This window comes from Budorcas taxicolor, chromosome 21 (assembly GCF_023091745.1).
Source record: "Budorcas taxicolor isolate Tak-1 chromosome 21, Takin1.1, whole genome shotgun sequence".
NCBI lineage: Eukaryota > Metazoa > Chordata > Mammalia > Artiodactyla > Bovidae > Budorcas > Budorcas taxicolor.
In genome coordinates, this window is record NC_068930.1 from 61715900 (window position 1) to 61860078 (window position 144179).

The window sequence follows — 144179 nt, forward strand, 5'->3', positions numbered from 1 at the left end:
TCTAACAGAGTCTGCCTTGTGGATAAAACAACAAGCTTTTGCCTGGACGCAGAAGGCTTCTCTCCTTCTTGTTCTTTCCTGAACCAGGAAAACTTCAGGATTCCTGACTGGACTCCTGCTGGAGGAATGAAGACCAGCTCCCAGGACTTATTTAAACAGGATGACGTAAGATTTATGAAGACTGAGCAGGAAGGTTTCTGAACTGAAACAACTACGGAAAAGAGAGGAGCATTTTGATGTGCTGTTCTTTGGAATTTCTATAATTAAAAAATAAACACAGAACTATTTCATAAGAAAATACATCTTAGTGTGCAATCCAATGCACGTGGAAATAGGTAGATGAAAGGTAAAATGCAAAAAAGTATGAAAATACAGTCCTTTAAATGTGGCAATAAAGTTTAACATACTGATATAAAACCAATACAGATAAAACAAACGTACAAGTGCAAAAAAATTCCATTGTTTGTAAAGAGAGGGGAAAAAAAAAAAAGTGCCAGCTTGTTTGTTCTTAAAAATGCTTCCCCACACAACTGTTCAAACACAAAACAGACAGCAGATGCAGCATTCAAAATAACCCTCTTAGCATGCCATGTCTAATAAACGTATATATACAAAAACTAGAATAAAATAATGTGAAACTGAGTTATCAGCTGGCATCAATAAACTGGTCTCTAAGTTGTTGGGTTACATCATAAAATGGGATGTTTCACATCTCAGGCACGGACGACTTCGAGGTTACTCTCAAAGGGCAGACTTTTTGTAGAGGAAGTCTGGCTTGCTCGGGGACCTCCTTCCTCTGCTGACTGAATCTTCCCTTTCCAAATCTGTATTTCGCTGAGCTCCGTGGCCCAGGGACTCATCTGCCAGTCTTCTGCCGGATCTCTCTTCTGGAGCTTCAGAGCTACATGCAGAATGTGAAGGTCTGTTAGGAGTCAGCCCAAAAGTCAAGTCAGTTTCCCCTGCTGCTCGCCCCCTGACATGGGCTGAACCACTGCCGGCATTTTCTGGGGCTGCCAAGGGAAAATCTGGCCGCTGGGGGGGCTGCTCAACAACGTCGAGGTGTATCGGCTCACTCTTCTGTCTGTGTGGATGGCCATCGGGGGGAAGTGGATATTCTTTCCTAGTTTCTTCCTGCTTTTTAGGCGAGGTCTGGCCTGGTAGGTAGGCTGACTTTAAGCCACTTGGTGATGCCTTATTGTGGCTATACAAATCGGGACCAAAATATCCACCCTGTGAAGGGGAGGGGGTACGTCTGCCCGGGGCAGGAGTGGATGGTCTGCAAGCAGCATTTGAGAAGTCATAGAAATCCGGATATTCCTGCTGATTTTCTCGAGCATCTGTTTTTTGCTCTAGTGTGTGTTTCTTTCGAGATGTATGTGTATGCCTCTGTGGAATACACGATAGATGTTGGGGAGGCCCTGGTCCTACTTCAGAAACTGCCTGGCTTAATTCTGTGTCCACAGCAAGTTCTGGAAGCCTCCTGTCCTTGAGTGACAGCGTGGATACACCCATGGCAATATCTGGCATTAGATCGTTTAGCACAGGTTGTGTGCACTGCAAACGGAAATGAAACACAGGGAAGGTTAAAAAGAAAAAGGGCTGTGACTCCCTCTTTTTCAAATGATGTTCACTGATTTTGTTTCCGGATTATAAAAATATATGCTTAATTTTAAGAATAATAAAAATATAGAAAACAATAAGGCAAAAACCACCCACAAAACCCCAAACCTTCCCTACTGAGATAACCACTGTTATTAACATTTTGAAGCAGTTTTCTCACCTTTTTAATTTTGCACATATATTAATTTTCATAAAATTTAGTGCAGATATAATACTGTCACTAAATTTTGAGATTTCTATTTAAATTATTGGATACTATTCCACTGTATTGATGAGGCATGACTGCTTAGCTATTCTTCCACTGTGAGACCTTAAGGCAGTTTCCAATTTTTTATTATTATAATCAGGACTGCAAGGAACATACAGATAAATTACCTTCAAAGGGAGTTTTATTTAATTATAAAGTAGTAGAACTTTCGTAACTGTGGCACTGAGGGCCAGGCCGATAAGATGGAAATTGGGTTTATCCCACACTATTAACCTTTGTTATTTCTTGTTTTTTGAGGGGTTGGAGTGGATAGCAGGGAGAACAGGCAGAAGGGTAAAAGGTGAGGAAGGACCATAACTTGACTCAAGCTGTACACTAGTCCAGTCATCTTTCAATGAAGACTCCCTGAACTAATACATGTATCTTTTGTTTATCTCTTATGTTGAATGCTACTGACAATGTGTGACTAAGCAGGAAGACTTAAAAATCAATATCGTTTTTCAAATATATTATACACAACAGAAATTCAACCTTCAATGCAATGCAACATCAAGCAAGGAAGTCTTGCTTAATCTTCTAGTGACTAGCGCTGGCAACTGTGATTTCCAATTAAATGAGTGCTCTGATCAAACAGCTCGCTAGAGGCAGACACACTCATGAGGGTTAATTTTCTGCCCATTTTATGAATGGGGAGTCTCCTGCCACACTGTCCCTGATGGCATGCTCGGCTACAAGCAGCTTCCCCTTCCGGCCCCACCCAAGCCTTTGGGAGAACAGCAGACTCTACAGAAGAGAGGCCAAGAACAGACTCTAGACATGTGCTTGAAGAGTGCTCTATGAAACCAGTAACATCACCACTATGAAACCAGGAACAACATTACCTGTGTTGCCCAGTAACTCCACCCCGTCCAGACACCTGCACATGAACATAAGGGAAGGCTCTCGCTTCTTCCCACCATACACATCTTGTCTCTTTTCTCTGGACTTTCTCATCCACCTACACTCTCTTTTTCTCTCCAATTTCCACACTCCTTAAGTCTATGCTTTCAGCTTGTCACTTACACTCTGTGCACTGCTGAGTCCCAGGTAGGGCTCCTGGGGCCTGGGAAATTGCTTTTAACATTTCAGAAACTTTGAACTTTAGCTAAGTCACTGAAGTGCGAACTTACCACTTGTTTCTCAGATGCTGTTGTTACTGAGGCGGCGGCGGCGGCGGCGGTGGCGGTGGCGGCAGCCACCGTCTGTCTCCCCAGCCCTGTGGTGTTGGTACAATCAGGGGCCGCTGCTTTCACACCTGGCAAGTAGACTGGAGGGGGGCCAGCTTTAGGGGCTGTTCTGGAGTGAAACAGTGAGTGATTACAGGGATAAGAAAACGAACGTGAAGGATGCTGATTGGGAGGTCTTTGCTTCCAGCCTGCTTTGAGCTGGTTGTGGATTGGGGTCGCTGGCGGGTGGTAGGGAGGCGGTGGAGGGGGTAAGGGTGGATGGAAGGCCACGAAAGATTCCAGATCTGTAAACATGGTTTCTGCAGTGGGGGTGCTGTTAACTCGACATCTCCCAGACTGTCTCATTGTCAAGAGTGGACTTTCATCTCCAAAACGTTCATCAGGAAAGAATTTGTGAGGATTCTAAGAAAGAATGGGGGGGAAAAAGTTAAGATATTTGTTAGCAGATTTCCTGGACAGAAATTTACAGGCTGAGAGAGTTAAGTGAGTATCTAAGAAAACCACATTCAGTAAAAGGCACAACGTATTTTTCTAGGCTTGAAGCTCAAGGAAAAATTACCTTAAAAACAGTGTAAAACAGTAGAGTGCAGCCTCCATAGCTTAAAGTACAGCTATCAAGGAGAGCTGCTTAACTGAATGCCCCAGAAAGCAGGTCAGTAATCTCTTGCAAGATTATGTGATGATAAAAAACAGGAAATAAAACCTAATTCAAATAGGTCTTTCCTATGAAAATAAGATTACCATTAAAAACCAAAGGAAGAAAAGGCATACAAGTGAAGATCCTCCTAGAACTTTCTGATAAAACATCTGTACGCATTCAGTCTGAAATAAAAACTACAAAATACTATAAGTTTGATTAATATTTTGATAAACATATGGGAATACTTAAATTATACAACTTACACATTTAAGAGACCAAATTAAGATACAATTTAGAATGGCACAGAGAACAGAAATGAACAGAAAACAAGACTATTTTAGGGATGGAAACTACAGTAAAAATTGAAAATCAAGAACCTACAAATGGTCTGCTCCTTGCCTAGGGCTACCATACCATGTTCCCCTTTGAAAACTCAGGCTAAAATGGTTTGCAGTCAGTGGCATGAAAACAATGCAATCACTTGACCAGATGAAATTAAATTTTATTTTAGTCTCTGCTTTAGTTGCTGTGAAGGTTACACATTTTATACAAAAATACTGTTTTTTTGTACTAAATAATTACTAGAAATGGGCTTCTTCCTGCTAGTAAAAAAAAAAAGGCACTCTACTCATTCCTTGATTCTCATGCTTATATGGTTTGAACTATTGTGCAAAACTGTAAAAGGGAGGAGAGAGGAGGAAAGGAGGGCATCTGGAAGGTCTGTTAAGGATGTAGTAGGTCACAGCCTGAAATCTAGTGACCAAACCAGGGAGAGAAAAGCAGCAGAGGGTCAGAATGTTCTGCTTTCTCTTCCACCTCTGTTGGGTGTACACACCATGAGCTTTTAGGGGTCACCATTTATGTGCTTATTATGTGCAAGAGACACAGCTGCTTTACATACAGCCACTCTTATCTTCACAATTCATTTTACAGGTAAAGAAACTGATGCTCAGAGAGGTTATATAACTTGCTCTAAGTTAACTAACTGGTAAGCAGCACTGCAGGATATAAAACCAGTTCTCACTCCAGAGCCTGTGCTCCATCCACTCTACCACACTGCCTCTCAGTGGGGGCTTTTAGGTCATCCAAGACACCAGGGACAGTTGAAAAAGCACGTACAAAAGAAAAGGACATGCTATGAGGGCTTCTTGGGATGCCTGAGAATACTGTCTGAGTTACAGTCAAGGCTTCTTATATATTTTTTTTTGTCAGGTACAAAGCTGCTATCTAGACTTAGAAATCACAAATTGCAAATTTCAAAATATGACAAATAACACAAACATCACGAAATCCAAAAGAATACCACAACATTTTCATTATTAATAACAGCTGACACTCTTAACACAAGGTTCCCTGTTCTAGGTAGTGGAGGACTGCTTCCCACCTGCAAGAGTTCTGCTGCAGCATCGGCAAGCCCGAACTCTCTCAACACACGAATCTGAATTTCATAGCTGACTGTGGCGCCTTCCCCACAGTTGAGCGCGTAGGCCCTCTGCACCTGCTCAGTGTGCCGTAGCTCCTGCAGACGTCTGACCATGTCCTTCATAATGAGGAGACAAGGAACTGGAAGAAGAGAAACAGTCTGTAGGCACGATGCCTGAGCTACACAAAAGACCACCTGCTGAGCGCAAGGAAAAAAAAAGCATGTGTTTTGCATCAGAATCATCTCAAATTTTTGATAGTATTTTAATTCCCAGGAAAGATAGTAATTTATATGCATCTAATTATTTTTTAGGGTTTTAAAATTTCACAGTGCCCCAAAGGCTGTTAGTTATACCAAAGAGCCCCTGAACTGCATTATGAGTTCACAGCCTAAATAAAATTTTACTTGCATGTATTCTCTGCTGAATCTCAGGATATTTCAAAAGTCTTTTAAATATATTCACTCTTTTATTCACATCATTTTTTGAGTCCTGACTATGCACCAGGGCTTCGACTCAGGTATTAGGGTGCACAGAACAAAAGACGTGATCCCTGTCCTTACAGAGCTCTGGTTTTAATGAAGTAAACAAAGTAAACCAGCACAGCAGAGGGCCGTCAATGATCGTAGAGAAAGATGTGCAAAGGACACTGAAGGAATTGGAGGAAGGGGCCCCCAATCCAGACTGGAAGCACGCGGCGAAGGCTTCCTGGACAAGGTGAGCTCTGAATGGAGTCTTGAAGAATGAGAGAAAACCAGGCTGGCAAATAAAATGGAGCCAAGGTTTTCTGGTCCTCTTCTGCAGAAGGACCAGGCATGTGTAAAACCTGCAAGTGAGAGACAGCAAGGTACAATCGGATGGCACAGCCAGTAGACGGTACAAGCAGGAAGGGAACAGGAGAGAAGGCTAGAAAGGAGGGTGGGGGCAGACCGTAAATGACCCTGTATGTCATGATAAGGAATTTAATTTGTATCTGGGGAACAAGAGGCAGTTGCTTGGGTGGGGGAATGAGAGGATCTGAGTTGTGATGTGTAAGTGCATTCTGAGAGAAGTGGAAAGCAGGGGTTGGCAAACTATCGCCTGTAGGCTAAAACCACTCTGCCACCTGTTTTTGTAAATAAAGTTTTATTGGCTCACAGCCACACTCATCTGTTTAGGTATTGCGTATGGCTGCCTTTGGCCTATGACTGCAGAGCTGAGCATAGTGCAATAGAGACTGCATATCCCACAAAGCCCAAAATATTGACTACCTAGCCCTTCACAGAAGATGTCTGCCATGCTCTGGTATAAAGGCCAGAGTGGGAGTAAGGTTAGAGACAGGTTCACAGGTTAGGAACCCGGACTAAGGATCCAGCAGAGGGCTGGAGAAGAGGGGACCGTCTGTAAGTATCTATGAGAAACTGACTTGAGTGGTCACTGATTATTAATTCTGGGAAAAGGGAGCTGTTTATTGAGTGCTTGCTTTGTGCCATGCAAACTCCATATTACTCACAGAGCTTCCTTAAATCTTCACAAGAACCCTAGAAAGGAGATATCCTCATTTCACAGATGAGGAAATTAATGCTCAGGGAAGTAAATGTCTTGTCCAAAGTCACACAAAGTGGCAGACCCAGAACATGTGCCCAGGAGTCTTCTCCAAAAGCTAGATACCTTACATTAGCATGGTAAGCGAGGGAGGGAGAATTTTGATGGTACAAGCATAGGGCCATGTCTCATTAAACAACAGAAAGACAAGTCCTATTTTTCTGAGCATACTTAATTGTAGATCTCTTTGGGCTTTTGAGAGTGAGTTCTAAGGTTAAATTATACTGCTACTCAATCGTATTAACTGAAGTTGATAAAGTCCATGATAATTACCAAAAGCTGCACAAACCAGCTACAGAAATACTTCTCTTCATACTGTTTATCCAATGTACACTTTATTAAATAAATACACAGTGGTCAAATCTGATAAGGCAACAACCGATCAGAGATTAGTTCTGGAATAAAACAAATGTGTTCAATTAAAAGTTCCATCGTTATGTCTTTTATTTTTCCTTAATTGAAACGGAGACGTCTCAGCAAAAAATGCATAGCATCACTTCCAGTAATGCTATAGTTTGCTGATTTTTTGGACTCTTGCAACGGTAACTGGCAAGAGCTATACATTTCTGACCCGCTATCTATTTTCTTGTTTTAGAAACTGACATGACAGCCTTTTGGTTAACGTCAGCACTGACTGATGCTCAGATGTTTTTGGACATGACAATTATACCTCGATCAATAGACAATAAGAAGGAAGCCTGAATTACAATGCATATAACATTCACAAAGCAGATCTTGGGAAACTGGATCTCCCAGAAACCAATGGCAATCACATTTTGAGAGGACATATATAGACTCGAAGATCTAAGTTGATAGTACTCTCCCCAAAGAGTCTTATAATGTGAGAAACACCCTATGGCGATGAAAAATCTGAATTCCTCTAAGCCAGTGGTTCTCAACAGGTGGTAATATTGCCCCACAGGCACACGTGGCCATGTGCAGAAACATAAAAATGCTTTCATGAGGCTGTCACAAGGTGTGTGTGGGTGCACGCACATGTAAACACACGTGCAACTGGCATGCAGTGAGTACAGGCCAGGGGTGCTGCTGAGCACCCTACAATGCAAGGACAGCCTCCACAGCAGACAACTATCCAACCCCGATGGGCAAGAGGGCCAAGGCTGAGAAACCCTGAGCTAAACTGAAAAACTGCATACAATTGTTACTGTAAAATAAAATACAAAACAAAAAACTTAGCTTATAAGAATTTATTCTTTAATGAGAACAATGCATAAAGGGTATTGGAAAGCAGAAAGAATCAGCATGTATAGAGGGGTTACAAAATATGATCAGACTATTCACAAGGTTAACTGCCTTACCTGGGATTTCGTTTGCTACCACCGAAGGAGGGCTTGACTGGCTGCTGCTGATCTGCTGGTGGCTGATCATGTGGCAGCACTGAGGCACGGCGTTGCTGACCATGTACAGTGTGTCTGGCACGTTGGACATTCTAACCATTCGCAAACGCACAAGGTCTGTTTGTTCCACCATCATCTCATCTAGCACTGACTGAAAACAATTCAGTATTAACAGAATTAGTCAACCTTACACCTTTGTTAAATCACATTTAGAGAAAGATTACTGCCATCATCACATAAAAAGGGAATTAGTTTACTGCTTCCAGTGTATAAAGCCTAAAATTAGTGGTAAAAGGAGACAGTACTCTAACCTCTTCAATTTTTTTCCTACCTCTTCAATGTTTAAAGGAGCTTTCTGGAGCATCTTTGAAAAGAAAGAATCATTTTCTGAAAAGTCTGCTTTTAACAGAAGTATTTGAAATTTGAAGAAGGGATATAAAATTAATCAGAAGTAAAATTATACATAAAGTCACTATAAAGAAAACAATGTATGTATGGACTAAATATCCTAGCTAATAAGAAATGCTCAAAATATAAAATATCAAAGGCTGATATTAAATTCAACAGACCTATACATAAAAATTGTTAAATAAGCTTCAGATGAATCCACTTCAGCAAACTGCAGAATGGTCAAAATGGCATAAAGTAAAACCATTCTCCACATTTACTGTGGACATGTATCTGCGTATGCACGGGCGCAGGAGGGCTGTCTGATCAGCTTGCGGCCGCTCTACTTTGAGACAGCAGAAAGGAAGGTAGGCCTAGTTTATTGTGGACCTTTCAGCACTAGACTCACCTTCCACAGAGGCCTCAGCTGCTTGAGTGACTTTAGGCACTGGACTTACTTCAGAAAGACCTGACCCAACCATTCTGCCTCCCCTGCCCACCTCACCGTTTTACAACTATTTAAAGTGTCAACTGCTTCCCAGGTGGTAAAGAATCTGCCTGCAATGCAGGAGACCCCAGTTGATTCCTGGGTCAGGAAGATCCTCGTCACCCACTCCAGTATTCTTGCCTGGAGAATTTCATGGACAGAGAAGTCAGGCAGACTACCGTTCATGGGGTCGCAAAGAGTCGGACACGACTGAACAACTTTCACTTTCAAAGTGTCAATTACTCAATAAGGGGTAGATTATTAACCTCATCAATAAATCTCTCACAAATCCTTTCATGTATGTATTTTAAACTAGGGATCCTCCAACAAATAAAAGGGAGAAAAATTTTAAGGTAACTATGTTTCTTTATCGAAACACATTATTCTGCCTGTTAATTCATTTCATTAAGCAAGACTGTCAGTTCCTCAGAAGGTCACCCCGAAGCGCCTCAGCTGAGCATGGCTAATAAAACTGCAGTATTTCAATCTGCAGTATTTATCATATTTCTTGGAGAGTTACGTTATAACATAAATGGCAATACAATATAATGCCAACTTTTTATTTAACAGGCCTGAAATTTTCTTTTAGTTTGTACACTTTTTTGAGCGCTAAATACAATTTCCAACAGTCAGCTACTACAGAAATATGTTATAGGAAGTCATGGCATTTCTTTAGTTTACAAAAGGAAGAAAATAAGTTTGCAGTCTTCTTTCAAACATTTCTCCCACCCTGAAGATAACAACATACTGATGACCATTTCAGTAAAATGAGTAAGTTTTTTCCAAGCTAACAGTTTGCAAGAAAAACTAAGATGAGAAAAATGTACAACTTAATATGATTTTAGCTATAAATATAAAAACATGCTTGATAATTAAACATTAAACATAATTAAACTACTCTGGTGAGAAGTCAAAGCAAAATTTACTTTCACTTTCCTTATTAGGCTATTTCCAAACATTTAAGTGATACTACAATAGGTATCTTTGTGTTTATAGTTCGTAATAAAGTAGTTTAATATCTCAAAGTGGTTTATTACCTTCGCTTCTTCTACATAGGGAGAGAACAGCCGAGGACGAACATAGATTCCAGCATTTTTTTGCCGTAACCAGGCATTTGACTTTCCACCTTCTGTTGTAGGAAGCATATCTGATGGAGGAGTACTAATCAAGCCTCTTTTCATCTTGAAAAATAAATTATTTTTTAGAGAAACAGACATTTGTGTAGCACAATATTACTAAGATAAAAATAATTATACCTATAAGTCAGCATGTTCAAACTTTACTATTAAACATGAACTTAGGAATGCACATGAAACTTAAACACACTTTGAATGTTTAAAAGTATTTAAAGGATTCAGAAAGCCATAAAAAGGTACAACTTTCCATTTTTCTTTAAATAGAGGAATGATATTTTAAAACCAAGAGTTATATTAATTAAAAATACGAGTCAGACTAACTTTCAGAACTCTAAAATAGAACTGATTCTTTTCCTTACTCATCTAGGAATTGATTCCTCCCCCAATCTATACTTCACAAGACAAAACAAGCACATTCTTGGGCCTGTATCTACAGTACGAAGATAGCCAGTCTGCACAGTGATAGGGGCAGGGGCTCTAAGGGAAGGACTTGGCTCAAACCTTAACTCTCCATTGGACAGCCATGTGGCCATGGACATCTCCTCTTACCTGGGCCTCACCTTAAGGACCCTGAATTAGCCCTGGAAATGCAACACTGCAGGACTAACTAAATGTGGTAGTCTTGTTGTTTCCACATCTATGCTAGGAGAATATAAATCAAGCACTTTAGCCCATGAGGTGGCTGTGAGGGGGAAATGAAGGTAAGGAAGATAAAAGGCACTTGGCACAGTACTTAACACACTATACGAGCACTATGACTAACGATCAATATTAGCAAACTTTTACTGGGGACTTATTATGCGTTGGGATTCCCTGATAACTCAGTTGGTAAAGAATCTGCCAGCAATGCAGGAGACCCCAGTTCGATTCCTGGATGGGGAAGATCCCCTGGATAAGGGATAGGTTACCCACTCCAGTATTCTTGGGCTTCCCTTTGGCTCAGCTGGTAAAGAACCTGCCTACAATGTGGGAGACCTGGCTTCAGTTCCTGAGTTGGGAAGATCCCCTGGAGAAGGGAAAGGCTACCCACTCCAGTATTCTTGCCTGGAGAATTTCATGGACTGTACAGTCCATGGGGTTGCAAAGAGTCGGACATGACTGAGCAACTTTCACTTTACTTATTATGTGTTAAGCATGGGATATTAACAACAGAGCTATATATTTTCTAAATCTATTAAACAAAAGTTCTAAAGTATTTTTCTAAACCAAATTGAACCTGGTTTTAGCCCCAGATTTTAAATGAAACCAAATATTGTTTCTAATATTATTCTTGTTAAATATAATAAACATCTCATTGCTGCATTAAAATTATGTTTAATAAAATATAGCATTAGACATATTTTGAAAATAGGCAAAAAAATCCTATAACTCTAATCTGTTATAAGTGTAGTACTGTTGATATATTTCCTTCCAATCTTTTTTAGATAAATTTTTACCTAACTAAATTTTAGAATATATAAAAGTACATTATTTTTTTAGGACAGCAAAATACTCTGTCAAGTGGTTATGCTATAACTAACTTCCCCTGTTATTAGACATTTAGGTTATTTCCAAATATACTTAATGATGATGCTACCAATGTACCAGCTACACTTCCCTATCAGACAGTAATATTATTTCAAAAATTAGTGACCTAATGGGTAAAAAATTGATAACTTATTGTCTTATTTTGCTTTCTTTACTGTATGTGTGCTTACTAGCAAGACTGAACATCCTTTTAATCAGAGGTTCCATAAACATTTGTTTCCTTCTAGTTTTTCCATATTTCAACTTAATATTTAATTCTTCGATCTAATAGGGATTAATTTTGTGTGCAAGTGAAATGAGGATTTAACTTAAAGTACATTTCTTCCCTCCCCAACTGATGGGTTACTGTAGCAAGGTTTGTGATAGCTTGCTTATTATATGTTTAATTCTTATATTAATTAGGATCTTCTTCTGGGCTGTTTTGTCTTCTCTATTATGCTAGCATCACAGACTGACTCTCAAGAGTTTTAAAATATATTTTGTATTATGGAAAAGTTGTTGTTCGGTTACCCAATCATGTCTGACGTTTTTGTGACCCCCATGGACTGCAGCACGCCAGGCTTCCCTGTTCCTCACCATCTCCTGAAGTTTGCCCAAGTTCATCTTCATTGCATTGGTGATGCTATCCAGCCATCTCATCCTCTGACACCCTCTTCTTCTTCTCCCCACAATCTTTCCCAGCATCAGGGACTTTTCCAATGAGTCAGCTGTTCACATCAGATGACCAAAATACTGGAGCTTCAGCTTCAGCATCAGTCCTTCGCATGAGTCTTCAGGGTTGATTTCCCTTAAGATTGATTGGTCTGATTTGCTTGCTATCCAAGGGACTCTCAGGAGTCTTCTCCAGCACCACAGTTCAAAGGCATCAATTCTTTGGTGCTCAGCCTTCTTTACTGTCCAGCTTTCACAAGTGTCTGTGACCACTGGGAAGATCATAGCCTTGACTATACAGACCTTTCTCAGCACAATAACGTCTCTGCTTTTCAACACACTGTCTAGTTTTTCATAGTTTTACTGCCAAGAAGCAACTATCTTCTGATTTCATGGCTGCAGTCACCATATGCAGTGATTTTGGAGCCCAAGAAGAGGAAATCTGTCACTACTTCCACCTTTTCCCCCTCTATTTGCCATGAAGTAATGGGGGCGGACGCCATGATCTTAGTTTTTTTAATATTTGGTTTTAAGCTTTAGTTTTATCCCTCCTTTTTTTTCTTTTAGAACTTAAAAAATTCTTATCAGTTTTTTTCCAGATGACTTTTTACAATGTTTCTGTGCAGTTGGAAAAAACTATTACATTTACAGTATTTTATTAAAATTATAAACCAATCTGTGAAGAGTATTTTTGCCAACCATATTAGTAGTAAGTCGCTCAGTCGTGTTTGACTCTGAGACCCCACGGACTGTAGCCCACCAGGCTTCACCATCCATGGAATTCTCCAAGCAAGAATACTGGAGTGGGCTGCCATTTCCTCCTCCAGGCTGTCAACCATTCAGTTCAGTTCAGTTTAGTTCAGTCACTGAGTTGTGTCCGACTCTTTGTGACCCAATGAATTGCAGCACATCAGGCCTCCCTGTCCATCACCAACTCCTGGAGTTCACTTAAACTCATGTCCATCGAGTCGGTGATGCCATCCAGCCATCTCATCCTGTCGTCCCCTTCTCCTCCTGCCCCCAATCCCTCCCAGCCTCAGGGTCTTTTCCAATGAGTCAACTCTTCGCATGAGGTGGCCAAAGTACTGGAGTTTCAGCTTTAGCATCATTCCTTCCAAAGAACACCCAGGGCTGATCTCCTTTAGGATGGACTGGTTGGATCTCCTGGCAGTCCAAGGGACTCTCAATAGTCTTCTCCAACACCACAGTTCAAAAGCATCAATTCTTCGGCTCTCAGCTTTCTTCACAGTCCAACTCTCACATCCATAACATGACCACTGGAAAAATCATAGCCTTGACTAGATGGACCTTTGTTGGCAAAGTAATGTCTCTGCTTTTCAATATGCTATCTAGGTTGGTCAACCATTAATTGGAGCAATTCTTATAGTCTAAAAAAACTCACATAAAAATTGTGAAAGTAACATGATCAGTCAGCTCCATTAATTTTTACCTGAAACACAATTACAGGATTCATTTACCCCTTTTACACTGCACCAATCTCTTCCTCTCTTGCTCTCTGATTTACTGCTATTCTTAAGAGAGTCTCCAAAGGTAACTTCTACTCTTTCCATTTAAAATGAGGACTACTTGATCTGTACAGATAAATTGCTGGATTAACTCCATTTAGAGACTGTTTCTGCAAAAGTAAGACTGATACATCCAACTCAAGTCTCATCCACCAAACATGTATTTGTGCCAAGTGCCAGATACTGGGGACATAACACAGTACCAAACAGACATCCGTCTCTGTCTTCGTCGAGTTTAGTCTCACGATACTCCACTAGGAGAAGTTATTTACAATGATTTAAAAAAAAGACATATTATTTTCATGAAAGGGATAAATGAAGAAAGATACTTACTGCATCACTTAGGACTTCACTGTTTATAGGCAAGATGTGTTCAATTCGTACAAAAGGTAAGAGAGAGGAAAGGATCTCTCTAAGCTCTTCGATGTCCAGGTCCCGTCTTTTCACACCTCTCTTGTTCACACTATGAGCAGTGCCACTCAGTAAGTTTGGCTCTATGACAGAAATGGAAAATGAGAAGTCTCCACCCAAATTCAAATTTCCAGAGAAAGGCTCTCTTTCTTCTCTAAGTATACTTTCAGTAATCCTCTATATTAAATTTACCTGCTTTAAAAAGTGCTATAGATAAATTACTTTTATGGCTTAAGAAGTTTCCTTAATAGAGATATTCTTGGACAAAGAAAAAGCATGGTGTCAATAGTACGGTAACATTCTTTATAATTTTCTGCATTAAAGAAGACAGAATTCTTTTCTGCATACTAACTCATAGGAGAAAAAACAACAATCTATTAAAATCTAGTTTGATCAAGGGCTTTTTCTTAATGTTCCTCACTTTTGGGGCCAGTTTTTTTTTTTTTTTTTAATACAACTTATTTAATAAGGGTAATACAGGACAAACGTTATTTCTGGTAACTGTAAGTTATGAGTATGCTCATTAGGCTATTATACAGATTTAATAGGAATTTAATGAGTATCTAAAATTATATTACCTGATACCTTAAAGGAGCAAAACCTAATGTACACTCTATTTAAGAATTTTATGAGTCTCCTAAATTTCCACAGAAATGTTAAGGCATAAAAGTTCATGTGTAATATATTCCACTGTCCAGAGCAGAGAATAAATGTTTTTTTCATGGGGTATTAGTGAAAGAGGAAGATCTGAAGTATATATATGGTTTTTGATAGTGAGGTGGGAAGGAAAACAACATATTTGAGGAATTTTTAATCATATCTTTAAACTCGGGGCTATATATATTATTATTTTTTTTGCTTAAAAATAAGATCTTTATCATTCACGATATAAAGGCTGGATTTTTTCCACAAACACTACAGGTAAACTGGTATTTTCCTTTAAATACTGTGATAAAGAGATATTGTTTTTCGAGAGGCTTATTAAAATTGCTGCCAGTGTGTGGAAAAGGGTTTTTGTTCTTGCCTTGTTATGCTTTGGATTCAATATGTATATAAGGCACTGCTTTTCAAAAGAAATTTTTTCTCAAAGTAGTGGTGTTCTGTTTTCAAACGAAATATTCCATGAAATCCCCAGATATGCACCAGGTAAGGGCAGAACCTTATACATGAAAGTGACTGAGGCAAAGGTGCAGTCTGGTTCGTGCAGCGTCCTTCTCCTCTCTGGAAGAGCCTCCCATTCTAACCCAGCCAGAAAACCATTAAACAATGGAAATTTTATCAAGGATGTTCATTATCTGCCCAAAATAAATATGACATACCATTACCAGCTTTACATCAATAAACAAGCCTTTGATGATTATGGAGCACTATATATAATCGGTTCTTGTTACTTGGGGTGGTACTGTTCTATAAAGCCACCACAACAATTAGTGAATACTGAACCACTGCTCCTAAGGGAAACACACAGTTAGGTTCCTTTGAGCCTCTGGTCACAATATTTTTGTCAGCCCATGAAGACAAAGCCTTGTTTTATGTATGTTTCTGTTTAAGGACACCTTGTTAGTATATATTGTTGATTCATTAACAATGAGCTCACAGCCAAGAGCACTGTAACTCATGCACCTGAAGAATGTTTATTTAACACGTATTTTCTCCATAAGGCACATCATAGCCCTCTTGGACTTAGGAACACTAGACAGTATTAATAGTGTTACACTTGGAGGCTATCTTAGACAGTGGGCTTACCAGAAAATCCTACTAAGATGTAAAAAACCCAGCACTAAAAAGACTATGAAAAGGACACTTGTTTGAGAATTGAAGTTAAGACGGCAGAGTATCACTTTGCTCTACCATAGGCTGGAAACGTATGTCATTCAAATCTTCTGTTATTCCGTGCATTTCTGCAAATGACTAAAAGTGTCATGAGTACTCATTTGGGGATCACAAATAAATTTTAGCAAGTAGGTGAATTTGCAAGTTTAGAATCTTTAAAGCAGCAGCATAGACGGTATACTGGCATTTCAAAAATGTCCCAAATTAACAGCAGTGGTTTTTATATTTGAAAAGTTTCAAATCTGAAACTGCGAAAGGCTTCTGCAGGCCACAGATTAAATTAGGAGAATTAAGACAGGAGGACTGCTTTTGTTTCCTAGAGCTTGGTAGCAGTATATTAAAGGAACACTATAAAATGATTTGAAGGCAGGTTCAGCTTTACTTTTTAAAAATATTTTAAAATGTGAGAAGAACAACTCTAAGTATACTAAAAAACACTGACTTGAACACTTCAAACATAAACTTTATGGTATGTTAATTTATCTGTATAAAGCTGTCAAAAGTGAAAGGAAAGGGAAACCTGCATTTAATTTTTCAAATTAAAATATTTTTATTTGGGTTCACTATATAGACAAACACAACATTATGTGAAGGAAGTCACATAGGTGGGTGGGCTCACCCTAGATATAGATGTAAGACTGCTACATAAGCACAAGCTCCCACAGTTAAGATCATGAGCGACAGGTGGTGCTTGCGTCTCCTCTGCAGTGTGCCCTGGTTGGAGGCCATGCAAAAGTATCATTTCTCCTTTACCTTTCACAAAAACTTCAAATAAACAACAAACATGCTTCCCTTTGGTAGCCATATATATATATTTTTCCTCGAGCAACATTCACATAATGTAAAATTTACCATTTTAACCATTTGAGAGTGTACAATGTTGTGGCTTTCAGTACATTTAGAATGCTATGCACTTATCACTACCATCTAATTCTAAAATATTTTCATCAACAACATGCCTTTGTAACAATTTACTCATTAATTGAAAAATTACACTCTAATACTTTTATAAATCATTCAACATACATTATTAAACACATAGAGAGAGAATATTAAGGGTTACAGTTTAAAGTGCAAAAGTAAACTTTCTGATATTTATTTCTAACCAAGCATACCCTGTCCGCTAAAGGATTTTACTGATTGTAAATATTTCTATTTTCACCAGGCAACAGCGGTAACTGTCAAGACTAATGTGCAGCATACACTTCAGTAACTTTTGGGAAAAACTTCCAGTTGTAAGCTAGTTTTCTGAGCTTACCTCTGTCTGCTATTCTCTTCATTAACTGATGCTCACCCCATTTAATCAGATATTTAAGGATATCTTGTTCACTTGCCTATAATAAAAAAAGTTTATATTTATTTTAGTGCAAACAGATAGACATTAATCTCATTAAAGACTCTTCTTATGTCATAAAGTACATACAATGCGCAACATGCCACGTTTCATTCATTACACTGGCAGTTTCAAATGTCTGACCTAAACCTGTGGTATACCAGGAAGCAAATACACAGACCCAATTATATACATTTGGTCCAGTAACCTCGCTCTTGGCTCAAATTAATTTTTTACTCTTATTTCCATCTTTATTTGTTTTTTAAACTGTTTTCTTTCCCTGTTTTAAATTTATCTTACTATATGGTTTCTATACAGCTGCCTTAAATTCTTTTGTGGACAAGATGGAGATAAATACATGAAAGTAAAAGTGTAAAGACACTGTGTGACTGCTGTCTCCTTCAGGAGCAGGAAAAAACAAGTATGGCAACTTGTCTTGGCAGAAGACACTATGATCTCCACGAAGTATGCCACTGATTGGTGAAGGACCCCTCAGGCACAGTCTGTGAAATGGCAATGTGCTTCTCATTTCTTTGTACTGCATTTAAAATCTTAGGGCATAATCCAGGTTGCTCTCCAACTTTTTTACATTCCAAGAAGAAATGCAAAGATTCTAAACAATCATCAAGTTCAGTTCAGTTCAGTCCCTCAGTCGTGTCCGACTCTTTGTGACCCCATGGGCCATCTCATCCTTTGTTGTCCCCTTTTTCCACCTTCAACATTTCCCAGCTTCAGCATCAGTCCCTCCAATAAATATTCAGGACTGATTTCCTTTAGGATGGACTGGCTGGATCTCCTTGCAGTCCAAAGGACTCTCAAGAGTCTACTCCCCACCACCACAGTCCAAAAGCATCAATTCTTTGGCACTAAGCTTTCTTCATAGTCCAACTCTCACATCCATACATGACTAATGGAAAAACCATAGCTTTGACTAGATGGACCTTTGTTGGCAAAGTAATGTCTCTGCTTATTAATATGCTGTCTAGGTTGGTCATAACTTCTCTTCCAAGGAGCAAGCGTCTTTTAATTTCATGGCTGCAGTCACCATCTGCAGTGATTTTGGAGCCCCCTTCCCCCCAAAAAATAAAGTCTCTCACTGTTTCCCGATCTATTTGCCATAAAGTGATGGGCCTGGATGCCATGATCTTAGTTTTCTGAATGTTGAGTTTTAAGCCAGCTTTTTCATTCTTGTCTTTCAGCTTAATCAAAAAGCTCTCTAGTTTTTCTTTGCTTTCTGCCATAAGGGTGGTATTATCTGCATATCTGAGGTTACTGATATTTCTCCCGGCAGTCTTGATTCCAGCTTGTGCTTCATCCAGCCCGACATTTCTCATGATGTACTCTGCATACAAGTTAAACAAGCAGAATGACAACATACAGCCTTGACGTACTCCTTACCCAATTTGGGATCAGTCCGTTGTTCCATGTCCAGTTGTAACCGTTGCTTCCTGACCTGCATACAGATTTCTCAGGAGGCAGGTAAGGTGGCTGGTATCCCCATCTCTCGAAGAATTTTCCACAGTTTGTTCTGATCCACAAGGTCAAAAGCTTTGGCACAGTCAATAAAGAAGAAACAGATCTTTTCTGGAACTCTTGCTTTTCTGATGATCCAGCAGATATTGGCAATTTGATCCCTGGTTCCTCTGCCTTTTCTAAATCCAGCTTGAACATCTGGAAGTTCACAGTTCACATACTGTTGAAGCCTGGCTTGGAGAATTTTGAGCATTACTTGCTAGCGTGTGAGATGAGTGCAACTGTGTGGTAGTTTGAGCATTCTTTGGCACTGCATTTCTTTGGGATTGGAATAAAACAGACCTTTTCCAGTCCTGTGGCCACTGCTGACTTTTCCAAATTTGCTGGCATATTGAGTGAAGCACTTTCACAGCATTATCTTTTAGGATTTAAAATAGCTCAACTGGAATTCCATCACCTCCACTAGCTTTGTTCACAGTGATGCTTCCTAAGGCCCCCTTGACTTCGCATTCCAGGATGTCTGGCTCAAGGTGAGTGATTATACCATCATGGTTATCTGGGTCATGAAGATCTTTTCTGTGTAGTTCTTCTGTGTATTCTTGTCACCTCTTCTTAGTATCCTCTGCCTCTGTTAGGTCCATACCTTTTCTGTCCTTTATTGTGCCCATCTTTGCATGAAATATTCCCTTGGTATTTCTAATTTTTTTGAAGAGATCTCTGGTCTTTCCCATTCTACTGTTTTCCTCTATTTCTTCGCACTGATCACTGAAGAAGGCTTTCTTATCTCTCCTTGCTATTCTTTGGAACTCTGCATTCAGATGCTTATATCTTTCCTTTTCTCCTTTGCCTTTTGTATCTTTTCTTTTCTCAGCTATTTGTAAGGCCTCCTCAGACAACCACTTTGCCTTTTTGCATTTCTTGGGGATGGTCTTGATCACTGCCTCCTGTACAACGTCATGAACCTCCGTCCATACTTCTTCAGGCACTCTATCAGGTCTAATCCCTTGAATCTATTTTTTACTTCCACCATATAATTGTAAGGGATTTGATTTAGGTCATACCTGAATGGTCTAGTGGTTTTCCCTACTGTCTTCAATTTAAGTCTGAATTTGGCAATAAGCAGTTCATGATCTGAGCCACAGTCAGCTCCTGGTCTTGTTTTTGCTGACTGTATAGAGCTTCTCCACCTTTGGCTGCAAAGAATATAATCAATCTGATTTTGGTGTTGACCATCTGGTGATGTCCATGTGTACAGTCTTTTCTTGTGTTGCCAGAAGAAGGTGTTTTCTATGACCAGTGCATTCTCTCAGCAAAACTGTTAGCCTTTGACATGCTTCGTTTTGTACTCCAAGGCCAAATTTGCCTGTTACTCCAGGTGTTTTTTGACTTCCTGAAAAGGACATCTTTTTTGGGTGTTAGTTCTAGGTCTTGTAGGTCTTCATAGAACCATTCAACTTCAGCTTCTTCAGCATTACCGGTTGGGGCATAGACTTGGATTACTATGATACTGAATGGTTTGCCTTGAAAACGAACAGAGATCATTCTGTCATTTTTGAGACTGCATCGAAACACTGCATTTCAGACTCTTTTGTTGACTATGATGGCTACTCCATTTCTTCTAAGAGATTCTTGCCCACAGTAGTAGATACAATCGTATTCTGAGTTAAGTTCACCCATTCCAGTCCATCTTAGTTCGCTGATTCCTAAAATGTTGATGTTCACTCTTGCCATCTCCTGTTTGACCACTTCCAATTTGCCTTGATTGATGGACCTAACATTCCAGGTTCCTATGCAATATTGCTCTTTACAGCACTGGACTTTACTTCTATTGCCTGTCATATCCACAACTGGATGTTGTTTTCTCTTTGGCTCCATCTCTTCATTCTCTCTGGTGTTATTTCTCCACTGATCTCCAGTAGCATACTGGGTATCTACCAAGCAGGAGAGTTCATCTTTCAGTATCCTATCTTTGCCTTTTCATACTGTTCATGGGGTTCTCAAGGCAAGAATACTGAAGTGGTTTGCCATTCCCTTCTCTAGGGGACCATGTTTTGTCAGAACTCTCCACCATGACCTGCCCATCTTGGGTGGCCTTACATGGCATGGATCATAGTTTCACTGAGTTAGACAAGCCTGTGGTCCATGTGATCAGATTGGTTAGTTTTCTGTGATTGTGGTTTTCATTCTGTCTGCCCTCTGATGGATAAGGATAAGAGGCTTATGGAAGCTTTGTGATGGCAGAGGCAGACTGAGGGGGAAACTGAACTGACAAATCCTAACTCCTATAATGTCTGCATCAGGACAGTGAAACAATAAGGTTAATGAAAACAGATCCTAAACTCATCAAAACCAATTATGACAACATATGTACTACAATCAAAGCAGTGTATGAAGGAAAAATACAGATGCTAAGTGGATTATTTAACTCTTCACTGCACTGCTGACTGAGTGAAAGCATTTCATAATTTTTCTGGTACAAATACGAAGAAATAGGATATGGCTTAATGAGTTTATAACTTTATAACATTAAAACTGCTGTACAGTTACCAGCATAAAAGTCATACAGCGAATGCAAAAAAGAAAAAAACCAACCTTGAATAAACTCTACCTCAAAGTATTTACTGTTAGTTTAAATTACTTAATTATAAATGATATATAAGAATACAAGAATTTGTTTAAATGTACTTCTGACTAAAAATAAGTAGTTGAAAACATTATTATACTTCAGCAGGACTCATACACTGAATTTTAAGAAATGTCCAAATAGGTCTGAAATTGAATGTTATTTTTGCTTTGTGCTGCTTAAGTCTAAGTATCTTCTGATACTTTACCAAAAATAAAAGAAGCTGTTATAGTGAATCTACTATTAACAGAAGCCAAGAGAATCACCACTGGGATATGCTTCCGACCTTGCCTACTGCCAGAACCCCTTTGGGGAATCGCTGGTTAGGACCTGGGCTGCTTCACACTGCTCAGTGACGGTGGCAGTGAGCGCAAAGGGCCAGAGACCTAGAAACCTTCGGCTGCACCAACATGAAGAGGGCATTCCTGGGTGGGCTGATCTCCCGGGTGGGAGAATAATCGAATACAGATGGGCTTCCTGGTGCACAGACGAATGACAATGAATTTGAGAGGTGTATAAATGATTACCTGTAGGTAGTCAGACTGGACAGCAGTAAGCAGATGATCTTTGCTGAGTTCATAAAAAACATCCGAAGTCATGACCTGGGAAAATTCCTCACAGAGGAAATGTAAAGCTTGTCGGTGCACCCACTTAGAGCCATATGGATGAGAGCTCCACTTGAGGATGGCAATTAAGGTATCTAATGAGATGCTTTCAGCAATGATATCCTCACAGCCTAAAAGAGAAGGCAAATACCTCTTGAGATTAATCATAAATATTATTGAACATTAGTGTGTTAGATACCAATTGTAAAAGTAGCAATAGGAAAAAAAGAACACAGAGATAATAATATCTCATGGAAGTCACCAAGACTTGATGGGATGGGGTAGCAACTGGTAACCATAATAGATTTTGACAACTACAGGGAATCTGCTGTTCCACAAAGATCTACAGAAAAAGGCGGGAATTCTCATAATTGTTTAAGAAAATAAACATCTATGTGCAACTCAAAATCTGTACAAGACAGAGCAGAGAGCACTAGACCAATGGGGAAAGAAGGAAGAATAGGTAGGCATGACACAGCTGTGGGAACTGGCAAGTTGAGGTTTGGATGACACCTGACAGATAAGTGAACCCACACTTAGGGATATGGGTGGGCTATCTTCTGGGAACTACGAGGATATCTGTTTTTGGTATTATTCTAGTAAAAAACCAACACTTTCCATTGTTGATAGTTTCATCCCTTAGAGTACTGCAGTTTTTTTGTTCATTGGTTGAACTAAAAAGAAATACAAGGTTTAAGTGAAAAGGACCAGGATCCTGGAGAAAGTGACTATGACACTTTAAGTGCTTTAAGAAGAGAAGAAAAACATCCGAGGATAGTCAGCTATTTTCCTTTGGAAAAATAATTTCAAAATACAAAGATAAAACACAAACAGAATTGGAGTGACAAAGACTGTGTAAGGGAAAATGGCTAAAGTTGGACAGACATTCTTCACAACTAAGTTTATCATAAAATACAAAAAGAATCCCAATAATGGGGGGATTAGATGCCACTGCCACCGCCACAAATGTAGCTAAACAGGCTGCTCTCCAATGAGCTTGGAGGTTTAAAAGATACAATAAAAGGTAGAAAGGTCAGGAATAAACTCTGGAGACTTTCCAAGCTCAAAGTTCTTGTGAACCCGTGAAAAGAGAATGATAACGATTCCCATTTTCAGGTGATGTATGATCATTAGGAGTCAATATAGAGTTTGTAAAAAGTAATGCATCTTCCCCTTCTGATATGACAACAGAGAAACCGAGTATCATGGAGAACTGTGTAACCTAATTTCTGTAAAGCATTTAACAGAACACTTCATGATGTCTCTAGATTGTTAGCTGAGAAGATGGGGACCGCTGTCTTCACTATATCACTGGTATCTTCTTCCACATGGTAGGCACGGAATAAAAATTTGCTGAATGTACAAATGAGATCTTTGAAGGTAAGACAAAAAGATGTGGAGGGGTGACAGAACACTGGCTAACAGAATCATGTGTAAGAAGCACTGGTCAACTCCTGAGATGGAGTGGAGAGTCTCTACTTTTCTGATGTTCATCAAGTTGGAAAGTAGGCTTCAAAGTCTTGAGATAACCTCAAGCTGGGAAACACAGTTAAAAATACACTGGATAAAATGGTCAAAATTAGCTAAAAAGATGGATCAAAATGAAGGTGGAATCTAACTTAAAAAATCTTAAGTTCTGTATTTAAAGAGAGTCAACTGCAGAGTAGATGACAAGAAGAGCTAGCTTAACTACAACCATTATGTAAAGATAGTATCTGGGTATATTAACTGAATGAATGCCAAAGGTGAAATGATTATTATAAAGCTAAAACAATCACAGGCTTTTAAGACACAAGCATAGAGTCATAATCAAAGGAATAATGTTGCATTGCTGTCCTATTGGATGCTGTGTTCTGTTCTAAGCCCTGTGGTTTTAGACCAGCAATGACAAAACCCTAGAATTCTCAGAGGAGGGCAAAAGTACAGTGAAGAGTTTGAGGCCTGTTAATGAAAAAAGCTCTGAACAATATTATTAATGATTTATGTAAGAGAAACCCAAGGAGAGATGTAAGAGCTATCTTTCAATGTCTGATGGAACCTCATGAGTCAGAAAAAAAAAAAAGACCAATTATCTATGGTTCCAAGGGCAAGTCCTGGGAAACAAATGGATGGTAAAAGAGGAGATTCTGACTCATTATTAAAAAGAAATTTCTAACAATCAGAGGAGAAGGCAATGGCGACCCACTCCAGTACTCTTGCCTGGAAAATCCCATGGACAGAGGAGCCTGGTAGGCTGTAGTCCATGGGATCTTGAAGAGTCGGACACGACTGAGCGACTTCACTTTCACTTTTCTGCTTTGGAGAAGGAAATGGCAACCCACTCCAGTGTTCTGGCCTGGAGAATCCCAGGGATCGGGGAGCCTGGTGGGCTGCCGTCTATGGGGTCGCACAGAGTCGGACACGACTGAGGCGACGTAGTAGTAGTAGCTAACAATCAGAACTGTTCTCCTTACCTCTCCTCAAAAAAAGGATCCCTCTAGAAGAAAGATCCCTCCAGAAAAATGTAGGAGCAGAGCTTAGCTCCTCACATTATGGGTAGAGTACCAAGAACCCTTGGACTTCCCTGGTGGCTCAGTGGTAAAGACTCCACCTGCCAATGCAGGAGACACGGGTTTGATCCCTGGGTCAGGAAGATCCCCTGGAGAAGGAAATGGCAACCTATTCCAGTGTTCTTGCTTGGGAAATCTTATGGACAGAGGAGCCTGGTGGGCAACAGTTCATGGGGTCACAAAAGAGTCAGACATGACTTAGCAGCTAAACAACAGCAATAACCAAGAACCGTTATGCTGGGTATGGAACTAAAGAAGGATGACATCCAAGCTCTTTTGGTCATAATGATAAAATCATTTTTAGAAATAACAGAGTAAGTGTGTGTGTGCGCGCATGAGCACTCAGTTGTAAGAGAGTAATTAAATCTAAAGACTGAAGATTAATTTATTTAATCTAAACCTTAAAATGGCATCCTTATAAAGTGATATCCGCATGTAAATGACACCAGAGGCATGAATATGTGCTCATGAAAAGTGGGAAATATGGAAGTCCTGGACAGTCCTCATGATTTTACAGTAAGTCCTGAATGCCAAGCTGAGGAGGACAGGCCTCGCCCAGCAGCCAATGGAGGACTTCTGTCGTTTTAAAGCAGGCAGCGGAGTAGAGGTGAGCAGTATGAATCACCATGACGGCGAAGGCAATCTGGTAGATGTGCTTGGGGGCAAAACAGGGCAAATTAAAAGAGAAGTTATTTAACAGAATGTGTCACAGTCCTACTAAAACCAGGATATTGGCAGAGGAAAAAAAGAGAAAGATAACATCATATGTTTAAACTTTTCAGGTTTACAAAGAAGTAAGACATAATAAGTAAAACGGACTTTGAAATCAGATTGGCTTGAAACCCCAACTTGGGCATTAGGCAGAAAAGTCACTTTGGGCAAACCACTCAACCACCCTGAGTCTCTTAATTTTTCCTTCATAACTCCTCCACATTCTTTTAGAGCCAGCTGAGATATTGCCTCTTTCAAAAGCCTACCTTGAGCCCATTCCCCAAAGCCTAAGTCAAAAGTTAGGTGTTCCTCCTACCTAAAATCTTCCACAATGTCCTGTGTTTCTCTCTGTAATAGCATTAAATTCTCATACTAGTTTAGTTTACATTTCTGACATATTTGTCTGACTCCTCTGTCAGACTGAGCGCTCTTCTGGGGTAGTGACCCCCCTTTATCTCTGATGCTATAGCACCTGACATCTGGTAGATAATTAAAAACAAAACATAATGCTAACATTTCCGTGCTTAATTTTGATAATATTCTTGAAGAAGGTAATATTATAATTCCCATTTTACAGATGAGAAAACTAAGACTCACAAAGACGAATTAACTTGCCCAAGGTCATACAGCCAGGAAGACAGTCATACTTAATGAAACATCCTTTCCTTCCATCCTAAAAATCTTTTTCCTTGTCATGCTTCTTAACTTAGGTTTTCTAACAATCAACGCTCAACGTAACTTCTTCACTTAGAACTGCCTCTCTCATGAACAGAAAAGCACCTTATAAATTCACCAAACATGGTGATGTTAACTCAGAAATGTAAAAGAAAATTGGGCTAAAATTTAAAAAAAGGTGGAAGGGACATTTTAAAGAGATTTTCCTAGTATTGTCAAAATGAGTATTTTCATGTTATAGTAAACAATTTCAGTTAGTGGTAACTTATCTTTCACCAAGTTTGTCAATAATGGAATGAAAATGTAAATACTACAGCAGCAAGGTCAAATGGATGCTGGCAGGGAAAGGCTAGGAAATGAGATACAAAGAGGCTTCATACAAAGAAATTTCCTTGGAAAAATCTGGACCAGTCTTGTAAAACACTACTGCACACTCAAAGATGGTCAGATTCTTGGTGATGAAGTGTTGATAACCCAAATCCCAAAGACTAATGGATAAATCAGAAAGTCCATTTATGTGCAGTGGAAGTATTCATTTCTAGTCAGTGGAAAGTCTATCTGAGCTCTTCTCAAACTATCTTGCATCAAGGAACAGATTTTTAAGTTTGGTTCTTTTTAAGTTTCCAATCTAACATGAACCAATACGTTAGTAAAATTCAGTAGAAACACTGCTTGAATACTGTGGCAATGTCAAATTGCTACAAAAGTTTTAAAATGCATACTCTCACCAATCTGCTCTCATTGTAGATCCACTTTGAATCAGTTCAGTTGCTTAGTTGTGTCCGACTCTTTGCAACCCCATGGACTGCAGCACGCCAGGTTTGCCTGTCCATCATCAACTCCAGGAGCTTGCTCAAACTCAAGTCCATAGAGTCAGTGATGCCATCCAAACATCTCATCCTCTGCCGTCCCCTTCTCCTCCCACCTTCAATCTTTCCCAGCATGGGGTCTTTTCCAATGAGTCAGTTCTTCGCATTAGGTGGCCAAAGTATTGGAGTTTCAGCTTTAGCATCTGTTCTTCCAATGAATATTCAGGACTGATTTCCTTTAGGATAGACTGGTTGGATCTCCTTGCAGTCCAAGGGACACTCAAGACTATTCTCCAGCACCACAGTTCAAAAGCATCAATTTTTCGACGCTCAGCTTTCTTTACAGTCCAACTCTCACATCCATACATGATTACTGGAAAAACCACAGCTTTGACTGCTGCTGCTGCTAAGTCACTTCAGTCGTGTCCGACTCTGTGTGAGCCCATAGACGGCAGCCCACCAGGCTCCTCTGTCCCTGGGATTCTCCAGGCAAGAACACTGGAGTGGGTTGCCATTTCCTTCTCCAATGCATGAAAGTGAAAAGTGAAAGTGAAGTTCCTCAGTCGTGTCTGACTCTTCACAACCCCATGAACTGTAGCCTGCTAGGCTCCTCTGTCCATGGGATTTTCCAGGCAAGAGTACTGGAGTGGGGTGCCATTGCCTTCTCCGAGCTTTGACTAGATGGACCTTTGTTGGCAAAGCAATGTCTCTGCTTTTCAATATGCTGTCTAGGTTGGTCATAGTTTTTCTTCTAAGTAGGAAGCATCTTTGAACTGCACTCACCATCTGCAGTGATTTTGGAGCCCCCTTTCCCCCACCAAAAAATGTCTCTCACTGTTTCCCCATATATTTCCCATGAAGTGATGGGATTGAATGCCATGATCTTAGTTTTCTGAATGTTGAGTTTTAAGCCAGCTTTTTCACTCTCCTCTTTCACCTTTATCAAGAGGCTCTTTAGTTCTTGGTGTCATCTTCATATCTGAGGTTATTGATACTTCTCCCAGCAATCCTGATTCCAGCTTGTGCTTCATACAGTCCGGCATTTCATATGATGTATTCTTTATGTAAGTTAAATAACTTATACAGCCTTGACATGCTCCTTTCCCAATCTGGAACCAGTCCATGGTTCCATGTCCGGTTCTAACTGTTGCTTCTTGACCTGCATACAGATTTCTCAGGAGGCAGGTCAGGTAGTCTAGTATTCCCATCTCTTGAAGAATTTTCTAGTTTGTTGTGAGCCACACACCACTTAGAACAGTGCTGAACAGTGAGTAGCACCATTCTATCTAAAATCCTTTCCCCTCTGTCAGTTTCAGGATATATGGAAGTCAGACTGTTTCTTCCCATTTGGTCCTAATTAACTTCCAGAGGGCATGCTCGCTCTTCTTCCCTATAGAACTCACCGACTACATTTCCTCACTACAGACAAAATATTACATATATTTCTTTAAATAAAACTAAATAACACAGAATGACTACTTCATCTTTTTAAACTAGAAGTTTAGAGCTTATGAGACTACTGTCCACATACGCTAGATTACTGCTTAGACATAGTCCCTACCACTAGCCTTCTGATCCCCACCACCCCTCAATGGGCAGTGTTACTTCCCTGCAACAAGACTTTGCAATTGGCTGTGAGATCTGCTTTGACCAATTAAATATGTAGAATTCTCCAGGCCAGAATACTGGGGTGGGTAGCCTTTCCTTTCTCCAGGGAAATCTTCCCAACCCAGGGATCAAACCCTGGTCTCCCACACTGCAGGCGGATTCTTTACCAGTTGAGCCACAAGGGAAGCCCAAGAATACTGGCGTACTCCAGTATAGCCTATCCCTTCCCCAGCAGATCTTTCTGACCCAGGAATTGAACCAGGGTCTCCTGCGTTGCAGGCAGATTCTTTACCAACTGAGCTATCATGGAAGCCCAATTAAATGTTAGTGGATGTGATATGACCAAAGGCTTCAAAAGTACTTCTGGGAACTGGGCGTGCCCACTTGCCTCTGCCACTGCCATGGTAAGAACACACAGAGCTAGTCTGTTGGTCCCAGGAGGAAAGTGAGCAGCAGCGGGAACAGAACTGCCAGCCCTACTCAACCACGGGGCCGTCAGAGCGGCCCCAGCTGCTGCAAACCTAAAGCTCGGGTTTAAGCTCACCTGGAAATTTGTGAGAAACATGTTTTTTGTTAAATGCCACTGAAATTCTCTGGTTGTTATATAGCAATGGCTGACTAACAAACCAGAGAACTTTTTGGATGAATCAAAAGCTTTTAACGATTTCCTCATAACGGAAAAACTCATCTGGAGCCTAGACATTTAACATCTCAACGATGCCCACGTATTCTGCTCAGGTAGGAGATCGTCAATGGCGTGGCTGTGAGGCTGGCAGAGAGTGCGAAGTAAACACTTTACAGCTCTTTCGCGCTTCTGTGATAACTCCATTTTACAGATCGATCTCCTACTTTTTTAATCCTTTTCTTCTACTCTCTTTCGCCAGAATATTTTCTTTCTATTCCTTAATGATGACAGAAATGCTTCTTTTCAAAAATTTGAGCTACATAACATGAATGATCAAGGCAGAAATACAAAGAAGTAAAACAAATTAGACATTTAGTGATACCAATGAGTGTTACTCTGAATGTTAAATAGGGCCATTTTCTGTTTTTATTATGAAAATTTTTGTTTTTCTCCTCTCCATGTATCTGATAACCAAAATATACTTCGACGTTGACAGATTTTCGGAATACGCTGTCAGGATCTGTCTCTACTGCTGCTCTCATACTCTTCATTACTCCCAGGTACATCGTCATTTATGTTTCTCCAGTATCAGTGGGAAGCCTTTTCATTGGCTTATAGCCATCAGAAAATATACAAGTGGCTTCCAGATTTAGAATTTCATATTGGGTTTGAGCTGGAAAGAGGAAGAAAGAAATAGACAAGGGGGAAGAAAGAAGAGGAATTATGGCGGAGATTATGGCTTGCCCCACAGCATAAAGCAATACAGTAAGGTTAGAGGAAGGCTGGCCTTAGAGCAGGCACTTCAGTGGCGACTCTTCAGTGGCACCTGAGTTAGAATTAAGACTTCAAGAGCAAATAGGCTCAAGAAAAGAGCTGCTTCAATTCTTTCCTGCTAAACTGTACGGGACTGATTCCAAATCCTAAGGGAAGGAATTATGAAACAAGTGGGAAGTGACAGAAGCATGAAGTAGTAGATAGAGCACTGAAGGTTCTGAATTCAAGTAATTGTATCACTCACTCTTGGCTCTCACTTATCATCCAGTGATAAGTCCTGGATCAAAGCACCCCACGCTCTGTTAGCCTCATTTCCTTACACCCAGGATGAAATAATGCCATCAGAGTTCTGAGGATCATGTTAAAAGTACTCAGGAGCCCATCTGTTCATGGGGCTTCCCTGGTGGCTCAGTCAATAAAGAATCTGTCTGCAATGCAGGAGACCTGGGTTCAATCCTTGGGTTGGGAAGATCCCCTGGAGTAGGAAACGGCAACCCACTCCAGCATTCTTTCCTGGAGAATTTCATGGACAGAGAAGCCTAGTGGGCTACAGTCTGTGGGGTTGCAAACAGTCTGGCATGACTCTGAGCAACCAACACTTTCACTTTCAACCTGTCCATGAGCACTCTGCTTCTCCTAGGCAAGAAATTTTCAATCCGCTGGGCCCATTCACCCTCCTTTCTCTCTCTCCCTCATATACACACATGAAACGAACTACTTAACGTTTCTGATTCTTCCTTCAAAAACACAATTTGATTCGTTTTGTTTTCTATCGACACCACCTTGGTTCAAATACTCCGTACTTCACACCTTAATTATAGAAAAGCTTCCGACTGTCTCCATGCCTTCAGTATTCTAATCCACAATGATCACACCGTTGAAAGGTTTGCTTTCTAAGACACCATTATCAACACATCATCCCTGTACATCTGTTTTAAAAAGGCAACCAGAATTCCAGATCCAAGGCAGAAATGAGCATCAGACATGTGGGTGAGAAGACAAGTCGATCTATGCCTTGGTGCTTTTCACTGCTAGTCCCAGGACTCTGCAACACCTGACAGCTGGTTAGATAAATGCTCCTCTATGCCATCTTTCAGGAGGACCATTCTAAAGAAGACTGTACAAAATTCCTCAAGGCTCCTGGCAGGCTTGAAGCCCCATAACCTCCACTGGTAACCAACACTATGGGCCACTCTTCTGCTGCTTTTCCTCCTCCCTGGTTTCATTCCCCCCAGTTCTCCCCTGTTCACGGGATTCCTTACCAAATTAACTTCCTGCAAGCAAGCCTTTGTTTTAGGCTGTTTCAGCACAGGCTATGGGGGAATGGGAGGGGACACCCACACTATGATAGTAAGACAAGTGGCTCCAGAAAATAAGATTCTTGGGAACGATCCTGGAACTAGATCATTCCCTGGTAAGATGGCACAGAGGACCCCACTCCTAATGGCAAGTGGGATGGTGGCAACCCCTGCCTGTTGCAGTGTGACAATACTAAGATTTTTCACTAAGGGAAGTGTTAGTTTAGCAGTAGTGGTTGTGGCTGCACTTGAATGGAAACATGATTGATTCTAAGGACCTGGTGCTGGCTGGCTGGCTTAGAAGTCATGAAAAAAGAAAATGACAGTCACTCTTTAAGCCTAAGAATTCTGTCAAAACAAGGGAACTTCTAGATTGGTGTTCAAAGATACCCTTATTTCCTAGAGCTGCAGAAAAGACTGCTAAAACTTAGGCTCAAGATTTAATTGTATCAGATCTATGAAGAAGAGCTGAACAAAATCCTGACAAATCTATGACAAAATGTGGATCCTGAGAGGAAGAGCTGGACACAGAAACCTTGAAAGGGGCTATTTGGTGGATGAGGAATGCTAAGCCCCAAGATTCACTTGAACTTTCCAGGCTGGGAGAAGCAGCACCCTGCTCCCAACTCCCTGCTAGAGGACAGCACCCTTCTCTTGCCAGAAGACCCTGAAGGTGCCTGAAAAGACAATGCTGCCCTCTTCAGTATCTGCCCTGGCCTCCTCTCACTAGCTCCAAACCAATAATCAGGATCTGTTCGAGCATAATCACAGTTTGAGGGAGAAGTACAGTCCCTGTTCTGGGAAGAAAGAGCATATACACCCAAAGAACTGCATGACCTGGATGTAAATACTGTGGGAGTGGTTACTGAGAGTCCTGGGCCAGGGTGCGAGGTGTGGGACAGGACAACAGGAGCAGGAAGGTGCTCTTCCAGAATCCAAGGGACTCAACTGCAGCATCTTTTGGTGCTTCTCTGCTCAGTGATAACGGAACCTGGGCAATTGCAGATACTTCTGGGATGAAGGTCTGGGTCCTCTCACCTGGTAGGCTATCTAGACCTGCTGAAATGCTGGCAAAGCAGGAAGAAAATCTAGGTGCAGTGATGAAAGACGGAGACTGTGCTGATCTGTACTGTTTAAACTTCTCTAAGCTAAAACTCTTTTCCACAATCATCCCCAAAGTTGGCCAAAACAGAAATGCGTGATGTGAAAGGAAGCAGCAGCAGCCATCACTCTCTAAAAATCCCTGAAGCTAGATGTGGTGAAGGGCAGACCCGGAGATGGCCCTGGATCCTAGCTGTTCCCTGCTCTCCGCACTCCGCATCCAGCTCTCCCTCCCAGCTGCAGCTCTGGTGACACCACTGGCCCCAGGCCACCACCAGATGCCTGGCTGCACCCACAGACAGGCCACTCTCCCCTGTGCAGCCCCACCCAACTGCCTCGACATCCTTGGCTTCCCAGGTTGACTGGTTGTTAACTCCTTTGGGTTCAACCCCTTCCACCACAGCAGACCTTCACTCCCCCAGCTTCTCCCACAACTGTATCAGGACCAATTCCTAAAATGATTCTCTTACCCTGGAAGTCAGTGGTGCTCAGCTTCCCTGGCTGAAACCCAAGTGATACAGTTATGACGAGAATTATCAATTAAAGCCTCCACCCAACTGCAGCAGCTGGGGTTGTGGCTAATTGTATCATCTTTCCTGAACTGAGTCTTTTATAGAAGTGCTGCTGGTTAGCACCTTGAAGACTCTGTGGTAAATTGGATTTAAATTACTGCTCTCCTCTAATTAAGTTAAATCACATGAAATTATTGATATTAAACCATTCTACTCTATGAAAGTCAGAAGATTAAATAATGTATTTGTTTTCTGCTGCTATACAACAAATGATCACAAACATAGTGGGTTAACTAAAATCTCATATTTTCTGTGGGTCAGGAGTCTGGGCACAGGTCACCTGGGTCCTCAGGGTTTCCTAAGGCTGCAGTCAAGGTGTCAACTAGGTTCACATTCTCAATTAGGGAAGAATTTGCTTCCAAGTTCATTCAGGTTGCTGGCAAAAATCATTTCCTTGCCGCTGTATAACTAAAGGCCCAGCTTCTTGCTGGCTATTAGCTGAGGGTTCACAATCTCCTCCAAGAGGCTGCCTGCAGTTCTTTCCATGCGGTCCACTCAACAGGCCATCATATAACACAAAAGCTGACTTCTTCAAAGCTGGCAGAGTAAAAAGTCTCTAGTCTCTGGGGAACAGAAAGTTGAGAGGGCAGGAGACCTTCTGATGAGTCCCCTTTTGAATTCTGCTCCATTTGAATGTATTATCTATTCAAAAAAAAAAAAAAAAAAACACCACCACCACCAGGCTAGGGAAGGTGCCAGGAGTTCCTTCCCTCAGTGCTCAACATAAGATCAATCACTGTCCACAAAATGCAAGCAGATAGTGGGAGGGAAATCAGAAGGTTCTCTGCTCTGAGAACATGACTCCCTTTTGATATGGAAGACACAAATCACTGAGATTCACGTTGCTTGTGTGTGAAAATATACAAATAGTGCTGGTACTCTTCACTCTTACAGCTCTGCCAAGCCATGCGAGAGGGAAAAACAGACAAAGATGTGAAAGAAGCTGAAAATATCTACACAACAACTTTGGTAACTAGAGGAGGAGGCTAAAGCACACAGACAACAAGTGATAAAAGACTGAAGGGTTCTCTTTTTACCATGAAAGGAAACAAACAAAATCTCTAAGATATGTAGTTAAATACAGATTGGTATTTCTCTAATGTTTATGCTATTAATTCTAATATGACATTTTAAATTATTTATTCTTTAGTATTTTGGGGGGTGAAAATAGCATATTGAAAGGGAAAAGCAGTCATGGGGATGTCCATTCTCTGGACACAGATACTTTATATAAGCCTCTGGTAAATTAAAATGCAAGGAGATCTAATTCTGGGATCTACAGGATGCCTGAATTCCTCGAAATTGACACATGCTCTTTTGTTCAGGCATCTATCTGGAAGAGAGATGTCAAGATACACCACTAGAGTCAGACTGATCCGAGACCCAACACCATGATCTGAAACCCAATCCCAACTCCCTATAGCTGTGTGATGTGTGAAATTCTGCCTGTTTCCTCATCTGAAAAAATGTTTCCTAATCCTACCTCATCAGGTTATTTTGAGGATTAAATAATATACACAGAGCATTTAGTGCATTAACTTATGATAAACATTAAATAAGTAGCAGCTATTACTATAACTGGTGTGTTGCAGTCCATGGTTCGCAAAGAGTTGGACACGACTTAACAACTGACCAACAGTTACTGTAATTAGGTTTTCTTGAAGAGGGCATTCACTGTACTGGGGTATTCTAATTCAAAAGCAAGTACAGGGATCTGTAGGGGTAGGGGTGACAGAGGGTAGGAAATGAGCACAATCTTAAGAGAGCAAAGGAAAGATCATAAAGGGAACAGAAATGGCCAGTGACAACCTAAATGTATTGGCGTCTCTTACAGATCACTTGTTAAAATGCTACATAAAATCAACCCTAGTACTCAGTATGTGAAAAACTCAGAGGTTCATGCCTTTTTATCTAAAAACAAAAATTACCCCTTTATACCCATATCTTGTTTATTACCCATCATTTAACAGCAAATGGATGGGGAAACGATGGAAACAGTGGGCTCCAAAATCACTGCAGATGGTGACTGCAGCCATGAAATTAAAAGATGCTTATTCCTTGGGAGAAAAGCTATGACCAACATAGACAGCATATTAAAAAGCAGAGACATTATTTTACCAACAAAGGTCCATCTAGTTAAAGCTACGGTTTTTCCAGTAGTTATGTACGGATGTGAGAGTTGGGACTATAAAGAAAGCTGAGCACTGAAGAACTAGTATTGGAGAAGACTCTTGAGAGTCCCTTGGACAGCAAGGAGATCCAGCCAGTCCATCCTAAAGGAAATCAGTCCTGAATATTCACTGGAAGGACTCATGCCGAAGCTGAAACTCCCATACTTTGGCCACCTGATGCGAAGAACTGACTCCTTGGAAAAGATCCTGATGCAGGGAAAGATTGAAGGCAGGAGAAGGGGACGACAGAAGATAAGATGTTTGGATGGCATCACCGACTCGATGGACATGAGTTTGAGTAAGCTCTGGGAGTTGGTAATGAACAGGGAAGCCTGGCGTGCTGCAGTCCACGGGGTTGCAAAGAATCGGACAGGGCTGAGGGAATGAACTGAACTTGTTTATTATTCTTAGACCATTTTCCCACTAGTAACAAAATATTAAGTTAGTATCCTTAATTCCATCATCACAGTAAGGGAAAAATCCAAAGCATTTGAGGGAGAGCCATGTAATAAACGATTTTCAGAAAAGTTTTTGATATCTACTGGTTTAGTTATCTCCTCAGTATAATCGTATGCTCCATTTGCAACAATGCACCTCACAGATGACTTCCACTTACAGAAATCTTATTCCCTTTCCCCTTCAAATAGAAAAGAGTAGGTCTAGAGTTGAAAACCCAGGATTCAAATCTTGGCCTTAACACTTTCTAGTTCTAACCTCCAGTGACAGTATTTTCAAGCCTCAGTTTATCTGTAAAATAGAGATAATACCTACCACAGAGTACATCGTGAACTGAAAGCATACACAATACCTGGCAAAAAAAAATAGGTGTTCAAAAAATTTCTACTGATTAAACACATAAATACAGTATGGAACTTTTAAAAAGAATAGTAATTTTTGATGTGTAATTTACACAGATTTTATCTGCTTAAAGAAAGTATACATTTAAAATAAAAACACTATTTCTGGAACAGTTCTTATGGTCTCCACCTGCATGCTGCAACCGAAGACATCTTTCAGAAAATGTAAATTTAATCAGGTCACATGCTCAGGATAAAACCAAACGTCTTAGCGTGGTATACCAAGTTCTTTATTACCTAGCTGTGCTGGTTGCTACAGCCTCATTTCTTGCTACATCATACCTCTCTCTCATCTCTGCAACCCCTACAACCTCCCCCACAAAACCAGAAGTGCCCTGCTCTCACTTATCTCTAGACCTTGCCACCTGAAGTTCCTTCTGCCTGATATGGGCTTCTTTACTTACTTAACTCCTATTCATTCTCCAGGTCGCAGCTTCTCTGTAAAGTTCTTCTAGATACCGTCCCTCCTTCCCTAACTCCATATATTGAAGTTAGGGCTTCTCTCTTCCTATGTGCTCCCTACCGTTCATGGCTTTACTCTATTAAGGCATTTACACACTGGAACTGCCTATTGGCACCCACCACTAGACTATCTCATTCATTACTTTCACTCTCAGAGTATGGCACACAGTAAGAGCTCAGTGTTTGCTAAATGGATAAGTCTAGGAATCACAGTGCTAATTCTATAGAAAGATCCACTGGAATCTAAAGGTTATATTCCTCTCTCCCTCCACAATGTTCGATTTTTACCTTTGAAAACTCAGGCTGCTATTATTCTCTCAGGTTTACAGACCTATTGTAATGACCAGGTTTACAACATTCTATCTACTTCTATTTCACTTAGTACTTCTAAAAATTTGATAATTAAAACGTAGGTTAGGAGGGGGTTCACACCACTGAAGACTTCAGATATTTAATACTTTTACTTACACTTAACAAACAAAAACTATCAATCCAGAATTTGAGATGAAGCATAAAAAAAGCAATTAATCATACATTTCTGAACCTTTCACAATTAGATACAAGCTCATTAGATATAAGCTCAGAAAGATATCAAGGTTTAGAAAACCAATATGAGGGCCACATATTTTCAACAACAGTTCAGTGAATCAGGTTCCAAAATTCAGTACCGTCTTTTTTTGGGGGCTGAGCCATGTGGCATGTGGGATCTTGATCAGGGAAAGAACCAGCTCCGCCGTGCAGTGGAATCACAGAGTCTTAACCACTGGACTGCTGCGGAAGTACCAGCATTGTTCTTCAATGGAAACTTTAATAGGACGTAACTCTGACAATGAAAACAGTATTAAAATAAACCCACTTCAGGGGCCTATTACGGTTGAAGAGGAACTTGGTTAAAAACAAAGACATGTAAGTGTGCAAACAGTGTTTTCAGTTTTCTGGCACAACTTTCAGATGTGTGGATGTTTCACCTTCAAGTGCCTTGACATGTAAAAACATTTACTGGAAGTCTTATGGACATGTCCACACTAAGCATGAAACAAAAATGTTTTAGTGACGAGAACAAAAACAGAGCTCAAAGCCTTGTAATATATCAAAGCTACCCTCTTCGTGGAGACATATTTAGTGAGGCCAGCTCATGTTAACTTATAATAGAAATTGATACTCCTTTTCATCTAAATATGAGAAAAAATAGTTTTGAGGCAAGAACTTTCTAGTCAGTTTATATTCACTGAATATTTTAGCAGGTCCATAAATTAACACTCTAAGATTCAGTCTTCATGAGATATTTATAAAAAGGTACTATTCGTCAACAGTGTTTTTCACTGGGGAGTGAGACTAAAGGGTTTTTAAAACAACTTTTTTATTATTTGAATTATCTGAATATCCAATCAGGGCATCCTTTTTATTTTTAGAAACAAAAATATAGTTTTTAAAATAAAGTGTTAGTCACTCAATCGTGTCCAACTCTTTGCGACCCCATAGACGACAGCCCACCAGGCTCCTCTCTCCATAGAATTCTCCATGCAAGAGTACTGGAGTGGATTGCCATTCCCTTCTCCAAGGCATCTTCCCAACTCAGGGACTGAACCTGGGTCTCCCACACAGCAGGCAGATTCTTTACCCTCTGAGCCACTAGGGAAGCCCAGGTAGCTATTCTTTACTGACATCATTTTCCCAAAGTTTATTAAGTATGTAAAAAGCAAGACACAGGATAACGTGTATTCAGTTCAGTTCAGTCGCTCAGTCGTGTCTGACTCTTTGCGACCCCATGAACTGCAGCACGCCAGGCCTCCCTGTCCATCACCAACTCCTGGAGTTCACTCAGACTCACGTCCATTGAGTTGGTGATGCCATCCAGCCATCTCACCCTCTGTCATCCCCCTTTCCTCCTGTCCCCAATCCCTCCCAGCATCAGGGTCTTTTGCAATGAGTCAACTCTTCACATGAGGTGGCCAAAGTACTGGAGTTTCAGCTTTAGCATCATTCCTTCCAAAGAAATCCCAGGGCTGATCTCCTTCAGAATGGACTGGTTGCAACAGAACAAGAGATGCACTGAAATATACACACACATTCAAACATCAGAGGTTTGTAAGAACAGTCAAAACTGTTCAAAGTCTGTCATCAATACGCATTTGGGGAAAGGAGTGGTAGTAGATGAAAATACGGTTTATCGATGAGTTACTGAACACACTGTCTAAAGTTTCTTAAAGTGTAAAGTAAAGGGACTTCCCCGGCGCTCCAGTGGTTAGGACTCTGTCTTTCCACTGCAGGCGGCACAGATCTGATCCCTGGTTGTGGAACTAAGATCCCGTCCTCCACGCCCCCCACCAAAAAATATATATATATAATAGAAGCTTCACTACTTCACACAGAGTTGGTGCTCAGTAAATGTTTGTTTTGAGGTCCATTTTTTGATCAGTAGACGCGGCCTTCGAGAAGCAGCAAGTTACTTTCCTCATCTCTAAAACAAGCAGGATGATAGCAGTTACCACACAAGCTACTGTAAAGCTTAAGGGAGGTCTTACACATAACAAGTTTAGCCCAATGTTTTGCACATAGCAACAGCTAAATATGCTAATCTATCTGAATTTCTAGAACAGTTTTCTCCAGCCACTTCCAAAACCAGAACTGGGCAGAATGGTTGTATCTGGTCAGAGTTCTTCCACTTGGGATTTTTTAGGAGTTAAGTGCAATATTTGGTTTTAAGGCAGAAATGGCAACTCTGTATTTCAAAACTGAGTTTGAAAAGGCAGGAGACTTGTTCAATACAGAGGTTTTTCCTTCTGTCATTTTCCTTCCTCACTCACTAATACCCCCTCCAAATCCTGTTTTCCATGTATCAGTCTAAGATGCATCTTAGACTGCATTAGTTTCTGCACTTCTTGGCAACGGAAGGCATAAGAGGAGTAGTAAAAATCTGACAATGGCAGAGTTAGAAAAATAAAAATAACTTGGGGCTTTAGGAAATGGCCCATTCAGGCCATTTTCTCAGTGTTTCTAAGAGAAAAAGGGACTATAACTGAATCAAAGCAAAATGGGAGTTTATGCCAAAAAGCCCACCACCACAGGGAACACTGTATGTACCATGTTTTTTAATGGCTCTGTTTTGCCATCTAACATTGGATATTTCTTGCAACTGTATCACTGTTTTTTTTAAAGTCTTAATTAATCTGGTAAACTTTTTAGACTTTGGAAACTTGAAACTGTGCTGTCAAATGATGTGTAAGGAAAATAACTCAATGCTTATCTTCAGAAATTGTCTACTAAGAGTTAACGTAAATAAATTTAAAAACCATATGTTAAAGCCCAACTGTGAGCCAGGCATAGTGTTTGGTGCCTGCACTTCTATTAAGAGGAATAAACGAGCTCAGGCTGAGGAACCTAGACAGAATTTATATGGTTAGTATGTGGCAGAGGCAGTATGAGAACACAGATCTAACTCCAGACTTCATATTTATAAAATATTAATAACATTAAATTTGGGCATTGTTATGTATCTCTGAATCTCTCCGGGCAAATGGAAGACCCATTCTGCAAGCTTCATGGGGCTGCTGTAAAAATGACATTAAACAGCATATGCTTGCAGTTCAAGATGGTGGAGCTCAAGGACCTTTGCTTATCTCCTCTTGCAAGAGCACCAAAATTGCAACTAGCTGTTGGACAACCATCCACAGGAGGATGCTGGAACCCACTAATAAAGATACCCCACATCCAAAGACAAAGAAGGAGCTGCAGTGAGATGGTAGCAGGGGGGCAATCATGATAAAATCAAATCCCATACCCACCAGATGGGTGACCTACAGACTAGAGAACAATAATACCAAGGAAGTTGTCACACTATTGCTGAAGGTTACATTCTGAACCCCAAGTTAGGATTCCCACCCTGAGGATCCAACAAAGGGATTGGGAATCCCAAAGGAATCTGGCCTTCAGAGCCAGAGGGATTTGATTAAAGGCTTTCCAGGGACTGATTGAACTGAATGTGAAATAAGTACAGTTGTGTGGTAGTTCTAATGTTCTTCGGCATTGACCTTTGGGATTGCTCTTCAGTGTGGAAAGCTCGCACAGGGTTGGACACGACTGCTGCGACTTAGCAGCAGCAGCAGCAGCAGCAGCAGCATGGACCAAGAAAGTAAAGAGCTGATGAGACAATTTTATTAGAAATTTAACTTAAAATTGAGTTTAACAGTATAGAATTATACATCACTTAGACCACATCTAAATTTATTTTTATAATAATACTTCATATTTATCCCCTCGATTTAGGCTCACTGTTCTCTTTTTTTTACAACTAGGGGTAAACATTGATTACACTCTCCCCTTTTTTAAAAGAAAAAGTTATGCAGTCTGCATGGGTACTAAAGATAATTCAAAATATATAACTGAGAGTCTATCAAAAGCAAAGGCCTGTGTTAGGTTCTTCGGGTGATTCAAAGATGACTCAGATTTGGAACTTGTCTTTAGAGAATATAGTTGATACAGGTTGGTAGAGCAAAGTTACACAGGTTAATTTCAAAACAAGTCAGAAGATGTAAAAACCTAAAAGAATGATAAAAGAAGTGTTTTTGAAGTTTGCAAGAAGCAGGAACACTTAATTTGAAATGCCTAAGACAAAACACGGGAAGTCGCATATGAGTTTGGTCTTTTTAAAGGCAAGGGTAGAATTTGGACATTTAGTGAACAAAGTCAAAGATATTACAAAACTAAAGAACAGTGTGCGCAGAGGGTCAGAGGTAAAGAGTTTACAGTCTATATGAAAAAGTTTAAGTTATAAAATAAAATGTGGAATTAAATATTTTAAATATTACACATTGGAACCTTATTCACAATTTTGAGTTAAGTGCTAAATTTCATTATGATGAAAGATGTGTAACTTGAGTCATTTGAACTGCCATTCCTGAAACAGATTAATTCTTCAACCATCAGTTCAGTTCAGTTCAGTTGCTCAGTGGTGTCCGACTTCAACCATATCCCATGTTTAACTGAAACCTGTATTTACTACTTTGATTTACTGATGATGGTATTTAACTTAGCTCCACTGTTCTCTAGCAAGTATATCCAGACTAAGCTGCCGAAGAGCAAACAATTAGAGGGAGAAGCAAAATGAACTATCAGAGCAACCAAACGGAGACAGAAGGGAGCGTGTTAACATGGGGACAATGGAGAGGATGGGAAGAGGGAGGAATGGATTAGAGTGGGGGCAGTTTTTGTTATTCTGTATTTGTTTCAAGTCACATACTCCTGGAATCTGACCAAGTTGCTAAGAGAAAAAATTAGGTCATTGCTTTCAGTTGTTTCTCTGTTAAGAGTTTTAATTCAATAAAGTATAATCACATGCATTACAACTAAAAACAGGGGCAATGTATTTCAGAAGCTATTTTGGAACTAAAGCTATAAATAAATTTCATATTCCAAAGATTGAAAAATACATTTTTGATCAATATGAAAAAAACAAATCTGTATTTTAGAGCACACAACTGTAAGATGTCCCTGACTGGAATATGCATGCAGATGCTGGTGCTAACTCAACAGTATTTATGAAAAGGAAACAGAAGTTCTATCGGCCTGTGGGTTGTTAAAAGTTCATGAGAAAATCTATAGTTCCTCTAAAGAGTCGGTATTTACTAAAAGAATTACAAATCAATAAATAATATATTCTCACTGTTCTCACGTTTTCAGAGCTGTTTATGCAGTGTATTCTAAGGTCATTGTATAAAGTCAGTGATTAAACACCTGGTCCTTCATCTGAAGCTCTTCCAATCTAGTCATTTATTTTGGAATTTTATACACTGGTCTTTCAATATAGTTACTGTTATGAACTAGGCTTCTAAGCTGCAACCACAGAAAACAACTTCAGTTGGCTTAAACAGAAAAGGAATTTATCTGAAAGGAGACTGTGAGCCCAGAGTTGCTGGGAAAGTTGGAGAGCAGGCTCAGAGCACAATCAACAAAGGAAGACTGCGAGTTGAGTACTGCAGCACAGAGCAGCCCAGTGAGGACCTTGTGTGGCCTCGGGGCCCGGGCCAAAGCTGCTCCCGGACAGTGAATGCCATCACTGGCACCACTGACACTGATTTCTCTGCTTTTCCACTAGGTGTTGCTGTTCCCACCGTGCTTCCAGAAGGAATTCTCCACAGTCCCCAAATCTCGGTGCCATCAACACTCTAGATTCAGAAAGTCTAGGTCACGTGGGGGAGCCCTGACCACAGAGAAGACTGAGAAAACACTGGGAGGTGGGCTCGGTCTTCTATCAAGACCTACGTGGCAAGAACCGCCTAACACAAAGGAGGAGTTCCTCACTCGGGGCTGCTGAAAAAGTCAAATAACTGACCTGGGAATACTTGTCTATCCAGGAAAGAATGGCCTGCTCAGCACAAAGCCCTCTGTTCTCTGGCTAAGTGCTTGGAAGCTGAGTGGTGACCTACCCAGCTAGCCCACAATGCCCCACGTACGTGCTTACCCCACCCCCAAGCGGTTCAGTCCCAACATGCTCACAGCTGAGATGGCTCTGAATTGTTCCTACACCAGTTTGGTTGGCTCCTACAACTAGGCCACAGTGGCCTCTCACCATCATTAGAAATTGTTTTTCACACTGCTCCCCTGTCTCACCATGCCCAGATTCCTGGGCTTCAGGTTGGAAGAGCTGGTGTGACTCACAGCTTCATCACTTACAAGACTGGGAAAATGCTAGTTATTAATTTCTGAGCCGTACCATACTCATAGGTTGTCAGGATAACCAAATGAGAGGAAAGTAAAGGCTCCATGTAGGCCAAAATTATAAGCATGATCTCATTAGTTAACAGCCCTGATAGGTATGATAAATTCCCTAGTTCTTTAGGACCATGGCCAATCCAGATCTTGCTGGTTCTTCTGGGTACTAATGTCACATCTCTATTATAAAAAATTAAATTTGTAATCAAAGCAATATAGGCTCATAATTTAGAAAGTCTTATACTTAGCAGCAATAAAAAGTGTACCCTAAAAGCAAAACCTTCTGCCCTTATCTCTCCTTCACTTAGTCTTGCTTCCCAGAGGCAACTATGCTCTTTAGTATCTATCTTCTGATATTATCTCTTTATAATTTTATAAATTTTATTAAACCAATACTCAGTGTTCAAATCATAGTGACTACTTAAATACTATTTACTGCTGAACCAAGCTGTGTACTAGAATTATATTTTCTTCCATACTTAACTTTAAATTTTTCTTGGAAATTATTAATTTCCTCTTTTCTCACTTCACTTTTAATAAATCAGCAACAGCTAATTTTTCACAAGTGTACCAAAAGATCTGTAATACTTCTTTCAATGTCATTTGTCACTTAATTTTCAAACATTCAGGCAATTGGTCTCTTCCAAGATATCTACTTCTTGGAGACTCTCCTCCTCAACCAGTCTAGACTAGATACCCACTACATCTAATGCACAGCTAGTATCTAGGATTTCCTTTTCTTCTTTCTGGTGTTACACCCCGTTTTTTGGATCCCATACTTTCTGGTTCTTCGTTTACTTCATCATTTATTGGAATACATCCTTAGTAGCTTCCTGAGTAGGGTTAAAATTTTTTGAGGCATGACTGGAAAATGCATTTATTTAGCCTGACATTTGATTGACTGTTTGGCTTTGTGTTTAAAACAATTTTCCATCATCTTTTTAAAGGTACATTCAGTTGTTGCTACTGGAAAGGTCACTATCATTGTTTCCTATTTCTTGTATGGAACTCACCCTTTCACCTCCCAGTGAGTTTAGAATCTTCTCTTTTTCTCTGGTATCTTGTAGTGACAGGGATGAAATTTTTGAAATACAGAAATCCCTTTAGCTTTGGCAGTATTTATTACATTACTCCTTAGATACTGTCTTCTCTTCCCTTTTCCCTAGTATATATTCTACAGCCGTTATTTATGATGCTACAGTTTCTGGATGAACACTCGTTTCTTACTGTTGTCCATCTCTTTGCTAATCTGTTCTACTTTCCAGATTCCTTCAACTTTCCCTTCCAATCCTCCTATAATTTTCATTTCTAAAAGCTCCTCTTTTCACTTTTATAGCATCTTACGTATGTCTCGTTATTCAATAATCTATTCTTTTATTCTTTTATGTAAGGATATTTTGATTCTATTGACATTTTCTTCTCTCCCTTCATTGTGTGTTTCCTCTAGCATGCGTCCTTGTTTCTGTCTCAATCTGCAAGCTTTTCTCAAACATCCAGTACACCCTGGATGGGTTTTTATATGGAAGACTAAAGGCAGTTTAACAGCTATTTGGAAGGTCTGTTGCACAAGCAGGCTTGCTGACTGCTGTCTTCCTTGTAGGACATCTGGAAGGCAAACCGGCTTTTTCATTGTATAACTACTGAGCATCATTTCATCGTGAAACCCCAAAGCAGGTCTATATGCTCTTCATATAGACCACTTCTGGAGCACCAGTTTATTGTCTGGTATCTGTCCAGTTTGGACCAGAGCAGGGAAAGGTAGAGAGTGTAGGCTTTCACGTAATTCCAGATCTCAATCCTGTGTCTTATCCCCACCCTTCTTTATAGCTATTTCCAGATGCGAAATCTATTTTCCTTTCTTTGAAAATAAACCTCAGGACTCTTGTGTTTAGAAGGGAATTGAGGAGGCAGGTCAGGATTTGCCACCTAGCTGCAAACGACGTCAATGCAAGAACAGACAGGTGGATCGCTGAAGTAGAATGAAAAAGTGCTAAACCATGTATTCGTGGGAGCTTAATAAAGGGTAGCACACATGAGTAAGCTGAAGCCTCATTACCTGTTAATTCACCTCCCTAACAGTGATTGCCTACTTCTCTGAATAAAACACATTCTCAATGTAAGCCAAGAATCCTCCCTTTTATCCACTTGCCAAATTACTCTGGCTGTCTGCCTATACTGCCTCTTTTTATGATGTTCTTAAAACTATTAAATCACCTCTCCACCTTGAAGAGCATATGTTGTCTCGAGGTCCTAGCTTCCCTTGATAGAATTTGCCTCCTTTTAAAACTGGGCTTTAATTTTTAAAGTCAAACCTAATTTGGAATAAGAAGGTTAACAGTCATTAGTTCATAAACATTTACTCAGTGCCTATTATGCCCCAGGCACTGAGGATACAAGGATGAGAACAATATGATCCTATACTCAAGCTGCCAGGCTAGTCTCACAGGCTTTCTTAACCAGGAGTCTTCAAATGAATCATAGAAGACAGAAAATTATTTTGGGGACTATTTCCTTAATTCTCTCCACAATGGTATGTAACTAGTACCACACTAAATGCAGTGGAGAGATGCTAATTCCCTACACATAACAGATGCCTCAGAGCATTATAGGTTCAGCATGCTTGCAGAACTCTAGCTGAAACTTGAGTGACAAATGGCCAGATACAACAGTCTGATAAATGGTATGCACCAGTTTGCTAGGGATAAAATTACAGTCAAGTCTTAAAAACAATAATTACTTTAAAAAATTTTGCAAACTAGTCTCAATATGGGGTTTAGTCAATATAATTTAAAAAGTTATTTTTTAAAACTTAAAAAGTTAGTTTTAGAAGAGACTGTGGTAGTGAATAATACATGCTGTGATGATTTTCATTTAGCGGTTAACATTTATTGAATGCTTACTGTGTCCTGAGCACTGTTCAGATCGCCTGATATGTATTACTTCCTTTAATCCTCATAATCCTACCTCATAGTATTACTATTCTTATTTCACAAATGGGAAAACAGGGGCTTAGAGATGACTTACTTTAAGGTTAAACAAGTTAAAACATGATAGTAAAGAATTCAAATCCAGTTTGTCTGGTTTCAGAGTCTGAGATCTTAAGCTTTATGGTATAAAATCCCTCTTCAAGTGACTAAATAGTCTCCTTCCCATGGGAATGAGGTAAAACTGTGCTGGTTATGATTGGCTATATATAAACCCTAGTATGAACAGTCTAATGAGTATGGGAGAAAGGCAATGCCTACACAGTGTGCAAAAAAACAAAACATCAAGTAACTCAAACTCTGTAGTTTGAATAATGAAAAATTTGAATTTGAATAATAGGGAGTCATGTATACTCAAATTTAAGGGAATATTTGCTTGCTTGTTTTAAGTAACCAAAATTAAAGTTCTGCAAGGAGTGGTTTTATAGCTCTAAATGTGCTCCAAAAAATAAAATTTCTAGCTCCTGATAAATTATACATATAAAAATTTAACTCAACATAAAAAAGAAAAAACCACTCTAGATCAAATATTATCCAAGATCCCAAGAGCCAGTTCACCATTTTATTTTCTGTTAAAAACTTAACAACAAAACAAAAAAACTATACCAAGGGATGCTTTCCCAGTTTTAAAAACAGTATACACAATACACTTTGGTTTCCTATTATTTCAATGTTTCAAAAATAAAACCATTTTGAGAAAAGAGAGATTACTACACCTTTATGGTAGCGCTGCAAACTGTTTTTCTGTAGAGGCATTTTCTGACAAATTTGGTTTTACAGAATGAAAGAATGGTAGGGCAAGCTGCTAGGTTATTTTTGATAACACATTTTCCTATAGTCTGATATCTAATGGTCTACTGTTACTCATAGCAAGAAAATATTTTAATGACATTTTGATTTGGCAATAAAACAAAATTAGTACTATTACTACATAGGAAATGGTAAAGTAAGATTTTTTAAAAGATTCTTTATGTAATAGAAATCTCAACTTTTTTCACTTGTGCTTATCAATGTCTTTCAATAATCTCTCCTATTTTATTACTGACACTGTTATTTAACTGGGGCTTTTATTTTTTTCAAAGTTCTACTGACTTGTTGATTTAGCTACACAATACAGATTTTTTTCCAAACTAAAAAATGTGCTTAGTTTTCCTTATTTAAATATATATCTTTTACCCAAATCATTAACATTCTCTGCTAATTTGAAACTTCTAGTGTTTTTTCAGCAAACATGCATCAGCTACATTTCTGAAGTACCTTCATGTCATATAGCTTGTTTTCTTTTAATATACAATCATAGAAAGCTAAGAGTACATTCTGTCAAGACAGCAAATTCCCTTTCTCTCCCACAGAAGGTCTCTTTCCAGCTCTGAAATGTTATGATTCTAATGTTTACCACAGATATACACTAAAAGATATATTCTTCTAGTGTAGCTGTAGTGCAATTATTTGCCTATAACACAAAAAATGTGTCATTCCAACTTAGTAAATTTACTTTAAATTAAATGAAGAAGGCAAATGAGTTTAAGAACAAACTGCTTTATACTCCATAAGCTGTTGCTTGATGCACAGCTGAACTTGAAAAGATAGAGAATATTTAAAAAATATAAGTCAGAAACCTTGCCCAACTTTTTGATTCAAATACATCTGTATCTAAATGAGACTATCTTCATTTTTGTAATGAACTTTCATTCATATTCTAAATATTTAAGTATCAATAAGGCACTGAGTATATATACGAGAATCTAAATTACCCAAGGAGTCTCAGACCAAGAATAACCTTGAAATCTGGGAAACAGGACTAGCTCAAAGCTCAAGAGCAGACAGGGCAGTAGCTGGGTAATTACATATTTTCACACCTATCATCTTACATTAGGGAAGAAAGAGCCTCAAGTCTCATCTATTCTTAATCCTTAGTTTTGAATGCTTGGTTTTAATACCAAATGAAGAGCCACATTAACACTAACCCTCACTCTGTCTCAGATGTCGTAACTATAGATTTGAAGAAACTGACTGTCACATCCCAAACACTGAAATCATGGAACATGATAGTTGTGCTTTCAATCTGGCAGACAAATGTGCAATTCCAGAGATCCAGATTAAAATTAAAAGTCAGAATTTCGTTACCTTGTGCAAGCATGTTAAATTCCAAGAACAGTGCTATGTGGTAAAGCTCCATGGCTTCTTCCGCCCTGGTCATGTTTGGCTTCCCTGCGACGAGAGCCTGAACTTCACTGAGACTCCCCACAGAGGGGCTGCAGTGCAAAACGGCCAGGTCCACCATGTCAGTATACATACAGTGTAATATCACTTTTGCATATTTTTTTGGTATAATGGACTCATCTAATATAATTCTTGTGGGAGTCCTCAAAGTTCGGTCTGTGATTTCTTCACCAGTCCGTATCCTTCTTTGTAATAAATTTCGAAAAAATGGGGACCGTGCTGAAATAATAGCCTTGTGAGCTTTGAGCTCTTCATCTAAACAGTTCTGATTTCCACCAAAAGCTTCAACCAGTTCAGAGTCTGAAGAAAAACTAAGGACGACATCATAATAGCACATGTAATCAAAGAGTCCACGCATATCTACATCAAGGGAATTTGGTGTTCCAAATTCTTCCCTAAGCTGAACGAGGATATCAACATTTTGAAACCTTGAGTCCTCCATTCCAAACTCTCCCGTGTAAAGGTAGTGGAGCAAAGCAGAAAACATGGGCATATCTATACCAGCTGTATTGATGTCCATGATGATCTCTGCCCCATACTCAGGTGAGGAAGAAAGTAGTGTTTTAAAAAATGGACATCTTGCCGCCAAAATGGCACGATGAACAGGAAAGCAAGTTTCTTGAAATATTAAGTCTACATCAGTACAATACTTGTACTCATAAAGATCGGCCATATCTTTCTGCAATGTCCGGGCTTCTGGTCGAGCCACACTGGCTTGTAAAGAAAGCTCCTTTAAGGCTGAAGTTCCCTCATATTCCTCCACTAACGCATTGACATCTCGAACATCCCAACCAGAGAGGAGTTCTCGCATCTGCTTGGCGTGATCAGCAGACCGATTAGATTTCCGACGCTTGATGAACTTCTTTTTGAGGGTGGCAAGGCCAGAGGTTCTCTTTTTTTTATCTTGTGGTTTCTCATGGCCATGGTCAAGACTATATAATTTTGATTCACAACCATAGCCTTGCTGAGAATAGGATGATGTCCCTAAGAAGGAAATTAAACAAGTGAAAATTTAGTTCTTTTTTCTTAACAGTCATTTTCAACATTCAGTTTAACATATTGTGCTAAAATTTTTACAGACATTTCTGAACCATTCAAGTAAAGCTGATTTTTGTTTTTATAAAGGAACATTAAAAAGTTCAAATAACTCATTTTTATATTAAATAAGGAATAGGGAAAAACAGAGCAGATTATTCATTGTAAAAAAATGCTAAATTTCTATGGGCACAACAAATGAAACAAGACACAAGAAACAATCAAAGATCAACTGTGCTACAGCAGCTTGGTTAGGATAAGAACCATATAAGCCAGATTTACACCTGGTAGGAAAAAAACATGGATGTTGCAGAATTATTATATATATTAACTTTTTCCACAGCTCAACCCTCTTTTCATCCAAAAAGACCACTGAAAACACAATCCTATTTATATCCACAAAAGAAAATGAGGCTAGAAAAACTGAAATGGTTACCTATAAAAGTCTGCTGGGCTTGAGAATTTCCCCCTACCCTCGGGGAACATGAATGAGGATAGCTAGATGCATTAGCACCCATTTTCTTCAGTCACTCAGGCATTCCATCTGCTGGTTCTTCAGAGTATGATCCCAGAGGCCTTTACGAACTTTCAACCCTGGATCCAGTAGCCTCTTTTCATCCATTTCTTGATATGAAACAAAAATAATTTTATTGTTTCAAATGTATCTCAAATTGCACAGCTAAAAAGGAAAAAGTTATTGAAAATGACTTTTATTTGCAAGTAATGACATACTGTCAAATTCACATGCAAAAATTTCAGAAAATGTAATTAAACAGCTAAATTTGACTTATGAATCCGTGCTACCTGCAATTTTGCTCCAGAAAATGTACCAATTATATACATTCTAAGAAAGCAAAAAGTACCACATCAGATTTATTCAGGCATTTTGCTGAAAGAGGGGGAAGGAAAGATAGTTCAAACTAAATTATCTTTAGGCTACTTGTTCTGTAACAATTTTGAGGAAATTATAATACATACAGTGAGGAGACACAAGGAAAAACAAAAACTTTGATCTTTCCTCCCCATAAAGTCCTGAAATAAAAACACTACTTTCTTTTACCTGATATTATGGCTTAGGAAGGATAGGGCAGTACCAGTAAGAGATAATTTTAACAGTTATAGAACGAATTCCACATTACAGAACCTTAACTCTCAGAGCTGCAAGCTGAAGATACAAGCACAAAGAGAAGAAATTCTAAGAGAGAAGAGTGTTAATAGGATACTTCTAAATCTTTATACCATCCAGATATATAAAATTTATTTGACCAAAAGCAATAATGGTTTAAGAGAAAACACAATTTAAAATCTATTATTGGAACTGTTAGGAAACCAGTCAGTAGGCAGTTAATATGCCCTCATAATGAAGGATGAAATTTTTTAACAGTTAAGAGTTAAACACACACATCACAAAAACCCTGCTGGAAAACAGAATTACGTCAAGATTCTCGGCATTTATTTTCATTTCTGCTACACAGTGTAGGGGCTTCGCTGGTGGCTCAGACGGTAAAGCGTCTGCCAGCAATGCGGGAGACCCGGGTTCGATCCCTAGGTCGGGAAGATTTCCTGAAGGCAATGGCAATCCACTCGAGCACTCTTGCCTGGAAAATCCCACGGACGGAGGAGCCTGATAGGCTACAGTTCACGGGGTCACAAAGAGTCGGACACGACTGAGTGACTTCACTCACTCACTCACTCACTCACATAGTGTAACCTTATGAAATCAAATTTAAGAAAATCACTTAACATCTGTGCTTTCCTTCAATCTTTTCCCACTATGATCATATGTAAGTTTGTTTATCTAATACGTATAGAATTACCTGCCTACAGTGTTCAAGAGGAGACTGGGAAACTCTGCTAACTAGATACTATGCAAAGTAGCAGTAACTTCAATCAAATCATATGCTCATAAGTAAATTTAATTTCCTATTTGAAATTTACCTACCACAGAACACAGCACATTAGACATTTTGTATATATACATTATATATGAAATATATATGTATATATGTAATATATATATTATATATAATGTAGAAAAGGCAATTTTTTGTGATTCATTTTGAATGCTGTCAATTTTTATAAAATAGAAACTAAATCTTCTTGTGTTAATTTCAGTTCAAACTTCAAAAAACAGTAAGTTTAAATAACGGGCTTCCCTCGTGGCTCAGTCAGTAAAGAATCCATCTGCAATGCAGGAGATCACCTGTAATGCAGAAGACCGGGCTTCAATCGCTGGGTCAGGAACATCCCTTGGGGAAGGAAATGGCAAGTCACTCCAGTATTTCTGCCTGAGAAATACCATGGAGAAAGGAGCCTTGTGGGCTACAGTCCATGTGGTCGCAAGAGTCAGAAACGACTTAGCAACTAAACTACCACCACTACCAAAGTCTAATTAATAAATCTTAGTTTTTGAATTCCTTAAAAGCTTCAAGATTCTATTGCATTTTTACTGGTTCTTTAAGAGAAAACAGGCTTTCTTAAAAAAAAATACAAATCAACTTATTTACAAAACAAAGATTCACAGACATAGAAAACAAATTATGGTTATCAAAGGGGAAGGGGAGGGATAAAGGATTAACAGATACACACTACTATATACAAAAGAGATAAACAACAAGGATTTATTCTATAGCACAGGGAACTATATTCAGTATCTTGTAGTAACCTATAATGGAAAGGAATCTGAAGGTGTACACCTGGAACTAGCACAATGCTGTCAATCAACTATAAATATTACAACAAAAAAGAAAGAAAAAACAGATTCTGGAAGCCAAGTTTGTGGTCTTATTTTCAAGTCAAGTCCTATTCTCAGTCACTAAATATTTGTATTTAAAACATAGAAACAGCATAAGCAATCCTATGCGAACAAAGAAGTCTGAAATATACTAAGAAAAAAGTCCAGAGTAAAAATATGCAAAATAAAAGCCTTTATCAAAATGAGAAAAAAAGATTAAAAAGACGAGCTCTGAATATGGACGTAATGGTGGACGATGGAAAGTGCTGGTAAAGTGTCACTCCTATGGTAGCCTTCTTCTCACTTCCTTCTTTACGCATTCTTGAAGTTTCATGTTGCTTCATTCTGTAGTTTTGCTTTTTGATTTCTAATGACTGCAGAGTAAGTTCACTAACACAGCACAAAGTATGCTGAGGAAGCAAACCAAGAACGGAGACTTGCATCCAGACGAAGAAAAGCCAGAGTGTCTACAGAAATGGACAAAGTTAACCTGTTCTCATTCCATCACATAAATAAGATGAAGTTAGCTATCCTCTCATCTGTGCGTGCATGTGCATGCACACACGTGTGCACACACACGAGAATTATCTTCATCAGAGAATTCTGCAAAGTTTGCAGGGACAGAAAACATTTTTACACTGGTCTGTTTAAGACTTAAACCAGGCCAAAAATGATTAAAAAAAAAAAGTGCTCAATTTTATGATTAGCACAATTAGATACTCTATAAGGTATCCACAGAAAGGTTAGAAAACCTCACCAGCCCCAATGAAGACACAAGAACATCCAGCAAACACTAGAGAAGTCACAGCTGAGATACTGATGCTTGGCCATTTGCCACTATAATTAGCACCAGAAGGACAGCTGGGGTCTCTGATGAAGTGATTTGAGACAAAAAAGTCTAAAGGACTTAGGGACAGTGTCTCTTCCTGGCAGCTCCTAGTCAATGGAAATCCCCTTGAAGATGAACTGCTTTGGGTGACATTCATATCTCCTATTAGAGCTCTGAAACTAAAGTACATAGGCCTTGGAAAGACTTGATGGGAGAGACTTTCTGGATCAGATATAATCCTTAAATCCCTCCTGCGTCCCCAATCCCAAATCCTAGGAGTCACTAAAGTTACTAAAGCCATATTTCTCGAAATTCTCAGGAAGCAATTTATTTCTTAGGTAACCAAAAACTCATGCCAAACGGAACACAGAATCTTGTTATTTATTTCTTAATTGAATCTGCTGCCTTTAGACGCTAGAAGTGAGAGTTAATCACAGTCTTAAAACTCTTCAGGGATATTTTCATTCTGGGCCAGCTTTGACTGTCTCCTACATAAAACAGGATGAAATGTAACCTTTGGATGATAGACAGGAAAGGGAAAGGGAGGGCCTCAGGGACTGGGAGAGGCCCACAGGATGCAAATGGGCCTAGAAAGCTGATAAATCATTTTTCCGGAATCACCTTTCTGGGAGAGCTCCTGCTAATAGTTGACATGACCAATCTCAATCAGAGGATCCAACTGGCTTAAAATAAGCTTCAGTGATTGTAGCATATCCAACTATGGGAGAAAAAAAGTCATGCTGAATGCAACAGAAAATTTACAACCCAATGAAAAAGAATTGAGAACGAAAATCAATCTCTCCCCTAAAACCCCCCTCCCCCCAAAATCCCTGGAGAGGGCCAGCATTTCCAAAGAGTTTTCCGAATGTTTTAGAAAATGCAGAATTAAACAAAGCTATACTTTTCCTTACTTCAGAACTTTTTTTTAGCACCTTTCGTGCTAAGGTGTATTGTGAACCTCCAAAAGGAAGTATTCAGTTTAATCTAAAGGAGCCCTTTTGCCCCACAGAGCAGTAAAACAGACTTGCATAACACACCTGGAAAACTCTGACCTTTGGCATAGAAATGTTTTTACCTTTTAGGCTGCAGACAGAACAATGAGTGTCAGGTACAGTAAGTCCCATACATGAAAGCCTTCAAGTTTGTGAACTTTCAAAGATGCGAATGTGTGTTCCATCACCACTAGGCATGAGTGAAACTGCGCCTTGCCTTCCATTTCCTATTGCCATCTATCCTTCAGCTCTACCATCTCCCGCCTCCTGTCCCTCCACCAGTCAGGACTCTTCTTGCCTGTTCACTTGATGCCAGCCTCTGTATGCCAGCTGTTGTACTGTACCATTGTGCTTCTCAAGGTACTGTACTTGAAGACTTAAAATGCTTTATTTTTGTGTTTTCTGTGTAGTATCTGTGTGAAAAGTATTATAAACCTATTCCATATTCCAGTACAGTACTATATAGCTGATTGTGTTAGTTGGGTACCTAGGTTAACTTTGTTGGACTTAACGAACAAACTGGACTTACAAATGTGCTTTTACTGCATCTGAGATAGTTCTCTCTCATAACTAATTTATCACTCACATGGGAGAAGTACATTTAACTTCTATGAATCTCAGTTTTTAGAAACCAAAGTTGAGATGTATGGGCCACATGTATAAAATAAGTCAAAACAGGGTTCCTAAAATTCACTGAAGTGTAAGACTTATTGATTTGTTAAATGAGGATGGGGAAGGGAGTTATTTCTATAATAAACGTTATTGTTTCAATGAAAAAAATGGGCAACTGAATTTTGAATTTTAAGTATGTTTTCCACTTAGTCCGATTATTAGGTATAATTATAGAAGAACAGGAACGTGGGACACATGTGACTATGAAAAACAATTCATAATTAAAAAGAAATGCAAAACTATAGTAATATTTCATCTCTGTCAAATCTAAGAGGACTACATCATTCAAATCAGGATACGTGAGAGTGAAAAAGGGTACCACCCAGGCCTAATGAGGCAAAGCAGGATGAATGGTAGCTTCTATAGTCAAATCTCACATTTGTAGAGCTAGAAAAAAAGTTTAAAAAGAAAAAAAACAAACCTAAAAGTTAAAACAATATGATTCCCTATGTCCATTTTCATTCCCAAGCATGTTTTACCCAAAATAATAGCTATCATTTATATACCAAACTCTGCTTAGAGCCTTTTTATGTGTTAAACCCACTTGATTCTCCAAATACCTCTCAGATAGAACCTTCAGTTCTATCCTCGGACACATAAGAACAACAAAGCAAAAAGTGTGAATAGTAAGTCAGAAGCAGTCAGTAAGACCTTTGCCTTTTGAAGGCATCTTTAAATGGATAAGATCAAAGTGGAAGGGGGTTTAGACCCTTGTCTGGGTCTCTAGCAGAGGTTAAGTGACACCCAGTGGGGCAAGCTGGATCAGAGCAGCTTGGCTCAGCTATCCCCAACACCAAAGCTTCTGTTGTCTTCTTCTTAGCAATCAACTGTACTCCCCCTAACTAAGGCAGCTCTAGAAGCAGCAGGATAAACTTTCTCTAGCAGGTAGTACTAAGGGCATACAAACAGAGGGTGGAAAATGATTATGAAGCCCTCCAAGCTCAATCAACTTTTATGGTGAACGGTGCTGTTTGGAACTTTTGTGTTCACAGTAGGAAGACTAGTTTTGAGCCAGGCACACATTATTTGAGTGAACAAATGAAATCACTTTTCTAACTGGGGACAACCGTTTTCACTGCTGGTTTAGTGGGCTTTCCTGGTGGCTCAGACGGTAAAGAATCTGCCTGCAAGGCAGGAGATCTGAGTTCGATCCCTGGATTGGGAAGATCCCCTGGAGAAGGAAATGGCAACCCACTCCAGTATTCTCGCCTGGAGAATCCCATGGACAGAGGAGCCTGGCAGCTCTAGTCCATGGGGTCGCACGAATCGGACACAACTGAGCAACTAACACTTAGTGCTGTATAGAAAAGCAGCTCTGGATGATATGGAGAAGGCAATGACAAATCTGAGTCTAGATAGGAACCTACAGAGGATCAGTAGAGAGAACTATAGCTGAAATCAGAAAACATGTTCAAAGCAACTGAATTTGAAGGAAAAACATGGAATTTCTCATACACTTAACTCAAAGACAAAGTTTAGATTTTCTGACACCAACTCAGTGAATGTTAAAAAACAAAATACAAGGGCATATTTCTTGTTGATGAGTTTCTGTGGGCTCCCCTAGAAAACCTGGAGAAGAAAGGAAACGTCCTGGTGAAGCTGACAGTGAGCCTGACACTATGGTTGCAGACGGAGAAGGAAAGAACAAGAGCAAAACAGAAACAGGAACGCAGCCTTCAAAGGCCCCTCATCTGGGGCAGTCTCCATAAGGACAACTGTACCTTCTGATCATCAGGAGAATCAGCATGTGAATGGTCCTAGGAATTATTCAAGTTCTCATAAATAGGAAGATAATAATGGTTTAGGGGCTGGAGTTAATTTTGTACTAAAATTCTATTTTTCCTCCCATCGCCCAGAGTAAAAGAGTCCGAACAGATATGAGGGAAAACCCACTAGTTTATATTTTCAGCCAAGAGTAAGACATACAATATGGCCCTCACCTTAATAATGGTCACTCATTTCATTCTGACAGGCTTCTGCCCATCAGAATACCTCTGATACTCACAGACTCTTTGTTAGGATGTCAAATGAAGAGGTATTTCTCCTCCTAAAAGTCTCCTGAAGTTCACAGTTAGAAAGAATCTTGCAGACATAAGTCCTAGTAAAGAAGTAGGAACTTCTCACACTGTAGGTCTGAGGATGAACAAATTTTAAGAAACCTCCATTATGAAAGACCCCTCTTACAGAGACAACACCACCTCTTAGGTAAAGTGAGAAGCAGAAAGTCAGACAAAACTCTTCCCCTCCTAAGGATTTTATGAGGCCTTTCTTGGATAAATGATAAAATATTTTCTCCTTTCTTTCCTCAACCCCACTGCTTATCCTGTGCCACTTACTTGTAGCTGAAATGCTAGACGAGAATATTACAGTCCAAACAAATCAGACCAGAACACAAATTCTAGGTCCTGTTTATGTAATACAAGTCTACATCTTAAAACACTATTCTGCATTTGTTTAGGGCATCTATAACAAACAAAGATGACCCAGATGAAGTCTTTATCACAGAACACATAGTAAACGCTTACCTAATTGGTGAGGGAGGCGGTGGAAAGGAAGAAGTGGGAAGATGATAAAGTCGACTTTGCAATGTGGTGGGCAATGCTGTGAACCAAGAAGAAACACAGGACAAGCAATTTGTGGGTGAAATGGGAGTAATAAGGATAATGGGCTTGAGGTCCCAGAAAGACACACCAAGGAAGACATAATGCAAACAGAGAATACATTAAAGGAGAAATCTACAAACAAGAGTTTCCTAACATAGTTGACCTTCTGTATCCACAGGTTCTGCATCTGCAGACTGACCCAACTGTAGACACAAACTGTTCAGAAAAAAATTCCAAAAAGTTCCAAAACGCAAAACTTGAATTGTACACATGTTCTCAACTATTTACATGGCATTTATACTGTATTAGTTATTATAAGTAATCCAGAGATGATCTCAAGTATATGGGGGATATGTACGTGTTATATCCAAGTCCTATGCTACTTTACGTACGGGACTTAAGCATCCACAGATTTTTCTATGTGTGAGGATCCTGTAATCCACCCCCCTTGGATACTGAGGGATGACTATGATATTTTCACTGCTCTAGAGGCTTAACACTTGAACATATAATACAGCTTTATCTCAATATGGTAATTCATCTACTTCTGATGGAAGGTATCATTTATAAATGTCCTGTCAATGTTTGCAAAAGATAACAAAGAGTCTCAGAACGACAGAAGGACTAATATTATGTGATGCTACTTATATGAGGCACGTAGAGTAGTTAAAGTCACAGAGACAGAAAGAATAATGGGGGTTGCCAGGGGCTGGGGTGCCACTGGCGAAAACGAAAAGGTCTGGAGATGGATGGTGGCGGTGGCTACACAGCAGCGTGAATGTACACTCATAACTGGTTCAATCGGTAAACGCCATGTTACCTGTATCTTTAATCATAATTTTTGAAAAGTAAATGGAAAAAAGACCCACTAAGACAGGAAAGCAATGACATGAGTTCCCCCTTTTTACATTCTTCTAATGACTGTAGCAGAAGTATCTTCTAACAGGGATAAATAGTTTACAAAACACTTTTCCACACATGAAGTCATTTTATTCTTATATCAAGTCTTCAATGTAGAGAGGACAGGTTTCATCCTCTCATCTCTGAATGAGGCAGTTAAGGTAGAAACACAAAGCGACTTATCTAAAGTAAAATATTGGGTTGGCCCCAAAATTTTATCCATATAGTAAAATGGCAAAGCCAAAACTAGATACCAGTCATTCTGATCCCTAATCTAGTGTTTTTCCCCTCAACAAGGAAGCATCTCAAAAGTCCTCAGTCCTGTATCAACCTTTCTGATGGGAATAGCCATGTCTTCCTTATGCTTCTTTACATCTAACTGCACTGTTGATTTTGATACGGTTCTTAAACTGTTTAACTTCCTACTTTATCACCCAACTACGGTTAAAGGACAGATCTTAAATTAATCTCTAGTGCTTCGCATTGTGGGTGAACAATAAAAAAGTTTACTGATTGTAGATTCCACTCCATAAATATCAAACCCCTTAGCATGCAAACACCAAAGACAATTACAACTATGGCTTTCTATTTTCACTTTTTCCTATCACTTGTTTTTTCCTCCTGCGCAGCAGTTACTTTTGTAGTTTCTGTAATAAAGGAAAGAAAAACATAACAAAAGTAGAGAGACTAGGAAGACAAAGCTCAATAATTACCAATTTGTAGCAGTCTTGGAGAAGGCAATGGCAACCTACTCCAGTACTCTTGCCTGGAAAATCCCGAGGACGGAGGAGCCTGGTAGGCTGCAGTCCATGGGGTCGCAGAGAGTCGGACACGACTGAAGCGACTTAGCAGTAGCAGCAGCAGCAGTCTTGTATCACTATATCCCAACCCACTTTCTGTCTAATCTCTCTGGATTATTTAGAAGCAAATCCCAGACAGCATATTATTTCATTTGTAAATACTTCCTCATGAATCTCTAAAACAAAGGATAGCAGAGAGCAACTATAGTACCATGATCACATCTAAAATTATGAATAATAATTCCTTAGTACAAACTTCCTAGGACAGTGCTGACATTTTCATCACTGGTTTATTTTTTCTTAGTTTGTTTGAATCAGGATCCAAATAAGGCCCATGCATTGTGACTGAATGACTATGTCTCTTAAATTTTCTTTAAAAGGTCCCTCCCCAGCTCTTTCCCCCTTGCAGTTTTTTTTTTATCATTGAAGAAATCAGGTTATCCGGTTGTTCCCCAGTCTGAATTTGCCAAATGTATCACTATGGTGTACCTTAACATGTTTTTCTGATCCTTGTAATTACAGTAATTGACAGATCTAGTGACTTAATCAGATTTAGGGTCATTTTGGTACTTTTAAAGTTTGTCAAGATTGCTTCACAGGTGGTGATGTATATTTCCAACACAGGTATTAAATGTCTAGTTCTCATTCTCAGTAATCACCAACTAGAACTATTAATTCACTAGGGGTTGCAACATGGTAATATTCTATCATTCCTTCTTTATTCTTTGGCTAAAACACTTTTGTAAGAGAAACTCATCCATCAACAATTCCATTGTTTGCACAGAAAAGTCAGAATAAATGATTCTTTACCTTTATTTATTAATTTTCTTTAGCTTCAAAATCACTACAGTGACTGCAACCATGAAATACAAAGACTCTTGCTTCTTTCAAGGAAAGCTATGACAAACCTAAACAGCAAATTAAAAAGCAAAGATATCACTTTTCCAACAAAGGTCTGCATAGTCAAAGTTATAGTTTTTCCAGTGAAAGTGAAGCCGCTCAGTCGTGTCCGACTCTTTGCGACCCCATGGACTATAGCCTAGCAGGATCCTCTGTCCATGGGATTTTCCAGGCAATAGTATTTGAGTGGATTGCCATTTCCGTCTCCAGGGGATCTTCCCAACCCAGGGATTGAACCTGGGTCTCCTGATCGTAGACAGACGCTTTACCGTCTGAGCCACCAGGGAAGTCCTGTAGTCATGTACAGATGTGAGAGTCGGACCATAAAGAAGGTTGAGCGCTAAAGAATTGATGCTTTTGAAATGTGGTGCTGAAGAAGACTCTGCAGAGTCCCTTGGACAGCAAGGAGATCAAACCAGTCAATCCTAAAGGAAATCAACCCTGAATATTCATTGGAAGGACCACTGTTGAAGCATACTTCGGCCACCTGACACGAAGTGTCAACTCACTGGAAAAGATCTTGATGCTGGGGAAGACTGAAGGCAAAAGAAAAAGGAGGGAGCAGAGATGGTTAGACAGCATCACCAACTCGACAGACATGAATCTGAGCAAACTCTGGGAGACAGTGAAGGAGAGGGGCGCCTAGGAGTGCTGCAGTCCATGGGGTGGCAAAGTATCAGACATGACTTAGCAACTGAACAACTAATTTTCAAAACAATTAACATCCCAGCATTTCTCTAAAGATGATCAGCAAGTTAAAAACAATTGTGTTCACAGATTTAGACATATTTGATGGGTTTCAATTATTTGTAGTTATCCCTACTGACACTCAAATTGTACCATATTTGGACAGTGGAAGCTTATTCAAATTAGCTCCCAAGACTTTGTAACCATTGCTAGTTGTCTCAGAGAGCTTCTTTGCTTTCTAGGGTTATACCTCACTCTAGGCATATCTTATCTTTTTCTTGTCTTAGACCTGTAATCAGCGATCTATTTAAAGGAGCCCTAATTCCCTTCCTTTCAGTGGGAAATGGTATTTAGAAACCACAATCTGGGTGCTAAGGGGTGCTGACTGCCTTTTTAGTACACAGAGCTAGAAAATGTCATATACATGTGTATCTACACACACATACATACATGAGTATATACTGATAATTCTAATCCAAACTCAGGTTTACAGAGTTTTAACTTACATCTCATTAGCTGTACATCTGTTTCTCCTTTCTCGCATGCCAAAACCCTATTTTCAAAGCTGCCTTCATAACTGTTCTTTTACCTCACAATATACACACAATAGCCAAGATTTAAAATGTCAACACTATCACCAACAATATAATAAACAAAAATCTTTCTGAGGGGCAATTCTATTTTACCCTCAGAATTACCCAACTCAAGATACCTATACATTACGGTGTACGTAAGTCACTTGGAACAGTCTGCTTTGGGTGATTACATCACTAACTGGAAGTACACTTTTATTTCACTTTTGACTTTTAGGCACTATATTTTTAATTAATGTTGTTATATATGTCTGCAAAATGTTTAGATGAATCTAAAGTCAAAACCATAAGAAAAGATATACTCAAAGATATACTCTTCCTGTCTACTTTAACCTAGTCTCTCCCTATCCCACAGGTAACTTTAATAATATTTTTATATAATACCCTAAATTCCCTCTCTTTTGGCTACTATCCACTGGCTCCCTACTATAAGCAATACTGAAATTGCTAGTGTCTTCTTCCTCCTATCTCAATCCTCCAGTATCTAATTTTAAGTAACATTTATTTACAGTTGGTATCTACAAAGTAATCAGTGAGCTCTTCTACTTTTCACATAGTCTTCCTACATATTTGGTAATTAAGCTCTATCTATAGAATTTAATAATAAAGTACTACATACAATATTGTCTCTCAATTTTAGTTTTACCAGTAAAATTTTAATGTTCACCACCAATTCAAAATACTAGTTTAAGAGTGTTATTCAGAACACAAGCCCATAATCCTTTATCAGAGAGAAACCTTTGGAGCCAAATATATTCTAAAATTCAGACTCCTTTCCTTCTCTTTCTCTCTCTTTTAAAAGAAAATAATATGGTATATGAAATATTTACTGTATACTATGGAAACACCCCAGAGAGGTTTGTCATATTATCCCATATTTTGCAAAATTATCATCCCCTATTTTGCAATAACATATATTAAATATTTAGACTAAGCTATGTTACTTCAGGTTAGGTTTTGTTGTCAAATCAATTCAGGTCATATTATTAGTGTTTGCCATTACATGAGTCTCCCTTAAAAAAAAAAAAAGGCTTTCAGTACTTTTAGAATTTCAAATTATGAATAAGACATTGTGGACCTTAAGATCATGTCTAAAAATAGTACTTTCCTTACCTACCTACCACCAATAAAAGGCCAAGTCAGAAAACATTTTTACTCATTTTAAGTAAAGATACCTGTTAAATTGCATTTTATTATAAAATTAAATCGTGTTACTACAAATAGAGATTATTTGTTCGAGTTTGGCTTAGGAGCATCTTACTAAGCCCATGTGGCCTTTTTCTAATATAACCTATTGTAATTTAAAACAGCTTGTTAATCTCCTGCTGCTACTTTTTTCTTCTATTAAAAATGAATTCTTAAAAAGGATATTTTTAAAAGTACATCCCATTCCACCAGTCTATGCAACATTCTTTTAAGGATAACAATTAGAATTTTTAAAACTAGAAAATGAGGTGAAAAATGCTGATAAACGAGGTGAGCCTGGTTCTTAGACCTCTCACTATAGTGCAGATTCAGACTATATATTCTTGGTATTCTTAATATTTCTCATTATAAATAATTTCTTAAATAAAATGTCTGCTTTTTAATGCATATTCAGCATTGTCTGAAATATGTTAAGCCTTAGTTTTTGAAATGATTTTAAAAAGATAATCTTCAGGGAATCAGGAACGTAGGAGTAATCACAAGGGAAACTATTGATCCTCATTTTAAATAGGTTAAGAAAACCAAAACCAGTGAAAGAATGATTAAATGAGATACTAAATTATTAGAAATAATGTTAAATGTAGCAATTTTCTCATTTATGAAAATTAAATGTACATTTAATCTTCAAAATTATTATGCACTCAGATGTGCATTAAAATGTAAAATTAATATCAATATTTAAGTAGGTTAGACTAGAATAGAAATGGCATTTGGTGAAAATAGTCAATAAAAAACAAAAAGTTGAAGTGAACCATGTTACAAATATTTTACCCCTAGACATCAAGCATGTGAATTATTCTCAATTTAAGCACAATATTTTAGGGGGCTCTTTCCAAATTTGACAATTAGCTACAGGACTTCCATATTATTAACGTAATTATTTTTCTCTATACCCACACATTTCCTTTGCATAAAGAACAATTAGTTTTGTTGAATTTTAAATCCCTAAATATTTATTCAATGCTTATGTTTAACTGTTGCAGGAAGGGGGATCCCTTCCAGGGCACGAAAGTGGGCTCTTGTCTAACATTCGGAAATGAACTGTCCAAGGAGACACATGTGTTGACAGAGTAAGAGATTTTATTGGGAAGGGGCACCCGGGCAGAGAGCAGTGGCATAAGAGAATCAAGGATAACTGCTCTGCCATGTGGCTTGCAGTCTTGGGGTTTTATGGTGATGGGATTAATTCCAGGTTGTCTTTGGCTAATCATTTTGACTTAGAGTCCTTCCTGCTGACCAACCTGGACAGCATATTAAAAAGCAGAGACATTACTTTGCCGACAATGGTCTGTCTAGTCAAAGCCATGGTTTTTCCAGTAGTCATGTATGGATGTGAGAGTTGGACTATAAAGAAAGCTGAGCGCTGAAGAATTCATGTTTCTGAACTGTGGTGTTGGAGAAGACTCTTGAAAGTCCCTCGGACTGCAAGGAGATCAACCCAGTCAATCCTAAAGGAGATCAGTCCTGAATATTCACTGGAAGGACTGATGCTGAAGCTCCAATACTTTGGCCACCTATTGCGAAGATCTGACTCATTTGAAAAGATCCTGATGCTGGGAAAGACTGAAGGCAGGAGAAGGGGACGCAGAGGACGAGATGGTTGGATGGCATCACCGACTCACTGGACATGAGTTTGAGCAAGCTGTGGGAGGTGAAGGACAGGGAATCCTGGCGTGCTGCAGCCCACAGGGCTGCAAAGAGTGGGCCATGACTGAGCAACTAAACAACAATCTAATCTAAACAGAAAACTAATCATGCTATTTGGTGACAGCACATACGCACTGCCATCAAACAGTGTACACCCACTGCCCTCTTCAGTTCAGTCCAGTCACTCAGTCGTGTCCTACTCTTTGCGACCCCATGAATCGCAGCACGCCAGGCCTCCCTGTCCATCACCAACTCCTGGAGTTCACTCAGACTCACGTCCATTGAGTCCATGATGCCATCCAGCCATCTCATCCTCTGTAGTCCCCTTCTCCTCCTGCCCCCAATCCCTCCCAGCATCAGAGTCTTTTCCAATGAGTCAACTCTTTGCATGAGGTGGCCAAAGTACTGGAGCTTCAGCTTTAGCATCATTCCTTCCAAAGAAATCCCAGGGTTGATCTCCTTCAGAATGGACTGGTTGGATCTCCTTGCAGTCCAAGGGACTCTCAAGAGTCTTCTCCAACACCACAGTTCAAAAGCATCAATTCTTCGGCGCTCAGCCTTCTTCACAGTCCAACTCTCGCATCCATATATGACCACAGGAAAAACCATAGCCTTGACTAGACGGTCCTTAGTTGGCAAAGTAATGTCTCTGCTTTTGAATATACTCTCTAGGTTGGTCATAACTTTTCTTCCAAGGAGTAAGCGTCTTTTAGTTTCATGGCTGCAGTCACCATCTGCAGTGATTTTGGAGCCCCCAAAATAAGTCTGACACCGTTTCCACTGTTTTCCCATCTATTTCCCATGAAGTGATGGGACCAGATGCCATGATCTTCGTTTTCTGAATGTTGAGCTTTAAGCCAACTTTTTCACTCTCCACTTTCACTTTCATCAAGAGGCTTTTTAGTTCCTCTTCATTTTTTACCATTAAGGGTATATATACTTCTGATGTGGATATTGGTCAGAAAAGTTGCAAATTTACATTCCTACCAACTCTGCATGAGAACATCAAAACTCTGGTCATCATTAATGTCTGTCAATCTGATGGGGGAAAAATGATCTCATTAATCTTCATATTAAAAATTATAAGAGAAACTGAATCTCAATGTATTTACTAGCCTCTTTATAATCTTTGGCTATTATTCTATGTAGCTGTTCTTTTTATTAATTTGTGACACTTTTTAATGTTAAAATAGCAAGGCAGAATATTTATATTAGTCTCTTAAAACTATGTGGCTTTTGTCATAAGTGTTTAAATTTTTTATATAGTCACTTTTTTCAAACTTTTCTTTTTGTAACACCTGGGTTTCACATTCCCTGCTGTAAACATTTTTACATCAGATACAAAAAAGTTCTAATTTTTGTCTTCTCCAAATTATACTATGTAGGTAAACACACTCAACCACAGCAGAAAGCTGACATCAGATAGAGAGTTTTACAGCACAGCTATTATTAAGTAATTCAGTCTGCTAATTTTAAGAAATTTATTAATTCCTAATATGAAGATAATTAAATTAACTGGTGTTGCCTGGAAACAAAATGGATATTTTTTCAAATTAACAGAAGGATGCTTTTGGGGAGAAGAAACCCAATTAGTCCTATCTATTCATATGTTGTTTGCTGAAGACATCTGGACATCCAGTGTCAAAACTGTAGGCATCTTTCCCTCATCTTTCTCCACTATAACAAAGTGGTTCACCAATCCCACTGCAAACCACTTAGACTAAGTCACAATTTATTATCTTCCTTGAATTGTCACAAATCAATCCTGGTCTCTCCTTCCAGTCTCATTAATCCAGCACACCAACAATGAATTAATCTAACAGAGGTTCAATCAAACATATACAATAAGTACAAACTCCTGGCCACAAAACTATGTAAAGTATTTTACACTTAAAAGTGCCAACTATGTGCCCTATGCTAAGTGTTGATGGTTATAGTTATGAACAAAGTATCTTGGTTCTCATATTGCTTACAATCAAGTGAGAAAAATGGACATTGAAACAATATGTTGTTGCTATTTAGTCAATAAGCAATGTCCAACTCTTGGCCACCCCATGGACTGTAGCATGCTAGGCTTCCCTGTTCTTTCACTATCTCCCACAGTTTTGCTCAAACTCATGTTCACTGAGTTGGTGATGCCATCTACCCCTCTCATTCTCTGTCGACCCCCTTCTCCTCCTACCCTCAATCTTTCCCAGCATCAGGGTCTTTTCAAATGAGTAGACTCTTTGCACCAGGCAGCCAAAGTATTGAAGCTTCAGCATCAGTCCTTCCAATGAACATTCAGGGCTGATTTTCTTTAGGATTGACTGGTTTAATCTCCTTGCAGTCTAAGGGACTCTCAAGAGTCTTCTCCAGCGCAATCTGAAAGCATCTATTCTTCAGCACTCAGCCTTCTTTATGGTCCAACTCTCACACCCGTACATGACTACTGGAAAAACCGTACCTTTGGCTATACAGACCTTTGTTAGCAAAATGATGTCTCTGCTTTTTAATATGCTGTCTAGGTTTGTCGTAACTTTCCTTCCAAGGAGCAAACGTCTTTTAATTTCATGGCTGTAGTAACTATTGGCTGTGATTTTTGAGCCCAATAAAATAAAATCTGTCACTGTTGCCACTTTTTCCTCTTCTATTTGCCATGAAGTGATGGGACTGGATGACATGATCTTAGATTTTTGAATGCAGAGTTTTAAGCCAGTTTTTTCACTTTCCTCTTTCAGTGTCATCAAGAGGCTTTTTCCTGCCATTAGGGTGATAGCATCTGTATATCTGAGGTTGTTGATATTCCTTTTTTTTTAATTAAAAAAATTAATTTATTTAATTGGAGGCTAATTGCTTTACAATATTGTAGTGGTTTTTGCCAAACATCAACATGAATCAGCCACGGGTGCACATGTGTTCCCCATCCAGAACCCCTCTCCCGCCTCCCTCCCCATCCCATCCCCCAGGGTCATTCCAGTGCACCAGCCCTGAGTGCCCTGTCTCATGCATCGAATCTGGACGGGCGATCCGCTTCACATATGATAATATACACGTTTCAATGCTACCCTCTCAAATCATCCCACCCTTGCCTTCTCCCACAGAGTCCAAAAGACTGCTCTTTACACCTGTGTCTCTTTTGCTGTCTTGCATATAGGGTCATTTTTACCATATTTCTAAATGGTTGTTGATATTTCTCCCAGCAACCCTGACTCCAGCTTGTGCTTCATCCAGCCAAGCACCTTGCATAATGTACTCTGCATGTAAGTTAAATAAGCAGAATGACAATATACAGCCTTGTCATACTCCTTTCCCAATTTTGAACTAGCCTGTTCCATGTAAGGTTCTAACTGTTGCTTCTTGACCTGCATACAGTTTCTCAGGAGATAAGGTCATCCGGTATTTCCACCTCTTTAAGAATTTTCCACAGTTTGTTGTGTTCCACATAGTCAAAAGCTTTAACAAAGTCAATGAAATGAAGTAGGTGTTTTTCTGGAATTCCCTTGCTTTCCCTATGATCCAACAAATGTTGGCAATTTGATCTCTGGTTCCTCTGCCTTTTCTAAATCCAGTCTGTACATCTGGATGTTCTTGGTTCACATACTGCCGGAGCCCAGCTTGAAGAATTTTCAGCATTACCTTGCTAGTACGAGTGAAAGTCACTCAGTTGTGTCTGACTCTTTGCAACCCCATGCTGGAATACTGGAGTGGGTAGCCTTTCCCTTCTCCAGGGGATCTTCCTAACTCAGGGATCGAAACCAGGTCTCCCGCATTGCAGGCAGATTCTTTACCAGCCTAGCCACAAGGGAAGCCCGGCTAGCACGTGAAGTGAGCTCAACTGTGTGGTAGTTTGAATATTCTTTGGCATTGCCCTTCTTTGGGGCTGGAATGAAAACTGACCTTTTCCAGTCCTGTGGCCACTGCTGAGTTTCCCAAGTTTGGAAATAATTACAAAAATAAAATTATACCCTGGGATAAATGCCATGAAAGGCACGGCTGCTATGAGAAAGAATAAGTTGATTTATTGATATGAATAAGCCCATAACACATAAAAAGAACACATACAGCATACAGAAGAGAGATCTTAAACACATCAATATAAATAATATAGAAACACAAATAACACTTGACATTAGTTATTGACAGAGGCAGTAGTGATGTGATGCTGGATAGGTAAGGCAGAGTCAACAGTTTAGCAAATTCCAGGAAGAGCAAGAAGGCCAAGGTAGCTGATGCAGGGGAAGTGGGGAAGCATGATTCGGGAAGACAGGTAGGAGGGGGCCAGGCCACACCCATCACTCGAAAAGGCCGAGCGCCCTGTGGAAGTTATCTGTTTAACTGCTTAATTCAGTCTTCCTGAACCTTAATTAATCATGAAAACCTTTCTAAGAAAAACCAGTAACAGGCCATGTACAGTGTTCCATAGAACATACTTTCAATCATATGATAGCAGGGGAGTATGAAGCAAAGGCTTGCACTCTGCTAGTGCGGATACATCTTAAGAGAAAATGATACAATATGGAAACTGAGTTTTTATTTATTTAAATTTTGAATTAAAAAGTATCAGGCAGAAAAAAGCACAACAGGCTTAAAAACTGCGTGAAAGGCTGGCCCTGGCTGGTCTTCAAGACCTTAGACTTTGTGTTTCTACCATTCCTTAACAGATAAGGGCAGCTCTGTGTACTTATACTGTGTGCACAAACAGTATGGTTTATGCTCAATATCTGCTTTCCTTCTGGGAGCCTGAAATTTTGATACATGTTAGACAGCGGATGCCTACTTGACCAGCCGTCAATAAAAACCCTAGGCACTCCACTGAGACTCTAATGAGCTTCCCTAGTAGACAGTATTTCACTTGTGCTGTCATAGGTCGATCCTGGAAGTACTAAGTGTGACCTCTGTCACTCCAGCACAAGAGAGCTCCTGGAAACTTGGGCCTGCTTCCCTTTGGACTTCGCCTCATGGGCCTTTTTTCTTTGCTGACTTTGTTTTGTACCCTGTGCTGCCATAAATGATGTCCATGAGTATCACTACACACTCAGTCTTCCTAGTGAACCCAGGGATGTTCTTAGGGATTTCAATGCAAGAACAAAATGGAATACAGCGAGATGCCTCCCTCCACCACTGTCTTCCAGTCTTTCAAAATGAAACTACATTGTTTTGGAAAAAATATATAGTTAGTATTCAGGTATAGAAAATCTTTTCCTTTTTTTTAAAAATAGAAGCCATTACCATAAAAAGCAGAATGGCAGCGAACTTTAAAGTGGTTATGATTGAGACAAGGCATCGAGTGAGGCTTTGCTCGTGTTTGTGCTGTGCTTAGGTGCTCAGTTGTGTCTGACTCTTTGCGAACACATGGACTGTAGCCCGCCAGGCTCCTCTGTCCCTGAGGATTCTCCAGGCAAGAGTACTGGAGTGCGCTGCCATGTGCTCCTCCAGGGGATCTTTCCAACCCAGGTCTCCTGCACTGCAGATGGATTCTTTACCAGTTGAGCCACAGGGGAAGCCCAAGAATACTTGGAGTGGGTAGCCATTCCCTTCTCCAGGGGATCTTCCCCACCCGGGGTAGAGCCCAGGTCTGCCACACTGCAGGTGGATTCTTTACCAGGTGTGCCGCCAGGGAAGCTTGCTCACGTTTACACTGTTCTATTTCATGACTATGGCGGGGTCAGATTTAAAATAATTTAATAAAAAGGTAAGTTAAAATTGTTTATACTCTTGTCTATTATTTCACAACAGAAAATGTTCTGTTGTAGCTGGTATGGATTTGGAAGTTGTCAGCTGAAGTCTTGAAGCCATCAATATATCCATTTCCTGAAGAAAAGGATATAAAAGAATGAACGGAAGGCTAAGTACTGAGGCACAGGAAATGCCTATGATTGGGGAGCTGGGAAAGAACACAGTTAAGAAAACCACGGAAAACACTAATCAGCTGGGCAGTGACCAGAACAGGCTGCGTGTTAAGAAGTGGTCTATGAATGAGGTTTACTTTGAAATGAGAAGTCGCCCCTTTTCTCTGTGTGACCGGAAAGTTTTGGATACACTTCAGTTTCAGTACTTACCACTCTGTAGGAGCAAATAATTGCTAAGATTTCTACATCCTCAAAGAGATTAAGTTCCTACAGTACTGACACTGTGTCCTTTTCAAATAACTGTATTCCAATTACCTTGAAGACAGCGTGGCTCATAACAGGTCCTTAATAAATCAGGTGCTTAGAATGGAGAATGAAATCAGGCCCATATCACAGAAACCATGAAAGGAGAGAATGATGATCAGTTTTAAATTTTCTTCATTTTTCTTCTTTTTCTCCTACTTTTGGCCACCTTTCAGGTCATTACCGTTTTTTTACTAAATCCTTTCCACTCTACTGCTACCTCCTCAGTGTTGCTTTAACAACTGTCTGAGCACCGACTATGTGCAGGGAACTCAGCCAGGTCAGAGATACCTGTCAGAGATAGGTCAGAGATACAAAAATGAGCTGTCGAGTGCAGGACACATTCCAGTACATGAATAACACAAAGCTGTAAGTGGAATACAGAGAGAAAGAATAGGATCATGGCGTGGAAGTTAGAGGAGGGTGATTAGAAATAGCTTTCATGGGAAGATGACATCTGCTTTGGTTCTTGAAGAATGTTAGAATTTAAACAGAAAGAAGAACAGGTAAGGGTGTTCCAACAGAGGGAACAGCTTAAGAATTAACAGGTTTATGAGAGACAACATACAAAGAGACAAGCAAGAAAGGCACGAGTAGGCTAGATCAGAAAAAGTAAGAAAGAAGCAAAAAGTATGTCATTGCCCAAGTGAGTAGAGCTGATAAAGGAGACCAAAATGGAGCTGCCAGAGATGTGAAGGAAAACCAGAAAAATGTGGTTGCATACAACTGAAGAAAACTGAAGCGGAAGCAAAAACCTGGAGTGAGCAGATGTTTTACAACTCTTTTCAAAGAAAGACTGTAAAAAGGTGCCAAGAAGTGAGGGAGTGGTAGAGAGGATGTGTGTCTGGAAAGGTGTGTGTATGAAAAAGAGGGAGATATCATAACAAATGGGGAGGGAAGATGCAGTAAAGCATCCGTTTTCAACTGGCCGACTTTGCTTCCCCAGAGACATCTGGCATGCCTGGAGGCGTTTTTGGTTGTCACAGCTAGGGATGAGAAGGGGCACTACTGCAACCTAGTGGGTAGAGGCTGAGGATGCTGCTAAACATTTTGCAACGCACACGACCGTGCCCCACAATAAAGAATTATCTGATCCAACATGTCAGTAGTGCCAAAGTTGAAAAACTTTGTACTAAACCATAGCGGATACAAAAGAGAGAATGATTAACCAAAGAAGCAAAGTCTTCCGTAAAGAGAGAACATTCAGGGAGAAATAAAACTTTTCTGGTTCTCCATTCTAATGACCCTGATTACAGCATGAAGCTGGACAGCTTCAAGACATTACTTATTTGAAAAAGTATACTGAAATACAACATTCCAATTTTTCCTCATATACATGAATGACAATGTACATGCCTTAAATCATTATTTACTCCGTGAACAGATAAACCATTTATCTTTTGGGATACCACCAAGGTTTAAAATGTGGGTACTTCTATTTTTTCCTAAGTTTCAAATATGTACAGCAATCACACCCATTAAAAGGTTAATAGATATAAATGATTAGAGTCCATGTACTAGTTATAAAATTTATAATTTATAAAAAAAACTCCTATGTACCATTTAGAAAGCAGGTACAAATAATCTATATTTTAATAGTTCATTGGAATACCATGTGAAATGGAGGCCTACAAAAGAGAGCACCAGTTTAAGAAGTCAAGTAACACTGCTATAAAAGGACGGGAGGAATTAACAGTGACTGTAAAAAGGGAGCTTGAACTACCTTTGGCACAAAGTGCAAAATATTTCAAAAGCACAACGAACTTGATCATATACTTTTCACTTTGTATCATAAGCATGAAAAGACTATTTACTGACATGCATTACGTGAAAAGTACTAAGAGAAATTTAATAAGAAATTCTGCTCTCAGGAGAATTTTCATTCACTTATATGTTTCCCAAGCATGAACTATGTGCTAATAATAGGCTTACAAGGATATAACAATGAAAAAATAGATCTAATTTCTGCTTCAAAATTCTTTAGGGATAGGACTTCCCTGGTGGCCCAGTGGCGAAGACCCCACACTCCCAATACAGGAGGGCCCAGTTTGATCGCTGGTCAGGGAACTAGATCCCGCAGGCTGCAACTAAGACTGGGTGCAGTCAAATACTTTTTTAAAATTATATAGGGACAAGCTGGTAAATGACCCCAGGTGGCGCTAGTGGTAAAGAATCTGCCTGCCAAAGCAGGAGATGATGTTAAGAGATGCTGGTTTGATCCCTGGGTCGGGAAGATCCCCTGGAGAAGGAAATGGCAACCCTCTCGTCTTCTTGCCTGGAAAAACCCATGGACAGAGGAGCCTGGCAGGCTACAGTCCATGGGGTCACACAAAGTCAGACATCACTGAAGCAACTTAGCACATACACACACAAGCTGGTAAAAAGGTAATTACAATGTAGAGGAAGTACAAATTAGTGACGATGAACTCTAGAGCTGAACTATCTAGGTTTGGATCCAGATCCATTTATAAAGTTTGTGATTTTGGGCAAACTGTTTATCTTCTCTGTGTCTAATGATGAAGTATTCACTTTATGGGGTTGTTGAGAAAGTAACATCTGAGATAAGACCTAAGACTGTAAGTGTGAACTTTTTTCTTGGTGAAGGTAATGAGGGGAGGGGTTGGGATACCAAAATAAAGCTCTAAACAGCAAAGGAAATTGACTATGTGAAGGCCCAAGGAAAGAACAAAACTTGGTTCACTAAGGAACTTAGAGCAATTCTATATGCAGAGTGCGAATGGGAAGGGGTTTGGCAGTAGTAAAGATATGAGCCCAGAGAGGCGGCAGAGGATGGATAACAAAAAGCCACTTGACCCATGAAAGGGAGTTTGAACTTTATTTTAGAGAGTTTTGCTAAACATATACACACACCTTTGCTTAAACTTGGTCTCATTCAAGAGTTAATGAGCCCACACGATAGAAAGAATGCCCACATAAAGAAGAGAGTTTTTGGCTGCAATTCTCAAAAGCTGAGATCCAAACAGCATTAAAAACATTCACTTAATGTGGAAAAGTTGATAGAGAAAAAAAGAGATGCCTGAACATCTCTGTTCAGAACACTATATTGTGTTTTCATATAGGCTGTTTTAATTAATCAAAGAAGAACTCTAAGGAAGGTGATACTATTCACTTTACAGATGCAGAAACTAAGGTACAGAGGGAACAAGCAACTAGACACCAAAACGTGAAGGCTGCTCACAAACCTGCCTACCCCAACGCACGACACTACAATTTCTAATGTATACTGGATTCTCCTTTACCTCATTTCAAAAGCAACTACAAACCACCAAGTCAAAGTTTTATCTGACTGGAGCCAACAGATGGAGAAATATACCAAGTTGGGAATTTTAACTCTGCTTCCCCATCCTTCCTCCTTTCTCAGACTTTACTGTTGAAGCAGGTGACAGAGCTATGACTCTGTAATCAAGGCTATAATGAGATCTCTCTGCAATAAGCTATCACTAACATTCACTACAAACTCACCTAGTTCCGCCACAAAGCTTTTCTGCTAACCAGAAAATTCTCATGTCTTGTCTCAAGCAAGCAAGAAATAGTTTGGGAAAAGTCTGAAGACAAGAGTGATTAAGTCTTAAGAAGAATATTATAGAATTTTTCTCTAAAGTAAACTCCAGATAAAACAGAAAGTAACTATAATTTCAGAATGGGCTTCCCTGGTGGCTCAGAGGTAAAGAATCCGCCTGCAATGCAGGAGGCTTGGGTTCGATCCCTGGGTTGGGAAGATCCGCTGGAAAAGGGCATGGCAACCCACTCTAGTGTTCTTGCCTGGAGAATCCCATGGACAGAGGAGCCTGGCAGGCTACAATCCATGGGATCACAAAGAGTCGGACACGACTGGAAAGACTTAGCACGCAGCACAATTTCAGAATTCATGGGGAAAATACACTGTACTTGAAGTTGTTTTGGCATTCAGTCTCCCCCTAAAGAAGAAAGGAAATTACACACTAACAACACAATTTATTATTGCTCATTCCATGATTTCTGCTTTAGTAGGTAAGATTTTCATAAAATTTAAGGAATTGTAGCCAGAGGAGATCGTCAAACTTTTAACCTTCGTCAGTATCTTTAGAAAACAAGGGCAAGCAAAGAACACCTTGCATGCCTGGCCTAATTGATTTTTCCATTTCACTTTAGTTTTAAATACAATAATATGCCTCAAATTTACTAAAAGATTGTTTACAAAGCACTTTCTTATGCTATTATTTCATCCCAACAACTCACTCTCTACAATTTACCAGACACTATGCCACATCCTGTAGGCTTTTGCTCCAAGTACAGAGAGTTATGTGGAGGAGTCAAACATACAAGCAACTGGTGATAATACAGTACAGTAAGAACTGGAAGAAAGGTCCAAAGTACTAAGGGAGTGAGTATATGATTACTGGTAAAAGTAACTTTTGAACTGGGTCTTGAAGAATAAAGATGGCTTTAAGAATCAGGAGACTTTTAATTGCAAATAACCCCAAACTGGCTTACACAATAGGGATTTATTAATGAACAGAAATCTCACCATAGGGAAAGTCCCAGGCCCAGCACAATAGGCATCTAAAATGATATTATCATGGACCTACATTCATTCTATCTCTCTGTTCTGCCATCCTCCGGGCTTGCTTCATCATTCCCTGTGGTCACAAAACAACTGCCAGTGGCCACTGGGGAAAAAAAACCTTCTTCCCCAAAAATAGAATCTCTCTTTCCTTGTCCAGTTTAACTTGGACAAATAATAATTTACAGGGGAATGCCTTGAGCTGATTGGCTTGGTGTAATCAAAATCTACCACTGAAATGGGTGATGAGTCATCTTCTCAGAGTCTCCTGGATGGCAATGAAAAAGAACTCCAAACACTGGGATAAACACACTAAAAACAGTACAGGGAACAAGAGAAACAGTTTAGCATGGCTGGAGTGACGGGAAATCTAAGGTTGGACACAGTTTATGAAACTTCTGTGAGTTGGGACTTTATCCAGTAGACAACGGGAACTCAACACAAGTTTTTTAGGTGGAAAAGAAACATCCTTCAATTGGGTTGTTGTTTTTTTTAAAGTGTGGTAGCAATATAGAGAATTGCAGAGAAGGAGAGGGAACCTGGGAGAACAAACAGCAGCGATTCCGCTGGTAGACCACTCAATAAACAGTCCAGAGTCGTAAAGAAGTGGTAATAGGGAGGGAAAGAATGGAATACAGAATACAAGGTGGCAAAGCTGCTGTGTAAACACTGCGTGTGTCTGTACTGCTTTCTTCTTACAGATGAGGAAATTAGGCCTCAGACAGGTAAAATGGATGACTTATGACGGCAAAACTTTCACCAGGCAGAAACTCAGCACCTGAAACTGAATTTTCTTTTCTTAAAACATACCTGTGAACACACTCAACAAACCAGGAATATAAGGAAACTAGCTCAACATAAGAAAGGTTATATATGAAAAACCCACAGCTAACATCATACTTAATGGTCAAAGACGAAAGCTTTCTTGCTAAGATGAGGAACAAGACAAGGATATTCACTTTCATCATTTCTACTCAATATAATACTGGAACTCCTAGCCAGAACAATTAGGCAAGAAAAACAAAGAAAAGGTATTCAAATTGGAAAGAAGTAGAATTATCATTGTTTCATGATAACATTATCTTATATATAAAAAACTCTAAAGATCTCTCTCACACACACACACACACAACCTGTTAGGATAAATGAATTCAGAAAGGTTGCAGGATACAAAATCAACACATAAAAATGAGTTGTGTTCTGTAACAATGAACAATCCAAAAAAGAAATCACATTTACAATCACCAAAAAGAATATTTAGGAGTAAACCTAACCAAAGAGATGAAAGACTTTTATATTGAAAACTATGAAATGTTATGGGAAGAAATTAAACACAAATAAATGAAAGACATCTGTTGTTCACAGATTGGAAGACTAGAAAAGATGGCAACACTACTCCAAAGAACCTATAGATGCAATCCAATCCCTATCAAAAAAAATCCCAATGACATTTTTTTTGCAGATACAGGAAAATCTATCTTAAAACTTATATGGAACAATCTTAAGGGACCCTAAATAGCCAAAACAATTTCAAAAAAGAATAATGTTGGTGGCCTCATACTTCTGATTTCAAAACTTACTATAAAGCTAGAGTAATCAAAAGAGCTTGGTACCACCATAAAGACAGATTTACAGACAAATGGAATAGAAGATTTCAAAAATAAAGCCCTGAATGTATGATCAAGGGATTTTTGACAAAGATGCCAAGACTAGTCACTGGAAAAAAGATAGTCTTTTCAGCAAATGGTATTGGAAAAACTGGATATTCACATGTAAAGACCTAACTATAAGAGTTTTTTTGAGGGCAAAACTCTTAGAAGGGTTTTAAAAGGGGAAAGCTTCATGTCACTGGATTTGGCAGTAATTTCTCAGATGTAACACCGAAAGTATAAACAAAATAAAAGAAAAAACTAGATCAGTTGGACTTCATTAAAACATTTTGTGCATCAAAAAACACACCACAGAGTGAAAAGGTAATGCATGGAATGGCAAAAATATTTGAAAATCATATATCTGATAAGGGACTGGCATCCAGAATATACAAAGAGCTCCTACAACTCAACAGAAAAACAACTTAATTTAAAAAATAGGCTGCTGCTGCTGTTAAGTCACTTCAGTCGTGTCTGACTCTGTGTGACCCTATAGATGGCAGCCCACCAGGCTCCCCCGTCCCTGAGATTCTCCAGGCAAGAACACTGGAGTGGGTTGCCATTTCCTTTTCCAATGCATGAAAGTGAAAAGTGAAAGTGAAGTCACTGAGTCGGAACTTAAAATAGATTATTTCTCCAATTCAAAAGGCTGATAAGTACAAGAGATACAAATATCATAGAGAAATGCAAGTGAAAACCACATGAGATATCACTTCATACCCATTAGGATGGATGTTATCAAAATAATGAAATGAACAAGTACTGGTGAGGATGTGAAGAAACTGAACTCTGACACATGCTGGTGGGAATGTAAAGTTTTCTGGATATATACCCAAATGAACTGAAAGCAAGGACTCAGATACCTGCACATCTATGTACATGGTAACATTAGTCCAATAGCCAAAAAGTGGAAGCATACAACATATCAACTAACAGATTATATACAATGGAATATTATTCAGCCTTAAATAGGAAGGAAATTCTAACAAATGCTACAACTTGGATGAACATTATGGTAACTAAGTGAAATAAGCCAGGACAAATACTGTATGAGTCTACTTATATTAAATACATACAATAATCATAGAGAAAAAAAGCAGGAAAGTGACTGTCATGGGCTGGGCATAAAAGGAAGTGGGAGTTAGTGTTTACTGGGAACAGAGTTTCAGTTGAGAAAGATGACTAGAGCTCTGGAAATGGGTGGTGGTAGTGGTTGCAATACAAAGTGGATGTACTTAATGCCACAGAACTGTACAATTAAAACTGGTGAAGATGGCAAACTTTATGTTATGTGTATTTTACCATGATAAAAACAATAAAATTATACTTGTTGTGCATCTTTTCTAGGGACTCTTATCTTAGTGTTAGGATCTAATCTCTTCCTAACCAAGTACTGCAACAGCTATTTTCCCTGGTTCATTCCACTCAACCTTATTCTAACTCAATCAACGGATCACTGACAGGTACATCTTGGCAGTTTTATTGAACTAATGTTTGGCCTCCGAAGTTTCAAAGACTTCCCATATCTTGCACAAGAGGATAAAAATCCAAATCTCCTCAATCTGGCACTCAAACCCTTCTACAAACAGATACCCTTTCAATAGTCTAATGTCTTCCCAAGGAACTTCAGTGGTCATCCAAGTTTTCCTCTTTTCCCCTCCCTTAAAACTAATCTCCACCTTATACTCTTGCTCTTCCCTCACAACGTAACTGCTCCAATCTCTCTGTAAATCTAAACCCTCACAGAAGCTAGCTCAAGTCTCAAGTGTACCAGGAAGTTATTTAGACTCCTGAGGCCTTACTCATCTCCCTTTAACCAGAAAACGTACAGCATTATTTGTCCTGAGAGAACTTTAACTAGATTGTTTTCTAGGCTCAGAGGGGTACATCTTATATTTTCTGAGGGCAAAGTCTATATACTACACTTGTTTCTTTCTTCTGCAGCACCTAATACTGCAAAATACAAAACAGATCTTCAATAATCACCTGTGTAACTGAACACAAGTCACAACATTGGTGTGTGAGTTTCAATGACTAGAATATGAAATCAGAATCATGTGACATGACTATCTCTGAAGGTTAATCTGTGACACACAACACAGAAATTGCTGCGATTATGTGGAAACCAGGTGGTATAACACAGGTATTTTAAAGGCTAAAATGAGAGTCTGATACAAAGAACCTGTTTAAAACCTGGTATTGCTGAATCGAACAAGATAGTAGTTAGGTTTTGCGGGACAGAATATGAACCTATGGTTTTACAGAATGCAGGCAAACGCGAGCAACGCTATAATTGGACAGAAATACAGTCACAGGCCTACGAAAACTCTAAATGAAATGTCAGTTGGTTTTTATTAAATTCAGGTCAGGAAAAAAAATCTTCATCAGTTACTTGTGGTAACTGACAGCAACTGTCAAGAATCAGCATGAGGCGCACTCTCTGACTTCTCCTTTCAACTCTATTGCACAAAGACCCAGGGAGGATGGTGGTGAAGAATGCAATCAGTGAAGAACAGGGGGTTCAGCAGTGAGTGAAAAGTGCTCTCTAAATGGGGAGGAGAGAGGCCTAGACCCCCGTTTTGGTCCAATCCCTGGCCAGCTGCAGGACCCACAGCGAGTAGCTCATCTCCCTGAGCCTAGTTTCCCGGCTTTAAAACAAGTCACACCAGATCGCTCAAGGTTTTTCTGACTTCAAAATTCTAGGACAAGTTTCGTCGCAGCTGCCATTAAAGCGTATGATTCTTGCAATTTCAAATCTTTCTTCCACGTCTCCGGGAAGAAAGTAATAGATTTTAGCAATCTAAAAGAAATGGATGCCATTGAGAGACAAAAGATTGTAAAAATGTCTATTTCTTTATCAAGGTAAGATATTTTAGCAGAGGGAACAGATTTCTGGTAAAAACCAAGACTGCTTCTGCAAATTAGGCCTAATCCAGAGTACTTATTATCTGTGCTGGTATATGAAAAGGTGCTATTGTATTTCAAAAGAGGAGCAACACTGCTCAGAGCTTTCCCCCCCCACCCCCCGCCCCCCCCCGAAAACTGAGAGAGAAAGTTCTCATCTTCGGGGCAAGGCTAGTAAATAAACATCTGTGCAAATGACGAGATGCTGAATGCACGCTTTTAGCCTTTCAAGTACTCCAAGCACAGACTTCTTTATCAAACACTCCGTATTGTCTCGTCTCTCTCAACCTACCAAAGAGCCAATTCCAGTTTGATCCCGAAACAGTAACTTACCCGGACAATACAACTTCTCCCCGGGAGCAGCGGTCCCCAGGCCTGCTTTCCCCGACCCCCGAAGCCGGCCGGCCGCTCTCACGCCCACCCTCGGGCGGTCGCAGCCCGGCAGCCCGGGTAAACGCGCGCCCGGGTCTCGGGAGCGGTTTCCCGGCGTCCAGGGAGCGGCGGGTCCCGCCCCTCGGAGCCCAGAGTCGGGAGCCGGCCCGGCCGCTATCCCAGCTCGGGAGCGCCACACCTCGCGGCTCCAGCCCCGGGGACGGCGGCGCACAGCCCAGCCCGCCCCTCGGAGCGCACCAGGACCGGTCAGTCTGCCGCCGCCGCCGCCGCCTCAGCCCCAGACGGACCGCTGCCTCCCTCCGGCCCGCGGCCCCGCGCGGCGGCCCGGCCCCAGCCCTGCGCCCCCGCGGCTCAAGCACAGCCCCTTCCCCGCCGGGACGCCCAGCGCCGCGCCGGGCACAGCGTCGCCTCACAGCCTCGGAGACATCGAGGGGGACACTCACCCCGGAGGCTCCTCCCGCCGCTGCTGCTGCTGCTGTCGCCGCTGGGACCGCGGCCGTCGCCCCCGCCGCCGCCACCACCAGCACCGCCGTCCGCACCGGCGCCAGCGCCCCGGGCCATCCTCCTCCTGCCGTCGCCGCCGCCGCCCCCCTCTCCGCTCCTGTCAGTGGCTCAGGCTCCGAGGCTTCTCCAGGTTCCCCTCGCCGCCATTTTGACGCCTGGAGCGGCCAGGAGGGGCTCGGCTCAGCGCGGACCTGGCGCGCCTGCGCGGCGCTGCGGAGCCCGCCCGAGCCCCCGCCCGTCCTCGCCGTCGCCGCGCCCGGGGTCACGTGGACCACCGGCAGCGCGCGCGCCGGGGCTGGCCCGGGAGGCGCGCTCACGGGACCCGGGAGCGGTCCGAGCCGAGTGCGCGCGCATTATTCCGGCTGTCTGCTCGGAGTTGGATGCTCGTATCCTGCTTATTCCAGGGAACTGAGGCAAATCGTTTAAATCTGTCAGAATGGAACTGTAATAACAACGTTACCGGACGACCGATTCTACCAATTTTTGTTTGCATTCGGCAGCCGGCATCCTGATCTAGAACTCACAGTGCATCTTTCTCAAAACGAAGGCTACGTCCGCCGAAATATCTTTTTTTTTTTTTTTTTTTTTTAAGTCTTGGCGTTTGGGTGACTTCTTGACAGTTTATCTTAAGCCCTGTCTGTATGATACTTTTACAAACACCATCTTGCTCGTTGTATAGAGGATTTAAGTCAGACCCTGAAAAGTTTTCCTTAGCGAGATACTCCCATAAACCTGGGATAAGAACTGGTGATAGCTCACAGTCGCCACGTGGGAGAGCCAAATCACTCTCCCCAGATACCCCTCGTCTGGGAGTTTCAGCGATGCATTAACAAAAACACATATTTATGGAACACCTTACAGTTTGCAAAAACACTGTTAAATGCATGGCTTCCTTTGAACACCAAAACCCCACCCTTTGAGGTAGTGGGGACAAGTATTACAAGTATCCTTTACAACCTTACTTTTACAAGAAAAAGGACAAGTATCCTTTTACAACTAAGGAAATAGACTCGAAAATACTAAGTCGTTTGCCCCCCGGGCGTACATGCTGCATTAGTAAGTGGACAAGCCAAGACTAGAACCCAGACAGTCTCACCCTGGTCATCAGACAAATCACCCCTCACAGTTCTCCGACAGGCTTTTCAATACGTCGTGTATTTGTCCTCTGGGAATTTATTTAAATCCCTCTTGAAAGTACTTGCTTTGTCAATCTCTACCCATCCTTTGAGAAACAAGTTTTCTAAGTCATGCCTCCAAGTCTTGTTCTCAAACCATCTCTAAGCTTAAAAGACTAAGAGGACTTTCAAATTTTGTGATGTGTTTTTAATCATTTCTTGGTCCTGTATTATTTTATACATTTCACGTTTGGTTGGAAGATTTAGGTTTCTTTTTTTTTTCTTTTTTATAAGGAAAGGACTTTATGAATGTGATCATTGGTTTTCTCTGGACTTTCTTCAGATTAGATGTATCTTTCTTGTGCTCACTCATCACCTCCTTACTTCCTTGCAAAGATATTTCTTTCCAATTGATATTATTTCGTTTCCCCGCCCCTAACCTTTCAACCCATGCGTCTTTCCTCAACCCCAGTCCTCAAAGGTTTAGAGATTGTAGCATTCCATTGTCAGGAAAAAAAATCGCTCCTAACTGGTAGGGGTTTCTTCAACTGAGCATATGTATGTGTGTGTATGTGTGTGTTTGAGGTAGGGGTGTGTGTGTGTGTGTGTGTGTGTGTGGTGACAGGAGATAAATACATGGAAAAGTGAGAAATACAAGGGAAATAGGCCCACCTAGTGGGAGAAAAGGTTTGGCTCTGGGTGCCCACATCCTGTTCCCCTGTACTGTTATCAGTTCAGTTCTGTCACTCAGTTGTGTCCGACTCTTTGCGACCCCATGAACCGCAGCACACCAGGTCTCCCTGTCCATCATCAACTCCTGAAGTCCACCCAAACCCTTGTCCATTGAGTCGGTGATGCCGTCCAACCATCTCATCTTCTATTGTCCCCTTCTCCTCCTGCCCTCAATTTTCCCAGCATCAGGGTCTACTTCCCGTAAATGCCTAAATGAATCTTGTCTAAGTTCAAGACACCTACCATTATTTTCTATTATTTGACCTTTGTCTTTAGCTAAATATTACACTAACTGAAAGACCTATTATATGCAAACTAAAAATTTCATTGTCCTAACCACCTTTTGATAATTTACAAAATATTACATAAGATTGGTCCCCACTATTACACTTTCGGGCTTCCCAGGTGGCACTAGTGTTAAAGAATCTACCTGCCAGTGCAGGAGATGTAAGAGTTCAGTCCCTGGGTGTGAAAGATCCCCTGGAGGAGGCCATGACAACCCATTCTAGTATACTTGCCTGGAGAATTCCATGAACAGAGGAGCCTGGCAGGCTGCAGTCCATAGGGTTGCACAGAGTTGGACATGACTGAAGCACCTAGCGTGCACATATTTACAGTTTCTCATTTATTCCAAATCTTCATTGCTTGACTTAGATTCTGCTTTCTAGACACAATTTAACAAACAAAAGTATAACAATACCAACAATAGCAGAGACATTACTTTGCCAACAAAGGTCTGTATAGTCAAAGCTATGGTTTTTCCAATAGTCACATATGGATGTGAGAGTTGGACCATAAAGAAGGCTCAGCACTGAAGAAGTGTTGCTTTTGAACTATGGTACTGGAGAAGACTCCTGAGAGTCCTTTGGACTGCAAGGAAATCAGTCAATCCTATAGAAAATCAACCCTGAATATTCATTGGAAGGACTGATGCTGAAACTGAAGCTCCAATACTTTGGCAACTCATTAGAAAAGAGCCAACTCATTAGAAAAGATCCCGATGCTGGGAAAGATTGAAGGCAGGGGAGAATGGGATGATAGAGGATGAGATGGTTAGCTGGCATCATCAACTCAGTGAAAATGAGTTTGAGCAAACTCCAGGAGATGGTGAAGGACAAGGAAGCCTGGTATGCTGCAGTCCATGGGATGGCAAAGAGTTGGACATGACTGAGCAACTGAACAACAACAGCATTCTAAAATCTGAGGGTGGCACCGTTTTTCTAAAAGCCTTTGAGGTGGAAATCTATCAAAAGGCTTTTTGAAAAGACAAATAAGGTCTGCTGGTTTCACCTTGTCCTTTTCTCTATCTGCATATTTGAAGAACTCTAGTAGACTAGCGTTCTTCTAGTCGGAGAAGGCAATGGCACCCCACTCCAGTACTCTTGCCTGGAAAATCCCATAGGCAGAGGAGCCTGGTAGGCTGCAGTCCATGTGGTCGTGAAGAGTTGGACACGACTGAGCGACTTCACTTTCACTTTTCCCTTTCATGCATTGGAGAAGGAAATGGCAACCCACTCCAGTGTTCTTGCCTGGAGAATCCCAGGGATAGGGGAGCCTGGTGGGCTGCTGTCTATGGGGTTGCACAGAGTTGGACATGACTGAAACGACTTAGCAGCAGCAGCAGCAGTAGACTAATTGGGTGTGATTTACCTTTACAGAAACCACATGTAAGTGCTCCATGATTTTTTCCACCCTTTAATTCATCTATCTTGTGTTTTCGTATTATACTATTTAGTTGCACTTACAAGATACTGAATATACTTGCTTTACACATCATCTGTTAGAGTTTAGATTTATCTATTTCAGTTCACTCTTACACATATTTTTCTTTTTTAAAATGCATCCAATGCCATATGCCAAGCACAGCGATAGATGCGCCAGGTAAAAAATAAATGATTCTTTGTCTTTGAGGAGCTTTGACTCTAATAAGAAGGCAGACTAAAAAATATATATATATATATATATATTTTTTTTTTTTAAGTGCTAAGATAGTATTCAGTGGTGGTGAAGAGTATGCACTCTAGAGTCAAACAGACCTAGTGGGCCTGTGACACAAGTCAGCGAATCAGCATCTATTCTGGACATTTCTATGAGGTTATCCTAGGAGATTTTAAAAAAATCTATTTCTCTGGAATTTTGACCTTAAAGGACAACGTAAATTATCTTCCTTAGCTATAAGGAGAAAGACATGAGCAATAGGAGAGAATGGAGACCGCAAGCAGAAAGAAGCAGAGAAACTGAGAAAGGGAAGTCCTGACATCATTTGAACTCCTGGGCATAGCTTGCCCTAAACCAATCCATTCCTAGTCTTTCAGTTTTTATGAGCTGCTAAGTTGCACTAACTCTCCTTTTTTCATCTTAAACTGATTGGAGGTGGATTAAAACAGTACATTTCTGTCTCTTGCAATTGAATGTTCTGTTCTTCCTCTCCGTGCTCCCTCCATCAATGTGTCACCCATCCACCTGGTCACCTATGGCTAAAACCCAGATCCTTCCTTTTCTAACTGTGTATACCATATTCTGTTACTCCGATCTGAAACTTTATTTTTCCACCAAATGTAAGCATCCACCACAGCCCCTCCCTTGGCTCATCTTTCTAAAAATAGAATATAGAAGGTGAGTTTTATAATCATGAAGAAAAGGAAAATTCTGTTTCCTCCTATGTTTTGCAATAATGACACTGTTCCCCACTTCCAAGCATTGTTCTGAATCTTCTGGAGTCTGAAAAATGAAGAGGAATGAAACATATGTGTCAAAGTGCCCCTGACAGTGATCTTGAACGATGTGAAAGATATCTTGCCTATACCAGGAGGAAAGAAATATTCTCATCACCAGAGACAGTAATCGAGAATGAGGGAAATTTATACAAACATATCTTGTTAACCTTTATCTTCCTATTCACTTCTCCACTGTTAACTGCTCTGGGCCAAGCCCTTTTGTCTTGTCAGTTTCAACAATTTATTACTCTTTGTACAACACAAAGCTTAGTGTATAAATATTCAGCTCTAACTGCTTCTTTGGGTCTTAGCTTTCCTGTAGATCAGTCACCTAGAGCCAGACATCCTGGAATGTGAAGTCAAGTGGGCCTTAGGAAGCATCACTATGAACAAAGCTAGTGGAGGTGATGGAATTCCAGTTGAGATATTTCAAATCCTGAAAGATGATGCTGTGAAAGTGCTGCACTCAATATACCAGCAAATTTGGAAAACTCTGCAGTGGCCACAGGACTGGAAAAGGTCAGTTTTCATTCCAATCCCAAAGAAAGGCAATGCCAAAGAATGCTCAAGTGAAGTGAAATCGCTCAGTCATGTCCGACTTTTTGTGACCCCATGGACTGTAGACTACCAGGCTTCTCTGTCCATGGAATTTTCCAGGCAGGAATACTGGAGTGGGTTGCCATTGCTTTCTCCAAAGAATGCTCAAACTACCACACAATTGCACTCATCTCACCCGCTAGTAAAGCAATGCTCAAAATTCTTCAAGCCAGACTTCAAAGGTATGTGAACCATAAACTTCCAGATGTTCAATCTGGTTTTAGAAAAGGCAGAGGAACCAGAGATCAAATTGCCAACATCCACTGGATCATCGAAAAAGCAAGAGAGTTCCAGAAAAACATCTATTTCTGCTTTATTGACTATGCCAAAGCCTTTGACTGTGTGGATCACAAGAAACTGTGGAAAATTCTGAAAGAGATGGGAATACCAGACCACCCGACCTGCCTCTTGAGAAATTTGTATGCAGGTCAGGAAGCAACAGTTAGAACTGGACATGGAACAACAGACTGGTTCCAAATAGGAAAAGGAGTACATCAAGGCTGTATATTGTCACCCTGCTTATTTAACTTATCATATGCAGAGCACATCATGAGAAACACTGGGCTGGATGAAGCACAAGCTGGAATCAAGATTGCTGCGAGAAATACCAATAACCTCAGATGTGCGGATGACACCACCCTTATGGCAGAAAGCGAAGAAGAACTAAGGAGCCTTTTGACAAAAGTGAAAGAGGAGAGTGAAAAAGTTGGCTTAAAACTCAACATTCAAAAAACTAAGATCATGGCATCTGGTCCCATCACTTCATGGTAAATAGATGGGGAAACAGTGGAAACAGTGTCAGACTTTATTTTTTTGGGCTCCAAAATCACTGCAGATGGTGACTGCAGCCATGAAATTAAAAGATGCTTATTCCTTGGAAATTCCTTGGAAAGTTATGACCAACCTAGAGAGCATATTCAAAAGCAGAGACATTACTTTTCTGACAAAGGTCCGTCTAGTCAAGGCTATGGTTTTTCCAGTGGTCATGTATGGATGTGAAAGTTGGACTATAAAGAAAGCTGAGCACTGAAGAATTGATGCTTTTGAACTGTGGTGTTGGAGAAGACTCTTGAGAGTTCCTTGGACTGCAAAGAGATCCAACCAGTTCATCCTCAAGGAAATCAGTCCTGAATATTCATTGGAAGGACTGATGTTGAAGCTGAAACACCAATACTTTGGCCACCTGATGTGAAGAGCTGACCCATTTGAAAAGACCCTGATGCTGGGAAAGATTGAAGGCTGGAGGAGAAGGGGACAACAGAGGATGAGATGGTTGTATGGCATCACCGACTCAATGGGCATGAGTTTGAGTAAACTCCGGGAGTTGGTAATGGACAGGGAGGCCTGGCGTGCTGCAGTCCATGGGGTTGCAAAGAGTCAGACACGATTGAGCGACTAAACTGAACTGAACTGAGAGGATCCCATGCACATATAAGAATCTGTATGCCTTTCCTTGTTAATCTGTATGTGTCAACTTACTTCTCAGTCCCTGTCAGAGACCTTAAGAGGGTAGAAGTAAAGTTTTGCCTCCCCTACACATAGATTCAGCTACATTTAAAACAGGAGCTTCAGTTCATCAGAACGCACAGTAAGGAGAGTGAAAAGACAAGTCACACATTGATAAAAAATATTTGTGAAGTAATTTTCAAAAAACCTGAACAAATGAAATCAAAATAAAACAAATTAAAAGGTGCTCAACTGGGTTAATATAAGGGAAGTACAAATTATAGAGCTGCAATAAGATAATAATACTGGCTCATCACATTGGTTAAAAATTTTTTTAAAAAGGGACAAGTCCAAGTGTTGATGAAGATGTGGGTGATTAGGAACTCACTATACTACTGGTGGTGCTTCCCTGGTGACTCAGTGGCATATACCTGTCTGCCAATGTAGGAGACACAGATTTCATCCCTGGTTGGGAAGATTCCCCTGAAGAAGGAAATTTGGCAACCCACTCCAGTATTCTTGCCTGGGAAATTCTACGGACAGAAGGAGCCTGGTGACAGTCCATGGAGTCACAAGTTGACTCAGAAACTAAAGAACAACAACACATACTATTGGTGAGAGTAGAAATAGGAAGAACCATTTGGGAAAGCAGTTTGATATTACCTAGGAAAGAAGAAAATTGGCTTGTCCTGCATCCAGCAAAAATTCCACTATTGGCTATATAGAGAAACTTATGTCCATGTGCACCAGGAGATAGGAACAAAAAGGTTCATAGCAGCATTGTTTATATCAGCCAACTGATAACAACCCAAATATCAATAATATAACGGATAAAAGCTGTGGTATATTCATGTTTTCACTGAATTTGAGCTATGAAAAACATTGATCTTAAAAACACAAAAGTAACATACAAGATAATTCCATGTATTGTATTTTTTCCTTTCTAAGACACAGATTTTTTTTTTTACATTTTTAAAGGAATGCTGAAATTTGTTGTGTTACAGTTGGTGACCTCTTAATACTGGGTCATGATTTATAGGTTTTTTTTTCTTTCTTAGTGAGACATCAAATAATAACATCTTAAATTCTATAAAATACAAAAACATGCAAAGCTAAACCATTTGCTTTACAGATATATGAACCCTAAACTATATAGAAAAGTAAGTATAAAATATCATTTAAAGTGTTTAAGATACTAAGGATGGTGATATCATCTTAAGTATTTAAGATGCTATGGAATGTTCTAGAGGTCTAATTGGCAAGGGTACCAGCCAATCCTTGATCTTTTGGAAGGATCTGTTTTCTCCACAAATCCTAGAGATGGAATTCAACCCAGTTTACTCAGCATCCTTCTTCAAAACACATTCTTACACACTGTCATGGTTCCTCAACCATTTTGCTCCTTTCTTTTTTTCTCATAATTTCTCACTTTGCCAATCGAGGAGTTTGGGTGGGATTGATCCAACATTTTACACCTGGTTGCCTGATTTGATTAAGATTTTCAGCAGATGCCCACATGCCACTCCCTTGGCTTAAGAGATCCATTCAGGGGAAAATATGTAACCCCTCAAGAGCCAGGATGTGACTAAGACTTCTGGAAAAGGAAATATCTCCTGCAGAAGATGCTGGAAGACTCTCCTCTTCTATTAAACACGATTGAACCTGGATGTAGCCCCAGAAGCTCTTGGCAACCATCCTGCTACCAGAGGGGAGCCTGACTTAAGGTATAGCTAACTTGTGCCCTAAGGAAAAACGAGTCCCTGGTGACACCATTAGAGATGTTTAAATAAGCTTCCTCTGAAATCAACTACTTCTGGCCTTTCCACTTATGTGACCCAATCAATTTGATTTATTATTATGTTTTCTGTAACACTGAATGAGGAACATTTATCCAGGTGGTTCAGTGGTAAAGAATCCAACTGCCAATGCAGGAGATGTGGGTTCTATCTCTGGGTCGGGAAGACCGCCTGGAGAAGAAAATGCCATCCCACTCTAGTATTTTTGCCTGGGAAGTCCCATGAACAGAGGAGCCTGGTGGGCTACAGTCCAGGGGGTCACAAAAGAGTAGGACATGACTTAGCTCCTAAACAACAATCTTAACCTGTATGTGTATATAAATATGTATATAAATATATATATACACATACAGGTTAATACATATATACACATTACCTCATTTAAGCTCTACATCAGCATTCTAAGAGAAGTATTATTATACTTATTATTATACTCACTTTATTTGAATAAAGCTCCACAGCTAGTAAAGGATAGTACTGAGGTCTGATCTTTGATCTATTGGCTCCAACTGCCAATCTCTCTTCACTCCAGCATAAAAGAAATCCATTGAAGAATATCTGGATACAGATATATCTGCAAATATCTTGCAGTTTAGGAGAGGAAAAGGAATTTCAGATTTAAAAATGAAAAAGTGATATAAGAAAACTAAAACTGTTTTCATCGCCTGCAATTTTTTTGAAGAAACACTGTATTAAAAAAAAAAGTACAAATCTGAAAGAGTAAACTGGGACCATCAAGATTATCTTATGAACTGCAGAAGGGCAATTCTTTCTCAGGATGCTTTGTAATAATGGATGGCCGCTTTTACTGGATCTCATATTAGCAATGTGTGTTCAGTTCAGGAGTGTGATACTGATGGTACCAGTTGCGTAACTCTGAATGTTTTCTCAACCTTTGCAACTCTCTGCTGTTGCTGCCTTCTTGAATTTCTTTCTTTGAGGTCCTGCAACTGTAAAGATAGACATAAATAGACCCAGAGAGAGTCACTGCATTCCTCAAAGAACTTTGGTCCTTGAACAGAAATTAAAAGTGTTTTCTAGAGAGGAGAGAATTGAAGATGTTTGAGCCTGAGGTACCACAGTCTTAATACATTATACAATTTTCTAGAACTCTAATACCAGTTTATTTAGAGCATGAACACTTTTAAAAATCACATTAAAAAGAAGCAAGTGGGTGAGTGTGCCTTTCTTTTTCATTGTTTATACAGAGCTCAAAAAACCTGATCTCTAGGCTATAGCTCTAATTATGCCCTTTATATAACTGTAGCAGGAAAGTTCTGCATTATAGGTCACTGAGAATATATTGAATCTGGGGCCCATTAAGCCCTTTATTGAAAATTGGAGAGGTTTGAGTTAACAGTGCTAGTCTTCTGTAACTTGGAAATATTAAAGGAGCTACTGCTATTTGTACCTGCAATTTGAGAAGCTGAAAGTGCCACCTGCAGGGGTACAGGTGGGCGGCAAGAGCTTAATTGTGTTGTGGCTGAATTTAGAGTCAGATTTACTGACACTGTCAAAAGTAATTTATGGGTTTTTATCACAGAGAAAGACCTAAAATGCTTGATTCTCACATCAGTGGCACACCAGTCTAAACTTCTCATGATCTGGATTAGTTCAACCAAGCTTGTCTCTCACAGAGCTCTTAGTTTACTTCAGCATTTTTTATATCTTTTTTAAATTTAAGGGCAGGGAAAACTTGAGGGAAAAAAGACTTGACTAACAGAGTCTTTGTTAAGACCCTTTGGGCTGCAAGCGATAGAAATCTAGTTTTGACTCATTGAAGTCAAAAGCAGGATCTGTCATTAAGAAAATAAAAAGTGGCGCAGAATTCAAGGACAGAAAGTACCAGAGCTTCAGAACAGTGAGAAGCAGGGATCTGAACGTGGTCAGGATGTTCCTTCCATCGCTTATCTCTGCTTCGTTCAACAGCTTGGCTTCATTATTGACTCATCATGGAAGGGCTTTCTCTGTGGGTAGAAAAAAACATGGCTCCCAAGTTAGACCACTCATCGTATAAAAGAAACAGAGTTTCAGACTGCTGATCCCAAGTGTAACGTCCCTGGAGTGGGATGATTTGGCCCGTTTAGTTTAATTCAGTTCAGTCGCTCAGTTATGTCCAACTCTTTGTGACCCCATGGCCTGTAGCATGCCAGGCTTCCCTGTCCATCACCAACTCCTGGAGCTTGCTCAAACTCATGTCCATCGAGGCGGTGATGCCATCCAACCATCTCATCCTCTGTTGTCCCCTTCTCCTTCTGCCCCCAATCTATCCCAGCATCAGGGTCTTTTCCAAAGTGCCAGTTCTTCGATCAGGTGGCCAAAGTATGGGAGTTTCAGCTTCCGCATCAGTCCTGTCAATGAATATTCAGGACTGATTTCCTTTAGGATTGTCTGATTGGATCTCCTTGCTGTCCAAGGGACTCTCAAGAGTCTTCTCCAGCACCACAGTCCAAAAGCATCAATTCTTCAGCACTCAGCTTTCTTTATGATCCAACTCTCACATCCATACATGACTGCTGGAAAAACCAGTCTTGACTAGATGGACCTTTGTCAGCAAAGTAACATCTCTGATTTTTAACATGCTGTCTAGGTTGGTCATAGCTTTTCTTTCAAGGAGTAAGCGTCTTTTAATTTCATGGCTGTAGTCACCATCTGCAGTGATTTTGGAGCCCCCCCAAATAAAGTCTGTCACTATTTCCATTGTTTCCCCATCTGTTTGCCATGAAGTGATGGGTCCGGATGCCATGATCTTAGTTTTCTCAATGTTGAGTTTTAAGCCAGCTTTTTCACTCTCCTCTTTCACTTTCATCAAGAGGTTCTTTGGTTCCTCTTCACTTTCTGCCATAAGGGTGGTGTTATCTGTATATCTGAGGTTATTTAATATTTCTCCTGGCAATCTTGATTCTAGCTTGTATTTCATCCAGCCAAGCATCTCACAAGATGTATTCTACATATAAGTTAAATAAGCAGGGTGACAATATACAGCCTTGACATACTCCTTTCCCAGTTAGGAACCAGTTCATTGTTCCATGTCCAGTTCTAACTGTTGCTTCTTGACCTGCATACAGATTTCTTAGTAGGCAGGTCAGGTGGTCTATTCCCATCTCTTAAAGAATTTTCCACAGCTTGTTGTGATCCATATAATCAAAGGCTTCAGTCTAGTCAATGAAGCAGAAGTAAATGTTTTTCTGGAATTCTCTTGCTTTTTCTATAATCCAATGGATGTTGGCAATTTGCTCTTTGGTTACTCTGCCTTTTCTCAATCCAACTTGAACATATGGAAGTTCTTGGTTCATGTACCATTGAAGACTAGCTTGGGGGATTTTGAGTATGACCTTGCTAGCATGTGAAATGAGTGAATTCTGCAGTAGTTTGAACATTGTTTGGCATTACCCTTCTTTGGGATTGGAATGAAAACTGACCTTTTCCAGTGCTTTGGCCACTGCTCAGTTTTCCAGATTTGCTGGTATATTGAGTGCAGCACTTTCAAAGCATCATCTTTTAGGATTTGAAATAGCTCAACTGGAATTCCATCTCCTCCAGTAGCTTTGTTCATAGTGATGCTTCCTAAGGTCCACTTGACTTTGCATTCCAGGATGTCTGGCTCTAGGTGAGTGATCACACCATCATGGTTATCCAGGTCATTAAGATCTTTTTTGTGTAATTCTTCTGTGTATTCTTGTCCCCTCTTCTTAATATCTTCTGCTTCTATTAGGTCCATACTGTTTCTGTCCTTTATTGTGCCTATCTTTGCATGAAATATTTCCTTGGTATCTTTAATATTCTTGATGAGATCTCTAGTCTTTCCCATTCTATTTTTTCCCTCTATTTCTTTGCATTGTTCACTTAGGAAGGCTTTCTTATTTCTTCTTGCTATTCTCTGCATTCAGATGGGTATATCTTTCCTTTTCTTTTTTGTATTTTGGTTCTCTTCTTTACTCAGCTATTTGTAAGGCCTCCTCTGACAACTATTTTGCCTTTTTGCATTTCTTTTTCTTGTGGATGGTTTTGATCACCACCTCTTGTACAATATTACAAATCGTCTTCCATAGTTCTTTTGGGATTCTATCAGATCTAATCCCTTGAATCTATTTGTCACTTCCATTGTATAATCAGAAGGGATTTTATTTATGTCATACCTGAATGGTCTAGTGGTTTTCCCTACTTTCTTCAATTTAAGTCTGAATTTTTCAATAAGGAATTCATGATCCTAGCCACAGTCAGCCCCTGGTCTTGTTTTTGCTGATTGTATAGAGCTTCTCCATCTTCTGCTGCAAAGAATATAATCAATCTGATTTCAATATTGATCATTTGGTGATGTCCATGTGTAGTTGTCTCTTGTGTTATTAGAAGAGGGTGTTTTGCTGTGACGAGTGCATTCTCTCGGCAAAACTCTGTTAGCCTTTGCTCTGCTTCACTTTGTACTCCAAGGCCAAATTGCCAGTTACTCCCACTATCTCTTGACTTCCTTCTTTTGCATTCCAATCCCTTATGATGAAAAGGATATCTTTTTTGAGAGGTGTTAGTTCTAGAAGATCTTGTATGTCTTCACAGAACCGTTCAACTTCAGCTTCTTCAGCATTACTGGTTGGGGCATATACTTGGATTACTGTGATACTGAATGGTTTGCCTTGGAAATAAACAAAGATCATTCTATCGTTTTGAGATTGCACCCAAGTACTGCAGTTTGGACTCTTTTGATGACTATGATGGCAACTCCATTTCTTCTATGGGATTCTTGCCCACAGTACTATTCATAATGGTCATCTAAATTAAATTCCCATCCATTTTAGTTCACTGATTCTTAAAATGTCGATGTTCACTCTTACCATCTCCTGTTTGACCACTTCCAATTTACCTTGATTCATGGACCTAACATTCCAGGTTCCTATGCAGTATTGTTCTACCTAGCACTGGACTTTAATTTCACCACCAGACACAGCCACAACTGGGTGTTGTTTCTTCTTTGGCTTAGCCTTTTCATTCCTTCAGAGATATTTATCTGCTCTTCTCCAGTAGCATATTGGGTAACTACTGACCTGGGGAGTTCGACTTTCAGTGTCATATCTTTTCCCTTTTTATACTGTTCCTGGGGTTCTCAAGGCAAGAATGCTGAAGTGGCAAAGTGAGATTTGTCATTCCCTTCTCCAATGGACCACGTTTTGTCAGAACTCTCCAACATGACCCATTAGACTTAGGTGGCCCTACAGGGTATGGCTCATAGTTTCGTTGAGTTAGACAAGTCTGTGATCCATGAGATCAGTATGGTTAATCTTCTGGGATTGTGGTTTTCATTCTGTCTCCCCTCTGATGGGTGAGGATAAGAGGCTTGTGGAAGCTTCCTGGTGGGAGGGGTCGGCTGTGGCTAAAACTGGGTCTTGCTCTGGTGAACAAGACCATGCTCAGTAAATCTTTAATCCAATTTTCTGCTGATGGGTGGGGCTGTGTTCCCTTCCTGTAGTTTGAGAGTGAAAGTGAAGTCGCTCAATCGTGTCAGACTCTTTGTGACCCCATGGACTGTAGCCTACCAGGCTTCTCCATCCCAGGCAAGAGTACTGGAGTGGGTTGCCATTTCCTTCTCCAGGAGATCTTCCCGACCCAGGTATGGAACACGGGTCTCCCACATTGTAGGCAGCCGCTTTACTGTCTGAGCCACCAGGGAAGTCCTGAGGCCAAACTATGGTAGGGGTAATGATCCTCTTCCAAAAGGACTTGTACCAGCATGCTGCAGCTCCTAGGACAGTTGTAGCCAGTGCCCCTGGCCCCATGGCAGGTCACCGTCAACCTGTGCCTCTGCTGGAGACTGCAGGGCACTCACAGGCACGTCTGGCTCAGTCTTTTATGGGGTCACTGTTCCTTTCTCCTGGGTCCTGACGCTCACAAGCTTTTGTTTGTGCCCTTCAAGAGTCTCGTTTCCCCAGTCCTGTGGAAGTTCTGTAATCAAATCGTACTGGCTTCCAAAGTCAAATTCCCTGGGGGTTTGCGGTCTCTTTGCTGGATCCCCAGGTTGGGAAATCTGTTGTTCACCCTAGAACTTTCACAACAGTGTGAGAATTTCTTTGGTATAATTGTTCTCCAGTTTGTGAGTTGCCTGCTCAGCAGTTTTATTGTGGGGCTTCCCGGGTGGCGCTAGTGGTAAAGAACCTGCCTGGCAATGCTCAGCTCAGTTCAGTCGCTGCTCAGTCGTGTCTGACTCTTTGTGACCTCATGGACTGCAGTACGCCAGGCCTCCCTGTCCAACACCAACTCCTGGAGTTTACTCAAACTTATGTCCATTTAATCAAACTCCTGCCTGCCAATGCAGGAGACATTAAGTGACACATGTTCGACCTCTGCATCAGGAAGATCCCCTGGAGAAGGGAATGGCAACCCACTCCAGTATTCTTGCCTGGAGAATCCCATGGATAGAGGAGCCTGTCTGGCTGCAGTCCATAGAATCACAAAGAGAAGGACACGACTGAAGTCACTTAGCAGGCATGCACATGGTGGGGCTAATTACGACCTCCTCCAAGAGGACTTATGCCAAATGCTGTGCCTCCCTGTTCTGCTGTTGCCAGAGCCTCTGTGCCCATGGCAGGCCACTGCTGACTCATTCTTCCACAGGAGACATTCAAACACTCAAAGGCATGTTTGGCTCAGTCTCTTGTGCAGGAATCATTGGTCCTTTCCCTGGGTTTTGTTTGTGCACGAGGTTTTGTTTGCACCTTCGAGTTTCTCTGACGGGCATGAGGTTTGATTTTAAACACGATTGTGCCCCTCCTACCATCCTGTTGCAGCTTCTCCTTTGCCCTTGGAGGTGGGGTATCTTTTTTTGGTGGGATCCAACAGCCTCCTGTTGATGGTTATTCAGCAGCTAGTTATGATTTTTGTGTTCTCTCTCAGGAGATGAGCACATGTCCTTCTACTCTGCCATCTTGAGAATGGCCAGTACAGCCAAATAAATATTAATTTAAAAAAAATGAGTTCTTACAGGATTCATGTAGCCCATGAATTTAGGAGTTTCCTAGACCCTTCTTGAGGCCCCACAATGTCACAGTTATTTTCATTAAAAAAAAAAACACACACAATTAAACAAAAATTCTTTTCCTAATAACACTAAGATATTTGACTTTTTTACTCATTCTCAGAAGAATGTATTGTGGAATTTTCCAGAGACTGTATAACATGGGACATCACAATAGGTTGAGCATAAAAGCAGATGTGAATCTGGGTAGTTTATTTCTAATTTTTTTTTTCAGGTAGTCTAATCTTCTATTATGAGCTTCCCACATGGTACAATGGTAAAGAATCTTCCTGCCAATGCAGGAAATGCAGGAGACTCAGGTTTGATCCCAAGGCAATGGCTCCCCACTCCAGTACTCTTGCCTGGAAAATCCCATGGACAGGGGAGCCTATTGGGCTGCAGTCCATGGGGTCGCTAAGAGTCGGACACGACTGAGCAACTTCACTTTCACTTTTCACTTTCATGCATTGGAGAAAGAAATGGCAACCCACTCCAGTGTTCTTGCCTGGAGAATCCCAGAGACGGGGGAGCCTGGTGGGCTGCTGTCTATGTGGTCACATGGAGCTGGACACGATTTAAGTGACTTGGCAGCAGCAGCAGCAGCAGCAGGTTTGATCCCTCAGTCAGGAAGATCCCCCGAGTAAGAATGGCAACCTGTTCCAATATACTTGCCTGGAAAATTCTGTTAGGTAGTTAGAATAGGGAAAAGGAGTCCAAAATGGCGGTAGCTAAAAGACAAGAAAGGGAAAAGCCCACAAAAGTAGAACAGAGAAAGGTCAAAGGAAGGTCCAAGGACTGGAGTGAGGACTTCAGGTAGAACAGCACTCCTGACTAAGCCCAAGTTGCATAGGGCAGGCCCAGGGGGAAGAAAAAAACATATAAAAAGAGGAGCCAAAGGGCTCTCTCTCTTTCTCTCTCTCTCTCCTGCGCTCTGGGGCACCCTTCTCTTCACGTCTTTGAATCAACGTGCCCTCACACTTCGAAGATGGATTTTTCTGCTAACTTCTAAATAAAATAGAGCTGTAACACTGATTTGTCTAAGGGCTATAACAGGGTCCGTTCAAGATCTGAGAGCTATAACACGGTCTGTCCAAGACCCAAGAGCTGTGACATGCAGCGGGGGCTTTAATGCCCATCACTCCAAATTTTTGTTGTGACGAGACAAAGAACTGAGGAGCATACACTCGCCTGACAATTCCATGCACCGAGGAATCTGACAGGCTACAGTCATGGGGTTGCAAAGAGTCGGCAACGACTGCATAACTGAACATACACACAGCACAATTTTTTTTTTTTTTACACAGCACAATTTTTTATTAAATCTGGCAGTAAAGAGATACAAAAATGTAAAACAATATCACTCATCTCACTGTTTAAAAATTCATATATTTATATTTCATTTAAATGTTACTTATGTGACTATGTGATGGGTTTGTTACTTCTATTTTTAAGTGAATTAATTAATAAATATTTTAAGTATTTAAGTGTTTCTAGTGTCAGACTTTAATTTTTTGGGCTCCAAAATCACTGCAGATGGTGACTGCAGCCATGAAATTAAAAAATGCTTACTCCTTGGAAGGAAAGTTATGACCAACCTAGATAGCATATTCAAAAGCATATTGCCAACAAAGGTTCATCTAGTCAAGGCTATGGCTTTTCCAGTGGTCATGTATGGATGTGAGAGTTGGACTGTGAAGAAAGCTGAGTGCCGAAGAACTGATGCTTTTGAACTGTGGTGTTGGAGAAGACTCTTGAGAGTCCCTTGGACTGCAAAGAGATCCAACCAGTCCATCCTAAAGGAGATCAGTCCTGGGTGTTCATTGGAGGGACTGAAGCTGAAACTCCAATACTTTGGCCACCTGATGTGAAGAGTTGACTCACTGGAAAAGACCCTGAGGCTGGGAGGGATTGGGGGCAGGAGGAGGAGGGGACAACAGAGGATGAGATGGCTGGATGGCATCACAGACTCGATGGACATGAGCTTGAGTGAACTCCGGGAGTTGGTGATGGATAAGCAGGCCTGGCCTGCTGTGATTCATGGGGTTGCAGAGTCGGACACGACTGAGCGACTGAACTGAACTGAACATAGTATAACCTACATAAACAAAATCTCTTTGGAGCTTAATCTCTAAGGAGTTCCTGAGATTAAAAAGCTTTCTGAACCATTAGTATACCTATGAGCAATTTGCTTAAATTTTCCTTGCCTCAGTTTCTTCATCTGTAAATGAGTATAATAACAATGCCTACCTTATAGGGGTATAGGAAGATTAAGAGAGTTAATACTTTGTGTAGTGTTTAGAGGAAGTTCCAGTCACTTAATAGGTGCTTTATAAAGGTTAAATACTATGACTGCTACTAATTATAATATCGATAATAACAACTACTACCATCATCACTTTATGAGGGAGAGGCAGTTCCCAGAAAAGAAAGGTTTACAGACTATACCAGATGTCAACAACATTGGAACCCCAAAATAAAAAATATCTGAGAAAATTGCATGAAAATGTCTAGGATTTTATGCTAAGGCAAGTACTACAGAAGAAGGCTCCCCTAGTGGCTCAGATGGGAAAGAATCTGCCTGCAGTGCTGGAGACCTGGGATTGCTTCTTGGGTCAGGAAGTAGGGCATGGCAACTCACGCCAGTATTCTTGCCTGGGAAATCCCATGGAGAGAAGAGCCTGGCTCTTCATAAAATTTGATGCATCGTGTTTTATTTTTAATTCAGTTGAAAATCTTTTCTAATTTCCCCTGTGGTTTCTTCTTTGACTAATGGGTCACTCGGAAGTGTATTGTTCAATTTCTAAATATTCCAGGAGTTTTTTCAGATACCCTTTTGGTTTTGATTTCTAATTTAATCCCATTGTTGTTAAAGGATCCCATGCCATGTATGAGTTCAATCCTTTCAAACTGTTGTGACTTATTTTATAATACAGAATATATTATATCTTGGTAAATATTTCATGTATATTTAAAAAAACGTGTGTTTGGGTATCATTAAATGGAGTGTTCTATAAATGTCAATTACTTCAATATTGATGGTGTTAAGACTTCCATATTCTTACTGATATTCTGTCTACTTGTTTTATTGAAAACAAGCATTATTGAAAGACGAGTTTTAAATTCTCAAACTATAATTTTAGATTTGTCTATTTTTTCTTCAAATATGTTGAAGCTTTGTTATTAAGTGCATAAACATTTAGGAATTTAATATCCTTTAATGAGTTGACCCGTTAATCATTATCCCTTAGTCTTCATCTGTGTGAAAATTCCTTGCAAGGACATTTACTTTGAGAATACAGCAACTTCAGCTTTCTGTAATTTACATTTGCATGGTTTATCTTTTCCCATCTTTTCAGTTTTGTCTGTCTATACCTTCAAGTGGGTTTCCTTTAGGCAACATATAGCTGGATCTTTAAAAAAAAAATCTAATATGACACCTTTGCCTTTTATTACTCATTCATTTACATTTTTAATGTAAATCGCCTAAACATGTAGTCTTATTAATATGAAAAGTTTATGAATATGAATAATAAAAGATGACCTAGGGTTTAGATATGTCAATTGAAATATATACTTTGTTTTTTTTTTTTTTTTTTTGAAATATATACTTTGTCATCCCAAAACAGTTTCAAATTTTCAAGTTTTTAATTTCAATTTTCCAGATATTCTAAAGGGGACACCAGTGCTGTGCTGTGCTAAGTCTCTTCAGCATATCCAACTCTGTGCCATCCTATGGACTGTAGCCCACCAGGCTCCTCTGTCCATGGGATTTTCCAGGTGAGAATACTGGAGTAGGTTGTTGTGCCCTCCTCCAGCGGATCTTCTCGACCCAGGGACTGAATGTGTGTCTCTAAGCCTGCACTGGCAGGCAGGCTGTTTACCACTGGGATACATAGACTACCGCAATCCTTCTAAAAATTCCCTTTCATTTTTCTTTCTACTTTATTCACATAGTACAAATTTTTTTTTCAGCTCTTCAGAAAATTGCATCCAGTGGTGTCTTGAGCTTCCTGTCTTTTGCCCCTTCTGTTTTCTCCTAATTCTGCATTAGAAGAATTTAAAGGGATCGTTCTGACACCCCCTCTTCCCCCATCTTGAATGGTGAGGGAGAGAAAAAAAAAAACTGAGTAGGCAAAACTCAAGTCCTCTTTGGCCCATAGAGGGAGAGAAATGTCTGGGAACAATTATATATTAGTACCCCTCCTCCAGCTATGCTCTCCCATAATCTCATGGCTACAAATGGGTGACCAATATTTACAGGTGCCATCATGCATTCATTCCCCTTCTTCACAATCTAGTGCCTCCCTAGTTGTCCGTTTCTACTGTGTTGCAGAGGGTGTTCTCTCCAGAGAGTGTCTTTAGGTGGGAAGGAAAAGAGAGCAGGGAGACATGAGCATTCATTATTTGTGCATTCAACAAATATTTATTGGGTACCTACTGTGTGTGAGGTGCTTCTTGGGGTGCTTTGGGGTGAGCAAGTCAGACAAGCTTACTCTTGCAATGCTGATCTCCTAGTGAATGAGACACACAATTACCATGTTCAGATGGTCCTTATGGGCCATACATAAAGCAGAGAAGGGGAAAAAGAGCTGTGGGAAATGGGTAAGTGGCCAGCTCAGTCACCAAGAAGAATGAAATTTTGTCATTTGCAGCAACATAGATGGATATTATATTGTAATACAATTGTAATGCTCATTGTAATACATTAGCATGCTAAATGACACACCCACAAGCACCATGACAGTTCTGAGGCAGGTTCTAAAAGACCAAAAAGTGAATGGTGGCTCACCTAGTTCCCGGAAATCCCTGCCCCTTCTTTGAAATAGTTGGAATAATCCTCCTATTCACTAGTTTATGAAGTTACCCAGTCCATAAAAAGTAACTACAAGGTCCACTCTCACCTTCAGAGACAGGTCTTATTCTGCCTATGGAATGTGTATCTCTGCTTTCACTTTACTATGACTTGTTCTTGAATGCTTTCCTGCCAGAAGCCAAGGACCTGCATTTGGTGGCCCATCCTAGGAACTAGCCCAAGACCTGGGACATGACCATCCTTTCATGTCTCATGCTCCTGCAACTTCTTTACAAATATTATTAATAAATTTACTTCTTATAACTTTGCCTCTTGCAGAATTCCTTCTGTGCTGAGACGTAAAAAACCTCAGCTTTATTAAGTCCTGAGATGAGTTGTATGGTTTCTGTTGGAGGATTATGGGTTTGAGTCCTATCTGAGATATGTGGTTATATATTCAGAAAGGATTCCTACAATAAATACAACGAACATATTTTACCATCAGTTCAGTTCAGTTCAGTTCAGTTCAGTCGCTCAGTTGTGTCCGACTCTTTGCGACCCCATGAATCACAGCACGCCAGGCCTCCCTGTCCATCACCAACTCCCGGAGTTCACTCAGATTCACATCCATCGAGTCAGTGATGCCATCCAGCCATCTCATCCTCCGTCGTCCCCTTCTCCTCCTGCCCCCAATCCCTCCTAGCATCAGGTCAACTCTTCGCATGAGGTGGCCAAAGTACTGGAGTTTCAGCTTTAGCATCATTCCTTCCAAAGAAATCCCAGGGCTGATCTCCTTCAGAATGGACTGGTTGGATCTCCTTGTAGTCCAAGGGACTCTCAAGAGTCTTCTCCAACACCACAGTTCAAAAGCATCAATTCTTCAGTGCTCAGCCTTCTTCACAGTCCAACTCTCACATCCATACATGACCACTGGAAAAACCATAGCCTTGACTAGATGGACCTTAGTCGGCAAAGTAATGTCTCTGCTTTTGAATATGCTATCTCGGTTGGTCATAACTTTTCTTCCAAGGAGTAAGCATCTTTTAGTTTCATGGCTGCAGTCACCATCTGCAGTGATTTTTGAGCCCCAAAAAATAAAGTCTGACACTGTTTCCACTGTTTCCCCATCTATTTCCCACACAGTTACAAAATTTTTTCTTGTGATAATTTTTAAGAACTAAAATATTTTAATGAGATGTTTTTGCACTCTTGTTTTCTTACTAAATGCAATGGACTGAATGTTTACATTCCCTCCACATTCATCTGTTGAAGTGCTAATTTCCAAAGTGATGGTATTAAGAGGTGTAGCCTCTGGGAGAAGATTAGGTTAAGAGTAGACCCTAGTGACGGAGAAGGCAATGGCACCCCACTCCAGCACTCTTGCCTGGAAAATCCCATGGACGGAGGAGACTGGAAGGCTGCAGTCCATGGGGTCGCTGAGGGTCAGACACGACTGAGTGACTTCAATTTCACTTGTCACTTTCATGAATTGGAGAAGGAAATGGCAACCCACTCCAGTGTTCTTGCCTGGAGAATCCCAGGGACGGGGGAGCCTGGTGGGCTGCTGTCTATGGGGTTGCACAGAGTCGGACACGACTGAAGTGACTTAGCAGTAGCAGTAGCAGTTGACCCTAGTGAATGGGATTACTGTCTTACATAATAAGAGACCACAGACAGCTCTCTTGATCCTGAAGAGAAGAAAAACTAGAGAAAATAGAGGGAAGGACATAAATAATACACAGAAGTAGATCTCCCGGAGGTTAAGAAAGATCCAAGTCTTCAAGTTGAAAAGTCTCACCCACTGCTGATTTGTATGAATGAAGAAAGAACCTTATCTAGTCATATCTTAGAGAAACGTAACAAGTCCAAACACAAAAAGATTCCAAGAAAAAAAAGAGGGTACGTCAGAGGAATAAGAATTATATTGGATCACACATAGCAATTACACTAGCTGCTAGAAAACATGGGAATAATGCCTTTAACATTCCTTTAAAATGCTAGAAAACAAGGAAATAGTTTTGAGTCTAGCATTGTATACCCAGTCAAATTAGCAATTAAGTGTGGAGCAAGATATTTCTTTGACTTTTATGGATCCACAGACCCTTCCTGAAAGAATTGCTTAAGGAATTGAAATAAGAATGAAACAAAAAAAATAGGAAGCAAAATGAAATAGGAACCCCAAAGAGGAAGGAATCAGGTAGTAGAAACGAGCAAATCAAAAGAAACCCTAGAATGCTAGTTTCACAATAAGCCTAAAAATGAAATACTGTGAAGAAACTACATCATCTTATGGAGTAGGCAAAGGCTTCTTATATTATTAAATTTGAAAATCACAATATACCACTTTTTCTTCAAGAATTTCCACAGTTACATCACCTTCTTTACTGGATCCAAACACTTGATTTGATCATGCCATGAATATTTTTAGATACTCGTTCTTGATTTTAATTTGGGGAATTAAATTATCGACAATGCATAGAAAATGTCATTAACATTAGGGAACAGAGTATAAACGTTATAAATTCCACTGAGAGAAGTGATGGCATGTAGAGAGATACAGGTAAGGAGGAATGAAAGATAAAGGTAAGTTAAGTCTAGCGGTGTTCACTATGCTTTATTTTGTATGCATAGTCGCTCAGTTGTGTTCGACTCTTTGTGACCCCATGGACTGTAGACCACCAGGCTCCTCTGTCCATGGGGATTTCTGCAGGCAAGAATATGGGAGTGGGTTGCCATGCCCTCCTCCAGGGGATCTTCCCAACCTAGGGACTGAACCCAGGTATCCTGCATTGGGATAATCACGATGGTGTGATCACTCACCTTGACATCCTGGAATGTGAGTCAAGTGGGCCTTAGAAAGCATCACTATGAATAAAGCTAGTGGAGGTGATGGAATTCCAGTTGAGCTATCTCAAATCCTGAAAGATGATGCTGTGAAAGTGCTGCACTCAATATGCCAGCAAATATGGAAAACTCAGCAGTGGCCACAGGACTGGAAAAGGTCAGTTTTCATTCCAATCCCAAAGAAAGGCAATGCCAAAGAATGCTCAAACTACTGCACCATTGCACTCATCTCACATGCTAGTAAAGCAATGCTCAAAATTCTGCAAGCCAGGCTTCAGCAGTATGTGAACCATGAACTTCCAGATGTTCAAGCTGGTTTTAGAAAAGGCAGAAGAACCAGAGATCAAATTGCCAACATCTGCTGGATCATGGAAAAAGCAAGGGAGTTTCAGAAAAACATCTATTTCTGCTTTATTGACTATGCCAAAGCCTTTGACTGTGTGGATCACAATAAACTGTGGAAAATTCTTCAAGAGGTGGGAATACCAGACTAGCTGATCTGCCTCTTGAGAAACCTGTATGCAGGTCAGGAAGCAACAGTTAGAACTGGACATGGAACAACAGACTGGTTCCAAATAGGAAAAGGAGTATATCAAGGCTGTATATTGCCGCTCTGCTTATTTAACTTCTATGCAGAGTACATCATGAGAAATGCTGGGCTGGAGGAAGCACAAGCTGGAATCAAGATTGCTGGGAGAAATATCAATAACCTCAGATATGCAGATGACACCACCCTTATGGCAGAAAGTGTAGAGGAACTAAAGAGCCTCTTGATGAAAGTGAAAGAGGAGAGTGAAAAAGTTGGCTTAAAGCTCAACATTCAGAAAATGAAGATCATGGCATCTGGTCCCATCACTTCATGGCAGATAGAAAAGGAAACAGTGGAAACAATGTTAGACTTTATTTTTGAGGGGCTCCAAAATCACTGCAAATGATGAATGCAGCCATGAAACTAAAAGATGGTTACTCCTTGGAAGGAAAGTTATAACCAACCTAGATAGCATATTCAAAAGCAGAGATATTACTTTGCCAACAAAGGTCCATCTAGTTAAGGCTATGGTTTCTCCAGTGGTCATGTATGGATGTGAGAGTTGGACTGTGAAGAAAGCTGAGTGCCGAAGAACTGATGCTTTTGAACTGTGGTGTTGGAGAAGACTCTTGCGAGTCCCTTGGACTGCAAGGAGATCCAACCAGTCCATTCTAAAGGAGATCAGTCCTGTGTGTTCTTTGGAAGGAATGATGCTAAAGCTGAAACTCCAGTACTTTGGCCACCTCATGCGAAGAGTTGACTCATTGGAAAAGACTGTGATGCTGAGAGGGATTGGGGGCAGGGGGAGAAGGGGACAACAGAGGATGAGATGGCTGGATGGCATCGCCGGCTCGATGGATGTGAGTCTGAATGAACTCCGGGAGTTGGTGATGGACAGGGAGGCCTGGCGTGCTGCGATTCATGGGGTCGCAAACAGTCGGACACGACTGAGCGACTGAACTGAACTGAACTGAACTGATCCCGCATTGGAGGCGGATTCTTTACCGTTTGATCCCCAACCAACAGAAATCGAGATTCTGTGTGCCGTGGGGTTAGGAAGTTAGGCAGGGCGGGTAGGGGAGAGGGCGGTGTGGCATGGGTACGAAGGCGGTGTGGCACGAGTAGGAAGCAGGGCCTAGAAGCATAGGGATGGTGCTACGCGAGGAGCGTACGAGGACTGAGGCAGCGGGGACGTGCGTAAGGTCTGGGCTCAGCAGGGTGCCGAGCGGAAGGGGCGTGTCAGGGGCGGGGCTTATCAGGGAGAGGGGAGTAGTGCCCCCCCACCTCCTGTGTCCCCAGAACATGCGCAGACGATACTCCTGCCGTGTTGTGAGGCTCGCGAGGTCCGACCTCGCGTCGCCTCGCTTCGCCTCACGTCTCCACACCGCGCTTCGCGTGTACGCCTGGCTTCGCCGAACCGGACGAATCATGCCGCGCATGCCCTTGCTCTGCGTGTTTCCCCGCCGCCGTGTGACCCTGCTGCTCCTGCTGCCTGGCCTGCGCATGGCCCACTCGGAGCCTCCGCGCCAGCGCCCGGTGTCGACCATCGTGAGTCGGGGCCCATTCTCCCGGGCGGCGAAGGCGGGACGCGGCGGGCGGAAGCGCGTGGCTTAGGCGGGAGCGCCCCGACGGGTGGAGGCAAGGAGGACGCGGCCGCTGCTCGGGTGGGAGGCTCGGGTGGTCCGGAGGGCTCGGAGGCCGCTGGGGAGCTGAGGCGCCGTCGCGGTGAGGGCGCTGGGGTTGGGCCTGAGGCGCCGGGAAGCGGGGACCTCGAGGAGCGCGAGGGCCTCAGAGAACCGGACCTTCGTCGTCGGTACCGTTTTGGGCGCGAAGTCCGAGGGGTAGAGCCGTCGTTGCACCTCAGAACATCTCCCACTTTGATAGCGCCCTAAATTGCCGAGACCTAGCATTTTTCCCTAAAACGTAGGAAATCGCGGGCAGCGTGTAGCTTCCAGATTTCAAAGGTCAGGCGGCACCATGCGGAGGAAAATGAATTTTCCTCAGAAATCTCTCCTGGGTCACCTAGGAAGGGAGTTCTGCTTTTTAAGTGTCACCGGGCCCCCAGGTCGAGGACCACAGCCAAACTCCTCAAAACGTTTGAAGCAGTTTTCCTCTTAGGAAGCCGCCCTCCTAACAGCGCTGTTGATCTCCTGTTCCAGGAGGTGGCTATTGCCCTCGTGGTGTTCTTCACCGCCTTCTTAACCCCACGTGGGTACGTGCTGAGCAACCTGGACCAGTTCAGAAGAGAGTAGTGCAAGAAGATGTGGAGCAGCTGTTAACGTCCAGCAACTTTCAGAAAACGCTGTGGCCTCTTTAAATGAGTAAAAGTGCTTAGTTGAGTTCATGGTGCAACCATTGTGGGTGTTCACTTTCCTGACCATATGCTTATGGTAAATATTTTGCACTTTTTTAGTATGGTGCATTAGAGAAAGAGTGTGCCGTCATTTAAAAATGTTAAATAAAACTGAAATACTTGTTTATGCTTGCTATTATGTGTGATTGCAGGTTATTTTCTAAACATCGTGAAAGCTGATGAAATCTACTGAATTAAAATACGGTTGACCTTTGAAAGGTGGGAAGGGAAGGGTTGGGGAGACGCAGGAGTGGAGGGGAACCGGGGAATTAGAATGCAGATCCTTTATGCAGTCGGAATTTCAAAGGTAACCTTACAGTCTGCCCTCCAGTATCAGAGGTTCCATATTCAAGGAGTCGACCAATGTCGGATCCTGTAGTACAGAGGATCCTGTATGTAGTACATATTTACTGGGGAAAAAAAAAAGCTTCATATGTTGCACTTTCCATGGTGGTCCAGTGTTTAAGGTTCCTGGAATTCCAATGCAGGGATGCAGTTTCACCCCTGGTCTCTGAACTAGAATCCCACATGCGGCTAAAAAAAAAAAAAAAAAAAATCCCCATGTAAGTGGACCTGTATTGTTCAGGGGCTAATTGTACAATAATGAGAACTTTAATGAATGATCAGTCTTACTGAACTTTTTTCTTCTCTGACTTGAGGTTTATGAGCTTTAGCTTCTAATGTATACCTCCACATACTCCAAATAATAGCAAAGGACTGGCCTACATTTGTGCTAGCTGGGAAAGAATATTGAACATAGGAGTCTTTAACATAAAACTGGAGCACTTAATTTTATGAACCACTTACTTCACATGTATTTATTGAGTATTCTCATGGAATAATGCTGCAGGAAAATGGTAGCTCCTTTTGGTGAACAGACTGAAATGGTAGCTCATTTTGGTGAACGGACTATTGCCCTGTCTTGTTAGTTAATTTTACATGCATAAGGTGTCACATTCAAAGTATAGTAGATTCTTGTTACTTGGGTAATTTTATTCTGTAGTCACCGTGAATGCTGAATTAGCAAATACTGAACCACTGCTCCTAGGGGAAATATAGGGTTAGGTTCTTGTGAGCCTCTGGTCACAATATATTAATATTTCGCCACCTATCAATATATATTGTGCTTCCCAGTGGTGCTAGGGCTAAAGAACCTGCCTCCCTTGCAAGAGGTGCAAGAGATGTGAGTTCTATCCCTGGGTAGGACAGATTCCCTAGAGTAGGGAATGGCAACTCATTCTAGTGTTCTTGCCTGGAAAATTACATAGAGGATCCTGGCTGGCTTTGGTCCATGGGGTCACAAAGAGTGGGGTACAACTGAGCGACTGAACACTTTGTCAGCATATAACCTTATATGTCTTTCTGTTTAAGGATACCTTAGTTTTAATCTAATTTTTTTAAATTAACTTTTTTTCAAATATAGTTAATTTATAGTGTGTTCATTGCTGTACAGCAAAGTGCTTCAGTTATATATATATATATGTATATACATTCTTTTTCATGTTCGTTTTCATTGTGGTTTATCACAGTATATTAGTTCTCTGTACTACACAGTGTTGCTGCTCCTGCTAAGTCGCTTCAGTCGTGTCCGACTCTGTGTGACCCCATAAACAGTAGCCCACCAGGCTTCCCTGTCCCTGGGATTCTCCAGGCAAGAACACTGGAGTGGGTTGCCATTTCCTTCTCCAGTGCATGAAAGTGACAAGTGAAAGTGAAGTGCCTCAGTCGTATCGGACTCTTAGCGACCCCATGGACTGCAGCCTACCAGGCTCCTCTGACCTCGGGATTTTCCAGACCAGAGTACTGGAGTGTGTTGCCATTGCCTTCTCCCACTATACAGTGTAAAAACTTGTTTATCCAATCTATATATAATAGTTTGCTTGGGGGTCATTTTAAACAGTGAAATTGCCAACAAAAATATAAAAAATGTGATGCTAAGTAGATCATGGCAAGGATGCTTGTTTACAATGAGTCAAACAGGAAGGCAGAACATAGTCTTGTTTGACCTTAACCTTGAGCAATTCAAATTTTTCACCACATGTCTGTGAATGTTGTGAAAGTGTGAGTATTGATTTGGGGATTGCAAATCAATTTTAGAAAGTAGGGTTTGCAAATACGGACTCTACAAAAATGTGAATCAAGTGGAATTTCTTGGAGGAAGTCCTGCTCCTATTTGTGATATGTTTGAGGAATTTTTATTTTGAAATTTTAAGAATTTGCTGTATGTTCTTTTGGGAAGGATTAGTTTGTAGAATGGGCTTCCCAGGTGGCGCTAGTGATAAAAGAACCTTCCTGCCCATGTGGGAGACTTAAGAGATGTGGGTTCAATATCTGGGTTGGGAAGATCCCTTGGAGAAGGAAATGGCAACCCACTCCACAACTCTTGCCTGGAGAATCCCATGGACAGAGGAGCCTGGCAGGCTATGGTCCATAGGGTTGAAAATAGGCACAACTGAAGTGACTTCGTGTGCACGCACAAAGTGTGTAGAAACTTTTCATTTCTTCAGATTAAATTTTTGTGGAATAGTTTAAAATGTGAGTTTGGGGAATAAGTGACATAGTTCAACTCTATTTAAAAGTGAAATTTGCCAATAAACTAATGATTTTCTTGGTGAGACAGCCAGTTATAACATTTGACAGTGATATCATTGAACTTTATCAATAGAATTTTATCTGTATCAATAGAATTTTCACTGTATCTTAGATGAGTACTTTATTGGCTAACATCTAGTAGGTATGAAGTTCTGGTATTTGATAAAAGAGCTAATCATCAGCATATAGATACAGTGCCTGTCTATTTCATCTCCATAGCTAGATTTAAAATTTCTCGAGGAAGTGTGAGGTATGACAATTTTTTAATCCTTAGATGTGGCATAGTGGATAAATAAAAATATTTACTCTTTGATCAAAAGACTTAAATTGGTCCTTCAATACACAAGCATTTGGTGAGCATGTGGACTGTAGATAGGAAAGCAGTTCTTACTGTTTTTCTAACATTTAGCTCAATGCCTGGCACATGTTCTAAGCTCTTATTTTGTTTTAAATATATCTGTTAAATGGTTAAACTGCTGATAAGACAAATAGGGTTCATCTCGTCAAATTCAGTCTTTTCTAGTTGTGGCTGTGTGTAATTCTGTGTTGAGGAAGATTATAGAAGAAATGGAATAATTTTAGTCAACAGTATAAGTAAAATGTAGCATTTATATTGACTAAGCTTGTCAGTTTTTCCTTGATAGGTTTTGGCAAATTTATAGAAATTATAAGTTAAGGTCTTTAGACAGGGACTTATAAATCATTTGTAATGTTTATAAGCATGATGAACACAATATTTGTAAGCATGATAAATACAATATTTGTGGTAAATATTTGTGTCAAAGATTTTTACAAGAAAGGTTGATAATTATGAAATACTTTTATTCTGAAAGATTGAGGTAAGCCATTTTTCAATACAGAAAAACCATTTTTCTCCAAAGTTCCATTTATTTTTAAAGTTCTGTTGCTATGGCAAGTTGCTGAATTTGGGTAAATCGTTTTACTTCTGGAAGGCTGTTTCCTTTTCTGTAAAATGAACAGGTTGACCTAGACCAGTGATTTTTAACTTTTTGCTTTATTCAAATCAATATGTCATCGTTGAAAGATTCTCTGGCCTACTGTGTAAGCAAGGCATTAAAAATTTTTTTTGAACAGTAACCTAAGATTAGTCAGAATTAAACTTTATAAATCAAGTATTGATTAAAATTTATCCTGTGTATAATTTATGCACATATGCATAAACATGTACATTCAATATGATGTTTGAGTAGGCCCATCATGGGGAAAATCACTTCTATAATGTCATACTCATTTAGTCAGCCTACACTTTTCTCAGCTTTCTTACTTCATTGTTCTCACACTTTTACTTGGCCTCATTTGGACTTCTACTCCATTCTCTTCTGTGAGGAACCTGCTGTTTTCCCTTTTTTACTTATCCAGCCTTTCCACCTTACCCACTCTGATTTAACTGTTCTATTGCTGATACCTTTAACTTTGCCCTTCTATCTTTTTATTGTTTTGCCCTCCAAAATACAAATCCTGTATCAGTCTTAGTTCCTCGATTTTGGCTTGGGCAAGAGCAGCAAGGGAATCAAAGAACTGCAGTATTACTGCTATTAGAAATTCACTGTCTCCAAACTTATAAGCCTGCAGTGCTTCTTGAAATTCCTTTCTCTTTTTCTTTACTTTTTATGATAGGGGCCATTTTTAAACTTCAAGTTGGTGAGATGCTTTACCACCTACTTCCCTGGTGGTCTAGTAGCTGAGAATCCACACTCCCAGTACATGGGGCCCAGGTTCCATCCCTGGTCAGGGATGGAAACAGATCCCACATGCCAAAACTAAGAGTTTGCATGCCACAACTAAAGATCTCACATGCTGCAGTTGAGACTAGGTACAGCCTAAATAAATGTGTATCCTTTAAAAAAATTAAATCTTATGTTATCTCCATTTAGCACATTAGCCTCCTACTTAATTTCAGTGGACTACCTCATCTCCTGCTTCACAGAGAAAGTTGAAATGAATCCTTAATTTTTGCCTGAAAGTCAAAGTGTAGTTGCTCAGTCCTGTCTGACTCTTTGTGATGTCATGGACTGTAGACCACCAGCTCCTCTGTCCATAGAATTCTCTAGGCAAGAATACTGAAGCGGATTGCCATTCCCCTCACCAGGGGATTTTCCCAATCTAGGAACTGAACCTAGGTCTCCTGCATTGCAGGCAGATTCTTTACCGTCTGAGTCATCAGGGAAACTCAATTTTTGCCTGCCTTTCTACAAGTGTAATTGAATCCAACCCATCTTTCCTGCAATTGCAGTGGAACAATTACCATTCTAAGGCTGATCCCCTATCCTCTGCTCTGGGTCCTACATTTTTCCTACCCTATATTAGGCTCTAGCAGTTGTCTAACTTAGATTTCTCTTTACTGATTCTATGTCATGGTAATTTCAATATCCCCAACTTTCATTCTTTAAGAAAGGGGAAAAAGCCCTTCTACCTTCTTTAACATAAGCATCCAAGGTTTTGGTAGCTTTCTCAACTTCTGCTCCACTGATTGAGTTATCAATTAACTGAACATTTATTTCTACTCATTCCATTGATATTTCTACTGAAGGTCATCAGTAGCTTTGGCACTAAATCTAGTAGGTAGATTTTAGTCCTTTCCTTTTTGAGTATTTGGCATTTATTTACTGTTTTTGAAATAATCTCTTCAATGGTATTACACTTATCACAGACTTATTTTTCTCCCATCAATTTATTTTTTCTTAATCTTAGCCTCCTTCCCCTTCTGCTTAAAATTCCTTCTCTTGTGTGTTCTCACCTTTGGATGGCTTCAGGTACTTGTTGATTGTTCCCAAATATATCTTTTTGTCCTAGGTCTTTCTTCTAAAATCCAAGTAGCTGTTTTTGTCTGCCTAGTATTTCCTCTTTGATAATGTGTAGACACTTCAGATTAAAAATACCCAATCCTGAAATCTTTCTCCCTTCAAATCTGCTATTCATCCTGTGTGCCTTTATTCATTCAGTATTTGAGCACCTCCTGTATATCACAGTACACTGTGCTAGGTACTGGATATATACAAGAGAAATAAAGTCACTGTCCTAACAGACTAGAGGAGGAAATACATAATCACAAATAAGATATGAAGGGAGGGAGATATGAACCAGGAAACCAAACTTAAGTTGGGGGGAGGGGAGTCACTGAAGGTATGTTTGCTAGAATGATATTTAAGTTGAGACCTAAAGACAAAAAGGTGAAGTGAAGGGTGGGGAAGGGGATGAAAATATCAGAAGAAACATAAGAGTATGAGACCCTCAGGAGACCAAGATCTTAATATTTTATAGAACTGAGGAAAGCTACGTAGCTTAAAATGCTGTGAGTGAGACAGAAAGTGTTGTGAGAAGATGATGAGAGAGTAGGTGGGAACCAAATCATAGATGGCATATAGTCCATATTTGAATTAAATTTTTTTTATTATACATACATGTGTGCATACTAAGGCCCCCTCAGTCGTGTGCAACTCTGTGCAACCCTATGGAGCCCACCAGGCTCTAATGTCCATGGGATTCTCCAGGCAAGAATACTGCAGTGGGTTGCCATGCCCTCCTCTAGGTGACCTTCCTGACCCAGGGATCGAACCTGCATCTCTTTTGTCTCCTGCATTGGGAGACGGGTTCTTTACTTCTAGCACCTCCTGGGAAGTCCATTATATGTACAGGAAAGCTATTAAAGGATTTTGGACAGGAAAGTGATAGACTCTGGTTTTAGGAAGATAATGCAAGTAATTTAGGCTTATGAAAGTAAGTGTAACAAGTGAATCATGTTTGCCTTGAATCTGAAAAGTAAGATACCATGGTCTATCAGCTGCCTATACCAGAAATAACCATAGGAACCCCCCTTAACAGTCTTTTTCTTTACTGTAGTTCTAATCTTAAAAAGTCTTACTAATTGTACATTTTAAACTTTTCTTACGTTTGACTTTCATCCAGCTGCAGCTTCACCTCTTAACTATCTTAGCTGTGCTCTAGTTATATTCAACTGCTCATATTTTCATATCCCTATCACATGAATATATGAATCTTCAGAATGCCTCCAGCCTTTGCATGGACTCTCTCTAGAATGCTTTCCCTCTTCTTCTACTCTTTGCTTCTCCAGTTTCCATTTTGGCTTGGAAAATTTTTACTCACTTCTGTTTCTTTCTCAATTCTCAGATTTAATGTTCCTTTGGGAAACCTGTGTAGCCTTCATGTTCTTATGACATCCTCAGCTTACTCTTAAAATAGATATGGTCTCTTTATAAACCTATCTACTTCTGGTTCAGTTTTACTTCTAGATTGCAGTCTTTTGAGGTCCCAAACCAAGTCAAGGGAGGTTCACCCACTTGTCTGATTGCTTTCCTCCCTCTGCATTCCCTACCTTAGTTGACTCTGCACTTCAGCCCCTATCCCCCTGCCTCTGAGAGGCTGTCAAAATCACTTCTCAACCACTTATTCCAGAATTGGAAAATGCAGGACTTACTTCTCTTAATCTCTATATTTATCAGTTTCTGGCCTGGCAATTCTTCACTGTCTGTTTATACCTTAAAACAGTTTTTCTTTTTTTTTTTTTAAATTTTGTTCTACTGGTCTAGTTGCTTGTCAGAAATACTAGTTTGACTTACCTGTTCTGCTGGTTCTAGAGGTGGAAGTCCCTAGAGTATACTTTGCAGTATATAAATATATAATTAATTTTCCAGATTTTGACATATTAATCTGTTTTTTAAATTATATAAAATAAACAGAAAGGTACCTCTATATAAGAAGAATAGAGAATTCAAAATAATCTCCAGTTGTTTAAAAAAAACTTTAAAAATTATTTATTTAGTTAGTTATTTTTGGCTGTGCTGGGTCTTTGTTGCTATGTGCAGGCTTTCTCTAGTTGTGGGGAGTTGGGGCTACTCTAGTTGCAGTGTGTGAGCTTCTCATTGTTGTGACTTCTGTTGTGGAGCATGAGTTGTAGGTACTCAGGCTTCAGTAGTTGCGGCTTGGGGGCTCTAGAGCATAGGTTCAGTACTTGTGGCACATAGGCTTAGTTGCTGTGTAGCATGTGGGATCTTCCTGAAGCAGGGATCGAACCAGTGTCCCTGCATTGCAAGATGGTCTCTTTAACTCTTAACCACTAGGGAAGCCCCTTAAAAAACTTTTGATTGAAGTACAACATACATAAAGGTATGTAAGTTAATACAAAATAATTTCACAAAGTTAATACAAACAAATTTAATACAACTTTGTAACCGGCACCCAGACCAAGAAACAGAATATTACCAAGATCCAAGAAGCCCTTGTGCCTGCTTCCAGTCATTAGCCCCTAAAGATAACCCCTATTCTGACTTCTAACAGCATAGGTTAGTTTTGTCTGTTGAAACTTTACACAAATAGAATAGTACAGAATGTATTATTATGTCTGTCTTAATGATGTTATGTGTGTGAGATATATCCATATTGTAACTTAGGATTTATCTTAATAGGTTTATTGTGTGGGGGATGAGATTAGATAAAGAAGATGGGCCAGCACACTTTAAAGTAAATCTAGAGAAAAACTGAGACTAAATAAATAAATAACAGAATAAATTATAGAAGGCCTATACCTACATACATTGTGGTGAAATCTGAGAAGACAAAGGATAATGAGAAATTTCTAAAAAGCTTTCATACAGGAAAAAAAAATGTTATCTACAAAGAAATAATCAGACCTTTCACTGTAATACAATTTTGAAGGCAGTGAAGCAACACTTTCAAAGATAGGAGGGACAATGATTTTCTTTAACTAATTAGAATACTATACCTAGTTTGGGAACACATGTAAGAATTAAAGATTTTAAAATTTAAAAAAAAAAAAAAAGAATACTATACCTAGCCAAAGAAGCATTTCAGTGAAAGTGAAAAAAATAATTTTTAGATGAGCAAGGCCTCAGAGTTTACCATTTGGGGTATTTCAGGTGGTTTGTGGGCAGTAATCCTTGTTTTTCTTTGTTGTTCTGTCACTAAGTCATGTCCAACTCTTTGCAATCCCATGGATTGCAGTGTGCCAGGCTTCCCTGTCCTCACTATCTCCTGGAGTTTGCTCAGACTCATGTCCATTGAGCCTGTGATGCCATCTAACCATCTTATCCTCTATTGCCTCCTTCTCCTCTTGTCCCCAATCTTTCCCTGCATCAGGGTCTTCCCAGTGAGTCAGCTCTTTGCATCAGGTGACCAAAGTATTGCAGCTTCAGCTTCAGCATCAGTCCTCCCAGTGAATATTCAGGGTTGGTTTCCTTTAGGATTGACTGGCTTGATCTCCTCACTGTCCAAGGGACTCTCAAGAGTCTTCTCCAGCACTACAGTTTGAAAGCATCAATTCATTGGCACTCAGCCTTCCTTATGGTCCAAGTCTCACATCTATACATCTCTATTGGCAAAACCATAGCTTTGACTAGACAGACATTTGTCAGCAAGGTAATGTCTCTGCTTTTTAATACACTGTTGAGGTTTGTCATGGGCTTTCCAAGTGGTGCTAGTGGTATAGGAACCGCCTGCCAATGGAGGAGACATAAGAAATATGGTTTTGATCCCTGGGTCGGAAAGATACCCTGGAGAAGAGCATGGCAACTCACATCTGTATTCTTGACTAGAGAATCCCATGGGCAGAGGGGCCTGGAGGGCCACAGTCTACAGGATGGCAAAGAGTTGGACACGAATGAAGTGACTTAGCAAGTTTGTCTTAGTTTTTCTTCCAGGGAGCAAGTGTCTTAATTTTATGGCTTCGGTCACTGTCCACTGGATTTTGGAGCCCCCGAAAATAAATCTGTCACTGTTTGCATTTTCCCCCCATCTATTTGACATGAAGTGATGGGACTGGATGCCATGATCTTAGTTGAATGTTGAATTTTAAGGCAGCTTTTTCAGTCTGCGCTTTCACCTTCATCAGGAGGCTCTTTAGGTCCTCTTCACTTTCTGCCATTAGAGTGGTGAAATCTGCATATCTGAAGTTGTTGATATTTCTCCTGGCAGTCTTGATTCATCCAGCTTGTGAGTCATCCAGCCAGGCACTTTGCATGATGTACTCTGCATATAAGTTAAATAAACAGGGTGACAACATACAGCTTTGACGTACTCCTTTCCCAGTCTTGAAACAGTCCATTGTTCCATGTCCTGTTCTAACTGTTGCTTTCTTGACCTGTGTACAGATTCCTCAGGAGACAGGTAAGGTGGTCTGGTATTCCCATCTCTTGAAGAATTTTCCAGTTTGTTGTAATCCACACAGTCAAAGGCTTTAGCAGAGTCAAGCAGATGTTTTTCTGGAATTCCCTTGTTTTCTCTATGATCCAGCAGATGTTGGCAATTTGATTTCTGGTTCTTCTGCCTTTTCTAAGTCCATCTTATATATCTGGAAGTTCTAGGTTCACATACTACTGAAACACAGCTTGAAGGATTTTGAACATCACTTTGCTAGCATGTGAAATGAGTACAATTCTGTGGTAGTTTGAACATTCTTTGGCATTTCCTTTCTTTGAGATTGGAATGAAAACTGATCTTTTCCAGTCCAGTGGCCACTGCTGATTTCCACAGCAAAAAAAAAAAAAATTTCCAAATTTGCTGGCGTATTGAGTGCAGCACTTTTACAGCATCGTCTTTCAGGATTTGAAATAGCTCAGCTGGAATTCCGTCACCTCCACTAGCTTTGTTTGTAGTAATGGTAAAGCCCACTTGACTTCATGTTCCTGGATGTCTGGCTCTAGGTAAGTAACCACACCATAATGGTTATCCAGGTCATAAAGATCTTTTTTGTATAGTTCTTCTGTGTATTTTTTCCATCTCTTCTTATATATTTTTAAAATTAATCAATTAATTTGGCTGCACCAGGATCTTTAGTTGCAGCATGTCAGATCTAGTTCCTGGACCAGGGATCAAACCTAGTCCTTCTGGATTCGGAGCAAAAGTGTTAGCCACTGGAATACCAGGGAAGTCCCACCACCTCTTCTTAATCGCTTCTGTTTCTCTTAGGTCCTTATCATTTCTGGCCTTTTTCTTACCCATCCTTGCATGAAATGTTCCCTTTATATCTCCAGTCTTTTTGAAGAGATTGTAGTCTTTCCTGTTCTATTGTTTATTTCTTTCCATTGTTCTTTTAAGAAGACCTTCTTGTCTCTCTTTGCTGATCTCTGGAACTCTGCATTCAGTTCGGTATATGTTTCCCTTTCTCCCTTGCCTTTTGCTTCTCTTCTTTCCTCAGCTATTTGCAAAGCCTCCGCAGACAACCACTTTGCCTTCTTGCATTTCTTTTTCTTTGAGATGGTTTTGGGCACTGCCTCCTGTACAATGTTGTGAATCTCCATCCAAAGTTCTTCAAGCACTCTGTCTACCAGATCTAATCCCTTGAATCTATTTGTCACTTCCACTGTATAATCATAAGTGATTTGATTTAGGTCATACCTGAATGACCTAGTGGTTTTCCCTACTTTTTTCCATTTAAGCCTGAATTTTACAATAAGGAGCTCATAATATGAGCCATAGTCAGCTCCAGGTCGTGTTTTTGCTGACTGTATAGAGATTTTCCATCTTTGGCTGCAAAGAACATAATGAGTCTGATTTGGATAATGACCATCAGGTGATGTCCATGTGTAGAGTTGTCTCTTGGTGTTGGAAAAGGGTGTGTGCTATGACCAGTGTGTCTCTTGACAAAACTCTGTTAACCTTTGCCCTGGTTCATTTTGTACTCCAAGGCAAAACTTTCCTGTTATTCCAGGTATCTCTTGACTTCATATTTTGCATTCCAGTCCTCTATGAAGAAAAGGACATCTTTTTTTTTGGTGTTAGTTCTAGAAGTTGTTGTAGGTCTTCATAGAACTGGTCAACTTCAGCTTCTTTGACATCAGTAGTAAGGGCATAAACTTGGATTACTGTGATGTTGAGTGACTTGCCTTGGAAACGAACAGATCATTCTGTCATTTTTGATATTGTACTTGGGTACTGTATTTCAGACTCTTTTTTTGAGTTTGAGGGTTACTCCATTTCTTCCAAGGGATTCTTGCCCGCAGTAGTAGATATAATGTTCATCTGAATTAAATTCACCTATTCCTATCCATTTTAGTTCACCAATTCCTAAAATTTTGATGTTCTCTCTTGCCATCTCATGCTTGACCATGTCCAATTTACCTTGATTCATGGACCTAACATTCTATGCAATGTTGTTCTTTACAGCATTGGACTTTACTTTCCCCCCCAGATGTATCCACAGCTGAGCATTGTTTCTGCTTTGGCCTATCCATTTCAATCTTCTTGAGCTATTAGTAATTATCCTCTGCCTCTCCCCAGTAGCATATTGGACACCTTCCAACCTAGGGGGCTCATCTTCTGATGTCGTATCTTTTTTTGCCTTTTCATACTGTCCATGGGGTTCTCCAGGTAAGAGTAGTGGAGTGGGTTGCCATTTGCTTCTCCAGTGAACCATGTTTTGTCAGAACTCTTCACCCATCTGTTTTGAGTGGCCCTCCGCAGCATGGCTTATAGCTTCATTGAGGTACACAAGCCCCTTCACCACAAGGCTGTGCTCCATGAAGGGGAAATGAAGTGGTGGCATAGAGCAAATCAGATGCAACATATCTTAGGTGCATCTTTTCATGGTCCTCAGATTCTTAATGGAATGTGTAGCTGATGGAGATGATGTCCAGGAAGAAAAAAGGTACTCTTTGATCTGGGAAAACCCAAATCTTGCTTTTGCTTATGTCCATTTATACTTGGGACTGAGATCACCAGATACAACTTATGTATGTGCTTCCAATAGGGGAAACAAATACTCATCTCTTTTCATTCTTACATAAAAGACAGCATTACCAAGGATTCATCTTCGTCTGTGAAGAGAAAGCAACTTTTGTTTTTGTTTTTGAGTGATCAGAGGTTTATTTGGAGGAGGAGGAATACCCAAGCTGAATGTCTTCCTCCCTCCCCGACCTCTGGTACCTGTCCCCCCAACGCCCCGGCCCCCATAGTCCCCATAGGCCCTTGGAAGAGAGGACAGTGACAGGAAGGCTGATCCCCATCTTGCTGCTCCTGATTTGGGCTTCTCTCCAGCTGGTGTCCAGAATTCCTGAGCCTCTTGTTTCATAGAAATCTACTTTTTTCTGATCGCCCTCATCCCTGATTCTTAACTAGGTGACTTTCATACTGATTTTGGTTTGAACACTATCTTAAATCCATTTCTCCACCTTTCTCCTGGTGATGGTTTAGTCACTAAGTCATATCTGACTCTTGCGAGCCAACGGACTGTAACCTGCCAGGCTCCTCTGTCTGTGGGATTCTCCAGGCAAGAATACTGGAGTGGGTTGCCATTTCCTTCACCTTTCTCCTATTAAATAGTTATTAGAAGCTTTATTCCAGGGAAGAGAAAGAGATGGGTCAATGAAATAGGAAAAAGGCCACACAAAATAGTTAAGTCTAAGTAATTTTTAATGGGTAAAATAAAACAATTTAATAATCTGGAACTGGACCCTCAGATGACTGCCTTAGGTGCTAGAGTATCTTAGGTGGATGGTGACCAACAGGGAAGGCCCAGGATACTGAAACTGATGGAGAATTTTATTGGCCATGGTGGTAATATTTAAATGAAAGTTTATTCTTTCAAAATTTAAGGGTAATTGTAAGAAGGATAGAAATAGGTTATGTATTTTCCAAACTTCTCGAGGATAAAATGGAAAAGCAAATGCATCTGAATTCCCTGATAGCTCAGCTGGTAAAGAATCTGCTTGCGATGTAGGAAACTCCAGTTCAATTCCTGGGTTGGGAAGTTCCCCTGGAGAAGGGATAGGCTATCCACTCCAGTATTCATGGGTTTCCCTGGTGGCTCAGATGGTAAAGAATCCACTTGCAGTGCAGGAGACCTGGGTTCAGTCCCTGGGTTGGGAAGATCCCCTGGAGGAGGGCATGGCAACCCACTCCAATATTCTTGCCTGGAGAATCCCCATGGACAGAGGAGCCTGGCAGGACTACAGTCCATGGGGTCGCAAAGAATCGGACATGACTGAGCAACTAAGCACATCACAGCAAAGGTAGGAAACAGAAAACAACAATTAAGAATGACAAATTGGAAACATGACATAAGAGGGCAGAAATAAGTTTAAAAATACTATTAATTACAGTAAATGTGTTGACTCCCTGTGTTAGTCCCTTGTCTGGGTAAACTCGGCTGTCCTGGGCAATGGGAAGGGTAGGCAGACCAATCTAAGTAACAGGCTGCACAATTTGCCCTGGTCAGCTCTCACTCGGGGCAGCAGAAGTGTGACCATTTGCCTTTCTTCTTGTCCATGATTTCTCCTACAGATGGGAATAACTAAAGAACTTAATACGAACACAGTAGCTCCATGATTACTATGCCCTGAGTGGAGTGAATGTGAACAGCAATAGACACACAGCATTCCTGTGACACAGGTTTGGATTTCTGTTTTTGTGCAAAATCTGAACTGCTTCCTTTGTTTTTGTTTAATATGTTCTCAGAGTGACTCTACTGTACCACCCACCCGGGAACCACTTTAGGCCCCTTCATCTAGTTTTGCTCATTTTGAAATCATAAAATGGGTTAGATATTACCTTTCATTGTATCTATATATCTCTTTATTTATAATTTACATCTGCATTTTGCTCAAGGATATATGTTTCTGATACACTGAGACATTTATATTTTATTTTACTCATCAATTCAGAGTTTTAATGAATCAAATTATTCTGTTAGAGTATTCAGGTTTTTAAATTCACCTATATTCCTAGAGATACACTCCTCCCTAAATTAAAAACAAATGATGGGTCTCATACAGAAAATGATGGGAAAAAAAAAATCTCTCTTCTTTGCAACTCACTGAAAATTATAAACATGAAAATGTAGAGAAAAAGTGCCATTTTAAATAAATTATAAAATCCATATGCTTAAGACAAAACTATACAGTAGCATACCTTACTGAATATTGTAAACAAGGGATTCTGTAACAAAGACTGAACAGAGCTGTCTATTCTCTAAGCAGAATTAAGATCTCATTGAAAGTTTTGAAAGGTATATGCATCAATTCTTTGTTTAGAGGTGCTTAGATGGAGCCACAAGAGAAGTAGGAAATATCCGTTTAGAGAACTGCTTACTATAGCACTGTTAGTGTACTTGATATTTCTATGATCTCACCTCCTAGAAAAGAGGAGATTGCTAGAGGTGAAGTGGAGGAAGGAGAAGTGATTAGTAAATCACAGCGCAAGATGCCTTAACCCAAAGGATGTTGCTGTGATCCTCTGCAAAAAAGGCAGCAAAGAAAATAAATTACATGAAGAATGCTGCAGACACCAAATATGTGTGATATTCTCCAGCTTGTTTCCCATTACCCCACTTATACTTTTCTTCAACATTTACCTAGCCTGTTTCAAAAGCTAGACTGCATGAAGACTTTTTTTTAAAATTCAAATATATTGGAGGATGTATAGTTAAGAATTTAACTTTACCTTTGTCCTCAGCTTAGAAAGATCTCAGTCTTTAGAAAGTTGTGTCTAATAGGAATGTCTTTCACATGGTGCCCTTGGATCCCATTAGATAGTTAATGTGATTAGGGTGGGGCTGGCCACACACTAGCTAATATGTGATTTATGGTAGGAGCTTTGGCTCATATAGTATGCTCACTTCTCAGAGAGGCTGGGGACTGGAGACTGAGATGTGAGCAATCAATTATACCTATGTTATAGGGCCTTAATAAAAACTATGAACATGGAGGCTTGTGTGAACTTTCTTGATTGGCAGTCTTCTGTGTATATTGTTACATATCGATGCCAGGAGAGTAATGCTGTCCCAACTCTGTGGGGTAAAGGTCAACTGGAAGGTCTATTTGGAGCCTTCCTGGCATCTGTTCCATGCACTTTTTCCCTTGACTGATTTTAATCTGTATCCTTTAGCTGTTATGAAAAAGTGAAAAGTGTTAGTCCTTCAGTCCCGTCCGACTCTTTGTGACCCCATGGACTGTAACCTGTCAGGTTCCTCTGTCCATGGAATTCTCCAGACAAGAATACTGGAGTGGGTAGCCATTCCCTTCTCCAGGGGATCTTCCTGACCCAGGGATTGAACCCAGGTCTCCTGCATTGCAGGCAGATTCTTTACTGTCTGAACCACCAGGGAAGTCCTTAGCTGTAGTAAATCACAGCAATGAGTATAGTAGCTTTTGGTGAGTTCTGTGAGCCTTCTTCATGAATCATTGGGGCTGTAAGTGGTTTTGGGAGGCCTCTGAACTTGCAAATATGTCAGAAGTGAGGACAGTCTTGTATAGGCTTTTTTCCCATGAAGAAACAGGTTTTCTGTAATTTTTTTTTTCTGGTTTTTTTTTTTTTTGAAGGATGATTGCTTTACAGAATTTTGTTGTTTTCTGTCAAACCTCAACATGAATCAGCCATAGGTATACATATATCCCCTCCCTTTTGAATCTTCCTCCCATCTCCCTCCCCATCCCACCCGTCTAGGGTGATACAGAACCCCTGATTGAGTTTCCTGGGCCATACAACAAATTCCTGTTGGCTATCTATTTTACACATGGTACTGTAAGTTTCCAGATTACTCTTTGCATACATCTCACCCTCTGCTCCCCTCTCCCCATGTCCATAAGTCTATTCTCTATGTCTGTTTCTCCATTGTTGCCCTGTGAATAAGTTCTTAAGTACCATTCTTCTAGATTCCGTATATATGTGTTCAGTTCAGTTCAGTTCAGTTCAGTCACTCAGTTGTGTCCGATTCTTTGGGACCCCATGAATCGCAGCACACCAGGCCTCCCTGTCCATCACCAACTCCCGGAGTTCACTCAGACCCACGTCCATCGAGTCCGTGATGCCATCCAGCCATCTCATCCTCTTTCGTCCCCTTCTCCTCCTGCCCCCAATCCCTTCCAGCATCAGAGTCTTTTCCAATGAGTCAAGCTCTTTGCATGAGGTGGCCAAAGTATTGGAATTTCAGCTTTAGCATCAGTCCTTCCAACAATATTTATCTTTCTCTTTCTGACTCAGTTCATTCTATAATGTGTTCTAGGTTCATCCACCTTATCAGGACTGACTCAGATGCATTCATTTTTATGGCTGAGCAATATTTCATTGTGTATATATACCACAGCTTTATCCATTCATCTATTGATGGACATCTAGGTTGCTTCCATGTTCCAGCTATTATAAATAGTGCTGCAGTGAACATTGGGATATATGTGCCTTTTTCAATTTTGGTTTTCTCAGGGTATATGCCTAAGAGTGGGATTGCTGGGTCATATAGTGGTTTTACTCCTAGTTTTTAAAGGAGTCTCCATACTGTCTTCCATAGTGGCTGTATCAATTTATATTCCCACCAACAGTGCAAGAGCATTCCCTTTTCTCCACACCCTCTCCAGCATTTATTTTTTGTAGACTTTTTGATGATGGCCATTCTGACTGGTGTGAGATGATATCTCATTGTAGTTTTGATTTGCATTTCTCTAATAATGAGTGATGCTGAGCATCTTTTCATGTATTTGTTAGCCACCTGTATGTCTTCTTTGGAAAAATGTCTGTTTAGGTCTTTTCTCCACTTTTTGATTGGGTTGTTTGTTTTTCTGATATTGACTTATATGAACTGCTTGTATATTTTGAAAATTAATCCTTTGTCAGTTGTTTCATTTGCTATTATTTTCTCCGGTTCTGAGGGTTGTCTTTTCACCTTCCTTCTAGTTTCCTTTGCCATGCAAAAGCTTTAAGTTTAGTCAGATCCTACTTTTGTTTTTATTTCCATTACTCTAGGAGGTGGGTCATAGAGGATCTTATTTTGATTTATGTCATCAAGTGTTCTGCCTGTGTTTTCCTAAATTTATATCTTTAATCCATTTTGAGTTTATCTTTGTGTATGGTGTTAGGAAGTGTTCTAATTTCATTCTTATACATGTAGCTGTCCAGTTTTCACAGCACCATTTATTAAAGAGGCTGTCCTTGCCCCATTGTATATTCTTGCCTCCTTTGTCAAAAATAAGGTACCCATAGGTGTGTGGGTTTATTTCTGAGCTTTCTGTCTTGTTTCATTGGTCTATATTTCTGTTTTTGTGTCAGTACCATACTGTCTTGATGACTGTAGCTTTGAGTTATAATCTGGAGTCAGGAAGGTTGATTCCTCCAGCTCCATCCTTCTTTCTCAAGACTTCTTTGGCTATTAGGGGTCTTTTGTGTTTCCATATGAATTGTGAAATTTTTTGTTCTAGTTCTGTGAAAAATGCAGTTGGTAATTTGGTAGGGATTGCATTGAATCTTTAGATTGCATTTGCTATTATAGTCATTTTCACAATATTGATTGTTCCTACCCAGGAATATGGAATATCTCTCCAATCTGTTTACATAATTTTTGATTTCTTTCATTAGTGTCTTAGAATTTTCTGTGTACAGTTCTTTTGTCTCCTTAGGTGAATTTATTCCTAGATATTTAATTCTTTTTGTTGCAATGGTGAATGGGATTGATTCCTTAATTTCTCTTTCTGACTTCGTTGTTCGTATATAGAAATGCAAGTGATTTCTGAGTATTGGTTTTGTATCCCGCAACTTTGCTAAATTCACTGATTAGCTCTAGTAATTTTCTGATACTATCTTTAGGGTTCCTATGTAGAGTATCATGTCATCTGCAAACAGTGAGAGTTTTACTTCTTCTTTTCTGATCTGGATTCCTTTTATTTATTTTTCTTCTCTGAGTGCTGTAGCTAGCACTTCCAAACTATGTTTAATAATAGTGGTGAAAGTGGACACCCTTGACTTGTTCCTGATCTTATGGGGAATACTTTCAATTTTTCACCATTGAGAATAATGTTTGCTGTAGGCTTATCATATATGGCCTTTACTATGTTGAGGTAGGTTTTTTCTATGCCCATTTCTTGAAGAGTTGTAATCATAAAAGAGTGCTGAATTTTGTCAAAGGCTTTCTCTGCATCTACTGAGATTATCATTTGACTTTTGTCTTTCAATTTGTTAATATGGTGTATCACATTGATTTGCATATATTGAAGAATCCTTGCATGTCTGGAATAAACCCAACTTGATCATGGTGTATGAGCTTTTTGATGTGTTGCTGAATTCTGTTTGCTAAAAGTTTGTTGAGGATTTTTGCATCTATGTTTATCAGTGATATTGGCCTGTAGTTTTCTTTTTTTTATGTTGTCTTTGTCTGGTTTTCTTATCAGGGTGGTGTTGGCCTCACAGAATGAGTTTGGCAGTGTTCCTTCCTCTGCAATTTTTTGAAAGTTTTAGAAGGATAGGTTTTAGCTCTTCTCTAAATGTTTGATAGAATTCTCCTTTGAAGCCATCTGGTCCTGGACTTTTGTTTTTTGAGAGATTTTTTTTTTATCACAGCTTCAATTTCAGTGCTTGTAATTGGATTGTTCATAATTGCTTATTCTTCCCGGTTCAGTCTTGGAAGATTGAACTTTTCTAAGAATCTGTCCATTTCTTCCAGGCTATCCATTTTATTGCCATATAGTTTTTCATAATAATCTCTTATAATCCTTTGTATTTCTGCATTGTGTGTTGTGACCTCTTCTTTTTCATTTGTAACTCTGGTGAGTTGATTCTTCTTTATTTTTTCTTGATGAGTCTGGATAAAGGTTTGTCAATTTTGTTTATCTTCTCAAAGAACCAGCTTTTAGTTTTATTAATCTGTACTATTGTTTCTTTCATTTATTTCTGCTCAGATCTTTATGATTTCTTTCCTTCTACTAATTTTGGGGTTTTCTTGTTCTTCTTTTTCCAGTTGTTTTAGGTGTAAAGTTAGGTTGTCTATTCAATGTTTTTCTTGTTTCTTGAGGTAGGATTGTATTGCTATAACCTTCCCTCTTAGAACTGCTTTCACTGCATCCCATAGGTTTTGAGTTGTTGGTTTTCATTGTCATTTGGTCCTAGAAATTTTTTGATTTTCCTTTTGATTTCTTCAGTAACCTGTTGGTTATTTAGAAATGTATTGTTTAATCTCCATGTATTTGTGTTTCTTATGGTTTTTTTCTTGTAATTAACATCTAGTCTCATGGTGTTGTGGTTGGAGAAGATGCTTGATATGATTTCAGTTTTCTTAAATTGACTGAGGTTTGATTTGTGACCCAAGATGTGGTCTGTCCTGGAGAATGTTCCATGTGTACTTGAGAAGAAGTTGTATTCTTCTGCATTTGGATGGAATGTCCTGAAGATATCAGTGAGATCCATCTTATCTAATGTATCATTTAAGACTTATGTTTCCTTATAAATTTTCTGTTTTGATGATCTGTCCATTGATGTGAGTGGGATGTTAAAGACTCCTACTATTATTGTGTTATTGTCAATTTCTCCTTTTATGTCTGTTAGTGTTTGTCTTATGTATTGAGGTGCTCCTACATGTTGAGTGCATAGATATTTACAGTTGTTATGTCCTCCTCTTGGATTGATGCCTTGGTCATTATGTAGTGCCCTTCCTTATCTCTTGTCATCTTTATTTTAAGGTCTATTTTGTCTGATATGAAGATTGCTACTCCAGCTTTCTTTTGCTTCCCATTTGAATGGAATATATTTTTCCATCTTCTCACTTCCAGTCTATATGTATCTTTAGGTCTGAAGTGGGTTTCTTGTAGACAGCATATATATGGGTCTTGCTTTTGTATCCATTCAGTCAGTCTGTGTCTTTTGGTTGGAGCATTTAATCCATTTACATTTTAAGTAATTATTGATATATATGTTCCTATTGCCATTTTCTTAATTGTTTGGGGTTGTTTTGTAGATCTTTTTTCTTCTCTTGTATTTCTTGACTATATAAGTCCCTTTAACATTTGTTGTAAAGCTGGTTTGGTGGTACTGAATTCTCTTAACTTTTGCTTGTCTGAAAAGCTTTTTATTTTTCCATCAATTTTGAATGAGATCCTTGCCAGGTACAGTAATCTTGGTTGTAGATTTTTCCCTTTTGGTACTTTAAATATATCCTGCCATTCCCTTCTAGCCTGCAGAGTTTCTGCTGAAAGATCAGCTGTTGAGCATATGGGGTTTCCCATGTATGTTACTTGTTGCTTCTCCCTTGCTTCTTTTAGTTATATTTCTTTGTGTTTAGTCTTTGTTAGTTTGATTAGTGTATTTTTTGGTGTGTTTCTCCTTGGGTTTATCCTGTATGGGACTCTTTGTGCCTCTTGAACTTGATTATTTCCTTTTCCATGTTGGGAAAATTTTCAACTATAATTCCCTCAAAAATTTTCTCATACCCTTTCTTTTTCTCTTCTTCTTCTGGGACCCCTATAATTCAAATGTTGGTGCATTTGATATCGTCCCAGAGGTCTCTCAGACTGTCCTCAGTTCTTTTCGTTCTTTTTACTTTATTCTGCTCTTCAGAAGTTATTTCCACTAGTTTATCTTCTAGCTCACTGATTCATTCTTCTGCTTCAGATATTCTGCTATTGATTCCTTCTAGAGTATTCTTAGTTTCAGTAATTGTGTTGTTTGTCTCTGTATGTTTATTCTTTAATTCTTCTAGGTCTTGTTAATTGATTCTTGTACTTTTTCCCATTTTGTTTTCAAGGTTTTTGCTCATCTTCAGTATAATTATTCTGAAATTTTTTTCAGGTAATTTGCCTATTTTCTCTTCATTTATTTGGACTTCTCTGTTTTTAGTTGGTTTCTTCATTTGAGTAGTATTTCTCTGCCTTTTCATTAATTTTTTAAAAACTTATTGTGTTTGAGGTCTCCTTTTCCCAGGCTTCAGGGTTGAATTCGTTCTTCCTTTTGGTTTCTGCCCTACTAAGGTTGGTCCAGTGGTTTGTGTAAACTTCATATAGGGTGAGATTTGTGCTGAGTTTTTGTTTGTTTTTCCTCTGATGGGCAAGGCTGAGTGAGGTGGTAATCCTGTCTGTTGATGATTGGATTTGTATTTTTGTTTTGTTTGTTGTTTAGATGTTTAGTTGTCCTGCGTAGGGTGCTACTGGTGGTTGGGTGATGCTGGGTCTTGTATTCAAGTAATTTCCTTAGTGTGAGTTCTCATTATTTGTACTCCCTAGAGTGAGTTCTCTGGTAGTCTAGGGTCTTGGAGTCAGTGCTCCCACTCCAAAAGCTCAGGGCCTGATCTCTGGTTAGGAGCAAAGATTCCACAAGTGATTTGTTATGGCATTAAGAGAGATTAAAACAAATATCCAAAAATGAGAAACCAAAGATGAACCCCAGGAAAGTGGCAGTTACAAAATCAGGCAAATAATAATTAAAATAATGGAATATACACATATACATCTACACCCATGAGCAAAGTCAAAACAGTCCAACAAAAATAAAGTACAGTAAATTGACCTGGTGAACAAAGGAAATAAAAAACTATATTTACCAGTTAAGAACAAAGCTAACTAAAGCACAAACTGTAAAAAAAAACAAAACCTAAAGCAAGGTGCCAATTGGGGAATAAAACAATGAAAATGAAACTAACAAATTTGTTAAGAGGAAAGGAAAGAAATGAAAGAATAGATATGCAAAGTTAAATAGAGATAGATAAAGATTTATATATATTAAAGATTAACTGCAAGGAGGAAAGAACAGTAGGAAAAGCAAACAAAGGCATAAATGTAGAAAAAGTAGTAATAGGTTTAAAAAATTAAAAAGAGAAAAGAGGAAGAAAGGAAAACTCCACAGAACTGCAAAAGTCCAACATAGAGGCAGAAGTTCATAACAATAAAAAATGACACTGAGAAAAAAAATGCTCAAAAGTTTAATTAGATTTCATAGTGCCAGTAAAATTGACAACTACAACAGAGGGGGTGAAAAAAAAGAAAAAAATCCAAGATAATGTACAGAACAAGTCAAAACATAAGAATATATAAATTTTTTTTGAGTCACTGCTGTCAGAATCCTTTCCCTCACTAGGAGTCCCAGTCCACCTCACCTCCCTAGGATGCCCTCCAACACTCTGGACCTGTTGTGGGGGCAGCTCAAATTCTAATCTGGTCCTACTCCTGTGTGTTCTTGCCTCAAGTGTCCACAGCTGTCAGAACTAGTGCGTTTTCTTTTGTGGGAGCTCTCAATGAACTTTTATATAGTGCATAGACACAGAATCTGCCTAGTTGAGTGTGTGGATTTAATCTGCAGCTTGTACAGCTGGCGGGAAGGTTTTGGGTCTTCTTCCTTAGCAACACTGCCCCTGGGTTTCAACTGTGGTTTCATTTCCACCTCTGCATGTGGGTCATCCACTGGGGTTTGCTCCTGAGGCTGCCCTGGAGGACTTGGGTTTACCCCTGAGAGGGCAAGGTGTGGAGGTGGTGCAGCTGCTTGGGTTGCAGGAGTTCTGGCAGTACCAGGTACCCAGGGGAGTTGACGGCTAGGGCAGAAGGAAATACAGTGCTCTAGAAGGGTATGGCGACCAATATGCTCCAGTATTCTTGACTAGAGAACCCACCTCCTTGACAGAAAAACCTGGCAGGCCACAGTCTACAGGGTCACAAAGTCACACTACTGAAGTGACCCTGCACACATAGATGCAAGACTATTTTTTCCCTGTGGCAGCTCTGCCCCAGTGAGAGTTGAGTGTGAAGATGGCACTGCTGCTTGGCTTGTGGGGACCCTGGCGGTGCCAGGTGTGCAGGGACACAGACTGTCTCCCCTGCAGGAGTTATAGCCCTATCAGAGCCTTTTTTCGAGCCTTTGGTAACAGGCAGTCAAAAGGCCTCTTTGGCCAGTCTTTCTCCGTAGTCCCACCCATTCAGGCACTTAGAGGGCTCCCTTGCCTGGGGTCCTTCTCTGTTGTTTGCCTCAGCCACATAGAGGGGCCCTCCCTGGCTGGTGTCCTACTCTGGAGATCGGTGCATCAGGCACTTAAAGGGGCACCCTGGGTGGGGTCCTACTCTGTAGTTCAGTGTGTCAGGCGTTTGATGGGCCAGCCTCTCTATTGTTCAGCTGCTGATGCTAGTGTGTGGGGGGAGAGAGGCTATGGTGATGGTTCCACCCACTTTGCGTGACTCAGCAGTATCACCTTGCTTCTGTGGCTGCCTGGCTTTTTTCCACAGCCATATCCCACCACAGTCTTCTCCTTCCCATCCCCTCAATCCGTCTCTCTGCAGTCAATAGCAGCCCTCTCCCTGGGATTGCTCCACAATCCCTAAACTCCAGCTCCCACCCGCTGCACCCTCCAGGGGACCTGCGTCCCTGTCCAGGGTATGTATGGCTGCGGCAAGGACTGTCTGATTCTCATTCCATTTAGGCTGCCACAGATCAGCTGTTTCCCTCTCAGCCTTAAATGTTTCTCCTCTGACTCAGACAATTGCCCGTATGTGGGGACTGGACCGCTCTCCCCCGCCCCCGCCCTGCTTCAGTTCTCCCCCTGACCCAGGGCAGATCCAGCCCTACTAACACTCCTGTTTTTCCCCCTAGTGCCTTTATCCTACTGAGTTTTGCCTGGTTCTAGGTTTTCTTTTCCTCTGGTCAGGTACTCCTGTCCTCTCTCAGCTGGTGTTCTGCATGCACTTCTGTGTCTGAAGGTGTATTTCTGATGTATCCGTGGAGAGAGATGTACTCCATGTCCACCTACTCCTTTGCCATCTTGTTCTCCCTCTGTAATTTTTTTGAGAGTATGTAGAACAGTTGTCCAAACTCTTGAGCCTGTGAGTTGCAACTATCCAGCCCATGTGCCCTAGAGCTCATGTTCCACAAAAACCAAGAGAAGCCACCACAATGAGAACCCCTCACCCCACTACTAGAGTAGATCTTCCTTGCCACAATTAGAAAAAGCCTGCATGCAGCAACGAAGACCTAGGGCAGCCTGAAATAAATATAGATAAAAGAAACATTAAACAGGTTAAAAATTAGAATGTAAAATAGTGAAAAGATGAAAACCATATGAGAAGCAACAAAAAAATAGCTACTGTTGAAAATATTGAATATGTTCAGGCATATTGTGGGTAAGATGGTTGAGAAGTTTCTGAACTTCAAGGATAAAGGCAGAAAAAAAACAGGACATATAAACAAAGTATTTTACATTATTATATATATAGTATTATAAGTATATTTATTATAATTATTTAAATTTGGGAATTTAAATACAATTTCAATCATAATCTCTCCACTTCAGTTCTCTGTTTACAGAAATAGTCTTTATGTTGGATGAATTTACAGTGAAGAAAGTACTTTTGTTTGTTATTTACTTTTCAAATAACATGTTTAAAATTGACTTTTTGGGGAGGTGTGTACAGTTTTCAGCTTTAACACATGTATAAATCTGTGTAATCACCTCCCCAATCAGAATATGGAACTTTTCTTTCACCTCAAAACACTCCCTGTGCTGCCCCTTTGTAGGTACATTCTCCCCTGACTCTTAACTCTTGTCAACTACTGTTGACAAATCTGTTCTCTGAACAGACAACTCTGTTCTCTGTCCCTATAGTTTTGTCTTTTTCAAAATTTCATATAAATAGACTCATACCAGTAAACAACCTTTTGAGACTAGCTTCTTTTACTGAGCATAATACCTCTGACTGTGTGGATCACAATAAACTGTGGAAAATTCTTCAAGAGGTGGGAATACCAGACCACCTGACCTGCCTCTTGAGAAACCTGTATGCAGGTCAGGAAGCAACAGTTAGAACTGGACATGGAACAACAGACTGGTTCCAAATAGGAAAAGGAGCATATCAAGGCTGTAACCCTGCTTATTTAACGTCTATGCAGAGTACATCATGAGAAACGCTGGGCTGGAGGAAGCACAAACTGGAATCAAGATTGCTGGGAGAAATATCAATAACCTCAGATATGCAGATGACACAACCCTTATGGCAGAAAGCGAAGAAGAACTAAAGAGCCTCTTGATGAAAGTGAAAGAGGAGAGTGGAAAAGTTGGGTTAAAGCTGAACATTCAGAAAACGAAGATCATGGCATCCGGTCCCATGTCTTCATGGCAAATAGATGGGGAAACAGTGGCTAACTTTATTTTTCTGGGCTCCAAAATCACTGCTGGTTCCAAATAGGAAAAGGAGTATATCAAGGCTGTATATTGTCACCCTGCTTATTTAACTTCTATGCAGAGTACATCATGAGAAACGCTGGACTGGAAGAAACACAAGCTGGAATCACGATTGCCGGGAGAAATATCAATAACCTCAGATAAGCAGATGACACCACCCTTATGGCAGAAAGTGAAGAGGAACTAAAAAGCCTCTTGATGAAAGTGAAAGAGGAGAGTGAAAAAGTTGGCTTAAAGCTCAATATTCAGAAAACTAAGATCATGGCATCCGGTCCCATTACTTCATAGATGGGGAAACAGTGGAAACAGTGGCAGGCTTTATTTTTTGGGGCTTCAAAGTCACTGCAGATGGTGACTGCAGCCATGAAACTAAAAGACGCTTACTCCTTGGAAGAAAAGTTATGACCAACCTAGATAGCATATTCAAAAGCAGAGACGTTACTTTGCTGACTAAGGTCCGTCTAGTCAAGGCTGTGGTTTTTCCAGTGGTCATGTATAGATGTGAGAGTTGGACTGTGAAGAAGGCTGAGTGGCGAAGAATTGATGCTTTTGAACTGTGGTGTTGGAGAAGACTCTTGAGAGTCCCTTGGACTGCAAGGAGATCCATCCAGTCCATTCTGAAGGAGATCAGTCCTGGGTGTTCATTGAAGGACTGATATTGAAGCTGAAAGGTGGGGGGCTCTTTGTGATGACAGCCTTCAACACACTGTGTTGGACCACAGTGCTCTGCCCTGGTTGCCCTGGATGCCTGATGTATAGTTGGGTCTTTCCAGGAGAAAGGATGAATGGGAAATAAATTTTTTGAGACTGTGAATTGGAAGGACTGAAGCTGAAGCTGAAACTCCAATACTTTGGCCCCCTGATGTGAAGAACTGACTCTGGAAAAGACCCTGATGCTGGGAAAGATTGAAGGCAGGAGGAGAAAGGGACGACAGAGGATGAGTGGTTGGATGGCATCACCTACTCAATGTACATGGGTTTGGGTAGACTCTGGGATTTGGTTATGGATAGGGAGGCTGGCGTGCTGTGGTTCATGAAGTCGCAAAGAGTCAGACACGACTGAGCGACTGAACTGAACTGAATATCTCTGAGGTTCATCCATTTTTCTTGTATGTATCAACAGTTCACTTTAATTGTCAAGTAGATTTTCATTTCATGGATATAACACAGTTTATGCATTAATCTATTGATGGATATTTGGGTTATTTTCAGTTTTGTCGATTATGAAAAGACCGGCTGTAAACCTCTGTGCAGGTTTTTGTGCAAACATATTTTAATTTCTGTAGGCAGAAATTAAACAGCTCACTGCCTGTTTTTGTAAATAGAGTGTTATTGAAACACAGCCATGCTCATTCATTTACAAATTGTCTGGTGACTTTCATGCTGTAATGACAAAATTGAGTGGTTGCAAAAGAGACTTTGTCCTATAAAGCCTACAGTATTTCCTACCTTACCTTTATAGAAATAGTTTGCCAACTTCTGCTCTAGAAGAGTTTGCTGGTGTTTGTTTAACTTTATAAGAAGTTTATCAACTGTTTTTCAGACTGGTTGTACCATTTGTGTCCCCACCAGTAACGTATGAATGTTCTGATTGCTCTGTATCTTTGTCAGTACTTGTTATTAAAAGTTTTTTTCTTTGCCATTTTAATAGATTATATACTCTTTGAAAGGAAAATTGGTACCCTGAGTACCTTTTGATTTGTCATCTTAACTCTTGTATTTGGGGTTAAAGAAAAAACTACCTTAATTTATTAGTGCTAATATACAAAATGTTTTCAAAGTGAACTCATACTCTAACTTGAATAAAAGCATGAGATAACTCCCACAAGTCAATGATAATACCATTTTTAATCAGTTTCCAGGGGGTGAAAGCAAAACAGTTGCTTTCACACAATAAAATATCTCTACAGCTTAATAATTATCTATGCATCTGACATTTGGCCTACATTGTGGACTAGCTATTTGAAGTTAGAGACTTTTAATTTTCTCATTCATTAGAAAAAAAAGTTTGAAATGTGTATTAAGTGTTTCGTGTGACAGATTAAGGACAGCATTAGATTCTTTGACACTCCCCATTGAGAGACATAGTCTATGCCATTTCCTGTTGAATCTGGGCAGATTCTGTGACTATTCTGGTGATTAGAATATGGCAGAAGTGATACTATGCTAGCTAGCTTCTTGGCACAGGTCTTAAGAGATTGGCAGTTTCCACTTCCTATTTTTGGAACATGCTAGGATGCCTTAGTAAAAGGATCCCATGTAAAAAGTCCAGCCATTTGGAGGTTACCCTGGTGGAGAGGCTATGTGTAGGGTGTGCTGTGCTGTGCTAGGTCATGTCTAACTCTGCAACCCCATGGACTGTAGCTCGCCAGGCTCCTCTGTCCATGCAGTTATCCAAGCAAGAATACTGGAGCTGGTTACCATTTCCTTCTCCAGGGGATCTTCCCAACCCAGGTATCGAACCCAGGTCTCCCACATTGCAGGTGGATGCTTCATTGTCTGAGCCACCAGGGAAGCCATATGTGTAAATACATGGGTTTAAAAACAAAGCTGTGCCCAGCCTTCTAGTCATTCCTGTCAAGGTATCAAACATGTTTGGGACATCATCATGGGCACTCTAGACCATTCCATCTGCTTGCTGAGAGACCCAGTGACCTCAATTAATGACATGTGGAACATAAAAATAACCCAGCTGAGTTCTGCCCATATTCCTGACCAACAAAACTGTGGGCTGTAATAATTGATCATTTGGGGTAGTTTGCTTTTCAGTAATGATAACCAGAGCACATAACAGTACTGGGAGAAGAGAGTGTTGATGCTGTTAGAGAGATTTTGGAGGAAGAACAGAATAATCTTATAGAAATTAAGCTTTTTTTGCATGCTGTGTAATGATGTAAAATCTTTTCCTCATCTTTGCTCACAAACTTCAAGGAAATTGTTATTATTCACTAACACATTAGAGTAAATAGAGTTGGTTTCCTGAAGGAAAAAAAATTCTCACAATGCCAAATATCTACATATCTGCCTGCCTATTAATATCTAATCTTGTATGTACATAGTTATATATGTGTTATATATACATATATGTGTGTGCATGCAAGCTAAGTTACTTCAATCATGTCCAACTCTTTGCAACCCTATGGACTGTTGCCCACCAGACTCTGCCCATGGAATTCTCCAGGCGAGAATACTGGAGTGGGTTGCCATACCCTGCTCCAGGGGATCTTCCCGACACAGGGATTCAACCCGTGTTTCCTGCATTGCAGGCAGATTGTTTACTGCTGAGCCACTGGGAAAGCCCCACATGATTATGTGGACATATCTTTAAGGAAACTATTTTAGGTTTATGAAATAGTTGTAAAAATAATGCAGAGAGTTTCCATATACTCTTACCCAATTTTCCCTCATGTTAACACCTTATATAGGGCTTCCTAGTTGGCTCAGTGGTAAAGAATCCGCCTGCAATGCAAGAGATGCAGGTTTGATCCGTGGGTCAAGAAGATCTCCTGGAGAAGTAAATGGCAACTCACTCCAGTATTCTTGCCTGGGAAATCCCATGGACAGAGGAGCCTGTTGGACTACAGTCCAGGGGTTTGCAAGAGTTGGTCACAACATAGCGACTAAAGCATAACAACAAACATATAACCATGAGACACTTGTCAAAAATAACAGATGAAAATTGGTACATTACTATTAACCGAATGCTAAACTTTTTGAATCTTGATAGTTTTTTTTTTTTTTTTAATGATGTTTTGCCAGCCTAGGATCCAGTCTAGGGTACCACGTTGCATTTAGATGTATCTGTGTTAGAGTATTTAGAATAAAACCTCAGGTCCAGCAGCCTTGGATGGTGAAGACAATTTGAATTTAAGATCTCCCTCTTTCTCTTTCTCTATTCTCCCCCCACCCCCATTCCTTTTTTGGTTCCCTCTCATTTTCTCTACCTTTCACTCTTGCAGTCACATACGTACGCATGAGCCTACAAATGATGAGAACTTCCCGTTTCTGTTTGTGGGATCCATAGAGCACTGAGACTCCAATCACAATTGCTACAGCTGAGGCAGTGGAGTGTGCAAGATCCAAAAAAGGAGTGGGATGAATGATAGTTGTTTCACGAAGGAGATGGTAGGTATACTGAAGGATGAGGACTTAAAAAGCACAGACGCAAGGGATAGAGGGAAAGTGTAGAGAAGATAGGAGTTGGAGAATGGGCATGATTACATGGGACACATTCTGAAGACTCAACCACTGAGGTCTTGCTCATATTGTGTGATATATAATTGCCTTCCGTGCTTAGCATTCACCATCATATACTTTGCTTCTGAAATGTAATTCCATTTTCCTTTCTTCTGTGAGAGGATTGGGAAAGGTGGGAGTTGGGGTTGTTGAGGGAAATAGTTGTGAGTGGGTAGGAAGTAGGGTAGAAAATGTCTAACATATTTGATTTTTAACTCAAGGTAGAAAGAGCAGAAATCAGAGATCTGATCACTGAGTCTCAATTATCTTTTTCTCAAGTCAATACTGCTTTGCATGGATTCTCTTTTTGCCTTCCCCAGTTCTTCTGCCACACATCAGAAGAATCTGAATTTTAGAAAATTTATGAGGAGTTTTAGAATGTTGAGGAGGAGAAAGCAGAAGATCTTTGGGGGTATGTATATGTGATGACTGGAGACGGTGGGGAGGAAGCTCTGCCTTTAGGCAGAGTTCATATTTTGGTATTTATTTTAAAGTAAAAAAAACAATTTATTAATTTACAGTGAGAAATATGGCTCTCAAAGGGATTGAATATTGGCCTCCTTTGGCCACCGCACTTACAGGCAAGTTATAAAAAGTTTTTTGTTAACCATGTAAATAAAAAGCAAGGGACATAATTTTGTAATTGGAATGCTTGCTGGCATCAAGTTGAGATAATCTGATATAATTGCTTCCATGAAAGGGTTCACTAAGACCAGGAAGTTTGAGTCCCTGGACTAGGGTACTGCTAAGTGACATGGTACTATTCTTCCATATCAACTTACCATTTCTCTAGATCAATATGTATGGATATGACTCATTCTTTTTTTCTTTTCTTTTAATGTTAAAAATCACGTAATGCAAAATTTACCACATTAACTATTTTAAGTGGTTCAGTTGTTTAGTTGCTAAGTTGTGTCGGACTCTTTTGTCACCTCAGGCTCCTCTGTCCCTGGGATTTCCTAGGCAAGAATACTGGAGTGGGTTTCCATTTCCTTATCCTGGGGATCTTCTTGATCCAGAGATCAAACCCACGTCTCCTACAACGCAGGCGAATTCTTTACCACTGAGCCACCTGTGAAGCCCATAGTTCAGTAGTGTTGACTTATTCTTTTTAAAAACTACTGTTCCATAGCGTGAGTAAGCCACAATATAGTCAATCATTCTCCTTTTGATAGACATGCAAGTCCTCCCTCTCTCCCTTCCTGCCTTTTTCCTTTCTTCTAATTTGTTACTTCTGAGGAAGATGAAAGAAACATCTTTGTATATGTGTTTTAGATACTGGTGCTTTTATTTCTAAAGGATACGTTTCTCTAACACAGAATATCTGGTGGAGAGGATATGTATTTTTAATCTTAGTAGATATTACCTGATTAGTTTCCAAAAGAGGTTGCATTTATTCATAGTTGAATCAGCAATGCATGAGAGTGCACCTTACTCTCTACCTTCATCAATAATGGGTTGCATTGCTTTAAATTTTTTTTCTTTCTCCCACCACCCCACATTTTCATGGGTGAACACTTTGAGACTACTTCCTAAGTAAAGCAATCTTTTTTTTTTCCTTTTCCAATATTTTATCCTCGGTGCCTGGATGGGGTCACTTCTTTTAAAAGTTACTGAAGAACTCTTAATCTTCTTTCTTATAAGAAAACTGATCTTCCTTTTTCATCCATATCTTTGTAGTCGACTATTGCAGGTAACATATCTTTACATCTTAGATTCAGAAAAGACTTAATTATTTTGTGTTTCAGTGTGTCCAGATTGGCTTTTTCTAATAAAATTCACTGGCTAGGAGGCAGTCCTAAGATGGCGGAGGAATAGGACAGGGAGACCACTTTCTCCCCCATAAATTCATCAAAAAAACATTTAAACGCTGAGTAAATTCCACAGAACAACTTCTGAATGCCAGCAGAGGACATCAGGCACCCAGAAAAGCAGCCCATTGTCTTCAAAAGGAGGTAGGAAAAAATATAAAAGACAAAAAGAGAGACAAAAGAGGTAGGGACGGAGCTCTGTCCAGGGAAGGCAGTCATAAAAAGAGAGGTTTCCGAACACTAGGATACACTCTCACTGCCGAGTCTGTGGCGAGCCTTGGAACCACAGAGGGCAACATAACTGGGAGGAAAAATAAATAATTAAAACCCACAGATTAGAGCCCAACGGTAACTCCCCTGGTAACTCCCCCAGCAGAGAAGCAGCGCAGACGCCTGCACCCGCCACTAGCAAGCGGGGGCTGAGGAGGGAGGTGGGGGCTGGGGAGGGAGGCGCGGGCTGCTTTGCTTAGAGTAAGGACCGGGCCTGAGTGCCCCGAGGGCAATCTGAGGGAACTAACTTGGGCTAGCAAACCAGACTGTGGGATATGTACCACGTGAAAAGCCCTAACCTAAGACACCATCAGGCCAGCTCACAGAACAAAGGACTGAACAGAGCTAGCCTGCTGCAGATCATCCCCCTCTGGTGACAGGCAGCCAGAGCCGGAAGGGGGCAATTGCAGCCCCAGAGAGGCATTATCTACCAAACTGCAAGCAGGCTTCTTTGCTAACTAAGACTTCTTGGGGTTCTGGACGGTCAACATCCACCTGAGAAGGTGTGCTGGTTGTACACCCAGAAAACCGAGCAGCAGGGATGGGGGAGGCGATAAGTCGCAGCGACCACTCGCCAAACACCTCATCACCTGAGCTGCTTGGACCTGGGAAGGGCACAAAACGCAGGCCCAACGGAGTCTGCGCCTCTGAGGACTACCCGAGTGCCTGCGCCTGAGTGGCTTAGACCTGGGAGGTGCATGCAGCCCAGGGCCGGCCTTGGATGGTTCCGGTGGAGCAAGCTAGGGCCTGAGCAGTGTGGGCAGGGAGGGCACATGCGCCGTGAGTGGAGTGGGGTTGGGGTGGGTGGGCAGGCCCAGTGTGGCTGAGACACTGCGAGCACACACCAGGGTTATTTGTTTGCAGGGTCCCTCCCTCCCCACAGCGCGACTGAACAAGTGAGCCTAAAAAAGTGTCCACCACCGCCCCCTTGTGTCAGGGTGGAAATCAGACGCTGAAGAGACCAGCAAACAGAAAAAGCTAAAACAGAGGGAACCGCCTTGGAAGTGACAGGTGCAATAGATTAAAACCCTGTAGTTAGTACCGACTACATAGGAAGGGGCCTATAGATCTGGAGAAATATAAGCCGGACCAAGGAACTATCCAAAAATGAACTGACCCCACACTGCCCACAACAACACCAGAGAAAGTCCTAGATATATTTTTACTATCATTCTTTTTATTTAATTAAAAAAAGTTTAAATTCTCTATTATTCCTTTAATTTTCATTTTTATAACCTACTATGACTTTGCAAAAAAAAAAGAGACCCTATTTTTTTAAAGTGAACTTCACATATATATATTTTAACAAGTTTTGTGACTTTTTTTCTTTTCTTTAATATTGTATTTTTGAAAATCCAACCTCTACTCTAGATTTTTAATCTTTGCTTTTGGGTATTTGTTATCACTTTTGTACTTTTAAGAACCCAATCTTCAGTACTCATTTTCACTTGGGAGCAAGACTACTTGACTGCTTGACTGCTCTCTCCCCCTTTGGACTCTCCTTTTTCTCCACCAGGTTGCCTCTATCTCCTCCCTCCCACTTCTCTTCTCTACCCAACTCTGTGAATCTCTTTGTGTGTTCCAGATGGTGGAGAACACTTAGGGAACTGATTACTGGCTGGATCTGTCTCTCTCCTTTTGATTCCCCGCTTTATCCCCCTGGTCATCTCTGTCTCTTTCCTCCCTCTTCTCTTCTCTGTATAACTCCGTGAATATCTCTGAGCGGTCCAGACTGTGGAGCGCACATAACGAAGTGATTACTGGCTAGCTTGCCCTCTCCTCTTTTGATTCCACCTCATCTCATTCGGGTCACCTCTAATTCCCTCCTCCTCCTTCTCTTCTCCATGTAACTCTGTGAAACTCTCTGGGTGTCCCTCACTGTGGAGAAACTTTTCATCTTTAACCAAGATGTTTTATCAATGGTGCTGTATAGATGGAGAAGTCTTGAGGCTACTGTAAAGACTGAAAACCAGAAACAGGAAGCTTAAGTCCAAATCCTGAGAACACCAGAGAACTCCTGACTCCAGGGAACATTAATCGACGGGAGCTCATCAAATGCCTCCAAACCTACACTGACACCAAGCACCACCCAAAGGCCAACAAGTTCCAGAGCAAGACATACCACACAAATTCTCCATCAACACAGGAACACAGCCCTGAGCTTCAATATACAGGCTGCCCAAAGTTACTCCAAACCCATTGACATCTCATAACTCATTACTGGGCACTTCATTGCACTCCAGAGAGAAGAAATCCAGCTCCACCCACCAGAACACCGACACAAGTTTCCCTAACCAGGAAACCTTGACAAGCCACCCATACAACCCCACCCACAGCAAGGAAACTCCACAATAAAGAGAACTCCATAAACTGCCAGACTACAGAAAGGCCACCCCAAACTCAGCAATATAAACAAAATGGAGAGAGAGAGGTATACCCAGCAGGTAAAGGAACAGGATAAATGCCCACCAAACCAAACAAAAGAGGGAGAGAGAGGGAATCTACCTGATAAAGAATTCCGAATAATGATAGTGAAAATGATCCAAAATATTGAAATCAAAATGGAATCACAGAGAAATAGCCTGGAGACAAGGACTGAGAAGATGCAAGAAAGGTTTAACAAGGACCTGGAAGAAATAAAAAGGAGTCAATATATAATGAATAATGCAATAAATGAGATCAAAAACACTCTGGAGGGAACAAATAGAATAATGGAGGCAGAAGATAGAATTAGTGAAGTAGAAGATAGAATGGTAGAAATAAATGAATCAGAGAGGAAAAAAGAAAAATGAATTAAAAGAAATGAGGACAATCTCAGAGACCTCCAGGACAATGTTAAATGCCCCAACATTCGAATCATAGGAATCCCAGAAGAAGACAAAAAGAAAGACCATGAGAAAATACTTGAGGAGATAATAGTTGAAAACTTCCCTAAAATAAGGAAGGAAATAATCACCCAAGTCCAAGAAACCCAGAGTCCCAAACAGAATAAACCCAAGGCGAAACACTGTAAGACACATATTAATCAAATTAACAAAGATCAAACACAAAGAACAAATATTAAAAGCAGCAAGGGAAAAAGAACAAATAACACACAAGGGGATTCCCATAAGGATAACAGCTGATCTTTCAATAGAAACTCTTCAGGCCAGGAGGAAATGGCAGGACATACTTAAAGTGATGAAAGAAAATAACCTACAGCTCTGATTACTGTACCCAGCAAGAATCTCATTCAAATATGAAGGAGAAATCAAAAGCTTTACAGACAAGCAAAAGCTGAGAGAATTCAGCACCACCAAACCAGCTCTCCAACAAATGCTAAAGGATCTTCTCTAGACAGGAAACACAAAAAGGGTGTATAAACTCGAACTGAAAACAATAAAGTAAATGGCAATGGGAGCAATAATTACCTTAAACGTAAATGGGTTGAATGCCCCAACCAAAAGACAAAGACTGGCTGAATGGATACAAAAACAAGACCACTATATATGTTGTCTACAAGAGACCCACCTCAAAACGGGACACATACAGACTGAAAGTGAAGGGTTGAAAAAAGATATTCCACGCAAATATAGACCAAAAGAAAGCAGGAGTAGCAATACTCATATCAGATAAAATAGACTTTAAAACAAAGGCTGTGAAAAGAGACAAAGAAGGACACTACATAATGTACAAACGATCAATCCAAGAAGAAGATATAACAATTACAAATATATATACACCCAACATAGGAGCACCACAGTCTGATCCAGGATAGATCACATCCTGGGCCATAAATCTAGCCTTGGTAAATTCAAAAAAATTGAAATCATTCCAAGCATCTTTTCTGACCACAATGCAGTAAGATTAGATCTCAATTACAGGAGAAAAACTATTAAAAATTCCAACATATGGAGGCTGAACAACATGCTGCTGAATAACCAACAAATCCAGAAGAAATCAAAAAAGAAATGAATGAATGAAAATGAAATAGAATGAAATAGAAAATGAATGAGATAGAAACGAATGAAAATGAAAACACAACAACCCAAAACCTGTGGGGCACTGTAAAAGCAGTGCTAAGGGGAAGGTTCATAGCAATAGAGGCATACCTCAAGAAACAAGAAAAAAGTCAAATAAGTAACCTAACTTTACACCTAAAGCAACTAGAAAAGGAAGAAATGAAGAACCCCAGGGTGAGGGCTTCCCTAGTGGCTCAGACGGTAAAGCGTCTGTCTGCAATGCAGGAGACCCAGGTTCAATCCCTGGGTTGGGAAGATCCCGTGGAGAAGGAAATGGCAGCCCAAGCCAGTATTCTTGCCTGGAAAATCCCATGGACCGCGGAGCCTGGTAGGTTACCATCCGTGGGGTCACAAAGAGTTGGACACGACTGAGCGACTTCACTTCAGGGTTAGTAGAAGGAAAGAAAGCTTAAAAATTAGGGCAGAAATAAATGCAAAAGAAACAAAAGAGACCATAGCAAAAATCAACAAACCAAAACCTGGTTCTTTGAAAGGATAAATAAAATTGACAAACCGTTAGCCAGACTCATCAAGAAACAAAGGGAGAAAAATAAAATCAATAAAATCAGAAATGAAAATGGAGAGATCACAACGGACAACACAGAAATACAAAGGATCATAAGAGACTACTATCAGCAATTATATGCCAATAAAATGGACAACTTGAAAGAAATGGACAAATTCTTAGAAAAGTACAACTTTCCAAAACTGAACCAGGAAGAAATAGAAAATCTTAACAGACCCACCACAAGCACAGAAATTGAAACTGTAATAAGAAATCTTCCAGTAAACAAAAGCTCAGGTCTAGACAGCTTCACAGCTGAATTCTACCAAAAATTTAGAGAAGAGCTAACACCTATCCTACTCAAACTCTTCCAGAAAGTTGCAGAGGAAGGTACTTCCAAACTCATTCTATGAGTCCACCATCACCCTAATACCAAAACCTGACAAAGATGCCACAAAAAAGGAAAACTACAGGCCAATATCACTGATAAGCATAGATGCAAAAATCCTTAACAAAATTCTAGCAATCAGAATCCAACAACACATTAAAAAGATCATACACCATGACCAAGTGGGCTTTATCCCAGGGATGCAAGAGTTCTTCAATATCGTACAGCCACTATGGAGAACAGTGTGGAGATTCCTTAAAAAACTAGAAATAGAACTGCCATATGACCCAGCAATCCCACTGCTGGGCGTACACACCGAGGAAACCAGAAGTGAAAGAGACACGTGTACCCCAATGTTCATCGCAGCACTGTTTAAAATAGCCAGGACATGGAAGCAACCTAGATGTCCATCAGCAGATGAATGGATAAGAAAGCTGTGGTACATATACACAATGGAGTATTATTCAGCCATTAAAAAGAATACATTTGAATCAGTTCTAATGAGGTGGATGAAACTGGAGCCTATTATTCAGAGTGAAGTAAGCCAAAAAGAAAAACACCAATATAGTATACTAATGCATATGTATGGAATTTAGAAAGATGGTAATGATAACCCTGTATGCAAGACAGCAAAAGAGACACAGATGTATAGAACAGTCTGTTGGACTCTGTGGGAGAGGGAGAGGGCAGGATGATTTGGGAAAATGGCATTGAAACATGTATAATATCATATATGAAATGAATCATCAGTCCAGGTCTGATGCAGGATACAGGATACTTGGGGCTGGTGCAGTGGGATGACCCAGAGGGATGGTATGGGGGGGGGAGGTGGGAGGGGGGTTCAGGATGGGGAACATGTGTACACCCATGCCAGGTTCATGTTGATGTATGGCAAAACCAACACCATATTGTAATTAACCTCCAATTAAAATAACTTTATATTTAAAAAAATTCACTGGCTAATATTTGTGGTGTGTAAAGACTGTGAATAATCTCTTTAGGATTGGACTGGAATGGGTCAGCTCAAACTTTTTATCTTTATGTCACTGCGTTTATGACTTAGATTCTCAGTAGAGAGAGAGTCTGAAAACATTTTGAGTTGTGTTAACTATTTCTTGGTTAGGGAAAGGTGGGCACTTCAATTAACAGTCCCAGTAAGACTGCATGAATCCCAAAGAAAGGCAATGCCAAAGAATGCTCAAACTACCGCACAATTGCACCCATCTCCCACGCTAGTAAAATAATGCTCAAAATTCTCCAAGCCAGGCTTCAGCAATACATGAACTATGAACTTCCAGATGTTCAATCTGGTTTTAGAAAAGGCAGAGGAACCAGAGATCAAATTGCCAACATCCGCTGGATCATTGAAAAAGCAAGAGAGTTCTAGGAAAACATATTTCTGCTTTATTGACTGTGCCAAAGCCTTTAACTGTGTGGATCACAATAAACTGTGGAAAATTCTGAAAGAGATGGGAATACCAGACTACCTGACCTGCCTCTTGAGAAACCTATATGCAGGTCAGGAAGCAACAGTTAGAACTGGACATGGAACAACAGACTGGTTCCAAATACGAAAAGGAGTACGTCAAGGCTGTATATTGTCACCCTGCTTATTTAACTTCTATGC

General features: G+C 40.3%; 1 protein-coding gene across 1 annotated transcript; it reads right to left on the reverse strand.

Annotated features, from left to right (window-relative positions):
• Window positions 1-587: 587 nt before the first annotated feature.
• On the reverse strand, window positions 588-79897 carry BTBD7 (BTB domain containing 7). Its single transcript, XM_052659935.1, has 11 exons — window positions 79865-79897; window positions 49651-49838; window positions 48084-49163; window positions 21972-22180; window positions 17274-17349; window positions 14105-14265; window positions 9969-10112; window positions 8019-8208; window positions 5079-5257; window positions 2998-3456; window positions 588-1554 (listed from the first exon to the last, which is right to left on the reverse strand). Exons 2-11 carry the CDS (start codon window positions 49730-49732, stop codon window positions 742-744), a joined length of 3393 nt encoding a protein of 1130 aa, XP_052515895.1. The 5' UTR covers window positions 49733-49838; window positions 79865-79897; the 3' UTR covers window positions 588-741.
• Window positions 79898-144179: the final 64282 nt, after the last annotated feature.

Excerpts from the sequence above, each read along its gene's own strand:
- BTBD7 (XM_052659935.1), bottom strand. The coding sequence starts at position 49,732 with ATGGGTGCTAATGCATCTAGCTATCCTCATTCATGTTCCCCGAGGGTA. Across the intron at positions 10,113-14,104 it reads GTGAAGTCCTAAGTGATGCA|ATGAAAAGAGGCTTGATTAG; the intron begins GTAAGTATCTTT and ends TTATTTTTCAAG. Across the intron at positions 5,258-8,018 it reads GGTAGCAAACGAAATCCCAG|TTCCTTGTCTCCTCATTATG; the intron begins GTAAGGCAGTTA and ends CTCTTCTTCCAG.